The sequence below is a fragment of the Drosophila guanche genome, unplaced genomic scaffold (assembly GCF_900245975.1).
Source record: "Drosophila guanche unplaced genomic scaffold, DGUA_6, whole genome shotgun sequence".
Classification (NCBI taxonomy): Eukaryota; Metazoa; Arthropoda; class Insecta; order Diptera; family Drosophilidae; genus Drosophila; species Drosophila guanche.
The window spans coordinates 428,074-562,710 of record NW_022995756.1 but is presented as its reverse complement, the minus strand read 5'-3'; the positions used below and the strand labels follow the sequence as shown (position 1 = coordinate 562,710).

Genomic DNA, 134,637 nt, shown 5'->3' with positions numbered 1-134,637 from the left:
CATTTTCGACAATCAAACTGGCAGCTAGTAAACATTGAAACATCACCTGCACTTAGTCGATTTCGTTTAAATAAGAGTAGGAGTCCACGAATGTGTCGTAAGGAGTATAGGGGGGAACAAGAGTACGGTTATGAGCATACATTTGTCATTAATGTTTCGATGCAATATGCAAATGAAAGCCGAGGGCTTAGGCACACCCTTCAATCAGATTGCATAAGTCTGACCAAGTCGGTGACCGTTCGAAATGCATTTGAAGAGTGCAGTGGGTTCACAGCTCTGCCTAAATACAACACAGCCTGAGCCGCAGCGACTCCCAAATTTGAATAGACTTACACTTTCAGCGACCTACAAATGTGTAGAGTATTTGATCCAATTAAAAATCGACGGTCATATTAACTGGAACAGGCGGGAAAATGATATGAATTTCGGCCGAATTTCTCAACCACAACGTTTTGGAATGTGCATTTTCACCTTTCAGAGGCGTAGAGACATTTGGTGCAGTATAAATACTGGCTGCGGTGCAATTTTGAGACAAAGGTAGCTAGACGGCCACGCAGCACACACATCTTCCCCAGCCTTCTAGTGCGCACTCCTCAAACACTCGTCCAAAATGCGCGCTTTTCTGGTGAGTTCTTGGCACAGTTCTGGCGCTGGCTGAAGTTCTGGCTGAATGTCTAATAATCAAACACACCAACCTTAGATGCTTTGCTTGGTGACCATCGCCCGAGGCCAGTACGACTACACGCCCGGATCGCATGCGGGAGACGGCAATGGCGGACTCATTGGCGTATCCAGCAGTGGGGCTGCGCAGCTTTCCGAGCCCATCCTCATTGCCAACGAGTTCAACAAGGAGTTCTTCTCGTACAGCGCCCCAGAGCAAGAGTATGACAGCCCGCACGCCAACGAGCAGATTGCCAATTCGCTGAAGAAGAACCTCCGAGTTCTCTTCATCAAGGGGCCGGAGAACACGGGACTCGAGCAGGCAGCCCTCCAGCTAGCCACCTCGGCTTCCGACGACCGCACCGCCATATATGTGCTCAACAAGCAGGCTGACATAGCCGATCTGACCAGCAAGCTCAACCAGATCAAGGGGCAGGCAAACCACAAGCCAGAGGTTCACTTCGTCAAGTACCGCACGCAGAGCGACGCGGAGAATGCTCAGCGGACTATTCAGGCTCAGTATGACTCACTGCCCGGTCCCTCCAGCAATCACAATGCGGGCCCCTCGTCCCCGGTTTTGGACTTTGCCTCCAAGGGTGCTGCTATCGTGGGAGGTTCTGGTTCTGTGGGCACGAGCGATCTAAATGCTCCATCGACTAGCGCGTATTTGCCCCCGCCCAATCGGAGGTTTTAGACATAGGAAACTTTTCCTGTATATGTAGATTATTATTATAATAAATGTAGATTTGTACAAAGAGATGAATTAGCTGAACTGTAAAGGGAGGTGTGTACTTTTACATTGCTCTTCGGATCATCACTGTCAAAGGTATCACAACAAAAATCTCAGCATGTACTGCAGGCCTGGAGGATGACGAAGAGACTCCGGAAAATATCCGGAAGTTTTGTGAGCTCTAGGACCAAGGAAAACAAAATAATATGACAAGTCCGTACTATTTCCAAAATGTATTTTCAATCCAATTAGCATTCGCTAAAGAGTACATTACTCGGAGTTATTTTATAGAGTCATTTGATGCTTGAAACTTTTTATTTCGATTTATAATATCTCTTTTTAGAGAATACATTTTCACACAGTTCTAAGTGCAAGTCCCTTAGTTCAGAATAAAACAGACTGAAGTCGAACAGAAAATTGCACAAACTGTTAATTTATTTTATCGGATCAAATTATTTGTTTTTTGTTTTATTTGTTTAACAGAAGCGTTTTTGTGGATGCACGAGTTCATATCTAGATATTAACTTGAATAATTTTAGAAGTCTTAGTTCTTAGTTGCTTAGTTGCAGTGGGGGAAGGTTGAGCCAACGACAATATGTCTAATAGTAAGATAAGTAACGCTCATACATTCGAATGGTGTTCGAAGCAAGAAAATCTTCTTCGAAAACCCTTTTCCCATTGACTGGTTGGAAAATAAAACGAGAAGGGACGTGTGAGACGCTTCTTACGCTTACTTCTTCTTACATATGTACCTTAGCGGTTATTTGTCAAACTTTAAATTTTTTCTTCATCTGTCATCTACATCTACAACACTTCTTACGCCAAAACGCTCCGTTAGCTCGCTCCCCTTCCCTAGACCCACACACTGCAGAGTCCCAGCAAAGGCAGAAGTACGCGAGAGGCGGAGGCCGCACACTGCAGAAACAGAGTGTAAAAGAGAGAATGTGAAAAAGAAACAAATATAAGCTGCCGGAAAGGCCGGAAAGGGTGGATTTAGCCTCTGCAAATTAATTTCTTCATTGTGGCCATAATAATGATCAAATCGGATCCCAATTTGGTGATCTGATAGATATGGTCATTCCCTACGGAATGATTTATTTTATCTTCAAAATTTTAGATTTGGGAGGTTTTCGCTCTTTTGCGGTGCGGAAGGGGGCGTGGCTCATTTTTGAAATACACTTGTAACAGTGTGAGCATTCAGAAGTCTGGATGCAAAATTTGGTGGCTCTAGCTTTTATAATCTTTGAGATCCAGGCGCTCATAAGAACGAACGGACGGACGGACAGACATCTCTCAATCGACTCGGCTATTGCTGCTGATCAAGAATATCTATACTTTATGGGGTCGGAATCGTTTCCTTTTGTTCTTTACATACAACCGTTATTCCCCACAAGTACTGTATACCCTATTTACTCTTCGAGTACCGGGTATAAAAATAAGATAGTGTGTGATATTGATAGCCCAATCTGCCAACGAAACCTAGAGGAACCTTCCGTGGAAAAACCGACGGGATCAGGGACCACTACTCGGGCACAATCCAAAAGAGACACTACTGCTTCATCTCATGTAATGGCTGACGACAGCGTTGCACAAAACAACAATCAAAATTCTGCTAGCTTGTTTTCATCGAATGGTCGAATTAGCCAAATTATTTTTAATTGGAAACTTCGATTTTCTAATTCTAATTCTAATTCTAAACTCGATTTTGATTATCTAACGGGCCAAGGCATTGACATCTCAAACGCTGCAGGGCAATTTTGAAGGAACCGCAAGCGAATGGTTTTGGGCGGTACCACAAAAGTGTACTTATGGTACATTCTGAGGACCTTTGCCATGCTCTTAAAAGTAAATTCAAGGACGAACGAACCAACCTGCAGATAAGAGCGAGCATCGATAGACGCAAACAAAAGGATGCAGAAAGTTTTGACGAATTCTACGAGTCAATCATTTCTCTTGCGGATAAGGCCTCTATTCCCATGTCGGAATGTTCTCTCTTAGAGGCGCTTAGGTATAATTTGCGCCTGGATATCCAGCATGAACTCCTATATGAGGAAATACCCAGCATATCAAAACTTCGGCATTTTGTCAGAACTCGAGAGATCTTCCTACAAACTTTAGGAAATCACGCTTTACCAAATTCTCGTCTAGTGCCGATGCCGCGCCGATCTGTCAATGCAGTTCAATGTCGGGTAGAGTGTGAAACAGAAACAGAGATATCGGAAGACGAAGAAATGGAAAAAGCCGCCATTAATTTAGTGTGCTTGAATTGTGAAGCTACTGGTCACCACTACCAGGATTGCGATAGCCCGGTTCGTAGCGTATTTTGCTACGGCTGTGGAAAGGCGGATACATACAAGCCGTCCTGTAAAAAAGTCTAATAGTTGTAATAGTTCAAAAAACTGGGTAGCCCGTGGACTATATGTTGTTAGGGACACATCAACCAATTCTCCACCTATAATTTCCTTTTTACCGGACAAAATCATCATCAAAATCATGTTTACATGAACCCCAGAACTCGACCAACCAATCCACAAATATGAAAACTCAAACAATTTGTCGCGCTCCGTTGCCCGACGCACTGTATTTCATAAAATGTGCAGACAGGAACGAAAGATATTGCCTCAACAGTTGTAGGCAACTCCCAGGACATTAGACCTTATGCCGATGTTTTAATTTTATGCAAAACTGTTAACGGCTTGCTTGACACAGGCGCATCGATAAGCTGTATCGGAGGTCGTTTTGCTCAAGAATTCATTGAATCAAAACACCCATACAAAGCTTTATGGTCGAATGTTCGCACTGCCGATGGCAAAGCGCAGGAAATAATCGGAAAAATAACCACCAACCACCATCGGTGGTTGACCTTATACCTTGTTCCCTCCTTGTCACAAGACCTAAATTTGGGAATTGATTTCTGGCAAACCTTCGACTTGCTGAATTCATGTTTAATATCAGAGCGCCTAGCACTTTCTGCCTTAGATGTCACTCCCTTGAGGACATTAAGTACTGACCAACATGACTTACTGTTAGAAGCGATCAACTGGTTTCCATCTTTTTCTACACTTGGTTTAGTGCGAACTTCAGTTCTTTCACACGTAATAGAAGTGGCAGATGCTATTCCTGTAAAGCAGCGGCATTATCCAGTCTCCCCAGCCATTTCTGCCTAAAAGAGGTCAAATATTTGGGCCATGTTGTCGCCAGATTTTACTATCCCGCGTTCCGTAAAACAGGTTAGACGGTTTCTGGGAATGACGGGGTGGTACCACAAATTTATTTGTAATTATGCATCCATTGCGTCACCCATAACCGATACATTAAAATCGCATCGCAAATTTTGTTGGAATGAAGATGCGCAGAAAGCGTTTGAATCGTTGAAGTTTAAACTCAGTTCAGCACCAGTCCTTCATAGCCCAAATTTCGAAAAACCTTTTGCAATTCATTGTGATGCAAGCCATACCCAATGCCAGAGAAATTATTCTGTCACAGAAAAAGAATGTTTGGCAGCTGTTTTAGGCGTTAAGAAGTTTACGGACCATGCATCCCTAAAATGGCTAATGTCACAGTCCGACCTAAGCTCGCGGTTAGCTCGTTGGGCATTCAAACTGCAAGGTTTTGCGTTGAGGATAACACACCGTAAGGGTACATAAAACGTTGTGCCGGACGCACTGTCCCGTACTCATAATGATGATTTATCCGAAATAAGTCTTGGTACGATTGTGGATTTGGATTCAGTCGAGTATAAGAATCTGGCCGACAGGATAGAAGCGAACACGCCCGAAATTAAGGTAGTTGATGGATACATTTACAGGCGAGCTGAGCATACCACAGGAGAAGAGTTTGCAGACGGTTTATGTTGGAAATTATGGATTCCAGAGGACATGGTTCCGGAAATTCTCAAATCCGCTCATGAATCTCCCCAGTCTTCACACGCTGGCATTTGTAAAACCCTTGATCAACTGCGTCGATACTTTTTCTGGCCAAACTTAGTAACTGACGTGAAAAATTACATCAACAGCTGCGTTATGTGTAAATGAACGAAGTATCCTAATTACACCTTACGTCCGCCCCTCGGCAAAACGGCTGAAGCGCAACGCGTTTTTCAAAAGCTATTTGTTGATTTTCTAGGACCTTAACCTAGGAGACGCTCAGGGAATATTGGTATATTTGTGGTACTAGACCATTTCTCTAAATTCCCTTTCTTGAAAAGAGTACACAAATTTACAGCTGAATCTATCATTCGTTTCCTAGAAGAAGATATCTTCCACTGCTTCGGTGTTCCGGAGGTTGTTGTTTCCGAAATTGGCGTTCAGTTTAAGTCCAATAGTTTCAATGCACTTCTGGAAAAATACAAAGTTAAGCATTGCTACACACCCATTTATGCTCCTCAAGGCAATGTTTCTGAAAGGGTAAATAGATCGGTAATTGCCGCCATGAAATCCTACATACAACCTGATCAGAAGAACTGGGATGAACAGCTAGTGATATATGCTGTTCGTTGCGTTCAAGCGTTCACTGAGGTGTTAGTTCCAGCGCTTATCGTATGGCATTTGGTCAAAATATGGTTACGAGTGGATCTCAGTACGACCTCTTGCGCAGATTAGAGCTTTTGCAGAGGGTCAGGAATTATTCCGTCGTAACTTCCAAGAAAGTAATTTTTGCAAAAGGCTTCAATGCCAAACTGGCTCCAAGTTTTATCAAGGCAAGAGTAAGAGCTAGATTGGGTAATAGCTACTTCGAAATTGAGGATTTGCAAGGTCGTTTAGTCGGAAAATATCACGCAATTAGATTTGAGGCAATAAAGGTTAAAGTAATTCCAGCGCGAATCACTCTTTCCATGCTTTCACCCTGTAAAGTGTGTTTTTAGCAGGGCGGTGTTGTAGTGGCGCTGGTAGTTGCAGCTGAACACAAATAATAACAGTGAATGATATTATCGCATGCGATAACATTGAATAAATTATGCTCACAGAATCACGCTGCATAATTTCAGAAAAAGAAATGATTAGCTTTTAAACCAGCTGAGTGGGTGAAGCTTTCGTTTATGACATAAGCTTTTAGGACTTGGTTTTAGCTCTTCTGATCGCATTTAATCGGCTCGATCCCCCAGAAATTTATTTTTTTCGTATTTCCAAATTTCTGATCGGTTGATGACCCGTCCTATACTGAGTCAATTTTAGACCAACCACGTGCGTGAAAAAATTTAACACGAGTGGCCTAGAGCCACTCGAACATTTCTGGACTGGCATGCTCCCCATCCACGCCGGTGAAAAAGAAACCATCAGTATACGGACAGAAGAAAGTGATAATTATCCACGGAAATCTCGGAAAGCTCGGTAGGTCCAATGTGGCAGAGAACAACGGTTCTTATAAAGCCTCTTGGCTGTATTCTTCCCCACCGCAGGGCTTCGCTTACCCTTTCCCCCCCACACTCAGTCAGAGCCTTAGCGCCTTGACGTCTTGTCGGCAATAAGCTGAGGGGTGGGCAATTTTTCTTGGGAGCCCGGTGAAGTCCCGGCCCCAGCACCTAGTTGCACTCATTTTGGAAAAACCATAAAATCTACGTAACATCCCCATAACCTTGAAGTAACCTTGCCATCAACTTGATGTAACCTTGCCATAACCTCTGCGCAAGCGCCAAAGCCTACAGTGTAGAACCGCTAAGAGGGCCATTAATATTTATTTGGCTGCATTCAAAGCCTAAAGCACCGTCTTTTTTAAAATTAATTAAACTTAAATTTTGTAAATTCTATTATTATATTCTATTTGATTTAACGACCTTTCGTTCCCCCCTTATATAATTATGTTACATTAGTCAAAGAAAAATGAAAAGAAAAATAAGTTTGTGAAAAAAAAGAACAACAAAGAGAAAAAATTTGAACTATAACATGCAGTCGGCCAAAGCCAACAGGGAACCATTATTATTATATTCCACAGCTTCTTCAAACCCCCAGCGAAAGTCCTTTCAGCGCGGGAGTACTGTAAGCATACATAAGTACATGCATACCAAACTGTGAGTGATGAAAGATCAATTTTTTTGTCTTCCCCTTTGGTGCGTTCTCCCGCTAGACGAACCGACCTGCGCATAAGAGCTTATGCACAAGCGCCAGAGCTTTTGTTGCTTTTGCTGCTATTGTAACTTGTGCATGCAGTTTCCTACATGGAGAAACTAAAACGAAAACTACACTAGCCAACAAAAAACAATTCTTTTTTGTTTTCCTTCTTTTTTGTTTAAGACCTTCTTACAGATGCGTTTCATTATTATATTTAGTCCCATTCATTTATATTCCGTATTCAATATTCGTATCTTAATTTAATGTTACATTTCACCTATTATATAAATACATACATTTACCTCTTCCTTGATATATTTTTATAATTTTCTTTCCTGGAAGATTGGAAGATCAACATAAGTTGTTTCAATAATTAGTGTAAAATAAATAGTTTTGGATGTGTTTTGCGATGTTGAATATATTTAGCTATAAGCGTTAATATGAACTCCTGCTGAGTGCGCCTTACTTGAGGGGGTCATGCATCGTGTAGGGAACGTAGGCAGAGGTATTGCTGGATAGACTTTTTATACGGGATCGCCGTATAACTTTATGGGATTATAGCGATAATGGAAGGGATGGCATTCGTGGCCACGTTTCCATCTTGCACCACAAAATAAAAGTCTGAATGCTAGGAGTTTCTTTTCATTAGTGTTTTAATATCTTTATGTATATAGACGAGCGGATAGAGCAGCGGATCCTTACCTTAACCCCTCATCTCCCGACTGATAACAATACCGGAACAAGCGCGTGCACGCGTGCACGCCAGCTCAATGACGTTGCATACTTCAATTAAATGGTACAACTAACAATTATTGCATAACACCCGGAAAGGTTCATGCTGGTAGTAATTAGATTACATATGGGCAATCGGTTGGGGCGGAAAGTACGGGCTGGTCTGGAGGGAACTGAAAAATCGATTTGTCCCAAAGAGTTTGGGAGTCCACAATCCCGAGAATGCGCTTATGAATGAATACCACCCCATTGTAAATTCTGCATTGCAGCGTAAAGAGGGTAGGTCCAGTAGTTTTAGCCTTGATAGGTATGGTGGAAGGAGTCTGTCAGAGTCCCAGTTTAGAATTCAAAGAATTCTCCTTGTATTGTGGACTCCACACACAAGAACAATACTCCAAGATCGGGCGAAAAAAGGAGACGTACAGTATTTTAGTTATATACGGATCGCCAAAGTCTTTTGACCAACGCTTAATAAATGCAAGGACTCTCTTAGCTATTAAAACATAGCTTGTGATACCTTCCATAACGTCTTCATATTGTCTTTGAATGAACAAGCAATTGTGCTAAGACTCCAATGTGTCAGTAAACATAGGAAACTAAAAGCAGCCAACAAGTACAAGGACTTGTACAGTCTACAGTCGACGGATAGCAGCCTCATTCTCAACACAAAAAGGGGATCAAGCGAAATAAATATTGGACATGTGATGGAATGAAACCTGTTTCATTGGGTAGAGTTTTATTGAAATTAAAGCAAACAAAAGGTGGATTATCCCAGAGGTGACTTTCTTTGGCCACAAACAAAAGTTTTGTTATTTCTTGTTTTGGTTTTGTCTTTGGTTTGGGTTGAATCTTGAGGGTTCGGGGAGGAGTCTATGTGGTCCGGACTGCCCTCCCCCTCTCAGCTTATAATCAAGGCGGATCGTCTCCCACGACTTGGGCACACCTGCGGATCTGTGTCTGCATAAGAAATTACTTTCTTTTGGTCTTCCTCGTTTTGTCAACCGATGCGAGTCTTTGGCTATTAATATTTTGCATTTATTTAGATTCAGCGATGACAATGGAAAATATTAGACGATTATTCAAATTTAAATACGATGTTGGCGACCAAACTGGAAGCTGCTGGCGGCTGGAACTGGGCCCGAGTTAGATAACAGCGGGCTGTGACGCCTCTGCAATGCATCTTCGGATATGGATCCGTGATTTGCCAACCACTAACGAGACTTTCAAAGGTTACATATTCGCTGCCGCCTGGCCGGGGCGACAATAGATTCGATAATTTTATAGCAGTGCCCAAATATTTGTCTCTTGTTTGTTGTCTACCAAGTTGGAGTCTTATAAAAACATTGCTATCGTGCAGCCAGGGCATCAGTCGACCTCTGCAGTTCAGACAGTTCGAAGTGAAAAAAATGAGACAGTTTGCTGTTCTATTGGTAAGTGATCGAACACCTCGAACATCTCGAACAGCTGCCCATTCTCACGCTCATCGTTCCTCTCGTTTCCTTTGCAGTGTCTAGCGGTTCTTGCTGCAGCCGCCCCCCAAGGCTACAAGTACCAGCCTCAGGGATCTGCGATTTCCATCGGCAATCTGCGTCCGCAGACGCCCGTGTCCGCCACAGGAATATACTCAGCCCCGGCAGGCCCTGCCCTGGGTCAGATCTCCGTCCAGCAGCCACCGATCCAAACAGTGCAGACTAGTGCTCCCGTTCCTGTGTCCCAGCCGCAGGTTCACCAGACAGTGATCAGCTCGCTGCCACAGCAGACCGTGTTCAATACCGTGCAACAGCCACAGCAGCAGCAGCAGCAGCAGCAGCAGCAGCAGATCGTCTACCAGCAGCCCCAACAGTTGCAGCAGGTCCAACAGATCCAGCACCAGCAGCAGCCCCAGCAGATCCAGCAGATACAGCAGATCCCACAGATTCAGCATCAACCCCAACAGATCGTGCAGACACAGTACGTTCAGCGTCCCGCTATCGTCACCAAGGACATTTACATTCACTCGGCCCCCGATGAGACCGAGGAGATCCGCCAGGACGAGCCACAGCTCGACAGCCTGCCCATTCGCAAGAACTATCGCATTGTGTTCATCAAGGCGCCGTCCCAGAATCTAAAGTACACAGCCGCAGCTCTGAAGCGCGCCCAGTCAAGCAACGAGGAGAAAACCGTCATCTATGTGCTGTCCAAGAAGCCCGATCTCACTGAGATCCAGCAGCAGCTGCAGGTCACGCAGACAGAGTCCAAGGTGCACAAGCCCGAGGTCTACTTCATCAAGTACAAGACCCAGGAGGAGGCACAGCGTGCACAGCAGGAGATTCAGGCTCAATACGATGCTTTGGGTGGCGCAACCCATATCTCGGACGAAGGCGTTGCCCCCATCACCACCGTCTCTGGTGGCTCCCTCAACCTGGGCCACATCTTGTCCCAGGAGCAGGGGCCCAGCATTGTGCAGCAGCAGCAGCACCAGCAGCAGCACCATATCCAGACCATCGTTCAGCAGCAGCAGCAGCAGCAGCAGCAGCAGCAGCAGCCCATCCATCAGCAGAACTCCTTTGTGCAGCAGACCTCCTCCTTTGCATCCAGCGTGCCGCAAAGGAAGTATGCCCCGGCGAAGAGCTTCAAATAAGCAGAGCATTCCATTTTACTCAACAGTCGCCCCATTCTAGCTTATTCTAATTTATTGTAAACGCGATTTGTCGAAGAAAAAGTAAAGCAAAATATTAAAAATCATAGAAAACATAGTAAACATAGAAAGCCATTGAGAAACTCTGGGACCAATCCATGTTGGTGTCATTAAGCTGCTTAGCTTATGTAATGTTGGATTTTTCTTTCTCCTCTGGGCAAAATGCTCTGGGCCCTGTGGTGTTTGATGTCATTTGGTGTTTGATATTTTGTAGCTGCATCGATAATCAAGATTTAATTTCGCTCTTTCGACATTATGTAAGACAAATCATATGCTAATTAATGCGACCGGTTTCTCTTGCTGCTCGCTGCTCGCTGCTCTTGGCCGTTGCCCATTGATCATTCGACTAATGGATGTGGTAATGTGATTCCATATATAACCATTTCGATCTCATCTTTTGACACATTTTTGTGAGCCTATAGGGAGGCCGATTCATTGCACAATCTCCAAATGCAATAATAGCAATATAGTGTCGAAATATTTCCATATATGGGTGTTGTCGTTGCGTTTGACAGAATAATATGTATTGATCTTAATATGTAAATCATTGGGATACTTATAAGTATGACAGTCAGCTTAAATTACGTTTTGAGTATGGACATTCCTAGGCGCGCAGATGGGCTGGCAAATACCTGTTGGGCACGACCCCCGTTAGCCCCCCGATAGGTGCACCGCTGGCACGCTGACCATCCAAAACTCCAATCACCGACGTGACGGGCGCCACTCCTTCGTCCGACACCTGCGAAGTTCCACCTAGCTGGTCGTACTGAGCTGTAATAAAGAGAAGAGTCATCAGTGAGCAGTGTGTCGCTCTTTGCTGCATCGGTCACTGCCGCTAGAAGACCTTGGGCTCAAACATGCAAAAGACCAGCTCGATGCATATTTATTAGCCACTCAAGAGCGGATGGTGCGGTGTGGGTGTGGGTGCTGCCTACCTTGGATGGTACGCTGCGCATGCGCAGCTTCCTCCTGGGTCTTGTACTTGATGAAAAAGACCTCCGGCTTGCTGGGCTGCTTGGGCGCGACTTCCTCCAGGGCGGTCTGCAGATCCAGTGGATCGGGCTTCTTGGTCAGCACATAGATGATGGTCTTCTCCTCCACTGGAGCCTGCTGTACTCGCAAAGCAGCTTTGCTGACACTCTGCGTTGGCGCCTTAATGAACACGATGCGGTAGTGCTTGCGTGGAGGCGCGATCGGCAGTGTAGGCTGTGGATAATGCTCCTCGGAGTCCTCTGCTGGCGGCACATGAACATAGATATCCTTAGAGACAAGATGCTGCTGCTGCTGCTGCTGCTGCTGGTACTTTTGCTGATGGGGCTGCTGGTTGTACGCAAAGTTTCCATTCAGCTGCGACTGCTGTGGCAGAACTGACTGCTGCTGCTGCTGCTGCTGGTAGAGTGGAGCCTGGTTCTGCTGGTAGCCTCCAGACAACACCTGATGCACTCTGGGGGTCTGCAGCGCCTGCTGGAGGATGTTCTGCTCTGCGATGGTGGCGAACTGGGGAATGGCGGGCAACTGCAGCAGACCAGAGCCGGACTGTTGGACTTGCTGTTGTTGTTGCGCTTGGTAGTTGTATCCTTGGGGCACGGCCACTGCCAGGCCCAAAAAACAGGAGAACTACAAAAATGGAAGGCATAAATAACTCTCTGTAGGAAGCAACGGCAGTGGACTTGCTTACAATGAAGACACGCATTTTTCCGGTGATGAAGTTGAAGATGAATATAGATGTCTCGGCTTGGGTATCTATCACCTGGACGCTTGGCAATCACCGTTCAACTAAATGCTAATCACTGTCCGCCCAGACTTATAAGCCCCAGACTCGAAAGTGTCGCTCACGAAATGTGTTGCCGATGCGACGAAGAGTTTAAATGAAACTGAAACTGAACCTGAACCCAAACCCACAAATGCGGCTAAACCACACGAAGATGAAGACTACGATGAAGACGAAGAGCGTCTTTTGAGAAACTGGCTTGCGTTTTCAAACAACCTTGAGATACCGTTGACTATTGTGACCAGTTACCGAAAAGCCCCACGAAACACTCTCCAACTCCGCAAAGCCCTGCGTCATCTTTTGGCTCTGACTTGGACTTGGATACAAAAGAGTCATCTCGCCGGAAATCATATACTCGAGTGTCCATACACAAAAGACTCTGTTTGGGCTCAGACATTTTTGCCAGCTTTCATCGTTTTCGCTATTTGCCCGTATACCCACATGTGATGATTGACGAACCATTGGGATTAACAATTTTCAATGGTCACTGCATAAATCACAAGATAATTCCATCTGCAATGGCGTCAACTTGAACAGCTTCGGGGCCTTTGCTTTGGTTTCCGATGACCCAATTGTCGAGGATCACGGAGCATTTTGCTCGGCTTGCAGATTTAATTGGACCAAAATGGTTGCATAATTGGGGGCGACGGGGACTATATGGTATGGACCATGACTATGACTATGACTATGACTATGATGTGTGTTGCCTTTTTGCAGTCAACAATTAAGTTAATTTTTGGCAAGCGGTCTCGCTGCCAGTCGCAACTCCAAGTCCGAATGGAAGTCAATCATTGGCTATGACGATGTGGGTCACATTTTCTGCAGGCACAGCGTGGCAAGATGAATGATGATTATGCTTTGATGTATGGCTGCAGATTAATAAAAGCCCAAATGGTATCGGGGGGTCAAGATGAAACACAATCCCTTCAAATGACCGCGTGGCGTGTGTCTCTATGCGTCCCCTTTTTATCTTTCCCCATCCACTCACCTACTACTCGTACAATTCATCTAAAAAGCGATTGCGTAAGGGCTTACGTTGGTCTTATGTTGGGAGGGGGCGTACTGTGCGGTACGCAAATTGTGGGCATACCCGACTCCTGTTCTCCCCACTGCTCGTATGTACGAGCATTTTTTTCACCGTCATTGGCTGGGGGCATTATGCAAGGGGGGGCATGTATTAACACTGTCTGGATCTGTAGCATAAACTTTGAATCCGAGACACAAGTACATATGTACATACATACTTACTTTTTTGTTTATTTATTTTGTTTTTTCGAAGCACATCAATTTCTCTTTCGTCCCCCTTCGTGAGAGGGAAATTAATATGGTCACATATGCAAATTAAATAATTAAAATATTATACAAATTCAAAAGCAAAATCATAATATTAAATTGGCAAAGGCATTACCACTGACCACCCAATGGTGTGTGGCTGAGTGTGAAAATTAATTTTTGTTGCCTTACAAATCAATTCTTCAGTTTAGTTTAATAGTTTTTAAATTTTATTTTTATAATTTCAAAATCACGTTGTTTGCATGTATTAACATACACACACATTCACTCCAATCGATTTGAAACAACAACTTTCGAGCCACACTCAATACCAATCCACCCACCCCTTTGTGTTGAGAGCGAGAGCCAAAGCGCAAAGCTTTCTCCATTATCTTTTGGTTTGGACATCGAATAACAAGCGGAGCATGGACAAAGCTTTATGTTTACTGAAAGCTTGCCAACAAAACCCCATTGGCTCCATTCCATTCAACAATTCCAGCCTGATAATGCTTCAAGATGCTGCCATATTAAATCGAACAATTAGACCATTCTGAGGTGCATTTCATTGAACTCTATGTACCCATGGTTGTAATAAACAGTAGATGCCTTCTGTTCGTATCAGCAGTGGGATATCAAACAGTCCGATGAGAACTGGGGGCATGTAGACTTACAATGTATTTATGTTCAAAAAATTGGACAACTTCATGGATTTGCTCTCTGGATCGTGCGAACAGGACTATCAAGAAACCCCTGAAAGTTTGCAGAATAATCGGTTCTTGCTGTAAATTAAAGAGAGAGAAAATAAAATTGGTGACGCTCACCCATTATCGCTTGAAATCGCTCGAAATGTCTAAGGGTAGTTTGTGGCGGGAAATTGACTATAAGATTCAATTCCCTGTTGGTGCATTTGGAGCATCTAAAATGAAAGTATGTATGAATTATTGTTTGAATATCATAACCATAAAAGCCCCTGTTATGAATACTGAATATGAATACATCTGTATGCGTACATACATATGTATGTACATCAAGTGCAAAATGGTCGTTGAAAAGACGAGCAACATCAATTGGCCGCTTTTCATTGAAATATTTCCGAGAACTTGTTAGCTGTTAGCCGAAATACACGTACGGACGGGTACACATTTTCGGGTTTCACAATGGGTTGTCGTGTCATGTCAGGTGGCTTAAGGCCAGGTCCAGCTGCAAGCCCATCACCCGATTCGATAGCTGTGACTGCTTCGATTGCGTCTGATGAAGAGTGAGAGAGCCCCTCGAGCGGGAGACCCCTGGCTCTCCCTTATCCCTTTTGTCCATTCGTGTAAACGGCTCATTACACAAACCGCAAAGTGCTCAGTGGACCCAGCAGGGCTGGCCTCTATATGAGTTTGAACAAAAACGTTTCAAGAAACAATCAAACGGGGTATTTTATGTTCAAGAAAGTTGGGGCCAGCCGCTAGATATGATAAATGGACCGCGTTGCAGCTGATGAAGAAACGATCGCCAAGAAAAAAAAACAAGCAAACAAGTATTCAACTCGGCGGGTCATTAATTAAACCTTACAATGCTCAGCGCATCGTCTGGAGCCGAGGATAGCCCAAATGTTGAGGGCCGCTTCAAAGTGGCCGCAACGCACGGGTCAGGAAACCGCGAATCATGATTGACTCATCTCAGCTCATCTCTCCTCTCCTCGTCTCGTCTCGTCTCGTCTGTGGTGGGTGAGCGTTACAGTTTCTAGCTTGGGCTTCATGCCGTACCAAAATTGATTAAATATTTGTGTGCAATTTCACTTTTAATAACTTTAATCGATGCGCTGTGCAGCAGTTGCCAAAACAGCCAGAGGTTGTTCAAAGTTGCGGCTAGCAGCGTAATGACACCGGACAGCCTCTCGTCGCGTGGGCATATAGGGGGGTGAAGGGAGGTATGGAGTCATAGAGGGATCGGGGCTAACAATTAAGCTCTCCAACAAAGAGATGGCCAGGGGAACCACGCTAATTGGACATGCATCTGTGTGTATTGCCAGCAACTACAAGCAAGTCTCGCCATTTAATGAGGGATCCGACTAGAGACGCGCCGCGAAGGTAAATGGCAAAGAAGAAGAGCCCCATGGAAGTTGGAAGTTGAAAGATGGGAGAAAAGCGAACTAAGACAAATACAATGAACATGCAACAAATTGACGCTGTGTGTGCTCTTTTTGGCAGCTTTGGCCCGTACCCCGACACCAAGAGCAACTCTTTCTGGGTCTCTGCCTCTGAATCTTTGCTGAACTTCACCTATTACGTGCAAGTCGTCGAGTGCCGGCTTCGGAGCCGTAAATTGCGGGTGATGTATAAAAGCCGAGCGAACAGCACACAAGTCATACAGTTCACAGCGAACAACTAAGGAAGTTATACATTCATCCTCCTAGCCCCACTAAACCAGCTCAACCAAGCCCAGAAATGCGTGGATTCATTGTAAGGCGGCAGACTGTGGCAGGACTGCGGCTAATTAAAGGACTAAACCCGACTTCTTCTCTTCTTCTTCTTCTTCTTCTTCTCTTTACCTAGGTCTTGTGCCTCTCCGCCATGGCGCTGGCCGCGCCTCAAGGCTACAACTACAATCCTGCCCCATCCGGCTTTGGCGGAGTCAGCACCGCCAGTGGCGGGTCGGCCTTCTTCCAGGGCAGTGCGCAGGCAGCTCCCGTGCAGCAGCAGACTTTTTTCCAGCAGCCAGCTGTGCAGCAGGTCCAGCAGGTGCAACAGGTGCAACAGGTGCAGCACCAGCACCTCCAGCAGCAGCAGCAGCAGGCTATCGTGTCCAAGCGCTTCTACATCCATTCAGCTCCAGAGGAGGCTGAGGACTACAAGGAGCGTCACATCACCGTGGGCGTGCCCAAGCGCAACTACAACGTTGTGTTCATCAAGTCGCCGCAGCGCAACAACAAGAAAACCATCAAGATCAGCCCAGCCTCCAATGAGGAGAAGACCGTCATCTATGTTCTGAGCAAGAAGGGCGAGAGCGACGTCCAGGCCGAGGTGGTGGAGCAGGCCAGCTCCACCAGCAAGCCAGAGGTCTTCTTCATCAAGTACAAGACCCAGGAGGAGGCGGCCCATGCGCAGCAGCAGATCCAGGCCCAATACGACGCCTTGGGAGGCAGCAGCCAGCTGACCGACGAAGGTGTGGCCCCCGTGACCTCCGTCATAGGCGCCTTGGGCGGAAACGATGGACATGTCGAGGCTGGCGGTCTTGGCGGCACTGGAGGCGGCCAGATCATCTCCTCTGGCTCCGCTGGCCCATCGCACACAGGCAATGCCTATCTGCCGCCCAATTTCTAAACAGTTGAGCTGAGCAGGAAATTTCAAATCAAACTCCAAGCTACTAAAAAAATCGTTGTTAATAATAAACTGAAATCGTTGTTGAATTTAGCCGTTGACTTTCAATGGAAAAGCTAACTTGTCTTGCAAAGTCTCATCGCACGACCAAATCGAATCCATAGATGTATGAAATCCATTGCGAGATTACCACGAATTCGTCTATGCAAAGTCATTAGGCTGATTGAGATCATTGATAGCAGATTTTAGTAAAATTCCGTGGAAGACATGGAACAATTTATTCACTTTTCAACTCTCTTTAATGAACCCCACAGTAAGGATCATTGGGTTGACTGTTCGTTTACTTTTTTCCCGCGTACATCAAGTGTGAAATATAAATATACTTCTAGTAGATTGTGAAACTTAATCTGCTTGTACCAGACGAGCTACAGTATCCCTAATTCGACAGAGTCACATTTAGTTTGTGGCTTCAAGTAAGAATATAAAGACAAGGCACCCTTCAACGGACCAATTTTTCAATCAAAAGGAATTTGTGTCACAATTATCATGTCAACATGTCATCGATATGGCGGCAATTATGGTTATTAGTTCAATGCTAGGGGAGTCGTTGGCAAAACAAATAATTAACTAATAATTCATAAGCATGCGGTAATTAAAATATTCAAGCGAGTATATATAACAAGTGAGAGTATAACGGGTGGAGACATTGATAGGCATGGCTCATACGAGAATATTTAAACTGCAGGAATACTGCCTGAGAGCGATGGGGCACAGCCAGGAGCCGGATAGCTCCGTCGGTGGGGCTTTGAGCCTGAAGCACGTTGTGTCTCTGCTGTTTGCAGCATCAGCGCAGTACCCCCTGATCCACAATGTGGTGTACCACCGCAACGACATGGAGCTGGCCACGGCAGGACTGAGTGTGCTCCTCACCAATCTGCTGACCCTCTTCAAGATAGCAACTTTCCTCGTGTACAAGCAGGACTTTTGGCGGATGATCTGGAGCTTTAGGCGAATGCATCAGCAATGTAAGTTCGATGTGACGTTAATTTATGCACAATATGCACAATGCCCAATGCTAATTACTATAATCTGCAAAACTTTTGACAGCAAGCGGGCGGAATGCTGGAGACGGTCGCGCATACGTGGCCGAGGCAAACAAGGTTGCCTCCCTGCTGGGCCGCGCATACTGCTTCTCCTGCGCCGCCACAGGACTCTATTTCATGGTGTCGCCCATTCTGAAGGTTATTGCCAACAGCTGGCTTGGCACAACATATGTAAGGGAGCTGCCAATGCCCTTGAGGTGGGTGCCACTCTGTGGAAGCGATTCTCTAATTTAATCACGTCATCTGCCAACTTTCTTCCGGCAGGCTCCCATTCAACTATGTGGATAGTCCCGGATACGAAATCGGATTCGTGTACATTCTGCTCGTAACCATCGTCGTTGTAACCTACGCCTCTGCCGTCGATGGCCTGTTCATCTCGTTCGCCATTAACCTGCGAGCCCACTTCCAGACCTTGCAACGCGACATAAAAGACACGGACTTTGCTCTGCCCGAGCAGGAGATGCAGGAGGCCCTGAAGGCCGTGGTGAACTACCATGTGCAGCTCTTGGCCCTCTCCAAGCGGCTACGTGTGATGTACATGCCAATTGTGTTTGGGCAGTTCTTCATAACTTCGCTGCAGGTCGGCGTAATCATATACCAGCTGGTGGCGGTGAGCAGAGTCGTTAGCGTGCCACCTGAGAACAATTCTTTCCAATGAGGTTGTCTACTTACAGAACATGGACTCGGTTATGGCCCTCCTGGTGTACCTGTCATTTTTGGGCTCCATCATGCTGCAACTATTCATATATTGCTATGGCGGAGAAATCATAAAAGTCGAGGTACAACCTTCCGTTGCTTTTTTCCGTAGTACTATTGTTTTAATGGTCCTTTCTGCATTCCAGAGTCATCGGGTCGATGTGTCCGTCCAACTCTCCAATTGGTATCAGGCCAGCCCGAAGCTACGGAGATCCTTGACATTCATCATACAGCGAGCCCAGCGAGATTTGCTCATCAAGGCTGGCTTCTACGAGGCTTCTCTGGGGAACTTCCTTGCGGTATTGAATTTGAAGACCTTAATTCGAAGCTATCAGAGTCCATTGGTTCCTCTTACAGATATGTCGGGCTGCCTTATCGTTTATAACTCTGATCAAATCGATTGAGTAAATACCACTCGAATGGGAACCAAGAAGCTAAGGTGTGCAAACTTAGTCACCTTACGAAAATAACAACCTTTATTACAATTTTTTAATTATACTAGGTACTCATAGAGTAAATAGGGTATATTGTATTTGTGTGAATAACGGTTGTATGTAACGCACAGAAGGAAACGTTTCCGACCCCATAAAGTATATATATTCTTGATAAGCATCAATATACGAGTCTATAGATCCATGTCTGGCTGTCCGTCTGTCCGTCCGTCCGTCTTGTTTGTCGGCTAGTTCTCAGAGACTATAAGAGCTAGAGCCACCAAACTTTGGCTCCGGACTGCTGTATGCTCACACTGAAACCAGTGTTTTTCAACAATTAGCCCCGCCCCTTCCGCCTCCGCAAAAGGCCGAAAACCTCCCAAACCTACAGTTTTGAAGATAAAAGAAAACTAAAAACGCCATTCTGTAGGGAATGACCATATCTATGTATATCTATATCTATATCTATCACCAAATTGGGATCCGATTGGATCATTATTATAGCCACAATGAAGAAATTAAGTTCCAGTGGCTAAGCCCACCCTGTCCCGCAGCTTTTGTGGTTCTTTTCATATTCTCTCATTCACACTTTGCTTCTGCTTCGCTCGGCCTCTGCCGTCCTTCTGCCTTTGCCACTGCCAACTTTTAACCCACTTTTAACCCCTTTTATATTTGTTTTTTTTTGTGTGCGGGCGCTGCCTCTGCCTCTGCCTCTGCCGCGAGTCTGCAGGATGTGGGTGCCGGGTATAAGAGTTGTGACGCGTAAGAAGCGTCTCACACGTCCCTTCTCGTTTTAAATTATAAAGAAACATAATTAGATTTTCTACTGAAATTTGTTGTTGCCATTTCGGTCAATATCTTGACTGAAACTAGGACGCGTAGACCAAACCCAACGAAGCAGATTTGTCAGCACATCATAAGCATTGTAAGGTGACTTATTTCGCAAACCTTATTGCTGTTGATATTAATTTATAAAATATTCAGCACACACATTTTTTGATTTCCCAGCCCGATATTTATTCGTAAAATGAATCAATGCCCCCTCCGTACATACATATGTATGCGTCCATGTGTACATTTGTATGTATGTCTAGAATCCCGCCTTCTTCGTTCCTGCATTGTTCTCGCTCTCTATATTTCTTTCGCCTTTAGTTAGCAGCAGCCCAAGCTGCTCTAACGTTCTCCTGCCTTCATCCAACCTCGAGAGCGAGAGAGGAGGGCAAAGCTGTTCTGCATAAGGGCACAGTCACTACGGCCCGTCGGCTCTGCATCTGCCTTGAGCTATGACGATAGCTATTAATTTTCATAGCGTTCGTATAACTGTACAGGCTATGGCTTATAAAAAAATGGTAGGTACATTTACCTTTGAAGAGAACCCCCTCGACATATTCTTTAAATTAAAAATCTACAGCTTTTTAAAACGCTTAATAGCTTTGCAGTACCCAACCTTATTCCCAATATCCTTACGTATAAATGAATATTTATAGATACTATAGAATGAGATGCACAATCTTAAATTGCAAAGCCAATGCACACAATATGCATGCAATACGAATACATAAATAAATATACATAAATAAATATATATGCAAAATCTCTTATCGGCTCTTGTCGTTTGTAAAATTTTTAGTAGGCACAGTAAATGAGACTACAACGCTTATAATGTTATGTAAACGGACTCCTAAGAGGAATATAAAGAGCAGCTTGTCAGTTCAGTTCCACATTTGAGTAGCAGTCCAGCAGTGCAGCATTACCGATGACCAACAGTGGGATAACTGCGACGAAGATGTCGAATGTGGCACTAACTGAATTTGAGTATTTGCAGATACCCTTACTCTAGCACTGCTGCAGTTGCAAGTGGGCGCAGATGTGGCATTGAACGTACGTAGAGCAGCGGAGGGCATTGAACGGCTGAAGGCGGAGAATCCGACGCTTCAGCTGGCCATTCTGCCGGAGAGTTTCAACGCTCCGTACGGCGTGAAGCACTTTGCCAAGTACGCCGAGTCGATACCAGATGGGGCCACCTGCCAAGCGCTGTCGCGCCTCGCCCAGAAGCTAGCCATCTACATAATTGGGGGCAGCATCGTGGAGCGCGAGGCGGAAAGACTGTACAACACCTGCACCGTATGGGCGCCCAACGGGAGCCTCATCGGGAGACATCGCAAGGTAAGCCCTCGTAGGTGGGTCATCCGAGTCCATTTGCTGACATCCTGCCAGATTCATCTATTTACCATGCACATTGTGGCCGCTCACGGAGGGGGTGTGCAGTTCGATGAAGGGGCTGCCCTGACGGCTGGCTCAGAGCTGACGGTGGTGAAGATTGGCCAGCACAAGGTCGGCATTGGCATCTGCCATGACAAACGCTTCGAAGAACTGGCTCGGATCTACCGCAATATGGGTAGGTCTCAAGTGCGTCTTCCAGTGTTGACTTGATACACGATGATGCGTTTCGCTCAAGGTTGCTCCATGCTGGTCTATCCCTCGGCCTTCTGTATCTGCCAGGGGCCGATGCATTGGGAGCTACTGCAGCGGGCCAGGGCCACGGACAATCAACTCTTCGTGGTCACCTGTTCGCCCGCCAGGGACAACATGTCGGGATATGTGGCCTACGGCCACTCGATGATCGTCGACCCCTGGGCCCGAGTCCAGCGCGAGGCTGGTGAGGGATGCGAGTTCATTGTAGAGAGAATCGGTGAGTTCGGTTTGCTCCCTACATGCCGAAGGCCTAACACAGCAAAGCACTTTCCCTCCCGCAGACTTTGACATAGTTGAGCAAGTTCGTCGTCAAATTCCCATTTACCAGCAACGGCGCACCGATGTGTATGCTAAGGCGAAACCCAAGGCAGACCCTTAAAGCTACGAATTTAAATGATTAATAAAGAACAATTAATAGCAGCGGGAGAGCAGTTCACTGATACGACTTGACATGCTTATCGCAAAACAGAAACTCAAACTGAAGCATACAAAATTATAAAAACAAATACTCGAAATATTTCATTTCGAATGAAAGATACCCGCCATGAAGTCAGTGCGGATCTAGAGGGTACACTCGGGGTAGCCTCGTAATCTGCAATTACTGGGTGCTCATATGCTCTAGGTTGAGTAATGGACGTGGCGCGGATAGGCTGCATCAGTCCAGAGTTCACTCTCAGTGCTTTCGAGTACGCGATCGAGGAACAACGCAGAGCCGGAAAAATCAGCTAATAGCGGGAAGAATGAAGTCGGGAGCGGGAGCGACGTTTGCCCTACTTTTCTGTGTTTGGTCGGGAACAGCGCAGGCGCAGGTTGCCTATGTGCGACACATGTCAGAGCTGCGGATCAAGGAGCTCAATGATCTTGCCATTCGCATAGGGGACTCGATTAACCCGGAGATATACGCCTGCGACAGCTACTACGACTACGTGTGCAGTCGTAATCGACCACTCTTCTCGATCATGGGTAGGTACAGAACAGGAGGGTTAAGCACAGATCCTATACACATATGTATTTGTGCATTGTCCGCAGGTCACATGCCACAGACAAGTGAGCTCATGCAGCTGATGACGCAGCTGCAGAACGATCCCGAGCAGTTTGAGGCGAAGCAGAAGCTCATGGACTTCTTCATATCTTGCAACACTCTGCGCTCGGTAGAGGACTGCTATCGCGAGACGTTTGAGTTCTTCAAGCCGCTGTTTGGATTCATAATAACCAAGAACCTGGTGGAGTCCAGCAGCCACGAGCTGCGCGATTTTCTGGACGTGTTGGACCGCTTCGTGGCCAGGTCAAAGGAAATCTTTCGCTCGGACTCGCATCCCATTCTTAGCAAATTGGCCACGTACAAGGAGAAGTTCCGCACACCCGCGATATACTTCCATTCTGGGGACTTGAACCGGGAGTACAGGGCTCTGCGCGTCTACCGCGAGAGTTACGAGCACAACATCCGAAATCTGGAGCAGCACCGCAAGAGGAACTCCACCTACGAGCTGGGCGTGCAGCGAACCATGCTGGACTGGAGCCTCTATCTGTTCCAGAGCAGCAACAAGCCGATGTCCTATTTCTACCCCACCTTTACCGTCCACCTTTACATGACCCTATTCAACAGCACCGAGCGACAGCGAGACTTTACGCGATTCCGCGAAGAGGTGGAGTGCCTCAAGCTGCCGCAGTTCGTCAACGTCCTGGACGAGGCCCGAATGCTGGCTGTCATCTACCTGAAGAGCTTCCGCTACGCGTGGCACGACTACAGCGACTGGATAATTTCCCGAACGACGCACCGCGAGATTTACGACCACGAGGACACAATCCTCAAGAAGTACCACCTGAACAACAAGCGCCTCTTCTTCACCCTCTACGCACAGAACTTCTGCGAGTTTGGCAAGAACCTCGCAGAGTCCCTCTTCTACTTGGGTCTCAAGCAAAACGAAGACTTCATCAATAGCTACTCGTGCGGCCATCAGACACAATCCTCCAGCTGTGTCTGACTTCGCTGTAACGAAACTGATTATTGTGAGAAAACACTTGGCTCTTGCCTAACTAAATATATTACAACTCTACATATAGTGGGTCTTAAAGCTCCCTCTCTCTCTCTCTCTCTGTCTGTCTCTCTCTGTCTCGCGCTCATTACAAAGTTCTTCCTTTGCTTCTGCTGGCACTATTCGCGGAAATCCTTTCTTGCAGCTTGTTCGAGTGGCACCGCTGCTGCGGTCGCGGCTGCCTTTGCCAGCCTAAACTTTTGCACCTTGTCAAAGTAATCCCGTGCCTCCTGCCTGCGGTAAAGTTTCGCCAAGTCGCTGCAGGATTTGCCGACACCGTCCACAGCCGCCAGGTCTGCGCCGTGGGTAACCAGGAGTTTGATGAGCTCCAGGCCCGCGTCCATAACCACTGCAACCGAAAACAAGATTAAATTCCATTTGAAACAGTCAAGCAGTCCCCCTGCTCCCCGCCTACCCCCACGCATTAGCAGAGTCCAGCCACAGGCATCCCGAGCCTCAATGTCGGCGCCCGCCTCCAGGGCGAATCTCACCATTTCCATCTGATTGGCGTCAACGGCGCAGTGGGTGGGCGTCATGCCGTTGCAGTCCGTCGCCTCCAACCGCGCCTTCTTGTTCAGCAGGATGCGCGCCGATGGCAGGTGTCCGTGGAAAAATGCTAACTGCAATGGAACGGGGCTTTCAATAGTTCCATCAACATGCAACATGCAACATGCAACACTCCTCAGACAACACTACCCACATGGAGCGGAGTCCGTCCGTTTCTCGGGTTGCCCAGATGCACGCTGCAGCCGGCCGAGAGGAGCACATCTATGATGCACATCTCGCCCTGCACAATGGCATTGGCCAGCGGCAGAAAGCCATTTGGGGCTGGGTACTCTATCAGGCTCGGTCGACGGCGCAACATGCGCTTCACCAGGAACTGCTGCCCCTTTCGAATGGCACGGTTCAGGCAGTTGGTGGTCGGCAGCGCCGCCTCAGTGCAGCCCTAAAAATGAAATAAATACATCAATAAGTTAACCTACTGACTGTGACTAGTCCCGGAGTTGTGTCGTGCACTCGGAGAAGCAACAGAAAGCGTAACTAAAGTGTTTCCGGAATCGACGATTGTTCTGGGGCTCTTCCTTACGATTACATCCGGCGAGATGGCTAGAGTCGCGTAGCAGCGGCCATCCGCAGAGAGGTTCAGCGCTCTTATGCGCAGTCGGTGGCCAAAGTTCTCCTCCAGATTGGGTATCTCGATGGGAGAGCTGCTACTCCAGTGCACCTGCTGCCAGCCGTGGCGCCTGTTGTACCTCTCGACGCTGTACACCAATGCGCCTGAGATTGGCGTCCAATGCAGTGTCACGCTGTGTATCGTCTGTCGCACAATTTGCGGCTCAAAGCCAGCCCATCGCTGTTCACCGGTGGATTCAATCGATTCCGCTGGGCGGCAGCTGGCCATCGGATTTGCTCCCTGCTGGTTCTCAAAAATTGTATCGCTCTGCTGCTGCGGGTGTTTGTAGTTGAATTGGGTCTCGGACATGATTCAAGCCGTTTATACGCATTTAGCCAATTTGGCAGCTAAGCCCCGCGTCTCTTCTATGTACGTCCATGGCAATGACAGAGAGAACAGCCAACAGCCGAAAGCCATGGCAACGGGGCACTGGTTACGAAAACTCCTTACCTTGGGCAATGGGGGAATGGATTTGGGATTTTTGTGAAATCAATAAGTGGGTGCAATGTCGCAGGTTGGGAGTTGGGGCAGTTGATTGCTGATTGCCTGATCGATGCCCGTTCGCCCTGTCCGTGGCAGACGCCTCTTTTTGTTTGCCTCCGATGTGCTGATATTGCCACTGTGGATGAAGTGGTTGTGCTGGTGCGACGGGTGGATGGGTGGGTTGTTCCCTTGGTTACATAGTTTTTGATGTGCTGAAACTGAAACATTTGTGTCCTTGGGTAGGGGTACGGTTGTGGGTGTGGGTGTGGGTGTGGGTGTGGGTTTGACTGTGGTGTGTGTGGCAGCTTACTTACTTAACGAGCCTTTGACATACTCCGTGCGGCAATGACTCCGGAAATTTTTGGTTAGAGACTCGGATATTTATCTGCCAACTCATCGACCGAACGCCACAGGGAAACGGACACCGACCAACAAGATATGAGTATCTCACTCGGAGCAGAAGCAGGAGCATGAGCATGAGCTTGCCCGACATGTCAGGCACAAAGGCGCTGCCCTGCCACATACACATGCAAAAAATTATCATTTGTCAAAATCACAACATGAAACCGTTTTAAATTAAGCCACTCTGCCTGTCACATCCCCACTCCCCCAAGCCCCCATGCCACCACCACTTCGTCTCAACTTACTCGCAAAAGCAGCCTCAACCCGACGGGCTGGGCTTGTGCTTTTGCCGGGCCTTCGAGCTGCCATTGTCTGTGGGAGAAGTGAAGTTTAGTTGTCATCTTTGCGGCGGCTGCTGTTGAACTCTCATTGATTGAAAACGACCGCAAATGAGGGGACGTGGAGCGGGGAGTAAAGTGCCGAGGAGTGGAGAGCGGAACGGGCAAAGCACTTGTCATATCAAAAGGAGTGAGGAAGCCGTTGTGGGGGGACATGGGACATGGTATTCAATATAAATATTTTGTGACAGGGAAAATACAATATGAATATCTTTCTGTGGTGGGCAATTCAAAATACGAAAAACGTTTGCGTCCTGAGATAAAACATCCGCTTTAAAACGTCACAGCTTTTATACCCGGTACTCGGTCAGTATATAACCATGTACATACATACATATGCATTATGTACCTTAGGTATGTGTGCTGGGTTTTGCCAATTGCGATCCCTAGACAAAACACCAAAGCGAGCAAGGGTGAATTCTCGTCACTGCGAATTCCAAACACGAGAACAAACGCAAAGAGAAAACGAAGGAGACTGAATTGAGAGCGAGAGCGGACCACCGATCGGCGAGAGAGGGCCGAGCGAATTTCTACCCAACCTCCGACGTAAAATGTTGTGTGCGAAATCAAATTCTTGTACCACCATACCATATCCAAACACTTATTAACCTTGACTTATAATCAATAAACATAAAATCTCACATGTTTGGATGTATGTACATACATACCTTATGCATTTTTTGTTAATATTGTGGTCTTACATTTTACATAATTTCTACAGCTGTCATCTACAGCATTTTCTCCAGCTCCTATGGACTCTAAGTACTAGATGCTACTCAGGACGAACGCAGCCATTGACGCCGCTATTGATACTGATCAAAAATATATACATATATGTATGTATCTATGTATGTAGTTCATAGGGTCGGAAACGTTTCTTTTTGTGGGTTACATTTTTCAACCACAAATACAATAGAATCTATTGACTTTTCGATTCCCGGGTATAACCAGCTATGTACAAAGGACATCCCCCAAAGGTTTGGGTGGCAAGTGAAATATAGAATATTTACATGAGGTAGAGGTAATCATTTCATAAGGCATTTTACGATTATTATTCGGATTATTTTACATGTCGACTTGAATGGCAATCATTTGATATTTTATCTGAGAAGTTCAAGGCAACCGACTGACCGACTTGATCTGGCTGGACTTGTGGTGTATTCCTGACAGAAGTCGAGTAAAGTTTTTTCATTTGTATTGAGACACAAACATTGTGCCCAGCAAACACCTGATGATGGCGTGGGACACTTTCTGTTCAATTGTCCCCCAAGGGCATCTCCGTTTCGGTGCTTGTCTCACCAAATAGACTACTTTGTCTTGCTGTCTACGTTGCGGAAATCTCCAGGCGAATGGGTCTCCCGGCAGTCATTAGGATCCAAATAAGCTGGAAACGGCTGCCATGCGCCAAACGCGCCCAATTTGCTGCCGCCTGCTAAACATTGGAAGGAAGAGGTGGAGAAGAACGGAAGGCAGTCCCAAAAATAATCATAACAAAACCAATAGACGATGCGAAGCGCCTCAACAACGCCCAGGCTGGCTGCCAGATAGGCAGAGCGTGAGATGGCGGAGCAGCCAAACAGGTGGCATAAAGCGAAATGGGTTTGATTTTAATCAAAATAATGGGCTCCGGCACCGCACGATGACGCGTAAGGCCTAATTAAATAATTTATATGTATATGTTCATTACGCATACGCCCTGTGCACGCACACACCCACAGGAATTTAAGAGCTTCCCCACTCCCAAACGAATGTGCAGCAAGGCTCGAGTGGCAGCAGCAGCAACAGGGCCTACCTCATCAGCGCCCCGCTTACACTCGATATCATACGGCTGGTGCGTGAGGCTTACAAGCGGAACAGCCCCATAAAAGGCGGAGCACATGGAGCCAGAAATTAGCGAACCCAACGCCTGTCGCCGGTTCCTGTACATCAGGCATATCCGTGCGAGCATCCACCCGTACTCGGCGTATGAAGCTATTTGCTTATCGGACCCCGGAGCCCCGCCATAACTTCCAGGAGTATGTGAGGGCTGAGGCAGAGACCCGCATCCAGCAGATATACTCACAACAACACTTACGTACGTCCACACTTGCAGCTACATGGCAGGGAAAAGTTTGTTATTAGCTGGCTATTTGGCTGCAAGCTTTTGGCCAGCAAGCTTTATATTTCTAGGCTTGGGTTTGGGGGGAGAAGTCGGCTGTCAAAACTGACAGAAGCGGGCCCAAATCTTGCTCTCTGCGTCTCCGTCTCTCCGCTTGTCTCTCTCTCTCTCTCTCTCTCTCTCTCTCTCTCTCTCTTTCTCTGTCCGTCTATGTATATGTGCTTCTCTGGTCTCGTGGTACTTGAAATACTCTCTCTCTCTCTCTTGCCTGAATGTTATTGCCACAAAATGTACACTGGCTAACAGATTGGCATTTCGCTGTACGTTTTCGGCAGTTTCGTGTAGTTTTTCACCAGGAAAAGCACCAGAGCAGAGTCAGAGGCAACAGCAGAGACATTTTTCGGTATGTATGCCTCGTGGCTGTCCGAACTTTCCGAACTGTCCGAATCAGTGTGACGTTGTTGTAGATCCGCTCGCATAGTGCCTGGCAGGGAATTGTACGAAATACGAATATTTGTAGTTATACGGTGCCTTCGACGGTTGTAGGTAAGCCCACTGACGCGTCGTCCCGCCAGCAGTTGGAGGTGAAAATTTCTAATCACTCTTTCCTGGTGCTATCAGAGAACAAAAATAAAAAGAAAGAAAATGTTTCCCCGAGTGCTGTTTCGCGTACGCCCGTCGGTTTTCCTTAGCCACAATATACAATGTGCCCAAGCCCATACTTGTACCCATTCCCCCTCTTCCAACTCCATTCCATTCCCGTACTGCCGCACTCCGTGTATTACCCCAGAGACATCAATGCCGTGGTGGCCAGGACGTGACGTTCATCTTAAGCAGGGAGCGTCCGTCAGCTCCGCGGGAGCGGGAGCGGGAGCTGGAGCGGGAGGAATAAGCAATTTGTGAAGGAAAAAGTTAAATCGCGCAGCGCAGCGAGCACTGACGAGAAATATAATTGATTGGTATATAATCCAGTTCCAGTTTCCTCGCAGAGAGCAACAAAAGCTAGACTTATCCACACATACATACATACATAAATACATAAATATATACTATTGTACATATGTATGTATACATACATGTACATGAAGACAAAGCTCCTGCGAGCTGGGATGAAACTATAATTAATTGAGTGGAAAACAATAGAATCAGTCCTGCAGGCAGTGCTGCAAGGATTGCAAGGGGATGGCTGGATTTGTATCAAACTAATTAGAAACCTACGAAGCTGCTTATTGAGATCGCTCCAAGGCAATTGATGCACTTGTCACGGCTACATGCCGACCCCTGGACCACCGGGCGGACGTGGCCAGAACTTAGCAATTTCCTTCTTTCAAGCTGTGCGCTTCCTCCGCTTTCCGCTCTGAACAACTTGACGATGTCTGCCAGAGTACAAAGTTCCATATGCAAACAGACTATAAAGACAGCTGAAAAACGAACAAAGCCAAAGACGATGTCAGTGGTTGTGGATGTATGTATGTATGTGTATGTGACATTTTGGATGTGGAGTGGGACTGATTATGATGATTATGATGATGATGATGGTCGTCCACAACTCGTTAGCATATGCCCCGTATGGGAGAGCAGCAGGGAAAACAAAGCGATAACAGGGAAGGACAGGCAGCATATTATCAGAGCGCTTTTGGCTTTTGCGGACAAACTACGAGCGACACGGACCGACCCGAGCGACAGCGAGAGCCGAAACGCGAATCGAATCGAATCGAATCGAATCAATATCGTGTCTCCTGTGGCCCAGGGCGCAGGCGCCAGCGCACAGATGTGGGCAACGCTGTATTTCAAAGTCAAAAAGTCAAGAGAGTGGGAGAGCAAGAGAGATTGAGTTTGAGATTGGGGAAATGGGCAAACGCGAGTGGGGGCTGGGAGCGGATGAAAAAATTATGTAATAGACAAAAAGTAGATTCAGATAAATATATTATTAGCCGAAGAGAAAGGCAAAACGGCAGAAAGGCAGAAAGGCCACTACATAAACGCAAGCATGGAAGGCATCGACAACAGCCCCAAAAGCACAGATGCGCTCTGAGCGCTTTACCTTTACACTAAACGAGTGTGAGCGAAATTTGCGTACATTTTCCTTGGGCCAGAGCAGGGCGACGAATGCCTCTCTCTCTCCCACTCGAGAAGAGGAACGAAAAGCACTCAGGGCCATATCAGACTCAGAGCAAAAGCTTCGCTCTTGCGTGTTGAGTGTTGAGTGCTTTCGGCTCGATTATTGGATTTTAGGGAGGAAGAGGGGAACGAAACTGGCGCTGGCGCCGACTTAGCAGCCTGCGCCACAGCAGCCTACAGCTGGTCGCCGCTCTGGCTATAGCTGTGGCTCTGGTTCTGGCGCCGCACGAGTCGAGTTTTCCATGTAGGGAACATGACAGTGTGCTGCAGAAGAGTGCGAACATAGCATGAAGTAAGAAGCGCCGAATAAAACATAGCCACGGAAAGTGGAAAACTAAAAGTATTCAGAAAGCACACACAGACAAATGTGCGCTCGTTTGTGACTGTATGAGTGTGAATGTGTGCACAAGTGCATTACATCCTGGTACATTATGTAAATACGAATATATGTGTACACATACATATACATACATACATAAAGGCTCAGCAGGCTTAACAATACAAAAAAAAACATAAAACGCACATCGGTAGAAAATTGCGAGCAGCCTCCACAATCACAGATCACCGTGGCCCCCCTGCCCACATTTGCATCGCCCATCGTTCCGACAGACGAAATGGAAAACTAATTCAATTAGAAGCAATAAATTCTTTCGAGCTAATTCAATTACGCTATAAGTTGACTGTGGGAAGACGAGCTTTATGTAATAATCAGTGTCAAAAGTCTGCGCGAGCGAGCGCAACATCTTTCGGGCCTCTGGCACACACCCCACTGGCACTCTGTTCCCAAAAAATGAATATAAAAAAAAATTGCATTGGATCGAATTTGTTTGCCGTGCGTGTTACGTAAAAATGTTGTTTTCCTCCGGCATCAGCCCTCGGCTGGCACGCCACCTCGCCCCCAATGGGCACTTACGTGCACGCTCTCATAAAAGAAACCCTAAAGAAAGAAAAATTGATAAAAACAACAAAGCCAGCGACAACGACGTCACAGTAAAGCCACCAACACTGCGCCTCGGGATAGCCCCGTATATAGCCCGAATATTGTGCGGGGTGGTGGGTGTTGGGTGATGGGTGTGGGAAGACGTGTGTGTCCACTATTTTCCAATTAGATGATACCGCGTGACCTGTCACCCATTTTTCTCTTCTCTTTGCCTTGCAGAAACCCCATCTGTCTCAAGCTGACTCTTCTCTGTGGACTTCTTTGAAACAAACACACACTTAAGCGCCAACGATTTCCAAACTCTGCTCCTTCTGCCACCTCCAACAGCAACAGCAGCATCCACGGCCATCCATTGCACACACAAGAATCTCCGGCAATCTCAAAGGAATCTCAAACTGAACTAAAGTCAGGTAAGTGAGTGAGTGAGTGGCTGCCCGCACGCCTCTATTCTTTTTCCAACTTCCCAAAATTGTCCAAAGTATGCGCAAAGTATGCTCCAAACTTATACGCGCCTTACTTCAAATGTTTGCGCAAACTTTTGAACATTTTCACGCGCTAAGTGGCCGACGGACGCGCGCCTAATGCTGCAAAAGTGCAACCTCAGCATACAATCTGCCAAGTTCCCAAGGAGATCTGCGATTTCACTTGGACTCGATGCCGTTTGCCCTCAGCTGGCCCAGTTGCCAGCCGACAAAGCCAAAGCAAATAGGTTTGTGCCAACTCTGCGCATACTTGATATTCTGCTGAAGCAGCAAAGGTAGCAAAGGTAGGGGTGGCGAGGCGTATACTAGATATTTTCTGACCCTTTTACAACCAGGACTGAGTCAAGCGGTGGAATACTCGTAGAACACAAGTCGAACACAGCTTATTTGCGTGTTTATTGGCTCTGACTGTGGCTTTGGCTTTGGCTTTGCCTCTGGCTCCGACTCTCATAGCCGTATCAAAAAACTTCAAACGTAATTGGATAGCCATCCGGTCGGGGCTGTTTATTTGTTGAGGCAAAAGGAAACGAAACGGGCTCTGTTGTTGCTGGGGCCACACCTTGAGCCACCTGCCCATAAAATTCTAAGCACGAATGCCATAAATTTTAGCTTCTATTTACATACATTTACACACTGACAGTGCGTCCAACCCTCAACCCCTTCCCCCTACCAATTTTCCGTTCCCTGGGAAGCTAGAGATTAAAGTGAATTTTCAAAACTGCAATAGCTCTGGCCAAACAATTCAGACTTTGCCTGACTGACTGCTGGCCACAGGGCCCCGAGCTGGAAATGCCATGCAGCCCCAGCTTAATTCATTAGCTCGAACACGAGGCAGCAGGGATACTGCCTCGGATCGGGACCGGGATCCGGACCGGGCCAACTGCCAGTCGTCCAGCATCCGCTATCTGGCCTCCACCCGCTGTCGAACGCTTATTATGTCAAACTAATTTCGTTGCTCGTTTGCTGGTGTTGTTTTAATTTGCGCTGCTAGCCAGAAAGCACTCTGCCTGCTTCCTTCCAGCTTAAGTTCGTTAGCCCAATTTGCGCAAATATTAATACATGGTTGCAAAGACACAGACCCAGACAGCAACAGGACCAACAGCAGCTGGATGCTTTTCTCAAATTTGAAGCTGGATGCGAGGCGAAAGCTGATGCTACCCCGCCAGCGGCGTTAACAAAATTGAAAATTTTTGGGAGGCACTGAGCCCACATTCATTACGGCATTATTGTGCTAGAGAAACCAAGGTCTGGGATATTAGATTTCCCCGAATTAAGTACAGCATCAGGGGGCTCGCCGACAGCTTTTGATGGACATGATTTGGCATCAACTGAGTCTCCAACAGAAACCGAGACATAGACACAGAATTAAAAAAATGGGGAAAAAGAGAGAGATTTCAAAGGAAACGTCCACGACGGGGCCGCAAAGGCATCCTACCAACGACATTTAAGCTAAGCGGCTTAAAGTATCAGGCCCGGGCCAGGTGACAGGCCAGCTTGGCGGTTCGTCGGCGGTGGCCATGGCCATGGCCCCGCCTTAGCTCGTCCTGTCACATCACAATTTAATTTGCTCTTTTCTCTTTGCTGCCTTACAGACGAAGAGGCCAGAGCGGACCACTCACCAGCGACCTGCAGGAGTCTCCGGCAGGAACAGGACAGGACAGAACAGGACCTCATCAAGCCACGCCTGTAAAGCGACAGCCCCAAGATGGCGGCATTCATAGCAAAGCAAATGGTTGGAAACCAATTAAGTGCCGTTAAAGGTAAGTCAGGCGAAAACGCGCGCGCAGATACTCGCTCGTACACCCGAGCGGCGGGGGCGGAAGGTTTTATTTTTGGCACCCGATCAATATAGCCGTACCCTTCCCCATGGGATTTCTGGGAGTGGAATGTATACATAATTCATGTTCAAGCTGCTGCGCAGCAGCACAACAAATTACCACACATGAGCGGGAAAGTGGCCAACGCTTTTAGATACACATCCTGCTCTCCACTCCCCACTCTCCACTCTCCACTCTCCGGTGAGGCATTAGGTAATGTCATTTGGTCCCATTGTTGTTGCTTTTGCTGTTGCTGCTGCCTTCGAGTCTGCTGTTTAATCAGCGTCTGTGCAATCGCTCGGAAAATCATTGAATGCTTTCAAAAAGGGGGCCAGCTGGAGGACGAGGATGTGGCAAGGATATTCAAGCTAAACTGCTTATCAACCCGCGCACATGGGAGCACAGCCGGGGCCTGAACGGAGCCCGAACGTAGCATTTACATAGAGCAGCCCTCTGTCCCAGCCACAAGGTCCCTTTGTTACCATCGCATCGCATCGCATCGCATTCTATTCCATAAGAAGAGCCGTTCAATTTGCAAGCCCCGATGTTGCTCCTACGCCATTACGCGCCTGTGGCTGCAGCCGGTTGGACCGGGTGCACATTACCGACTCCCCTTATCGAGCACACAGATTCTGCACGAATGCGCCGGCAAGTGGTTTCAACAAATTGATACACTTAATTGTAAAGATTGATGTTGGATTTTCTGCATCACTTTCCTTTCTCTTTCTTTGTCGCTTTCGCTTTCCCTTTTCCCTTTACCTTTTCCCCTTACTCGAGTGGGCTCAATCATTTGCAACTGCCCCTTCGCGCTCCTTTAGTCGAGCTGTCAGCTGCGACTCTGGTCGAGATTGCGGCTAATGCGGCCCCGACCAAGCCCGACCAAGCCCGACCAAGCCCGACCATTGGGCTGTCAGAGCTGGCAGTGATGTGGAATGGCAGTTGGCAAGTTCGTGGAACACGGAAACGCTATTAGCATGGGCGTAAAGTGCGAAAAACCAAATCAATTCGGTTACATATCGAAATACGTACATACTTGTACATATGTATATGTATATTTATATGTATATATATGTAGGATTGAACGGATACTCGTACGTGTGCCAATTACCGAGATACTTGTACTAAGTTGCAGATATCCGTATCCGTGGCGACTACCTTCGACGCTGTGCGGCGCTCAATGGTGCAGCAAGCAGCCACTTAAAGTTCCCCATAAAACTGCGGAAGAGTGATGAAAGCGAAATAAAATATACCCCATAAAAGCCATATTTAAGGAAGCCTCCATCGCTATTAGTTCCTTCGTCCTCGTCTAGTTGCATGTTGTATGGCGACTAGAGGGCAAACGGGTTTCAGTTCCCTACGCTTGGCTCACATGAGGAAACATCTTTTCTGGTTTTCAGTTTGATGTAGCGAGTGTGGTATGGAGGGACTAATGCGTTTCCATTGTCAACGACTGCTCTGGCTATCAGACAATTTATTGGAGCTTGACCCGACTTAGCCTCTATTACTATTGCCTGTCTTACATAAGGATAATTTATGGATTTGTTCTATCCGTGACCAGATTTGTTGGGCCAGCTCTAGCCGGGCCCACTCCCCACGATCCACCGTCAAAGGGGTGAGCTAGGGGGAGGAGGGTGCTATCCGTTAAAGCATTGCCTAAGCGACACAAATTTTCATACATACTTACATGCATGCATACATGTAAAATGGGTGTAACAATCGTCTTTCCTTAAAACACATATGTACCTGACAACTACTTATACTCTTTCCAAATCAATAAATTCCATGTCTCCACTTTGATTAATAACATTCTAAATTTTATTACATTTTCAGGTAAGCGTTCGAAAGTGAATCTCAAATAAGTGAATCCTACCAAACAAATAATGTTACGTAAGTTGCTATCGCTGCTGAGACCCGCCACTTAACCCACCCACCTACCCACTTAACATAACGATCCAAAAGTTTTGAAAGAGTTTTGATGACATATGTACATACATTAATTTATTAATATGCATATGTATAATTCAATAATATGTACTACTAGTCTGAATCATTGTATTGGATGGCACAACCCGTTTAGTTTACAATTTACAATTTACAATTTACAATTCACGCTTATGTTTCAGTTTTGAATGGACGCTCGGTTTGGTTTCGGTTGATTGGCAGTAGCATGAATACATGATTGAAATTTGGCGAATATTCCTAGTAGTACTTATGTGTGTATAGTACAAATAGAGCCGTTCAAGATTGAAACTCTGAGGAAGGTTTTCAATGCGAAACGAGTCTCGATATATTTTTGACCCAAGCTTAGCATTGCACAACACAAATTGCCAAGTATAGAATGTTTTCAAATAATCTACGCAAATACCGAGTAATCCCCATATGCATATGCACTCTCCTGTTCATACCCCCACACCATTGCCATTCCCCTTAACCCCCGAGGCTCTAGTCTTCAATCTCAAGGCATCAGTGCCCTCATTCCACCTTCCGCAATGCCAACTTTGGATCCCGTTCCTCCCGTCCGTTTGCCTGTTCGCCCGTCCATTCCACCCATGTACCACTCTATGAAATTCCCAAAAAACTACGTATTTATATGCAGTTATCGTAATTTATGTATGATAAGTACCTTCACAGATCATATGACGTTAATCCCTTGCCAGCATAAGAACCCCCTCTTCGAGGCACTAACGGAAAAGAAAAGAAAAGGAAAAGAATACAATATATTTGAACGCTCCTGCAATGCCTCCACAGCCGAACTTTACCTCATTGTAAAACACACTAACACGAGAGCTTGACAAACACTCCCAAAACCAGCCCAGCCCCTAAACCCAGTCCAAGCACCAAGAACGACTCCCAAGCACTGCAATTCTACCCCAAGCCACTCCACTCCAGTACACCTTTCTCTCCGTCAATCCCCGACACAATCATGCAACAACAGCAACAATGAGGAACACCATGAACAACAAAAGCCAGCAATGAGCCCAGCTGCCATCGCCCCGATACAAAAAAAAAAAGAAAACCATACAGAAAACACAATTCAATTTCTTCTATTACACTTTCTTCCTGCCTACCAGAACTCGTCTCTCTTTACGCTCTTTATTTCGAACTCGACCATTGCCATGACTGCCACACCCATATCCCCATGCACCCACCCATACCCCATACCCCATACCCCATACCCGACACCCCATACCCATCTGAAATATAAAGCGGAAATTGAAATCAAAGGAGAGGAGAGACGGGCTGCTTGGCCATCCAGGATCTATCCAACAATTCCTTATTGGGTGCCTCCTCCACGAGTCCCACACAGTCATAGTCATAACATCACACAATACTCCTATTAAACAGCTCCTCAACAACGTTTCTCTACTTATTTAGCTTCTTCTATGATTATGATATGTACGGCTCACCCACTCGTACCATTAACCCCACATTTAACTAACTATTCTCCTACTTATAATACTTACTTTACACACACAATTGTCGCAACTTGCAACTCGCAGTCCATAAGCGTAGCAACTAATCCAAACAGAGAGCGGAATATTAATGAAACTTTACCTTTACTTTCCCGACCACACGCTACACAGATGCTGCAGGCGGTAATTTCTCAACCTTTCGTATTTTTGCATTTTACTTGTACTCGTACTCGCTTGCATTTCTTGTATGACTTGATATGATGGTGGTGCTAACGCTGATGCCATCGCACCTTTCAGCATCCAACATAAATATTCCATAAATCCCACAATGTACCCGAACCAATACAAATTAGTAGAATCTCTAATTCGATCGACATCAATCGCTGAAATTCCAAACCAGAATCCGTTTGAACTTCAGCCTCATGATAAGCATCCGGCGGCAATTGGGAAGTTTTGCTTAATTTACGCCCAAAAAATCGAAAAATCTTCAGGCTTTTAAGTTTTACTCGTAGATACTTGCCGATCATTTTGCCACGCTGCTCCGTTATATATTGGTTTTTGTGTGCCTCCAATACCGATACCCAACAAATGTACATACCCAAACTGAGAGTTTCCTTAGCTCCATCCCATGAAAGCGCTTTCAGCTTTGAGTTTGGTTAATTAAACCGGAATACTTTGAGCAGCGTACGGCAAACTTGTCTCCGATCGAACTCCATTAAGATATGCTTAAAGGCGAGACGCAAATTCAAATGCGAGAAGAAGGAAAATTACTTATAACTTGAACCGCAGCTGGCAAAAGTTTATGGGACAATTATACTATGAACAACTTGAATTTGTTTCTGATTACAACACTCCATAGACATTATACACATACACATCCATCTTTCGATCATCTTTATGCCAACAACAATACCCGACACGATTTCCCTCATGGAACCAAAGCAACTTTTTCAAAAGATATGGGGCTTACAAATGGCCTGATGATGTTTTTCTTTTTCTATGGCAGAACTTGTTGTTTAAAGAAATGTTTAAAACTGGTATTTTTGTGCTCTTCTTTTTTTCACATAACTTAAGTATCGTACATCTGGTTTTAATTTGTCATTCTAAAAAACTGATCACTTTCGAGTTTTCCCAAGTTTTTTAAGTCAAAATTTCAATTTCTTCTTTTTATTTCAAAGGGTTCTACTTTCCATACGGTACACTAAAACAACCACGTGTTTAGGTCTGTCAGAAAAAGTCGGTTTGGTTCCTTGAGAAGAAAAGTGGGATTTTGTCGAGTAGTGGAAACTAAGACCAAAATATAGTTTGATTTTGTAAAAAAAAATACGTTAACTTTAAAACGTTACATTCGAAGTCTTTCTTTCTGCGAAAATTGTTTTGTTAAACTGCTTCTTTATCTACTTCTGCTCTACTTCTACTTTACTATCGTACTACTACTACTACTATCGTACTACTACTGCTATGTACTACCCAAACAATTATGGAACCATACTAACTACAAACCTACTTACATCTTCTACTATTCTACTATAACTACTCTAACTACAACTCAACTACCACCTATATACTACGAATTTACAATGAGGTAAAGTATAAGTATAAAGTATCTCATATTATCTCATTAAAAACACCCTATACCCGCCTGACCCGCGGTATTAAGCAAAGCGACACATGGATACTCGTACGAGTACAAATGTGTTGTATGAAACGAAGGAGAAGGAACAGGAGCCCTACAGCCATAGAGCCCCAACGAATGCGTTTTGATGAGTAAACATTTTTACACATGCAAGGACTGCCACACTCCCCATGCATAGTACTCGAACCACACTGGGCGTCCTCGTCCGAGTCCTTTAAAGCAGGGAAATATTGCTGATATCTGCAAGTTTTCAAATTGTCTTGGCACGTGCGTCACGGCATATGCTAACCACAAGTAGAACGCCCGTAGGTATGCCACACTTTGACACAAGGCGGACACAACTCAAAGAAAACTACGAGTATACTCATACATATGTACACTTCACATGGCATAACAATATCGATCCATAATCTTGCAGATATTGTAAATTTCACCTTGCCGTGCGAAAGGGCTACGCTACCCAATCCCATGTCCCATGTCCCATGTTCCCAGCGGACATATGTGCTTCCCTGGATAGCAATCCGCACAATGGGCTGTAATTCACACACTGCAGTCGTTTCACTCTCGTAACCGTAACATCCCCAGACCCAATACCAATAGCAGTAACACAGGGGACGGGGTGGATGGACTGCGGAGCTCTGCATAAATTATGTATATTAAAAATTCCTCAAATATCCAAGAACAGAACACCGACCGAAATATTTGCATGCAGTTTGCGAATGGGCTCACAGCTGTGTAGCATTTTTGACAGAACATTTTCCAGTTTAACGGCACGAAGTCGCATTCCGAGCATTCCTTGCCTGGCAAAGGGTAGCCGGGGAAATGCTAGCTGTGGTCCGCTACCAGATGAGGCATGCAACTAATTGCTGGCGCTACGAGCACGAGCCGTATGCAACTAGCAACGAGCTGCCAATGAGATTTTCTACTTGTCCGCACTGGCGGAGACAGAGCCGCACTTCATAATTTCAGTACTTGCACACGCCCACTTCCTCTTACTTATGCGCCCTCACAGGCACACACTCCACCCTCCACATGGGGAAGCATCCGTGGGTAGCTCGCACTCGTGCGGGGCGAGTGTGGCCATAAGTGAATATCGGGCTCCTTGAAGCTGTTAAAATGTAATTACGGTGGGGACACGGGCAGTTGCTATTAGCGACTATGACAATGAAAATATTAACGCGGGGCATGTGATGTGAGAGGAATAGGCATTATATAGGTATTAAGCCAACCTCTTTGTGGAAGTCGCACGCACTCTGTTCGTCTAGTCCGCCCACACTTAACCGTCGCGTATTCCTGCTCCTATAAGGCCTATCGCCAGCTTCATGTCATTTGTGCGTTGTGCGTTGTGCGCTGCCGTCTCTTTGACCCAGATGTGTGCAAGATGGTGGCGGCTTCTGCAGAATCCTAGAATACAAAGCTGAGCGGGCTAGGACCGGATTAAGCAAGAAAATAATTTGCTGTTCGTGCCTTTTCACCAGCTCCTTACAATGACAGGAGTAAAAAAATGACAGCGTCAGAGAGAGAGAGAGGGGTGGGGCCTGGAGCACTTCGCGCAAATGAGTGAAGCTTCTATGTGCTTCTACACTTCCCATCCCCATCTCTGTCCCCTGTCCATGTACATTTCCTATGTACATGGGAAAGAACGTGCGTAGGTGAGGGACCTCAGCCTCAGCTTCAGCCTTAGCCTTAGCCTTAGCCCCATCCTCAGCCGCAATAAAAATGGAAATGGAACTCTAATGTAGTATTCCTTAGTGTGCGCGTATTAAGTCGAATAAGTGTCACCAGGCAAGCGTCCGTTCCACTTCCACTTGTACAGCCTTAGACCTCATCTCTATCCTCTATCCTCCAGCCACATACACAAGCTACATACATATGTATATTCGGATGGGGACAATTACGGCGGCTCCGCAGATCCTCAGCTCCCAATTCGGGTTCGGCCACGTTCCATTATCATCATCATCGGGTTGCGCTGACGTGTTGGTATTCAAAATAGCAGGCCAAGCAATAAAACGCACTCTAAGACTGCTAAAAGCCACGGCTCGTATATCAGACTTATGACTTCGACCAAATACTTGCCGATAAATGTACGGGTGTATGTACAATCGTACATATGTATGTAAATATGTACGTAAATACATATTACAGTCCCCCGTCCCAGCACCACATAGGTATTAAGTACCCTCATTTCACCCATGACACGCAGCGAAGAGTAAAGCTTTTAACGGCAAAAGAGAAAAAAAGTGAAAGGAACGATAGAAAGAAACCCCAAGAACCAACAACCAATTTGTACAGACGGACCGATTTTTCGGGCTGTCAGGAGCATTCCTGATGCAAATTGAAGGCTTGCAGGTCTTAAAGGGCCATCAACAGCGCCCACCAACGGGTTGTCCGATTCCATTAGAAGCCGGAAAAAAATAGCGAAGAAAAATGAGGAATGAAAAATGCAGAACAAAGGGCAGAGTAAAAGGGATGGAAAGGCAGATGCTTGATGCGTAGAGAAGGGATGGAGGAATGGAGGGAGGGAGGGAGCGAGAACATCTTGCTCAAGCGGTGTTAATTATGTTGTCATGATAATTATATTACAATAGGCTTGATTAGTTTTTAATTGAATTGTGCACTCCATTCGGGGCATTTCTCGGATCTGCAACTGGACCGAATTTTAAAGCGTTTCCCCATAAGCTCTCCGCTTTATACATATATACATATATGTATGTATGTACGTACATAAAAATATATTGTGTGTACTACATGTACCACATGTACATAGACTTATAAGTACATACACATGTACATAAATACTCGTAGATACGCACGTTCCGAGCAGACCTTTGTTGCAGCCACAAAAAGGACAGGACAGCACAGACCTGGAAGTGGGCACGAGTTGGCAGTTCAGAGTTCGTAAAGTTCATAAAGCAAATTACGAAAGTCCCATAGAAGCGACACATTTCCTGGGAAAGACCGGGAGCTGGGGTGGGGTGAGTGTGGGTGTAGATGTTGGTGTTGGTCCGGATACGGCACTGAACATAGACCCAGGACCTACAGACGTCCTGGATGTGGACGTGGCCCTCCAGCCATTTGACACCATTTCGGGAAATCAATTTTTATTATAAAATACTTAGACTAATTTATGAAAACAATAAATGCGTCTGCAAATCAAGTCACAGTCACCCCAAAAAGTTCATTCACAAAGCTATTCAGCAAATTGATGACTATAAATTCAATTTAATGTGCGTTGCCTTTTGCACACAAGTGTAGCGGGTAGCGGGGAGTAGCGAAAGAGGAAGGAAAACGAAAAAGGAGAGCGAGAACGAGAACGAAAACCACAGCGAGAGAAAGAGAGCAGAGCAGAGACACCCGACCATAAAGCAACTATATAGTTGCTTTATGCACCCGACAGTGTGGTGCGGTCATCCCCACGACGCAGCAGAGCCTTCGCTTCGCTTCTAGAAGCACTCAAGAGAACAGAATCGAGCGTATAGGTTTTGCGATTGCGCCGAAGTTGACTGAGGAACAACAGCGAAACTGCCGCAGTCGATGGTGCTGCCCGCGTCGACGAGTGGGACAGCAGAAATTAGAGCGAGCGAAAAGCTGTCTAGCTGCTCTCATCGAAACTTCGACTCATGGAATCGAGAGGATCTGCGCCGGCGCCGGCGCTGCGCTTCTCCACGACCAGACCAGAGTCACCCCCTGTGCTTGTGTCATTATGTGGGATGCTCACATCACGACGTGGTCCAGCGCCAGCGACGCGGACCTCGACAGCGACAGAGACTGCGGCTGCGACTTCTGTAACTGGCACGGCAGCAGGACATAAAAAGACAGGCGAGCGCTGCCAGTACTCCTACTCCAAGTTTGCACTCCTGCGGCTGAAGTTCAATCACTCTGACTCCGTCTCTGATTTGACATAAGCGGCTCTGCCCAGAATACATACAGAGCATTGCACCGCGCGCCGCATCGCCCAAAAGTCGGCACCAGTGAAGTTCAGTTTTCACCAGCGGCTATCAGTTCGTGTGCGCTCGTGGCCGCGTTCGCACTTGCACTTCGTGGTGGTCGCCACAATCGATTGGGATAGCCATGGCAACCGTGGGGCCGCTACCACGACGGAGCAGCCGCCGAGAGCGCCGAAAACGACAACGACAACGACAACGACGACGACTTATGCGACGGCAGCATGAGTGTGTTAGAACTGCAGCTCCTGACTGAGGCAGGCGACAGAGTGTGTGTGAGGTCGCCCCGTCGCAGCGTGGACAGTAGTGGCAGCATCGGCCAAGGCAGCGGTTGCACTTGCACTGATTCGTTCGGCCCCGAAATACCAGAAAGCACAGCTACGGGGAGATAGCAGTGGTTGAAGGCGCCCAGAAATCATGAATTTCATTGGTATGACACAATTAAACCTGAGTCTTCATGAATCTGCAGCCCCTGCGGATCCATGGTCCTTGTGCATCTTGATTTCTGTTTATCCGTTTATGAACAACACTGATTCGTCTTCTCTCTGAACCACACTGATACTCAATGCTAATATGTACTACCATGTACTCAACCTCAACCTCAATCTGAACCAACACACACCACGCTACTCGCTACTCTTACCGAATATCTATCCAACGTAAGTCTTTGCCACAACTTTCGTTTATTTTTTCGTTTCCCTTCTATGCCTTACGATAAGCTCATACGTAACCTAACCTAAGTGTAAACATATGCGAAGCTGCCTCTGCCGAGGGAGAGAGAAGAACCAGAGCAGATGGAAAGCAGCTCGGAAAATCAATCGATTCAAAGCAAAGGGGTCGCCGTAGGCAGGCGCGGAACCGTCCGACCATGTGACGGCTTAGTTCCGTGGAGTGCCACATTTTTATCGATTTTATTCCGTGAGCCAGAGAGCAGCCTGAAAAGTTCAAGGTCCGACCGACATCCAGTGCAGCCCCGGTGTCCTTTCCGATTCCTGAGCCTACAGAAGATTGCAGTGCTGGTACTGTCCGGCGAGAGCATCGCCGGAATGGCAATGGAAGGCATCGCCGAATTCGCGTGAGTTCCGCATAACGGCGTGCACCAATTGCCGCTTGCGCTCCTGCTGCAGTGGACCCAGCTCATAGCGACAGTCCACAAGTAGACTTCCGATGAAGTAGAGCCGGATCAGGGACAATTTCATCCGCCCAACACCGAGAAGAGAGTCTATCCGCTCCTGCAGCGGAATCCTCGCAGGCTGCCTGAGCCACTCCTTGAAGCAGCTGAGGGCCTGTCGCTGGGCCAGCAGACCCAGGAGCAGTTCGTTCGGGTTCACCATTGTGGCAGGGACTCCGCTGCAGTTCTGAAACGCGTTGAACCTTCGCTCCGAGTCCGTACTGCGCCAGGCTCCTGGAGTACGGCTGTTGCTTCCCGCTGCCACCAGGCTCCTGGCAAAGTACTCCGCAACCAGCAAGTGGTTCAGCGGAGAGCTCAGATTTTGCTTTCCCAGCAGGGCGTTGACGCTGTCAAATATCTGTGCGTACTGGCGCAACTGCAGGCTCGCCTGGGACGGTTGCCGACGTTTGCGCTGGAAGCGCCGCAGCTTCTCGAGATTTCGGTAAAAGCTGCGCCGTCCCAGCACAATGTCGTGGTAGATGGCGTCCAGGCGTTCGTCTCCGTTAAGGGTTAGGTGCATGATCCGGCCTAGGAACTGTTTAGAGCTCTGCTGAGAGATTTCGTCGACCCACACACTCTTCGCGAGCTGCTCCGTGTAGGCCTTTCCCACCGCCGAATACATCTGGGTGAGCTCCACCCTGTCCGCACTGACTCTCTGCACAACATGGGCATATATGTCTCCGGCGTACGTCTCCGCCAGCTGGTGGCAGTCGGAGTCCACAATATCTGCAAAAAAGGGCCAAGTTTGGCACGGGACTTGACTAACAGCCTTCCTTTCACTCACCCATCAGGTAGTCCGTCCAGATCCAGTTGAGAATACGGTTCATGCTAGTGTTCTGCAGCAGCACGAAGTAGTTGACGAGCCGTGGCAGCTGCTTCACTACGATTGTGTCGGTGGCCTGTGGCGTTTTTCCGCCCAGCAGCTTCCTGAAGTAGCCGTCCCAGTCGAGTCTGGCCAAGGAGGCATTACCGAAAGCACTGCGCTTGAAGTTCCCATAGCTGAACTGCACCTCATCCTCTATATGGTCCGCCTTGACAATTTCCCGGCGGCTGCGCTCCAGGCTGAGCACTTCGAGAGCGGCCACATGAGCCCGACTCTGCTCGATACCAAAGCTCTGAAGAAGCTCGCCAACCCGCTGCTCAAACTTCCTCATGGTGTGCCGTCGGGTGATGTCCGGCCGAAGCACAACCAGCCTCTTGTTGGACTGCATTGTGAGCTCTGCATTGAAGAAGTAGGGTGACCCCATTTCGTGGAAGTGGCCCAGTAGGCCCAGCCAGCTTAGAGTCTGGTTCCTCCGTGCAGTGGCGTTCGGCTTGGTGGTCTCCATCGCAGGCCAGCCTCCGCTCGCCCTGTAGAGTTGCGAGTTCTTCAAGGCATCCGGTCCGCGAGCACTCTCGCATGACTTGAAGAAATTAACAAGCTGCAGCTCCATGTCCATAAGTTGCTCATCGTCGGCCACCTTGAGGAAGGTCTGGAAGCGATCTTTCCCCGTCTGGCTGATATTGGCGCTCTGACTGCAGACATAGCCGTAAAAGTCCTGACACGGCAGCTTGCTGGTGTCCAGATACTGCTCCAGCTTGTACGAGAAGTGCAGTAGGTCGTTCTCAACGCTGGCAAAGCTGTCTGCACAGCTCACGCTCACCGCAGACAGCAGAACAGCCAACACTTTCAGATACATCCTGCACGTGTTGTGTCTCTGGCTACTCGAATCGAAATGCACTCACTGCCACTGCAACTGCCACAAGAGTAGACGACAGACTCTGGCGCTAGTTGCCTTAGAAAAGGTCAGTTTCCCAAAGGTCACAGCTAATTCCGCGTCGCACTTCCGCAAACGAATCGTAATGCCCTGCTGGTCGTGTGTTTTCAGACTGAGGCACTGACCAAATATTGCTGAGGCGCAATCCCAACTAATCGCGTTTCAAATTGTTTACCCTGTCACTGGCAGTGTCACTGATTCTGTGACTTGGAATGGGAATAGGTCTGGGACTGGGACTGGGACTGATAGCGATAACCCGATAGCGAGCCTAGCCCAAAGGCGGACTGTCTAATCAATGTGTCAAAGTGTCAGGCATCGATGCCAGCGAGCTTAAACTGGTCATGGCCGATTTTGAATCAAATCGAATGCTCTTGAACGTTCTCAAATATTCAAAGAAGAAACGCTCCCCAATGGCAGTGCGGAGGGATGTATACTACTATACTACGTACTATATATATATACATATGATATGGCCCTATAAATAGCCATTGTTTTTAACCTTTCTCATCCGTATCCTGTGCTTCGCTTTTAATAGGCGCCGTAGGAGGTGATGGCGGCGATGATGGCGATGACAAGGAAAAGGCAGAGGAGGAGGAGAGGGAGCGTCAGGAGGCCATCCGCGAGGCCGAGGAGCGACGAAAGGAGAAGCACCGGAAAATGGAGGAGGAGCGCGAAAAGATGAGGCAAGACATTCGCGACAAGGTGAGTGTTTGGGGCTGGTGTGATTAGTGATTAGCGATAAGTGCTTACTAATTAGTGATTACTTATTGAGAACTTTGCGATGCTTTGTGTATACGAGTTTTCCTGCAGCAGTTCAAATTGACTCTAGTAGGGAGTCCTTTTATTGAGCGACTCCCTAACGGAGTCAGATTGAATTACAAAGGAACAGACAACAGTGGAACGAAACAAGTGATCAAAAGTGTACCTTCCAATAAATCATGAGCGCACCCAAAGCCAACATGTAATATTTTTTTCTGATCTATCGATAATTTCATTTCTATTTGCCATATATCCAGTACAATATCAAGAAGAAAGAGGAAATCGTTGAGGCTGCACCGCAAGAGGAACCTAATCCTCTGATGAGGAAAAAGAAGACACCTGAGGAACTGGCCGCCGAGGCGGAGCAGGAGGAGCTCGACGATTTCACAAGTAAGTTATTGTTGTTGATTCCGATTCTGGCATAGTGCTACTGGCATCTACATATGTATGTATGTAACGACTGCTAATCCGACTCAGCATCGGCCGTCTTCTGGCGAGTCCCGTGCAGAAAGCTCTCCTTTTGTGTATCTGTAACTGTATTGTATGAGCTCTTCAGTTGTTTTCCTTTTCGTTTACCAACCACTCCACCAAGCGGCTACTCATGTGCCACTTTGCTCAAGACAACACCGAACATGTTTGACCATCAATCAGTAATAATCAACAGCTAAATACTCGTACTCGATCGACCGGCGCTCGTAGTAGCAACTACTTATAGTATGTGTTGTGTGTGTCCTGTGTGTCTCGTATCTAAATGCTAGCGAACTATCCAACTTTAACAACTCTAACTGAACTCTATCTGAATCTAAAACAACTCTACTAACTAATGCTATCCATCTATCTATCACACTCGTATCTGTAATCTGTTTCCTGTGCGTATGATATGTAAGCTCTAATCTCCTAACTCTAACTCTAACTCTAACTCTAACGCTAACTTTAACGCTAACTCTAACTGCAACCTTAACTGTCCAAGATCTAAACTGTAAACTGTAATGCAACGAATGAATCTATGAACTACGTCTAATATTTAAACTTTCTCGTATAACAAGCGTGCACTCCATTTTCTCATTTCCTTTTCATCCGATACTGCGCGTTCAGTTGTAAGTACTCCGTACGTACGCGTATAGTATGCGAGTGGGTCTAGGACTTTCGTGTGTACATATGCATATGCTCGTACTTAGTTTCTTACATATGATTTCCTTTTGTTTTGCGTTCTTATTCATATTGTTGATATCGATATTGGTGTTGGTTGTTCGATTGTGCGGTTGTTCGGTTATTCGGTTATTGTATTCAAATGATACTGGGCCACAACGGAAGTTCTTAATTCGTTGTTAGAAGGCGGCGAAAGCCTCCATGTTGTGTAATAGGTTTCATGTCATTCGATTAATTAGATTAAGGTAAGTGCTTCCATTCGTAAAACAGTATGTTTCCTTTTGTGTGGTAATCTAATTGTAATACGTTTGTATTCATGAACTACTCCCCCACCTCCACCACCAACAACAATTTTCGATTACTCTTGCTCACCTTCGCTCTCTGTCTCTCTGCCACACTCCCTCTCTCTTTCTCTCTCTCTAACTGTGTCTCTGTAAATGAGTTTACCCAGAAGATACTTAAAAAACACTCAGAGAACACTCCTCAACACACAGCCTGACAGCTCCCACACGAATACAATAACCAAAAGTAGATAAATTATTCGGGAAAATGTTAGATATGGTTTCGAGAACTCAGTGGTTATGTTATGAACGAATATTTTGAAGGGTTTATGTATACTAGACAGATGGCAAGGGGTCCCAACAATTAGCTGTAAGATTACGTTTCAACTGATTTCAAACATTTACAATATTATTTAAATACATCAAACTCACAAACTGCACTTTTGATAACTGATAACGCCTTGTATGAAATTCTACTACTCGTACTATATAACTATATAATGTTTCTAAACACTTTAACGACTTGCGTGCATAACTGCATCCTGAAACTGAACACTCGTAAAAAACTAAATCTGAAGCAAACTAATACAAAGCAAACATGATGAACTCAAAGTAAACCCAATTCTGATCTAAAAAGGACAAGAAACAAATACATTACTTTTTCCCTCTCGTTTACTCTTTCCTTTCAATATGTGTACTATATGTATTTTACACCATGGCCCATCGTATGTAAGATATATATAAAGCACGTATACTGCATATGTATGTGTATTTCCTCCGCACTGATCTCCACACATCCCATCCCATCAGCATCTACGAACTCCTATCTATCACTCTTACTCTACCTCTACCTATTACCTATTACCTACTACCTACTATCTGGAGCTGACACTGACTTCTTCTACACACTCGTACTGTGTCTATCTCTGCTGCAGACACGTCAAAACTACAGCTACTCCTGCAACTTTGTTTCGATTCGTATTTGATTATCCTCATTTGACTAGCGAAACACACCCACACCCACACCGAATCCTTAAAATTTGAACGCTCAGCTATGGCTACGGCGACTGTACCTGCCCGTACCCAACATAACATTTACAGCTGCCTACCCATAAAGAAGCGCTACAGTAAAACAGTTACAGTACATAGTACATGCACATACATGAGAATCCATAAATACCAAAAATACATATACATAACAGTTAAGCTGCCTATCATTTGTAGTCTACTCTACAAAATATGCTTATTTATTGCTGTTTCCATACTCAATTTCTTTTACAGAACTGAAAAATCAAATAGAAACGCAAGTAAATGAGCTAAAAACTCAAATAGAGGGAAAATGTGTCATGCAGTGATATGTCAGTCATCATAAAAAGCAAATATAAAAAAACCAATATAATAGAAACACAAGTAACAAGTAACAATTCAAATAACCCCTAACTGATGAAACCCAAATTTATTTAATGCATCCTGACCTTGAATTTGTTAATACTTATGAGATCTGTTGAGTTTAATCATTGGAAACACAGTCGAAACGAATATAACTCCTTAGAAAGCTAACCGGCTAACCGTAACCCGGCAGAAATAAATCGAACACAATCCGATCCGATCCGATCCGATCTACTCTACTGAGTTTTTGGCAAGACCTCCAATGCAGTATACCAAAAATGCTAATGAAATAACAGCTTAACTTAATAACAAAGAAGGAGACATGCGAATGCGAATCAAAATGCGAACAGGACGGTGAACTACTAAGGAATAAACCGAATTATTTCAAACCAATTAACAAATAGTAAACGCCTTTAATAATATATAAATCACTTTGCTTCGATGATAATGTAATATACTCAAGCCCCAATACACAATACATAACCGTTGTTTAGTTGATAATATACAATAAAATAACGAAAGGAAACTAAATGAAACTAACAAAACGGTACGATGTGCTGCAAAACAAAACGAAACTAAAAAAAAAAACATTAAAAAAATACAAAAACATAAAAAATAAATAGAAACATAATATAAGCAAAAAGCTAAGAAAAACCAATTAAGCGAATGGTGCGACAGAAGAGGATGCTGAATAATGTCGAACCGTCGAAATACTTTGCTGAAATCACTTTGGACTTTATTCCATAAATGAGTATGGGAAGATTATGAACTAAATCGGCGCATATGTTGTAATTGCCATTCGAATATATAAGTATATGTATGTATACAAAATATACATACGTGTGTATGATTACATGTTATGTACATTTCCATGAATTTAACCCCAGAAAATTAATCACATTTGCAAACCAATTGACTGCAGAGACGTTGAAATTATTGCTGGTTTTCAAGCTGATCCGATCCGAAATCTGATTTTATCTAATCTGATCGCCTACAACCCAAGAAAATTCAAAATTTTAAAACTGACTTAAGTCAGTTTGGTTTCGAAATTGACAAAAAACAAATCTTCTTTAACAGCTGTTACATTTTGTTTCTTTCCTATACAAAAATACATACCACACTACAATTGAGAGTTTAAAATCTTTCGAGACAGTTACTGATCTCACTGATTGATGCTTCTGAAATGTAAGTAAACCAACTAACTAACTATACCTAAAACTATAATTATACTTATGTACCTTGCCTATACTATGATACATTGAACATTGCCCAACTTGAGTTTCATTTCACATTTGTTTGTATTTACACACTTCCGTGTCGTTATTGGTGATTAGTTATTGGCGACGGCTTCGAGTAATCCGTAGGAAATATTGTATAACAATATAAAAACATAAACAATAAAATATTAGCTGTAGTCTTTTAGACAAGGAGAATAGCTTATAAGAGACGCTAGGCAGTTCGAGAGCATAATGCTGTGATACATTTAGCATACATTTTTCACCGATAAGCGCACACGCCGGCCCACAGGTCGTACCCATACCCCAAACCCAAACGACACGACAGTAGATCAGAAAGCGAACACAAAACAGCAACAGAACAGAAGTAACAGTAACAGAAAAATGCATGCAAATCTAGTAAATAAAAAACAAAGACATATTGCCACAGAATACGATGCCCTTTACAATTCCTGGAACAATAAGCTGTTGATCTATCCGTCGTCCGTTATACCGTCGTATACGGCACACACCTACATAAATACAAATGTGTTTACAAGCCACACTCACCAACACCAAAATTGTACATATACATAAATACATACCTGTTAATGTATTCCAAATAGTTAGACAAATCCTTCTATGGCATAGAATGCAATAATTTTGTGCATGGGTATACGTACATATGTAAATGCATACAAATCGAACCATCCCCAGATCCAGTTCCAGATCTAGTCATTGCACTTGCATTGCCAATAGCAGGTTTCGAAGAAGTGGTGTTCTATGGTAAAGCTAAAGATGAACTTTAATTTACTTTCCATTAGGCTCGTACTGACTTGTGTTATCATCCGTTACATACTCGTATCACTCCCATGCATCGACATCATCAACCGAACATCTGTTTCACATATGTGTGTACATATGTACCCATAATTCCTATCAATGAATATGCACGCTCTAGATGGGTATGGTATCTCTCACAACGATTCTTAGTATACATAGAATGAATATGAATCACATGTGTCATAATAAATCGAGTTAATGGGACAGTTGGAAGGACATTTGTGATCCGGTTGACCGGAGTTAGATTTCCTCTTAATTATCAGTCGAATACATTGCTTATTAGTCGATATATAAGTACATACACCTAAAACTAAATAATATACATACATATAAATGAATAAATGTTTTAATCACACTGCATTCTATATATATAAATATCTCTCTCTCTCTTTCTCTGGTGTCTCTCTCTCTCTCTCTCTTTCTCTTCTTTTGGTTTAAAACACTCTCTTAAATCTTTAATCTGCGCCACTTCTACTCTGCCTAAAATATTTATATCTGAAAAACAACCTGAACAACATTTGCAACAACACGAAACAACAACAACAACTCTACCAAATCTTCACAACTACGACTCGATGGTCCCTCTCAGACATGTACTCTTCTCTCGGTGTTTTATGTATGATATATCATCATCAACAACAACAACAACAAGAACAACAGCACAAGAAAACCACTACAGCCAGTACAAAAACAAGAACAACATCAACATCAACATCAACTACATCTACAGCAAAAGTAACTAACAAAAGTAATGTTATACATCAAATATGTGTACATATATGTATGTTCGAGATGAGCTTCTATAAAAGCCCACAGCACAGCCAAAAACAACAACAACAACAACATAAACATGATGAACATGAACATCAACTTCAACTCAACCTCAATCTCAACTCATGACAGTTTGCTACAAGTTTTTCTTAACATATTTCTGAACGTTGTGAACTTCATTTGTACAATATATATATATGGCTTATCTTTAAAAGCATAAACACACATCAATACCACACATACACATGCAGTTACACATTCATATAAGTACATGAATTCATACTAGTCACATGAATTTAAATAGCAAAAATGGTGTTGTAAACGCTTATTCTACATAGACACATACATACATACATACATACATACATACATACATATGTACAGATCCAACAACAACAATACAAACCAACCAACCACCAACAAGAGATTTACAATGTATGTACAATTCGCATAGAAAGTTACAATATAATGAATATACCAAAAATGCTTAAGATGTATGTTATGTTATGATGAATTATGAACAATTATACAAAGAAAGAAATGCCGAGACCCTATCAGTACGTCTATCAGTAAAAACATCACTCTCAGATTCTTCTTAACCGTTCTTAACTCCATATGTTTCTTGTACACATATCGGCGCGGCAGCAGTATTACGACCATCGTTACCTACGGCCTAAACGCATCTCTCTGTCAATCTAATAAAGCAATCCCTCGTGCCCCCATCGGTCCATACCAAGTTAGGAACGATCGAACTAATGAAAGAATGCCTTAACGTGGCTCACATGACTAGATCATGAGTAGCGAATAGATGAATACAATGACGATGAGATTAAGATGATGATTCTACCAAAGGAAGAGGAATCCACAATTCTTAACTGTTACTTTAACCCACAATTGTACTTGTACTTATACTACTAGAGCTACGATACTACTTAGCTTAGCTGCGTTTCCCTTCCGCATTCCAATCTAGTTTTACTAAATCCGAATCCAGATACTCGTATCTTAGCTCTTATGCTCCTTTCGAACTCGAAACTCTATGCTCTCTATAAAGTAAATACGTATTGAAAATGTTTACTTAGATTCTACAATATCCATTGCGTTATTCTCTCAGATACTTATACGATGTACGATGTTGACGGGCAGTTGAATTGTTTAATATATTGAATAAACGCTAATGAGAAAACCCAAACACAAAGGAGAGGCAACTTGAAACATACAATATTATTCAATCATTATCCAGTTTTTAACGTAATCATAAATGTTTAAAATGTTAAATGGTTCAGCTGATTTTAATTTTGTTCATTTGATTAATATTGTGTTATCGTTAATATTATAGTTATGATAATGTATGTATATGTATATCAGAAAGTTCATTAAAGCAGATAATTATACATTATTATCTATATATGTATATGTATATGTATATGTATATGTATATGTATATGTATATGTATATGTATATGTATATCTATATGTATATGTATATGTATATGTATATCTATATTTATATGTATATGTACATGTATATGTTATGTATATGTATATCTATATGTATATTTATATGTGTAACTTAATAGGGAAATGAATTTAATAGAGAAACAACAGACAAAAAAAAATAAAAAAAATAATAATGTTGAAAAGAATACCATTCAAGTCATTATTAGATGTGAAAGCAGTTCTATACACAAGAAAAGGATAAAAAAAAACACACAACAAAAACCTAAGGAAAGCGTTAATAGTTGAATAATTATATTGTTACTTTGAACATTTAATTCAAACCAAACCAAAGAAGAATAATAAAAACAATATATATATGTATAAATATATATTAAAAAAACACAACAATACATTGGGTTTTAATTCCTAGGCGGTATTACCCCGAAGAACCCCTCGAAACACATCAAGCGACCCGACCCGACCCAACCCAACCCCTATACATGTCCTACTATCTACACCTTGACTTTCTGCCTGCCCGATATCCGATACGTATAGCGATCTTGATTTGGCATGACTGTTAGTCTATATGTTTTTCTATATGTGTGTGCGTGTCTCTATCTACATTTCTCTCTCTCTCTCTCTCTGTACCTGTATCTCTATCTATCTATCTATCTTCCCATCCACCTATCCACCGATCTCGTCTATCTCTGTGTCTGTTTACGTACCACCAAATTTTCCAACTTCCACCTTCCACTTCAGAACCATCCATACATACATATTGTACATGCCTACAGGTACTCCCACGTGTTCGTGTGTCAGATATAGGATATGGTACAATACGTATGTCAACAGGCTGAGGTTCTGGTGCTGCCGTCTGCTGCCTATCTCTATTACGAAACCTACTCTTCTATATTGCTAAGAAAACTGTAAAAAGATTGTGTAATGGAATGTGATACGTTATCAAATATGTATTAAGCAAATGCCATGCAAACAATTCTGCGTCGGCATTAGCCTTTAGATCTACTGGGCCATTCAAGCTGGGCCCATGAGGTAAAGGTGAGTTGCGTGTGTCATCCAGACACCCCCAGGCGCGTCTGCCTTAACCGCGCATCAGAGGACTTCAGTAAGTACTCGTTTGTACAAGCACAGGCATATGTACTTAAGAGTTTCGATTTTGTTAAGCTGTGTAACTTTTTAATGTTGTACGAGTATAACCAACCACTCACTTCGTGGCCTGGGTAAAGGTAGGTTCAGCCAATCAATTCCGTTTCCATTTTTCATCACACCACATTGACAGTCTCAGCCACAGCCACTAACGAAAAAGTTGAAGACCACAGCAGATTGAAAACAAAAGTCCCTTAGGGGTAGGGCACACATACTGAGAGGTTGAAACACTCAAACTCCGTACAAACTCTACTCTTTCATTTATGTTCTGAATTATTCCTTCCCTTCAGTTTTTATTGCAGTTTTACATGTCACCTTTGTAGGCAATTTTACCAAGTTATCAAAGATGTTCATTCCGTTGGTGTTCGTGTTAACTGATTTGTCTTGTTTCTACTTCCAGCCAAGTTGAAGAAACGTCTTAGTGATGCTTTCAAAAGTTGTCCACTGAGAAACTTGTTCTAAACAAGACTCAAAACGAAAAGATGAGAGTCCTGCGATGATGATATGATTCGGTCTCGGTTTCAGATTACACAAACGCATGCATACGGTGCCCGTGAACAGTACAGGTGTACGGGTGTCTCACCGTCTACATATGTTTGTATGTATGCATGTGTGCATGATAGTAAGAAAAACAACCGGCTTCGGCTAGCCGAAGCTCACGTGCTCTTTTAACCCTTCAACGTGCATTGTCTGCCTGCTCTTGTTCGGCCCAGGACATGCCATGGGTGCTATACTAACTTGTGTCTGAACTAGGTTTACCTCGACTACATTCATTTTAAAATGGTAATACATACGTACCCGGGAAGGTGCCCAGCTATACTGCTATATATGACCAGTGTGTTTGCACGTTGGATATCTGATCACATAGTATTAGAACTTGTGAAATCACTTGAATGAAATCACAACGCACAGTGATGCAGTTAGTTCCTTTGTACTCCAACGATAAGCCAAGCTACGTGCATATATAAATATATATTTTAGGGGCGCTCGAAATCCGATTACTCCGTAGGCACAACGATTAGAGGATATCAAATTAACGGTACATCTACTTACCAATCGAATAGACAAAGAAATACATTTAGCAACAAATTGTGAAAAAATCAATGATGAATTAACAACGAGATTAGTTTAGATCAACTAGAATAGCATATTCGCCACATCCCATACCAGACCAGACCAGTCTTTCAACGGTGCAGAGGGCACATTCTCAGAGCATTCGCAGAGCATACATATAGAAGCACTAGCATACATATGTACGAGTACTGTAGATGGTTCTAGTGTTTTCGTTATATGCCAAATAAGATTAATAAGATTTTTCAAAGTACCTGAAATTCCAATGACCCTAGTGGAAGTCTAGTATTAGGTTAAGGTCCTTGAAACGATCTAAAGTATTGCTGAGTTTAGACGATTTCTGATAGACATACATATGTATGTACATGTACTATACAATCTGCTCAATCATTCTTCTATGTATTTGCGTATTTCAACCTATATTTCACGATATCATACGAATAACTACTTAATAAATATGGCATAGTAAAAACCGATCCGACTCGGCTCGCCGATGATTCCATATCTTTTCCAAGAGTATTCGAAAGATGTTGGCGATGTTACCGACATAAGTACCGACATTTGTAAGTCCGATCGGAAGGATATTCGAACTTCATACTTTTTACGGTCCTGTGTCTGTTCAGGCCCAACCACCCTATGAAGGATAGTTGGAAAAGATATCTGCCGTTTTTACAACAATCATTCAATAATACAATCATATCTATACCTTAACGATTTCGTGTCTTAATTTTGAATATTACAAGAGTTTACAAGTTAATGATGAAGGATAAAAGAGATTCAAAAATGTGAAAACACGAACATTCGGATGAAAACGCAAAAACAAAAGCAGCTAGCAGAAGTAATTATAGCCTAAGTATATATAATTTACATACCAAAATGACCGACTGAAATTATTGTTAAACGTTTTATGAACTATACTTGCATATATACATATATTGATATGATCAAGTAAAGAGCAAAGAAAGAAAATAAATAAATAAAGAAATATATATACAAGAAATTCATATGAATATATTAAAGTTTCTATACCTTAATCAACCATAAATTTGCGATTCAATATATACATGCAAAACCTAAATATAAAGGTAGATGAACGAAATCTATTTTTAACGATGCCGCAACGAGCATACCCGAAATGAAATTTAAAAAAATATCGAGTATCTAGGGCCATATACAATTTATGCCAAATCGAACAATAGTTTGAAAAAGGTGCTGATTCAAAAGTAAAAATACTTTCCTGTATAATTTAATTTTATAAAACAAAAATCCAGTTGCGGCAACTAATCCTCTGGTAAAAGTTGAAGCTGAAAGCATCCCAAGAGTCTAAGCAAACCGAATTCTACGGATGGCACCTCTCGTCTATGCTAGAACAATGAACAATTTAGGTACCGAGTAAGGTCTCGGATTTCCTCAAATACATCTTAATAATAGTTATCATCTAGCCAGTTATTGAAGTTCAACTTAGCGTTCGTGTTTATCTAAGGCGACTGGTTCTGTCGAAGAATAAGTACTACCCATTGGCCTCTCTGTACGAGTCCACGTCTACCTACGCGGGCAAGTGCATGGGTTTTGTTCTGAATTGGATTGTATTCCATTGTATTGTATTGCATTGTAATATGTTATATTGTATTTACTGTTGGATCGTATATTAATATAGAATGAGTTAATTTCCAATAAAGAGTTTTTAAATGCATTATGAAACACAACCCTACCCTTTGATTTTGCTTGATTTCCCTGGGGGATTGGTGACAGATACGAGCAGCATGCGAAATTAATGAAGAGAGGGCACCCAGCCCAGCCCACAAACAGGCCTCCCTCCGGCAACGTCTTCCGTTGCTGAATACTTTTATTGGAATTTGGTAAAACTCTTCTCCAACATTTCAGGCTGCTGTCATTTTGCGAGTCCGCATTGTTTAGACACAAAATTCCAAAGTGTTTGGAATTCAGAGACTCTCTGTGCCCTATGACGGTGCGATGCTGTCGGAAACTCTCTCCTCTGTGTCTTGGCATTGTCCCTGTCATTTTCGCTGCAACACAGTCATCACACCTATATCGGCCAAAAGGTCGAGGGTTGGCCATGGAAGATGGAGAATGGAAGTTTGAGAATGGAGAATGGAGCATAGCCTGATATAAGGGCAAGGGATGAGATGGCAAAACTTCCTTGTCGTGGCGCACGTTCAACAAATCAATACAAAAAGTACTTGCGATGCCAGTTGGCATATTTCATTTAATTAAAAAAGTTCATAGCTATTTCGGAACAATTGACATCGTTGACATTTTAATGCTTCGCTACCGCTCGTCACTTGATTTGCCGTTTATAGACTTGGCATCAACATACAGAGCCGTCGCACAGACCGCCTCCCAGAGAGATGAGCCCAGCATGACCCAAAATGCGAAATATTTTTCAGGAATCGTTTTCAGGACTGAAGAGCCAGTCCACCTGGTACGGGTGTGGGAGGACTTATAAATAATGCAGCAAGACCTTTTAATTATACAAACACAGTCGTACCCGCCGACACCCCATAATACACCCAAATATACACAGACACTTTGCAGTCAGCCAAGTGTGAAGCACCGTGTTTATTAGCCCAAAACAACAGCATCGGCATCGGCTTCGGCATCGACATTTGCAGCAGATAGCTCTCCTGAACCTGCTCCTTCCGTGCAGACTCCACTATAATTTAATACATGCCACACACCAGAGGTAACCTGGAGGTAAACCGTAATGAAATGCATTGTCAAATGAAATGGTAAAATTGACGACGTCCACTCTCTCCTCAAGTGGCAAATGGCATTAAATCAGCAAACTAACTGCCACTAAATAAACAGAAACACACGCAGCCACTCAGAGGGATGCCGCCTGGATCTTGAGGGTGCGCTTGGCCATTCGCATCCTTCCAGCTCGATCTAAACTTAAAAGCACTTGTAACAAATTGAAATCATCCATCTTACTTTTCCCATTCATTTGCACTCTCACCCTGACCGTCACCCTAACCCACTCGAGCCCCAGCCAGCTTCCCTTCCCCCCAGCGGTAATTTCTTGACCGCCTGGTCATCCAGCTACTATACGAGTAAGTGCTGCTATTTTGTGGCATTTGGGCGGGGAATACCCTGATGGGTCGACACACATACTTATGTATGTATGTAAGAGTACGTGTATGACTACGTGCATGCTCAAATGCTCACATGAATGGTACATACTCCTGCTCTTACTCACACTACATATGTACATATGTATATGACATTCGTATATTCCGCTCATTACGTTTAGTGATTTCAAGGGTGAAAACCCAGATGACTCAGCGTTGATCTGTCATTTGGAATTCACCCTTTATTTGTGACTGTATAAGCGCAGAAGCAAGTCCAAGATGTAATATGTTTCCTCTTATTTTATTTCAATAACGCTAGTCGACAAGATCCAATTTTTTTCTCCTCAACGAACCAAGCCGACTATTTCTAATAGATTTGGGTCATTCCATTTTTTTAATTAACTATGGTTTGTTTTCTGACAACTTTTTTTTTTCGAATTTTAAAAACCTTTTTGTATACCCGGTACTCGAAGAGTAAATAGGTTATGTTGTACACAGATAAAACAAAGGCCTGAAATTTAAATATTTTCACTTAGATTTTAATATTTATTCAATTGATTTTCTTCTCAGAAATGTTTATTAAATTTGATATTTTTACTCACAATTTTGTATAAATATGAAAGTATTAACATTTTATATATTTCATATTAAAAGTTCAATATGTTTCATATTTAAATTTAATATTTTTCATATTTAATTTAAAAATATTTCATATTTAATTTAAATCTATTTCATATTTCAACCAAATATATTTCATATTTAAGTTATTTAACTTACTACTTTACTACTTACTACTAACTTAACTAATTTCTCATATTGAATTTATATACGTTTCATATTTAATTTAAACACATTTCATTTAATGCATATTGAATTTAATTATGTCTCGTATTGAATTTAAGTATGTTTCATATTTACCTTTCATACCTTTGTAATATTTAAAGAATAATATTTCGAAATCTTAGATTTGAAAGTGTCCCTTTTTTGAGACAAACAAAGTCCCTTTTCAGGATATAGGAGATCAAAGTCTACTTGAATCTACGAAAATTAAATAGAGAACAAATTATGCATAAAATACAAATCAACGAGAAGGGACGTGTGAGACGCTTCTTACGCGTCTCAACTTTTATACCCGGTACTCAGTACTACATACACCTGTACCTTAGCGTTTTTTGTCAAATTTATGATGATTTTATTGTCTATTTTTTTACTTTCAGCTAAAATATGCTTCTCGTACATGCATAAATAATGAACAACTCGATAAATAATGTGTGTGAGATATAATGTGTATCTCTTGGCGATTTTCGGGTACTGTAATATAGTTTTAGGCTTGGTAATAACCTATTTTCAAGCGATCGAGCTAGATTCCTTTTGTAAGTATTGTATTAATACATTAACCTACTCAATATACATGTACATATGCATATACATACATACATATACATATATGTAAACTCAATGTCATTCTACATATTAATTCTCTAAAATTATTTACATAAATTTCTTTTCGACTTAGACTATTACTACGAAGTTAAAGGAATAATTGGATTTTTCAACTCTGCAGCAGATTTACCTGACCCACTTTTATACGAACAAAAATTTAAAATAAACGGTCGTTTCTTCGAGATACTTCCACTTGACGTCTACAAGGGACTTTTTCCCATTGGCATTTTGCTGGGAGTTCTGCACTCCGGATCAGGGATATTAACATTGCTTGGTATAAGAAATGTGAGTTTTCATTTGTGTAGCGATCGTCCTGCCAGACTGATTTTCTCCCATATGTATCCAGAAATGTAAGATCTACTTCTCGACTGGGTTATTTCTAAGCAGCTTCCTTCCATACTTCATGATTTTCTTGTACTTGTGGAGTAAGTGCGACGATTTTTGTTACTTAAATAGACGAAAAGTACTTACTTGCACTTGGTTAAAGCTTTTCAGATTTGTTTTACCATCCTAGCCATTCGACACTTGTTCAAAGACTTAAATTGGATGGATTAAACTTGTCAAATCAGGGATGGAAGCTGCTTCAAGCCCTTTGCAGTACCTTCACTAAAGCAAAATCCAACAGGAAGAGAAATCAATAAGTTAATTTAATTTAAAAAACAAAATTATTACAATGTTTTTGATATACATATGAACAACCTCCAAACACTCTTTTTTACATGAGCCCATGAGTCGAAACTAGCTAGATCGAATAACTGTATCACGTATGTACTGATATACCTACCTACTTACATACATATATGGAGTGAGATTTATAAATATTTACAAATCACATACGAGTATCACTTTGGAATTGGGAATATACAGTGGGAAGCAATGATGAGTACATGTTCACAGTAACTGAATTTCGTCGCACATAACTTCTAAACGCATAATGCAAACTCAACTAATTTTTTTTTAAATATCTATCACTTAGTCCTTAACAAATAGGCAATCCCAGATAAATACAAATGTGAAGCTATTAAATAGCGAAACATAAAAACTAAAAAAACTCGCATGTACTCAGCTTTGCACTTTTCGTTATTTTATATTTCTAAATTTGCTAATCAACAATTACACAACATCAACAATTACTCACAGAATTGATGTTAAATATATTTTGTTTTTATATTCTAGTAATACTAACATCAAATTAAGACATTTATCATAATAATCGAAGCAGATTTCATGAATTTATTAAATAGTGCCTATGTTGTACCTGAGACTGAAGTAAAAATATCCAGAAATTGTAAATTCAGTGTAGCTCACGGAAAATGGCTATACGACATCTAATACTGCTGAAAAACTTGGCATTAGCCAATCGGTGGTGATCTGAGTGGAAAAGATGCAAAATGTTGTCCCGAAACGGCAAGCCCAAGGTCGGTGAACATGTAGTCATCGCTGCTCCCCACTGTACATTTAATATGTGCGATATAGCGTGCAGTTCATGCACTTCAACACTTTAAGGGCAAAGTCTTTTCCCTTATCAATATCGGTCAAACCTGACCCCAACTATGAAGCAACTGTGGATGATTTGTGGTATCGTTCCATATTCAACTGACCGACAGAATCCAGCATTTAATTCCTATATTTTCTATAAAATTGTATATAATTTTACATCGAAGGTATAACTATAACCAAAGCATAATTGGCATAAAGCAATGAGTTTACTCGAGTTCGATGTCAACTTTTAAAAACCACTAAATGCGGTTTATTCAAGACAACCCAATATACATACATACATACATACGTATGTACAAAAGTTAGTGGCGACCTCTTTTGCAATCCTTGAAAACAAAAAATGGTTTAATTTTAAAATGCTGTTTTGATAAAAAGAAACCCATACATTGCACATAAATATTTACATATGTACATACATATGAATGTATGTGAACACAAAATCATAACAAGATAGTTATGCACTCACACTGCACTCTAATGACTAGTAATGGGTACTGGACGTATTTGAGGGCTCCCAGCTCCTCGGCATGTGGATCCCCCATCCAATTCGATTGTTCCCACACAAGTGCGTAAATCACAAATTAACTAACTTGGCACTACACATGCCTAGCTATGCACAAATATTTCAACCATAATCATATTGTGCATATATTTATGTACATCGAATAAAATGAAAATTAGATATGCAAACGAAATACATATGTACATACATATGCATTTACAGAGTATACATAATATGGCGTTTGTGTGCCATGTGTTTGTGCGGTTTGGGATATATGTACGTATTCCAGTATGTACATATGTACATTTGTATGTAAAAAAAAAACTGAACAGAACGCACTCTCTCAATCGACTTGTCGGCTGCAGAAGCGCCAGGCACTTTTAAAGTGGATGGCATGGCGATGGCTATTAAAACGGGCCAAGACCTGTCAGCTTCGAGTATGGCAGAGATATAAAATCATCGGTCCATTCAAGTGGAAATTGCGATGATGAGGCAACGAGAGCGCAAGAAACGGCAAGATGGTCCATTAGCGTCGTTTAACACGCCTCGGAGTCGAAGTTGAGAGCGCGCTGACAGTGTATGTATGTATATGTACATACTCGTATTTGTACGAGTATTGCTAGAACCAGACTCACAGCCAGACCCAGCCCTATGTCGCATGGAACTCATCTCAGCTGAGCTGAGAACCGCGCTCTGGGATTCTGTCATTACTGGTTTGCCACATTGACCAGGCCATGGGGAGAGAACAGCGGCTTCTCGCATCACTGCCTGATAAGCTCAACCTTAGGCTCCGACAAGCCACGACAACGAACAGCGACAACAGCATGTGGGGACAATGGCGTTTAGCATTTCAGAGCCGCTTTCAGTGTTATTTCAACAGGCAAAGGCAGGCGCACGGTCAAGCGCGTTCTTCACTATACATAATATATATTATAAAATAAGACAGAAACGATTTCTAAATCGGCATTTAACGCCATGGAACTGAAGATTATTTTTGGGCTTTTGGTGCTATTTATTGGAGAAAGGCAGCGAGCTTACGCACAAGGCAAGTGGGAGTCGAGTCCAGCTCCAGTCTACAGGTTGGAAAGTCACAAAAATCATTTGACTATCAGCGTTGAACTTGACCCTGCCAATTCTACTGGGGGCATTCCCCTTACATCTTGCTGTTGATGCATTAACTTGTGTGGGTTTTATCTTTACCCCCTAGAAGTCTTCGGGTATTGCACAACTCCCGATGAGAGCAGTGGTACGTGCATTAACCTCAAGGAATGCGAATATATATACGAGCTGGTGCGAAGGGGATCCATCTCGACCGAGAATCGCCTATTCCTACAGAACAGTCAGTGTGGCTATCTCAATGGTCAAGTCCTCGTAAATACACACAATATTCTGGATGTCGCCAAAATACCATACCATACACGTAAACAAATGATTTCAGATTTGCTGTGCGAACAACCGCAGAGTCAATCAGAAGCCGGTGTGGGGAAATCAGGGTCAACCGCGGCCGCAGCAGCCCACCACAACACAGCGAGCCACCACTTCGAGCCTACTGCCCCAGCCGCCCAATTGCGGAGAGAATTTCGGTGATCGCGTGGTTGGAGGAAAGGAGACGGGCAAAAGGGAGTTTCCTTGGATGGTGCTTATTGAGTACACGAAACGTGAGTACAAACAATTTTGATTCAGACTTGACTGAGACGCATGTATTTCCAATACCAGCCGGAAACGTCAAAGGCCACCACTGTGGTGGGTCGCTGATCAACAATCGCTATGTAATCACAGCTGCACACTGTGTTTCCGCCATCCCAAGCGACTGGCAACTGACGGGAGTGCGTTTGGGAGAGTGGGATACGAGCACCAATCCAGACTGCACAACCGAAAAGAACGGCCGCAGCGACTGCAATGCACTCTACGTGGACAACCCCGTGGTTGAACGAGTCCCTCATCCGCAGTACCCAGGCAACGCACGGGACCAGCTGCACGACATTGCACTGCTGCGGCTGAGAGACCCAGTCGCATTTACAGAAAACATTTCGCCGGTGTGCTTGCCCAGCTTAGCATCACAGCGAGATTCGAGCTTTCTAGGACGCAAAATGGTAGTCGCTGGTTGGGGTCGTACCGAGACAAACTTTACATCCAACAAAAAGTTAAAGGCGGAAGTGGATACAGTTCCACTGGGTGACTGCAACAATCGGTATGCCAGCCAGCGGCGGACCGTGACCTCTAATCAGATTTGCGCTGGCGGCGTTGAGGGAGTCGATTCATGCCGCGGAGATTCTGGAGGGCCCCTTTTGTTGGAAGACTACAACGAGGGATATTCCAATTACTACATCTCTGGCGTAGTCTCCTACGGCCCAACACCGTGTGGTCTGAAAGGATGGCCGGGTGTATACACCAGAGTGGCGGCATATCTGGACTTTATTGAGAATAACGTCCGGCCATAGACTAGAAATGGAACTTAATGGCGTTTCAATTTGGAAATCATGTTGAATGAGCCGGGTAGAAGGTGCTGAATTTTGGGTGGACATTTCTACAGAAAATATCGATTTTTAATAAAAAAAAATTATACAATAAATAAAGTGTAACTTTTGTAAATGTAACGGTTTAAAGTGTGGAAGCGTGGAGTTCAAAAACATTTGAACAGAAGTGCAATGCAGTGCACACACTTATGGTAAGAGATAGAAAAAGAGAAACTGTCCATTACTTGCTAGTATTTTGGTTTTTATAATTCACTGTTTCGGGTGCTATCATCTGACATTTTGAGACGGAGACATTTTTTCAAAGTGCTGGAATAGAGTCTGCCGCCCTACCACCCGACAATAATTAATAAGACACCCTCTGCCTGTTGCAATTAGTCTAGGAACGCAGCGATGCCAGCCGGCTCTGCATCTCCTGCAATTCTTCGCCTTCGTCATCGTCCTCCTCGACCCCGACTTTGAAGGGCGATGCCGGTGTTCTGTCCGCTGGAGTAGCCTCTGGTGGCAGGGGAGCTTCCCCGAGCTTGCCATCCGTTATCTCCCACAGAACCTTGTCCACCTCCTTTGCCGCTTCTTCTTCCAGCTCCTCAGACTCCTCCAGTGAGTCCATTGTCTCATCCAGCATCTCCTCGATAATGCCGGCTTTCATCATCTCCTTCGACATGTCGCGCATAATACCCGCCAGCTCCGGATAGCGCACCAGATTCTGCATAGCCTGCATGACTTCCGTTGACTTTTGCAGTGAGCCAGCAACACGTAGTGTGGCTAGAAGAGCAATGAGCACATCAATTAAAGTCTCCAGACAGACACGGATCCTTCACGGCCACTCACATAATTGATTTTTCATCTGCATCTGTATGGAGTTGAGGTGAGCCTTTGAAGTGTATATGCGATTGACGGCCTTGCGAGCGTTCACTATTTCTTTGGCCAGAATGACGCAGGTGTCACGGTCATTTTTCTGGGCGGCCTGTTTTAACGAGCGCTTCACTTTATCCTCCTCTCTCTGTATGCTGCGTATTTGCCGATCCAGCTGGTTTCCCTCTTTTCGTATCTTGTGCGTCCACTCTTGCACCTGTGTGCAATTCACATAGCCGAGAATAAAAGAAATGCAAATAAAACAACAATTCAAGCAAAACAACTCGAACATGACATCATTTCTCTAGATATTTTTCTTCGTGTTGAAGGTGTTATTACCTGTTCTTTGGGGTCTTTGCTTGGAGTTTTGCCGAATAAACCCATTGCACTGTTCGGTTCGGGACAGAGAGCAGCACGAACTGTTTTAACGCTTTAACTTTTATTTTGATTAATATTTCGAGTGAGTCATTTTTGTTGACTTTTTTGTTTTTGATTTTTTTGTTTTTGTATTTACAGCGAATAACGAACAGTGTGGCTGCGGATTTTTCAATTAAATATACCGCCTAACCCTAAAAAAAATATACACGAATTTACCTTTTAATTTTCAAAATATACTGTATGTCGTATAGCATTTTCCTCGATTTTGATATTCAACTTTAATACTAGTTAGGATTACCAAAAACTAAAAATATAATTTAATACGATTCATGAATCAGTTCTGTATAAGATTATCTAGCTTTCATGACTTCCACGTATTGAATAGTTTGCAAAATAAGGTTAAAACTAACAAGGGAAAAACAAAAAATAGCAAAAAACGTTCTGTGAGTGGAATTTGAATGTTACGTATTTGAAAAACCATTAATTTATATTGCAACAACTTAGACTTAAAACACTAAAAAAGTCCTGGTTGATAAGTCGAAAATCAGAAACCGCTTTGGAAAACAAAATTCGCCTCTACAAATCCATACTGAAGCCTGTTTGGACCTACGCTATACAGCTCTGGGGGACTGCTAGCAACTCAAATATTGAGATACTTCAGCGTTACCAATCAAAAACTTTGCGACACATTCCGTTTTACGTATCTAATGCAAATATCCACAAAGATCTTAATATTCCAACCATTAAAGAAGAAATAAAGAAAACTAGTAAGAAATACATCGACAGACTCCACAACCACGAAAATAATTTAGCCTTAAGTCTATTAGACAATAGCCTAACAGTAAGAAGACTGAAAAGATACCACATTCTCGATCTCCCCGATAGATAAATTCAACAAACTGAAAAGATGTTATATATAATATCAGGGCTCATTGGAAAACTGCTATTTCTGTTAATTTAATATTAATTATACAATTTACTTATTTTTTAAACAAACATATTGTAAATATAAAGAGAGAAAAAAAATGCTGCTTTCCAGGCTGCTCTTAAACATTTATAACCTCTGAATACCTTTATGCAAATTTCCGGGCTTTATGCTTTATGCTAATTACTTTTACCATATAATATCCTCCGAAATTTACCATCAAATTAGTTTGGCAAATTTGTAAATCGTTTCTTTACGTCCTCTCCTGTACTGATAATAATTTATATTTATTCCTAGTCCATAACACTACCCAACAAAATTTAACTATTTTTTCAACTTCGCACCAAACCGGCTTTTTCTGATAGACTGAGTCCTTAAATATTGTTTTAAGAATTCTGGTTTTTTTCTATGGCAGTAAGTGTATTTAAAGAATTCTTAAAGTCTGGTACTTATTTTTCACATAACTTAAGTATCTTACATCTGGTTGTAATAAACTAATCCATTATCTAAAGCTGATAAATGCATCTATACTATTTACGCAAACACTTTGTGTTTAAGCTTACCATATGGAAAATATTAAGCTTTTAATTGCAAAAATATTAATAAAATAAAAAAAAAGTGTAATCCTGTGTCCTCTTATTATTTGTGCACAAAGTGGATGTACATATGTAACACACAGGAGTCATTCCGAACCCTTAAAGTACATACAAATGTATGTATATTCTACATGTCTCTGTCTGTCTGTCCGTCCGTCTTGTTGAGCGCCTGGATCACAGTGACTATAAAGCTTACACTGTTACAAGTGTATTTACAACGAGAAGGGACGTGTGAGACGCTTCTTTGGCTTAACATCTTTCATATCCGGTACTCACTCAGTGTACCTGCACCTTATTTTTATACCCGGTACTCGAAGAGTAAATAGGGTATATTGTATTTGTGGGGAATAACGGTTGTATGTAACGCACAGAAGGAAACGTAAAGAATATATATTCTTGATCAGCATCAATAGCCGAGTCGATAGAGCCATGTCTGTCTGTCCGTCTGTCCGTCTTGTTTGTCGGCTAGTTCTCAGAGACTATAAGAGCTAAAGCCACCAAATTTTGGATCCGGACTGCTGTATGCTCACCCTGAAACCAGTGTATTTCAAAAATGAGCCACGCCCCCTTCCGCCCCCGCAAAAGGGCGAAAACCTCTACAGTTTTGAAGATAAAAGAAAACTAAAAAATCCATTCCATAGGAAATGGCCATATCTATCAGATCACCAAATTGGGATCCGATCGGATCATTATTATAGCGACAATGGAGAAATTAGTTTCCAGTGCCTAAACCCACCCTGTCCCGCAGCTTTTCTTGTTTTCCGTAGGAAATGGCCATATCTATCAGATCACCAAATTGGGATCCGATCGGATCATTATTATAGCCACAATGGAGAAATTAGTTTCCAGTGGCTAAACCCACCCTGTCCCGCAGCTTTTCTTGTTCTTTTGCTTTTTACATTCTCTCATTCACACTCTGCTTCTGCTTCACTCGGCCCCTGCCTCTGCCGCTGCCTCTTCCGACTTTTAACCCACCCCGTCACGCAGCTTATATTGGTTTTTTTTGTGTGCGATCGCTGCCTCTGCCTCTGCCGCGAGTCTGCAGTATGTGGGTCTAGGGAAGGGCGGCGAGCGTGTTGGTGTGAGAAGTGTTGTAGATGTAGATGACAGATGAATAAAAAATTTAAAATTTGACAAAACACCGCTGAGGTGCAGATGCACTATTGTCCCAAGTTTTGATGGCTGTTTACGCCAAATTAGCGCAAAGGGCTTATGGCCGGGAGCAATTACATACTGACAGAAGTTTGTTGCTATAGAACATACATGTAATATGTGAATACGATAGAGAAAGAGGAAGAGCATGCATTTAATTGGTAATTATCGAAATTGAAAAGAAGAAGAGATTAAATTGATTTGAATTCCGACTCGGTCGAACCAGCAGCACTTGGCTTTTTATTTCGAGATTTTGATTCCGAACTGGTTGCGAGGAGTTGCGGAAACAGTGGCCAAAAGCTAATTTTTTAAAAGTTAAAACCAATACTCGGGTTTTAACGCTCTGTATTAGAAAAAGAGTGACCATCAAAGTTGCGTATAAGAAATTTTCATAGATGGCGCCACTTTCGAAAAATCTGCTGTGAAACCTAGCGGTCATTATTGCACAGAATGTGCAGGGAAAAAGTACCAATTTTATTGCTGTTTTAAATATCTCATAAATTGGAAAATTTTACTACGTGTAGCGTTGTCGGTCTGATTCATATTTGGCTAACTGAATCATTTCCTTGGCCAGTCGCCGTTGCTGCAAGAGTTTCACTCTCCGTCCACTCCTTTTGTGCTTTGGTATCGCTTTTTTTATACCCGGTACTCGAAGAGTAAATAGGGTATATTGTATTTGTGCACAAAGTGAATGTATTTAACACAGAAGGAAACGACCCCATTAAGTATATATATTCTTGATCAGCATCAATAGCCGAGTCGATTGAGCCATATCTGTCTGTCCGTCCGTCTTGTTGAGCGCCTGGATCTCAGAGACCATAAGAGCTAGAGCCACCAAATTTTGCATTCAGACTTCTGTATGCTGACACTGTTACAAGTGTATTTAAAAAATGGGACCATCCCACCTTCCGCAAAGCTCGAAAACCTCCCAAATCTTAAATTTTGAAGATAAAATAAACCTAAAAACCGCCATTCTGTAGGGAATGACCATATCTATCAGATCACAAAATTGGGATCCGATTGTATCATTGTATAGCCAGAATGAAGAAATATATTTGGAGTGGCTAAACCCACCCCGTTTATATTTGTTTTTCTCACATTCTCTCATTCACACTCAGCTTCTGCAGTATGCGGGCTCTTCCTCTGCCTCTGCCGCGAGTCTGCAGTGTGTGGGTCTAGGGAAGGGGGGGGCGAGCTGAAGGAGCGTATTGGTGTGAGAAGTTTTTTAGATGTAGATGAGAGATGAAGAAAAAATTTTAAATTTGACTAAACACCGCTAAGGTGCAGATGTAGTACTGAGTGCCGGATATAAAAGTTGTGACGCGTAAGAAACGTCTCACACGTCCCTTCTCGTTTTTTTCGATCCCGGCACTCAGTTATTGTGAGTGGGCGTGATCCATCGACTGGATTTGCCTGCAAGGTGCCTTTGCTCAATAGGAACAGCTGTCGCGAACTTGTGCTCCTCTGCCATCATTTTATTGCAGCTTTTGTTGTTTAATTTAATTCACGGTAGATGACGTATCTTGGAGCCATGTAATATGTTTCTTTTCTTTTCTCGTTGTTGCTGCTGCTGTTGTTGCTTTGTTTTCAATGTTTATTTTTTTTTAATTGGCATTGGCATGCCATTATGCACTTTGCACTTTGTTCAACTAGACGGACGTTTGTCACGGTCGCCAAGTAATATCATCAATGTAGGACCGTTGTAGTTTGGAGCGTCTGCTCCGTTGTGTTACTTTATTGAGAATGAATCTTATATGTTCATGTTGGGTTCAGCTAACCCGAAACATGCAGTGCTTAGATCTGTGTGTTTATATGTATGTATAAGTATGTTGTTATATACATATGTATGCAGAAGGCATGCATATGTTGTCTATGGTTTGACCACTTGAGCTGCAAAGTGCATGCTCAGCATTCCCACGCGCCGCGATTGGCTTGTACATAAGCGATGGATAATATTGCTTGTGCGCTGGAATGCTTATGTAATTCTAAGCGGTCTTTTAATGTCACAGTGTATTAACGGATTTTTATACCATTTGATTTATGATAATGGTAGGGTAGATATGCTACAATGAGTTTAACAAACTATATAAGGTAATGAGATGTAATTTCTTGGATTGATGTGTAAGTGCAAAGTTAACGGAAGACTGCCCCAGTAAGTGGGATCAACAGAAGGTTGCTTTGATAATTTTAATATTTTTCGGATATTTTTGTGTCGTTGGCAGGAGAAGATTTAGAGATCCGCATTGTCGAGAAGGTTTGCAAACTTCACAAATGTGTGTATTTTTTGCTTATGAGCTTTTTTTAAACAACGTGCTAATAGAACGATTAATCAAAAGTATATTTATGACCTTAATGTTTTTTTTTGTAATCCAGTCGAGAGCCCAATGCAATGGTATGACACGAATGTCGTTAAAAAATTAATCAAATAAACTCCAATGGGTTTTGATATTTCCTTATACTCCAGTCCGTCTGAACTTGTATCCTTTATTTTCTAATTACTTCATTGAAGGTGAGTGATATTTCAAATACTCTGCCTACACTAGTGGCTGATTTGTCTAGTAAATTAGTATTTTCGTTAACGACAACATTTGACGCGGTATACTTGAGTATGTCGTGGTGTGTTCGGAATGTGGTGGATCTTACAAAATTGAATTGTGTGTACCTTCTTTGTGTAAACCTTTTTTTCATACAGTTCAAAAAAATAAATTCTTTTAATTGCCAATAACAATAATAATAATAATATAATAGCCCTAACTATCTTTTGTTGAACCGAATATCGAAATCGAGGAATGTTTTTCATCAATATATTTACAGGATATATTATTAATTTATTTTTTTTTTTTTGTTATTTAATCGCCACAGTGAAATTGGTTGGTCGCAGACGATGAGTCCGCATTGGCCGGGTACTTCGGTTTATGTTGAATATAAGAAAAATGTTACTGAAAATTTTGAACTCAAAAAAGAGTTGTTTGGCGAACGAACACCAGAAATAGAATGAATCTATTATTAAATGAGACAGAATATTTTGGTATATTTTTGGGGGTCACGCTGTATATTTTGTCGATAGCCCGCGGTCGCACTGTTAGAAACAGCTGTCCAGTCAGCTGTTCCCGCGCTCCGTTATATCAGAGCCATCAACGTGGGTTTCGACTAATGCATTTTAGTTAATTGTTCAATTGAAACAACCACCCCTCCATTTGATTGCAGGAGCGATGCAAAACTCAAGGCGTTGCATTAGCCTCATCTGCGTCGCTCGCCACCCGCCCAGCCTACGAGCTACTTATAGAGCTGTTGCTGCCGCGCGCTGCTTACACCGGGTGGCGCCTCAGTGCTCCCGGAAAAAGCACGAGACACATGTGTCGACATTGTTCAAGCCGGTGCAGGTGCAGGCCAACGTCGACTGCGAGGACGTGGGCTTCGAGTTGGTGGGCAAACTGGAGAAGTCGGAGCTGCTCAAGATCCTGAACAAATTTACCCAACGGCGAGAGACCAAGTCCCTTTGCAGTGAGAATGGACTCGACTGTATGTGATTCTGATTTAATGATGCTCTTGCTGCCATTCCGACTTACCAAGTTTGATTCTGTTTCCAAGCGTATTTGCAGCAGCAGGCCTTCGGCTCATTTCGACGCTACTGCATTGAGGCCGAAAATCTTCCGGTGGATCTACACATAATCTTCAGCGACATTATGCAGGGAGCAGGTCACATAGACGACATCTTTCCTTATTTCCTTCGTCACGCGAAAACCGTGTTTCCGCACCTGGACTGCATGGACGATTTGAAAAAGATCTCTGACCTGCGCCAGCCCGCTAATTGGTATACTAACGCCCGTGCCTTGACCCGGAAGATCGTGTTTCATTCGGGACCAACCAATTCGGGAAAGACGTACCACGCTATGGAAAGGTATCTAAGTGCCAAGACTGGCGTCTACTGCGGTCCTCTGAAACTGCTTGCCACGGAGGTATACAACAAGGCGAACGAGCGCGGCACTTCGTGCGATCTGGTCACTGGTGAGGAGCGCAAGTTCGGCATCAGCGAGAATTCGCCGGCCAACCATGTTGCGTGCACCGTTGAAATGACCTCGGTTAACACACCATGTAAGCGTAAAACTTCACAATTTTTGGCATTTAGTCAGTTTACCCCAGCCTTGTCAAATCAACGATAGATGAGGTGGCTGTGATTGATGAAATACAGCAGATCCGCGACCCACAGCGCGGATGGGCCTGGACGCGAGCCTTCCTCGGTCTGATTGCGGACGAGGTGCATGTCTGCGGCGAGGCTGGTGCCCTGGAGCTGCTCCAGAAGATATGCGAAACCACCGGCGAAACAGTAGAAGTGCGCCGCTATGATCGCCTCACGGAGCTGACAGTCGAAGCCTCTGCCTTAGGCTCATTGGATAACGTAATGCCCGGCGACTGTATCGTTTGCTTTAGCAAGCATGATATTTACACGGTTTCACGTGAAATCGAGGCACGGTGAGTATTCGTCCTGTCCTGTCCTGTTTATTTATGCTACTCATCTACCAAATTCATCCTAGAGGAAAGGAGGTTGCTGTAATCTATGGCGGTCTGCCACCAGGCACCAAACTAGCCCAAGCTGCCAAATTTAATGATCCCGCCAATAGCTGCAAGGTAATGGTTGCCACGGATGCCATTGGCATGGGCTTGAATCTGTATGTTCGCTATTGCTGGGAATCCTTCGACATTTTTTAAATTAAATTAAATTTGCAGGAGCATTCGACGAATCATTTTCTACTCGTTGGTAAAGCCTACAATGAACGAGCGGGGAGAGCGCGAGATCGACACTATATCGGTGTCGTCGGCTCTCCAGATAGCGGGACGAGCCGGCCGCTTTCGCACGCAATGGGAGCATGGATATGTGACAGCTTTCAAGTCCGAGGATTTGCAGACGCTGCAGCGCATTCTAGCACAGACACCCGAGCCTTTGAAGCAAGCAGGCCTGCATCCTACTGCCGATCAGATTGAGCTCTATGCTTACCACCTCCCCAACTCGTCGCTGAGCAACTTAATGGACATATTTGTGAACCTGTGCACGGTCGATGATTCCCTATACTTTATGTGCAACATTGAAGACTTCAAGTTCCTCGCTGAGATGATTCAACATGTTCCGCTGCCCCTTCGCGCCCGTTATGTCTTCTGCTGTGCACCCATCAACCGCAAGATGCCCTTCGTATGCTCCATGTTCCTGAAAATAGCACGGCAATACAGCCGGAACGAACCGATCACATTTGAGTTCATCAAACATAGCTGCGGCTGGCCGTTCAAGTTGCCCAAGACAATATTGGACCTGGTGCACCTGGAGTCCGTTTTCGACGTCATGGATCTGTATCTATGGTTGAGGCAAGTTGCACACTTTACTTTCACACTGTTGCCAAAACAATAATCAAAAACTATAATCGATCTTGCAGTTATCGGTTCATGGATCTTTTTCCGGAGGCAGGGAACGTACGGGAAGCCCAAAAGGAGCTGGATGAGATTATACAGCAGGGAGTATTCCAGATAACTCGACTTCTCAAAAACACCGAGGCCAGCCAGGAAGGAGAGACGCCAAACTACGGCATGCGTCGGGTGACGCATGTTAAAGAGCCACGCTTGCCCAGCGCATCGCGTGGACGTCTCACAGACAGACTGCTCGCCCAAGGTCTGCTGACGCCGGGAATGCTTAGTGAGCTGCGTAAGGAGTGGGATGCACAGCAGGGGGGCCAGACGGCGGCAAGCACAAGCAGCAAGGAAAGTCAAGAGCCTGCCACAGACAGTGACGATGAGGACAGTTATCCAGGAAGCTACAAGAAGACGAGACGAAAGCGCAGAAAATAGATGTACGTATATAGCATGTATGTACATACACACATATGTACACACAGATAGGCTACGGATCGGTAAGACAATAAGGTTTTTGTTTTACATAATATCATTTTATTTTAAGTGGCAATTATGTAATATTAAAATTAATATTTGGGAATCAACAATGACAATTTAATTGTTTAAATTGAAGAGTAGAAATATGTTATCTGTTGCAGAAAAAATCAATCACTTCATTCGCTTTCAATTTGTGGAGGGAGATTCTACTCAGAGTCTGAAATACTTGACATTAAGTCAGCAGCAGCTTAGGGCGACTTTCTTCCCCTTTTTTTCTTGTGTGTTGTATGTTGCGCTGTGTTGTGTCTTGGATTTTGTGTAGAACTGACTAGAGCGCTTGCGATTAGCCCCACGCGCTTTCCAAAATGAAGTAGAGGATTTAGTTAGACACACAACATACATACATACAAATATCGCAATTGTTGCAACTTGCAACGACAACACACACATTCACGTGAATCGTGACTATAAAATATTTGACATTCAAAACATAGAGATTTTTTAAATACAAATACTATGTATACAATAAGATTGTACATCAAAATGAATATTAAGTTTGCTTGCATGAGCATTGCAATAGTTAAATAGTTGTCTTCTTTGTTTTCTTTGATTAAACTTGATTCTTGATTGAATGTACAATTAAAAAATAATAATTATCCGATATTTATTAAAGCTTTCCTTTTCCTCTGTGTATAAGTTAAACTTACTTCCCGTCCCGTCCCCATTCCTATTCCGGGGAGTTGCAACGACAATGCAAATGCAACCTTGCCGTAACGAACTTCGAATCCAGGTGTGATCTGATCAACGGTATTTGATATACAACAATACATACATATATGCATATGGAACGTTAATAACATGTAGCCATGGCCTCCAGCCTGCATTTAGCATTAATATGTATCTATATGGATTTAGTATATCTATCATTATCAACTCTGTTCGTCTGCCAACTTTCCTTCGGTTGTACAATAGATCTTTGTGCGTTTGAATTCTAAGGTACCGATATATACCCTCATCTTTATCTATATTTTAATCATCATATCAAAACTGGAACATGACCTTGGTTCTCGAGAAAAATTTCAAGAAGTAGGTTTGTTTGTATACTTATGCATTCATCTTTTTGGGTATGGTATGGAATGGTATGAATGTCTCGCATGTATTGAATATTATTCCTCCTATTAACGAGTGTTTTCTTCTTTAATACTTTACTTTTTTGTTGTTTGGTAATACAAAAGTGCTAGTCGTATAAGACATTGGGGTTCGGTTTCCCTGCGGAAATCAATATTTTTTAAGTTAATATGCAGAAAGGTGTAATTACAAAAATTCTCCATTCCAACATCTAAGAGTTGTGCTCTTGTGTGTCGTATGCATACCTTGGGCCCTTGGGCTATGCTATTCATATAGTATTCATTATCACAAACAATTATAAAGTTCAAATTTGAGTAATAATTTAAGTTCTTTCATGTACCTTACGTACCATTGCGTACAAAAATTCAATATTCTAGGTTTCATTTTTGTTTTTGTTTTCTTCATATTTCACATTTGATCAAAAAATGTGTTCCAAATTGTTTCCAAATTACAAATATTTGTTTTGCCCTATGTAGGGTTAGATCCAAACATTTCTGTTCAGATATCAAAAATTGATTTCTCAATTGGTTTCACCCATGATTAAGTTAAACACGCTGCCACAGGCACCAGGCAATCAATCTTCGCTCCGGTTCGATTCGATTCGATCGATTACCGCACCCCGTAAAAACAAGACACAAAATGTATGCTGACCGTGGAGCAGGTCGGGAATTTGGTTCTAGACAAAATCGAGCTCCAGGCCCGGCTCAATGTCGACTGCAACCGCATTGTCTGCAGGGAATTGATCGCTATCCTCATCCCGACTCGACTCCTTTGCATGTTTATCCTTGGACCTGTCCTTGAACGCAGCGAAGCCCAGTTTCTTGAGCGCCTTGCTGCTGCGTCCCGAGGACTGGCCCAACTGCTCGAATCAGGAATCGACCAGCACGTGCCAGCGGGCCAGCATCTCGCCCTTCGGCATTTCGCACACATCTGCCCAATGGGCTACCTCCTCTGGTCCGGATGAGTTTAGACCCAGGCTAAACCATCCGACCATTTCGTTCTTCTTCATGTGCCGTTTGGCATACACCGAGATCATCAGCGTGACATCGTTGAGCTGGAACAGGGCCACCTGGAACGCGAATGTCTCCTTGAAAAGCGGATTGGGCTGGCCCCTGCGAATGGAGGTCTTGGCCCGCGAAATCTCCTGACCTATGCTGCTAACCATGACCATCTTCACGTACGTGTCGGGCGCCTTATTTAGCGACAGGCTGCGGAACTGGCTGCCCTTGATGATCTCCACACTCAGCCGGCCAGTCACACCGTTGTAGCTGAGGCCCATCAGCAGCTCCGAGACGCCGCCATGTTGCATGGATGAGGTGGAGCCCGCGCTCTCTGACCGCGCCAGGCTCAGTAGATCGCTCGTCGATCCCAGCACCGATGAGGTGTTGCGCGGCTCCAGCGGTAGCCAAAGGTTGGTCTCGAGCTCCAGGTCGACCGTTGCAAAGCTTACATACGCCTCCCCAATCAAGCGCTCCTTTCTCAGTCGTTCGCAGCCATAGAGGCGTACTCTCAGGCCCATGTTGTTAACGTCCTCCGGATTGACACGGTGCAGCAGGAAGCTCTCCATGTACTGCGGATTCTCCCCACTGCGGATTTTTGTTTTGTGCTTCTGCTTTTTATTGGGCAGCATCAGCATGCGCACCTGCGTGTGCGTCTGCTGGCCGTTGCCCAGCGGCGGCAAGCTTCGCGCCTGCATCACGTGTACCGTCATTTTCCTCATCGGGGCGTCATACAGCAGCGACATCTCCAGCTCGATCGGTCCTCGCGAGGCTGGTGCCTTCGGGTCGACCATGTCATCTGACTTGACAGAACGCAGATCGCTGGTGTCGAACAAAGGTTCCTGCAAGAATGAGAGTATTCGAATGCCGAATGCCAAAATTATTCACGCAACTGTGAGTGAAGACACTCTTACGTCATCGTTGTTGTTGTTGCTGTTGCTGTTGTTGTGGTTGATGTTGTGGCTGTTATTGTTGAAGGTGGTAGCGTTGTTGTTGTTTACCAAACTATTCACCAGAGGCATCACCACCACAGCATTATCCTTCTCCAGTTTCGGCGACAAAACCTCAACCCTGTGATGGTACCTCTGGGAGTGTGTCTTGACACGGTTTTCCGTGTATGGATTCCTAAAGGCGTTGACTGGATGAGCTGAGTCTAGATAAATTACGTTGCTTGTCAGTTGTCATGTCAGAAGTATACTCTGATGCTTAAAAAATACAGTTTACCCTTGGCCGTCTCGCCCGTCAAGATGCCGGTATGACTGTCAACAGATGCCTCTATAGAGTCATTCGAGCTGCACTCGCTGTGCGACGATGGAATGCCGACCTTGCCCCTTTCGGCAATTGCCAAAGGGTCACGCGTAACGGTCACCCTCTGCAGGTCAGCGTCGGATTGATGATAATTGAAGCTGTGCGCTGTCAGGGGGTTGGCTTGGCTGATGCTCATCCCATAGCCCATGGGCTTGTCGCTGTGCTGGTTTTGCTGATGCCATCGCAGGCGGCGCAGGATGTCCTCCTCCGAGTCTGAGCTTGTGTTCTCGTAGCGCCGCTTGCGTGCTGCAACGAACGGATATTTTCAAGCCAATGTCCAAAATCCAAAATCGAATACTCACTAATCTTCTGCACACATTTTGCTGCCAGGTGACGCTCGTCGCAGCAGCTGATGCCATGGCGATGGTGAAAGCAGCACTTGCGGCTTATGTACAAGAACAGGAGCAGCAGGAGGACAAGAACACCAAAAAAAACACCCAGGAGAGTGGTAACCTCAACCGTACCTGAAAATAGATATGCATGTGAAACACACCATTCAGAAACACTATAATCGGGTAGAATCGTAGAATGGCATGGCCAGGCTTCATTGCTATCACAACCGCCTGAATAAGACGTAGTGTAGTGAAAAGGGAATTAGCAACGTACCCAACGTCGGAGTGTTATCCACGCCAGAAGCAGACGTAACAATCATCTTTATTCATACGCAAGATGGTAGCTATTCCAACGCTCCTCAACGCTACATGAACCTCTTCAAAAGTGTCCTGGTGCCTGCTGAGGATTGTTTGCACTACAATGTGAAACTGAAAGCGAAAGCGAAAGCTCGAGATATGACAGCACAGGATAACTAAAATCGATTTTTCACAGGACAATGAATAGTATGTTTTGCTGCAGCGTTGATGTCTTGTAGCCGTAGTTTTCCATCATGAGTTCTAATTACAACATTATGAGCTGACCATTTAGTCTCATTGAAGTGGTGTTTCACACACAATTTTGGAAATTACTAAAATAAATTCACTTTCACAATACATGCATATAGCTGCACAAATTCCTTTCACTTGCTGGTTTTGGTTTTTTGGTTCAGTACTTTTTTGAGGTGTGTGGAAACGACACTGGGCGCGTTATAAATACAAAATTAAACGGGCTCGGGAAGTGCATATAATCATGAGCTGCCATGGTATGCACGGCAGGAAAAACCCCATGACAGATACAAAAACGGCAAGCCAAGACATGAAATCGGAATTTCTCACCAGCTTGAAGAAAATATCGATACACGTTGTAACTAACAGTTGTATAGCAGACAGTGTGAGCGACGTTCAATCACAGTTTTTACTTTCTTGCTACGAATTTTATATTCTTTATATTTATATATATTAGTATAAACTGCAATCTGATTTCCTGTTTCCTGTTGGTCAATTTGTTGCGCATATTATGCTACATCCCGGAATATCGGCTGGTAGCATAAATGAACAAATCTATTTCATATTATATTGTTTATTGATGAATACTTAGTTAAGATGGCGATTTAAAAAATGCACGTCTTCGATTATTTAAAACGTACCATCGATATACTTATGTATGTACATATGTAACTTGTCCTCTTTTTCGACAGCTCTGTTAACTTTCCAAAAGAGCTTTTCGAATCTGTTAAACCTGTTGCTCAGGATTTGGATGATATCCAAGTTTTCTTGAGATTCGATAGCATCTTTTATTATAGTGTAAAGTATGTGTTGGAAATATTAATAGCAATAAACATGATTAGTATAATATGAATTAATGATAGATTATGATTGTTTAAATATTTGAGTAATCGGTAAAATGAGCGCTCCTGTCGATTTGACAGGTTTAAAAACATGAAATTATTCGTTAATTGCTGAGAGTCCTAGCGCGCTAGCAATATTAAATAGTCGAATATCATAGCGAGGAACATGATATACAACAGAGAAAATGGATATAGAGAATATACCCATTTTAGAGAAGCTCAGGTGATATTACAGACATTGTATAAGTAAGATGGTCTATAAGAAAAATTTAAAATCAGTATTTTTTTCAGAGTAGAGTAAAGTTAATTAGAGTTGTTCGCCTTTTTAAATAAAGGGGCTTAAATGGGCCAGGTTCGTTCACTCATCCGTATTGATTTTTGGTGGTTCGCAGGGTCACCGTTTATTGTATATTTTATACTTTTCGGTATATTTTGACGTCGAAATTGAGTCGACGGTAAATTTTTTTCTAGTGTTCGTTCGGCAAACAACTGTTTTTTTTCTCTCTCTCTCTCTCTTTATATTTACAATCTGTTTGTTTAAACAATAAGTAAATTGTATAATTAGTATTAAATTAACAGAAATATCAGTTTTCCAATGAGCCCTGCTATTATATATAACATCTCTTCAGTTTGTTGGATTTATCTATCGGGGAGATCGAGAATGTGGTATCTTTTCAGTCTTCTTACTGTTAAGCTATCTAATAGACTTAAGGCTAAATTATTTTCATGGTTGTGAAGTCTGTCGATGTATTTCTTACTATTTTTCTTTATTTCTGCTTTAATGGTTGGAATATTAAGATCTTTGTGGATATTTGCATTAGATACGTAAAACGGAGCATTGACAATGTGTCGCAAAGTTTTTGATTGGTAACGCTGAAGTATCTCAATATTTGAGTAACTGTTTTTTTGAGTTCAAAATTTTCAGTAACATTATTTTTCTAATATTCAACATAACATAACAACTTATTTTGCTGTAGCGATAAAATTAGTTTTTTTTTGTTTCTCTCTCTTTATATTCACAATCTGTTTGTTTAAACAATAAGTAAATTGTATAATTAATATTCAATTAACAGAAATATCAGTTTTCCAATGAGCCCTGCTATTTTATATAACATCTTTTCAGTTTGTTGGATTTATCTATCAGGGATATCGAGAATGTGGTATCTTTTCAGTCTTCTTACTGTTAATCTATTGTCTAATAGACTTAAGGCTAAATTATTTTCGTGGTTGTGGAGTCTGTCGATGTTTTCTTTTTTTCTTCTTTAATTGTTGGAAAATTCAGATCTTTGTGGATATTTGCATTAGATACGTAAAACGGAGCATTGGCAATGCGTCGCAAAGTTTTTGATTGGTAGCGATTAAATAAAAAAAAAAATATAATATGTACGGTATGTAATGGAATATTTAGTGAGTTTCATCGTCCTAATAAATTCAATTTTTAAGGTATATTCATTAATATAGGGTATCCAAACTCCCATACGTATGTTTTTCAAATATCCCTCGAGGACGTTCTCTCTTCTCCGTAGGAAATCTCTCTCTCTTTGGAAGGGATATTTCTCTCTCGCAACATGTGAATTTTCATCGCAGCAATGAGGGTTTATTCCATCCACACTAACGTGCGTTGAATTCCATCAACACTTACGTATTTTACCGTTGGCAACATAGTTTTTGTGGACCAGCAACATGCTGCGAATACTAAGCAGCATTGTTCCCCAACATTTTTCTTGGAATAAGCAACATTTAGTACCCTTGGAGGTAAGGATGTCCTCGAATTGAAGAAATGCTGGAAATCCTTGGCTCGAATCAATGAAAAAACAAACAAATCTGCAATGGAGAGATATCTTAACAAGTTTTGCATAATATAGAAACATTGAGGCATTATTATGTTTTAGAGCAGCTTTGAAAACGAAATGTTTATATTAAAAAATGAAAACCGGGTACGCAAAGAAACATACTACTGGTAGCGTTGATTTAGTTCATTTTTTTTTATCTTTTTCAGCTTTATCGTTATTCATCCATCCAGTAAAAGAGTAATGAAGAGTAAGCCAATATTGTGGCGAATGTATTGTACAATCGTAGAAGATTGTAGTTCCACGGCTGAGAGTCTAAGTTGGATGGCAGTATTAAACAGAATATTAAAATCGAGTAAATATGTCATTGACCGAGACCGACTAACCTTCTGACCCTGACCAATGGGTGTTTAAGTGCAAAATAAGAAGTTAATGAAACTTAAAGATTATTAGCGCAGTTTAGCTGAATGAAACGTTGCCCTTCGAATTTATTCGTAAACTGGGCTATAATAAACATTTACAAGAAGTTTTATTCCCCCAATTTGGACAAAATGTTTACCTATTTAAAACGCGGGCTTTCAGTGTGTTAAGTTTAAACAGTTTCAGCCATACCCCCAATTCAAAATAGAGATCAATGGATTTTCGGATAACTGCTGCCCCCCTGCTACAATTAAGAAATACAAATTAATTCATTAAAGAAATCGGTGTGATAATAAAGGACCATAAAGGAGACCCTGAGACTGACGGTTCGCTTGCGACAGCTGGTGGATAATTTCTCCGCATTTTTTAAGTAAGCAATTTTTCCTCTTGCAGATTGGTATCGAATGGAGGCTTTAATCATGGTGAAAGATGAAATTCCTTGTTCATTCACGTCCAGAATGCAGGACCAAGGCATTGCCACAGCCCCAAACTGGCAATGTGCATAACAAGTAAGTAAATGACAACGATTCTATGATGCCAAATAATCGTCCTGATCTCCTTATAGGAAATTACTGCTGCTGTTACGACCGCACAGATGCTGACATGGAGCTCGTTGGTGTCGCTACCATTTAATGTGGGATGGCACAGCTCATCCTCTTCGCTATCGTCGGCAGACTCCAGGTCCTTCTTATTAATGGTGGCTACCACCGTTGGGTGCGACATTTTCTGGCTTAAAGTTGGCCAGCGACGAGTATAATTTGCTTGGATGGAGTCGAGTGCCGGAAACAAGGGCGATATCCACCTGGAAGGAGCATAAAGTGGGAACCTTCAAAGTGAAAGTGATTAAGAGTTTCCAGAAAATACCGTTGCTTCCTAAGTGTTTGTGTGTGATTTCCCGTGTTGACAATAAATATCCACGCTCTTCGTGGGCGTACGCGGCATGGGGCACGTTTCTTATTTAAGTTAAAGTCGATTATAGAACTCAGGCAGCATCGCGTACTATAAACATCCGTAAATGTTATAATTGTCAATTATAATACAATTTAATTCAATAAATTATTCTTATTTTTAAACAAAACTTTCGTTAACTGGTGACTAGAAAGTACGGGACGGCCTTGACCAGGACGTTACGCCACCACCCACCACGGCTTGTGGTTGACCCGAGATTATGGGGCAATCGCTTTCGTTTCACCGGCAGTGACTTCTGGAGTGTGGATAATCCGGCAACGCCTCCTCGCCGCTGTTGCGATTTAAAGCCAACCACTCATCAAAGCTCAGTGGTAATGGCCCCATGGTTCCTAACGATACCATCCATCGGAACCTGGGCCTTGAGACGGTGGATGAGGATTATGCGAAGTTTGTAAGAGATATGTTTCTCTTCAACAGATTGGCCTGCGGACCTGCAAAAGACAGTTAAAGGCTAAAAGTTTCAAAGTGACAGATTGAATGTGGAAATGACCTGCCTTCCAACCTGTTGTCTCGATAGCACAATCAGGAAGGCACCTCGATGAACTTATGACCCTCGGTCGAGCCTTGGCCAGGCCATTATCTCGTGCCAGCACCATTGCACCGTCCTCATGTCTGGTGAAATTTCTGGAAGCCTCCTACGGACAAATTGACGCACAAAACATGGAGTACATATGTACATATATATAACGAGAAGGGACGTGTGAGACGCTTCTTACTCGTCACAACTTTTATACCCGGTACTCAGTAGATCATCTGTACCTTAACGGTTTTTTTCAAATTATAAATTTTATATTTTACATTTTTCATCAACATCTACATCTACGTAACTTCTAACGCCAACACGCTCCTTTAGCTCCTAGAACCGCACAATGCAGAAGCAGAGTGTGAATGAGAGAATGTGCAAAAAACAAATAAAAGCTGCGGGACGGGGTGGGTTTAGCCACTGAAAATTATTCTGGCTATAATAATGGTCCAATTGGATCTCAATTTGGTGATCTGATAGATATGGTCATTCCCTACGGAATGGCGTTTTTAGCTTTCTTTTATCTTCAAAATTGTAGGTTTGGGAGGTTTTCGCCCTTTTGCGTGGGCGGAAGGGGAGCGGGGCTCATTTTTTAAATACACTTGTAACAGTGTGAGCATACAGAAGTCTGGATGCAAAAATTAGTGGCTCTAACTTTCATAGTCTCTGGACCCAGGCGCTCATAAGGACGGACGGACGGACGGACAGACAGACATGGCTCAATCGACTCGGCTTTTGATGCTGATCGAGAATATATATACTTTATGGGGTCGGAAACGTTTCCTTCTGTGCGTTACATACAACCGTTAATCCCCACAAATACAATATACCCTGTATACCCTGTACCTTAGGGTCTTTGATCTAAAAATATTCTCCAAATTTAATTTACTAATTTGTATTTTCCTTTTCATTTCATGAACTTTCGTTCAGCAAATGTGTAGCATTTCCTAAACATAAAATTGGCGAAATTACAGTAGATGCAGTAGATCCAATTGAAAATATTGGAGATATTGCGATGGGGACTCATTGATATTGTATAATGATCAACTGCTATGGGACCCATTATTAATATTCAAACAGATCCATTGCATAATATTAATAGAGACTTTGAAATTAAATTTCAGAATTTTGATTGCAATAATCTAAGCGAATTGGATTCTTTTCAAGTGCAATTGCTTACGATCCGAGATCAAGATCGTTGCAATCAAATAATAGTTTTAGAGACAGAAATTCGGTAGGAACGGAAAGATCGCTGATGATGGAGGACTGGAATCCTTCGAAAGTCACAATCTCAATGACTTACTTTAAAAATTTGCAGATTATAGAGACCGAGAATGTATCCAGATCGTTATATAGTACATACAAAACATATGAAAAGTTTGATTATTAAAAGCAGTTTATTAAATGGATTTATAATATTAACTATGGCAAATATATATTTATGGTTGTCCTTTTTAGTTTTAACTTTATTATGCAATCAATTCAGAAAGATGTATCATAATTGATTTGAGTAAAATTACATTTTTAAAGCTGAGAGTCCTAACCAGCTGGTAATACTAAATTGAACATCAAAATCGAGGAAAATGATTTTAGATTCACGGTATATTTTACGGTATATTTTGAAAATGAAAAAGTATATTTTGGTATATTTTCGAGGCCCTCACGGTTTATTTTATCGATAAGTCGGCGGTCACACGGTCGCTGCGAAAACAACAACACATTACTTTAACTCTGGGCTCCGTTATTTTTTTGCGAATTGCTCTTAATTATCTGTTTTTATCGACAACCGATGTTGCTGCCTTTAGCTTTTCGTTTTCGTCTGATCTTCACAATTTCCAAATCATTTAGTTCGGGCTTTGCCGAAATTACAGTACAAAATCGTGTGTGACGCAAAAGAGTTTCAAATTTCCAATGCCATTGTGTATGTGTGCGTGTGTATTTGTGTGCAAAAATTGAAATGCCATTGAGCAGGCACCAGCTTTTTTAAGCAGCTAATTAGCATTTACTTGATCAGTCTTTCGGACTAGGCTACTTTGAGCGGGCATCTTCCCGTGCAGCTGCTCCTGCTGGTGCCGCCAACTGCTGCTTCGATTCCAACGCATTTGCAACGAGAAGGTAACTGATAATTATCCATAGAAACCTTGCGAATTGTTTTGGGCAGGGTCGCTCCGCTTCAAGAATACCATTTGGAACTCAAAGTTATCCAGGCGCAACAACAGAAACAACACTAGTCAGCGGCTATAGTAGCAGTCACCCCGAGTCGATGCCAATGCCAATGTCGACGACGTCATCTCACACATATAACATAGCTTTTCATTTTCATTTCGTGGTATGCTATGGAAAAGGAGGAGCGGTGGTGGATGGGAAACTCGATAGTTTTCATTCCCAGGCACAGGCACATTCCCATTCGCAGTCGTAGTCGGAGTCCCCGATACAAAAGCAGCCAAAATGTGCCCGCTTTAGTGCTGGTCTCTGCGACTACTTTCGGATAGCCATCAGTCTGATGTCTGCAGTCTACTGCCTACTGTTTGGTTTCTTTATAGCAGCAGCTGCCATGACACTTCCAACTGCAACGCGTTTGCCCCATCTCTACACCTTGCCGAACGCATATGGCTTTGTCATCGCGTCGTCTCCTTTCATTCATTAGTATTTATTCGATCTTCGAATGCTCAGTTCTGCGCGGGTCAACAAACCAAGCGACTTGCTCCCGCTCTATGACTGTGTTTGTGTGTGTGAAGTCACTCATTGATGGCGTCCGGTAATTTGGTGGTAATTTCGCCATCTCCATGGCCATGGCCATGACCGCCACTGACTTCGCTTCAAGGGCAGTTCATTTTGCCTTGTTTTTATCATTGTCATTAAAATGTGTGGAATATAATACTACACACGATCCCATCTATTGGGGGAGAAATGCCTGACTATTGGTCCAAAAACCTGTTCGTAATGCTTTTTTTTTTTGGTGAACGTGAAATCCGTTTTCTAGATACCACTGACAAATTTCCCTCCCTCTCCCATATACATACCTCTCATTCTCGCTGTCTCTGGGGCGATTGTACGATTTTCCCTTTTTTTTCCCACAAGCCATAGATATTCATCTCTTTCTGCTTCGGTGCGGCATGCGTTTTTTCTTGGCATCGTGTCAATGGCCAAGAACTTGAGCCAAAAAATACACGATTGTCTCGGCGTCTTTTATTTTTTGACGGAGCTCACCTTGCCGCGCATATTCAGAGACAGCCAAAGCCAAAGGAATGAAGCTCTACGCCTAAGACTCTTAATGCATGATGCCATTGTTGGGCATTCTGTTGGACTGCGAAAGCACTTATAAGATAGAAAATTATAGGTTCATAGTCGAATATCTATTGTATTGCTATTTTTTTAAATATCTGTTTAGACGGCAATAACCACCATTACAGATATTCCCACGGCATAATACGGATCTTCCAATTACTCTTTATTTCACAATAACAACGTTTCGTGCTTATCACTTAAATGATATCAAACATTTTTGCGCTATCGGAAATTAAATTAAGCGCCAGTTTCTCTATCGCTGTCGCTGCTATTGTTGTTACTTCTGCCCTGCTTTTCCTCTGGATGTTGTTTCGCCTTTCCCTTCGTTTCGTAATCCCGAGACCCAAGAAAAGCCAAAACTTAATTCACTTTCGTCTCAATGGAGAATGGAGAATATTAACATCAACAACGGCAACAACAACTACAATAGGCTGCTTCTTTAACTTTTGCGCCCCCTTGGAGTTTGTGTTTGTGTGGATACATTCGTGTTAATGAACGTAAACATGTGTGTGTATGTGTAGGAGAGGGCTGTGAATCTTTTAGATACTTAGTGTACATAATGACTCTTCCTCTCTTTTCCTAGTGATTTTGTATCTCATTTGCTAGTTATCATACACCTCCTTTTTCTTACAGCAAGCATTCTCTTTTTTACCAGAGGTTTGTAACGCTTGTTCACTTATCCACAGACGATATTTTATAAATGTACATACATATGTACATATGTGAATATTTAGATACGTATTTGACTCCAAATCAAGTGCATATAGTCAGCATTAATTCTACCACTATATATTAGTTGATTAACAACTGAACCGACGAAAAATGGTTTACTTTTAATTAAAAGAAAAGTCGCAAAGTAAAGAGAATTGATACGTTGTTGCTTCCCGCCTAGGCTTTTTCTCTTGTTATACCCTACTCTAAGAGTAAATAGGGTATATTGTGCATGTGGGGAAAGTGGATGTATTTAAAGTACAGACGGAAACGTTTCCGACCCCGTAAAGTATATAAATTCTTGATCAGCATCAATAGCCGAGTCGATAGACCCAGTGTGTCTGTTCATCCTTATGATCGCCGAGTACTCAGAGACCATAAGAGATAGGGCAACCAAGTTTTTCATTCGCCCCCACAAAAGGCGAAAATCTTCCACAGCCACAACTTTGACGATAAAAGAAAACTAAGAAAACGCCATTCTGTAGGGAATGAAATACCTATCAGATCACCGAATTGGGATCAGATTGGATCATTATTATAGCCAGAATGAAAAATTAATATGCAGTGGACAAGCCCACCCAGTCCCGCAGCTTTTATTTGTTTTTTTGCGGCTCTAGGGGAGGGGGACGTTCTAAAAGAGCGGGTTGGCGTGAGAAGTGATGTAGATGTAGATGAGAGATGTAGAGAAGTGTAAAATGTAAAATTTGAAAAATCCGCTAAGGTACATATGTACTACTGAGTATCGGGTATAAAAGATGTGACGTGTAAGAAGCGTCTCACACGTCCCTTCTCGTGGCATTGGACCCCTCAAACTTCTCACTGTGTCTATGTATGTATATACAGTATCTACACACAAGCATGCACTGTCTTTCTATCTGCATGTATGGATCTAACGAGCTCGGAAAATGCAAAATGCAAAGGAAAATGCACTGTTATTGCTTCAGATAATTTTTGGCCCAAACTGGTTTTAACCATTGTAATCAGACTAAACGGAGTACGGATCGGATGTACATACATATGTACATATCTACACATGCATGATTATGTAGCGTGGGTGCATGGATGGAATTGAATCTACTAGCACTAGCACGTTGTAGCTGCATAATTGCCGCAAGCGCCAAACCCGCAGCGCTCTGTTAATTTTCCATTCGGGATGGATGGGCGTGGAGCAAAATGTTTATAGAATGGAAACATTTTCATGTTCCTCGTTTAACGGCCTGGCAATTTTGCTGTCATAAATGCATTCAACTTTTTCACGATTCTCTGGGGGTCATGAAAATGCTTGTATGTAACTTTCCCAATGCAATTTAATGCGACAGAATATCCTCGTCAATGAACAGAATGCTAAAGGAAACCGCAAAGAACGGATCCCATCCAACGATCCTTATCCATGAATTAACATACATATGCATGTGTATATCCCGCGGCACCTGGCTACCGACTGATTAGGGTTGCATACATTATGTTTCATATGTGTGTATGTATGTATGTACATATGTCTGTTTGTCTGAGTACTCCCTGGGGGGTGGGTGCTCTTCTGTGTCATATCCCTTCCTCTTCTTAAATCTCTTATACTAGCCTACCTCTCCCGTAGTTAGTTTCATTTTAGTTTTGTCCTGTTTCTGATTTTGGTAATTTTTGCTTGCTTAGCTATAGTAGCTCTAGTCTAGTTGTGTTTAGCTCTAATTTTCCTCGAATATTAGCCTAACATCTATATTTCCTGCATGCTCGCGACCGGTTCGGTTAATCGCGCCGCGCGTCATGCGGTAGCGCCCCTCGGTCGATTGGGCGGGAGGAGGGCTGCGTTCTGCTGGGTTCTGCGCGTAACAGGCTTTGGCTTGGTGTCGCATGGGCCACTTGATGGTGCATTGGATGGTCATTGCATATCAACGTCCAGCCAAAAAAAAAATATATATATATATGTTTTGTTTACTTTTCGTCAACAAAGTGAAATAAGGGCCGTGCCAACAACAACAGCAAAAATACATATGGATGTACATATGAAGCTCTACATATATAAACTATATGCAAGTTTTACTAGCAACCGCCACTCCACGCTTTCGTCGTCGCTGCAAGTGCAAAAAGAAAAGGGACAGGTGTTTTCCGGCCCTGTGCAGTGCACACACGTTGATGTGCCTTTGTTGTCCGTTCCCCTGGCTTCACAAGCTGCAAACTGCAAACTACAAACATCTTTGCTTGCTTTGCAGGCTTTAGCAGTGCTGTTTTCATGGTCTAACGCGGAGTCATAGGAAGGGTAAAACGATATTGAATAAAAGGTGAATTCCTTGTTTTCTTTCCGTTGCAGGAGCTGCGCTGCAATCGCTGACAGCGACAGCGACAGCAATGACAACCACAACCCAGATGGAGATCAACACGAACGGGGGAGGCGGAGGCAGGTGTGGCATAGTGGCAAGCAGCTCCAGCGTCACTCCAGCGCCCATCTGCAGCAGCGGTCTCCAGAAAAATGCCGTTGGCGTTGATTCGCCCAGTAGCAACAGAGGTGAGGCTGACCCCCCCGAAGGAAGGGACAAGAACGGGAGCTAAAAAGAGTTAAATGCTTTGGTAATTTGTTAAACAAGACTGCGGCACCTCGGCACGCGATGTGACGCCAAGACTCACTGCTCTTAATAGTCGGGTCTGCTATCCTTCTCTCTATAAGGCGACATGCACGCCAAACAGCAATCTTAACCATTTGTAAGTGATCTCGTAGGGGGAGTACCACATGGAGCTCACTTCGATGTGGAATTGTCTCGGGGCTTACGTGTTGGATTCGCGTGCTCGCGTGGAGCCGTTTAAGTGCTTAATACTTAATTATTTGTGACAATCTTTAGACAATAAAGTCCAAAGCAGATCAGCTTGGTTTAGTATTTCGTCTACCAGATACCTTTACCGGGTTGAGAGCGAAGTAAAAGTGTTTCCCCTACCTTAAGTGGCTTCTAGATTTTAAATAATTCAAAGAAATTTGGGCACATACATATATTTCCCATTTAACCGCAAAGTTCTTGCCTGAAAGTGAATTCTTACCTTCACATTCAGTATGAATCTAAGTTGGGATTGATGTTCCAGAAACTCAGAAACGACCCAGTGAGACTTAATCGAAATAATCAATGCTAGCTGGCCTTTGTTAGCAGTGCTTTCTGTGGAGTTGGATAGAAAGAGAATAATCAAAAAAGTCTTGCTGTGTGCCGCATCATCTGGTGACTTAATTGCTTAAAACTTAAACAGCATCACCTGGTGATGCGTCACAAACGACTCCCCGAGCCCCACCTGTCTGTGCGTATTCACGGTCAGTGACTGATTTAATTTCGGGGTTTGGTCTACTATTATAAAACTGCCGTACACGCCATCAGATCTGACCTGGCATTGAAATTGTGTAAGTGACGTGAATGCGATTTCAACTTGGATGGAACAATGGGCTAAACGATTAGACCTCAATTGGTGTTATTTATGGGATGTTACGCAAGCGAAAAGCACTGCAATGCCTGGGAGCAGAGGAAGTATTTCTTCAATATCAGCAAGCAGAACCAACCAACGTTTAGGAAAAGCGCAAGTGTCCACATCCGCTTGATGCATAATTCAATTCCAGGCTATTTTTAGCATCCCCATGGCCACCCTTCTTCTGAAGAACGAAGCCGAAGACGAAGCCGAAGCCAAGACACTCCCACAGTCACAGACATAACCACAGACTAGTGGGCTAAATATAAACGGACAGGGCATAGCCCCAGGGAGGAGGGAGTGCGATACGTTGATCGGCTCGCACATGTCGCTGGAATGCGCCCGGAGGGAGCTCCGATAATGGACTAGTGGCTATGTCATTTGATTGCGAACAGCCATTTCAGGCGCTCAAAGATCGATGCATAGATCTGTCCGTCGTATCGACGTACATTCATGTGCCGACGTACCGGTTCACAAATTAAATCTTGAGTTGAGTGACAGGGTGGTAGTCGTTTTGCCAAGAGAAGCCAAAGCCAAGTATTTACCTAGCCGAGAGACCCAGGCCAAATCCTACATTCGACATCAAATGAACAACCAGTGCGAGCGAGCGGATGGCGAGCGAAACCCGTTTTCATATTGGAGCGCAAGCTCCTCTCCCGCGACATTTCTGTAGGCAGAAATAACTTACGAACCCAAGTCGACTCGAGTCGAGTCTTATTCGAGTTGAAACGGGGCTAGGGTTGGATAGTCAGCTGCATCGGCGATATTGCTGTGAGTCATTTGCGTTTTTGCAATGTCTGGCAGCAGCGCCTCACGGACGGAAAAGGGAAACAGTGAGGCCTTTTCCTTTTTTATTTTAATCATTATAACTCTTCGGTACAGATTTATTTTTTTTTTGTCGCCTATTTGCAGTGCTGGATGTCACCAAGCGCAAGAAACTCAAATCCCGGAGCAGCGTGGGGGCAGCGTCCACTCCAACCACAACGACAGTTTCCTCGCACACGATTCGTAGCAGTGGTAGTGGCAGTGCCAGCAAAAGCAATGTCACGGGCCCAAACTATTCCAAGGATCATCTGGATGCCTGGCTGGAGAATTGCCTGCGAGATGCTACCAATGCGCAGCTGTCGTCATCCTCTGAATTTCTCGACTTTACTCCGTCCACAGCACAGGCTAATAAGCAAATCTTTGTGACTCAGTCGTCAGTCCAGCAACAGCAACAACAGCAACTACCACAGCAGCAGCAACAACAGCAACAGCAATTCCTCATGCGCTCCCATTCGCAGCCTTATAGCATGGGCACTGGCACGCCCTTCAGCCTGGGGATTCAACGCGTGAGTTGAAGCCATTAGGGCGAAGGTAGATTACTTGAGCCATTTCCAGTAATGTTTCTCTCCCTCCCTCCGCTCGCACAGCACTCACAGGCCCTCAGCCATCGATATCCGATGCTCTTTCCGCCCCAAAGCTACCCCAATGGCTATGGCATGGGCATGGGATATTGCGGCGATGGGGGACAGGAGTTTGCCAGTTTACCGCCGCTGGTCAATATGCTGGGAGGGACGGGTGGCGGTGGCACCACCTCAGAGCATGAGCAGAACTCCACGGATGTCTTAGACGGAAGCAATCCAAACTTTAGCAGAGGGTAAGGAAATTGTACCTAAAACTACTGTAAGTGTCTCTCCTAATGCGACCCAAATTGCAGGTTCCGATTCAGCGATCCCTGCCTGCTGAATCCCTCGGACAACGACTCCAAGCTGAGTGGCCAGAACACTCCCGACTGCCGCAATGGCAACACCAACACCAACGATAGCGGCTGCGATCTGGCGCAGCAGAACAAGTTCTTTGCGGCACTGATGGAGCAAATCAATCTGTTGCACGATACCAATTCCAAGATATGCCGCAATTTGCATGAAACCAAAGGTTCGTTCCCACAACAGGTTCGAGAGGGAGCCAGGTTAGGTCAGGGACTCCATCGGAGCTTTTGTTTTTCACAAACTTTATGTTCTGTTCTGTTGTATCTTACTCTTACTTGTATATCGGTATAGCTATTTCCCGATTCATTTGTATTTTTTGCTACTTTCTTTTACCTTTTGCCCTCTTTCTATGTATTCTTTTTGCACCCTCATACACAGTCGATATCGAAGCTTTAAAGCACGCTCCTAACGGCCAGGCCTGGGCAGGTGCTGCCACGGGCACTGGCACTGTCACTGGCGCTGGGGGCATGCGGCACCGTAGAGATAGCTTGAGCGGATTAAGCACACAAAGTCAGCCACTGGTGTTTGGCGGTGGATTCGGTGGGACACACAGTCCGGCGCCCACCTTTCATTCAGGTATAGGTACAAACAATACGGCACCACCTCGACCTCTGTGCTCGGATCCACGAAGCACGTATTGACTAATTGACTTTAATTTCTGACTTCTAGGAGCCTATACGCCAGGTATGATGACCGACGTGGTGCGCGAGGTAAAGGAGGCAGCGCGAGTGCGCGAGGACGCCCTCCTCAGTCGGTATGTTCTGCAATGTTGGCGATTATATATTCGTGTGTGGGGGCTAATCTGATCTTTGTTTTACTTAGAGTCAAATCAATGGTCGAGGAGCGTCAGTGGTCTCTGAACGAGGGAAATGTACGTATACTGCGCGACATTGATGATCTGAAGGTGAGTGACAAATCGCCATTCGATGAACTTTTGCTCAGCTCTTCTTCAACCTGTTATGCAGTCGCACGTGATGCAACTGCGTCTGGAGCGGAAGGAGACACATAAACGTCTGTCGCATCTTGAGGCAGAAAACAAGTACCTGCGACAGGCCCTGGCCAGCTGCTACAACCAGCGTCAGGCCTATCACGACATCACCTATGAAAACGAGCGGGCACGTGGTTCACGTAAGCCATTTCCTAAGGGCGGCGGCGGTGGTGGAGGTGGCGGTGGAGCTGCAGGAGTGGGGCCACGGCGAGCTCAGTCGTTCAATCTACATTATGGAATAATGCACCAGACACCGACACAAACTACACAAGCCCTTGATGAGGATGACGAGATCGAGGAAGACAACGAGGCGGTATCGGTGACTACCACCAAGCGCCTGTCGTGCTCCAGCAGCGAGTCCCGCAGTAATGGGCTGCCCACACCCACTGTCCAGCACTCGCAGTCCTCATCACTGGCACAGCAGCAGCAGCAGGAAGCAGCGCAAAGCCCACCCACGTTTGCATTGATTGCGGAACATTTGGATCGGGATCCCGCACTGCCGCCGCCACTGTTGCCGCGCAAAAAGGAGCATACCCAGCTCAAGCGCGAACTCGGAGAAGCAGCCGCCGCACGTAAGGAGGCCAATCAACGTATCATAGCGTGGGTGTAGTCTATGCTCTATTTTACTATGTATTTTCTTTGACTAAACGAGCACAATTTCATTTCACATGCATGCATATTCTGAAAGGCACCACCACCCCCACACCCATTCATCATTTAAATCGAGTGTAGTACGTACGGTGACTAATCATAACCACTTACCATTTTTGCATTTCTGTTCTTCTCTTTCTACGCTCTGTTGTGGCCTGGTCTGACCATCCATCTTCTACTATAACAATGTTGTAGACTTGAAAAGTTGGTTAAAGACCTAAGTGTCCAGGTCAAGGGCAGCCAATCGAATTGGAATCCGACCAGGTCTAGTGAACCCGCACTGGCAGCCTCACCTGCTGCGGAAGCGGCAGCGTCACCGACAACGAAAGCACAGGCAACAGCGGCACCGAAATTCAGCGTGGCCGACGGACCGATTACGGACTTATAGTTTTAGCTAAGAGCCCCCGACTGCAAGGCAGCGGCTCACCGGCCCCAGCGGGCAGTGCGAGTCAGCCACTTATAGCACCCAGATCTACGGGGCGGCCAAAATCAGAAAGTGCACACCTTTCGTTTCAAAATTATGTATAAATCATTAACCTTTGCATAGTCCAACTTCATACCTACACTATAAATATGACGAGGATACTTTTAACATGCCAAAACTAAATACAAATACACTTCATACATATCATAAGATAAAACCCGAGCCCTCACCATCGCACTCGCTCGCCTTTGTTGACTCATTTCACATACGAGGCAAGCCGCACAAGGCCATGTAGTTTGTCCATCCAACATAACCAACGCAAATTGTTACTAACTCTAGGCTATCCGACCTAACTGAGAAACCATGTACCTATTATAAAGAAAAAGCAAAAATCAAAAGCTAAAATACATACTTACATAGCAATATAGCTATATGAGCGAACGAACACAATGTTATTCGCGGAGCGGATATTTATTCCAGTTTATAGCCGTAAGGAAGTAGTGCCTAAGATTTTGTACTAGCTGAACCCATTTATATTTGTTAAGTGCCATTTAATAAAACGGAATACACACTTGTAAATTGTAACCACAGCATCTTAAGCATCGGCTCCTCCTCTCCAAAAGGATTCCGCGGAAACTACTATGACATCTCTAGTTTCCATCATACATATATTACATACATATATGCGCATTTATTTTAAACCTTTCGTCACATAAATACTCATACGTAGGTTCGGCTCAAACTTAAAAATAAAATCTGATCTGATTACTTTTTGGCCATCCCAGGGGCGTCCGTCCATTGCTGCATCTGCATCCGCTGGCGTTTCGCGGAAAAAGTCAAACACCTTACAAGGCATCTAAGAATAAATAAGATGGATGGATTAAATGTAGAATATATTGAAACGAACAGAAAAAGGATGAATGCGTGGTGAACTAGATGGGTGTTGTGTGTTGTTTGTCATTGTTTAATTTAATGCAATGTTTCAGTGATGGTTTTTTTTTTTTACGTGTGAGTTTGCGATTCGCTGGTTGGGTAGAGTGCCGTCGCGCTACATACATTGTGCCGCCATGTCGCTGCTGTCGATGCCCAACATTGCCAGCTCGTCCAGTTCCGCTTGGCGTCTCATCTTCTCACTCTCTGTAGGGGAAGCCGGCGGCTCTGGTATGTCCGAAAGATCCACGGGGTCACTGATGACCCTGCTCTTTGTCTCAACTTCGACAACGGATTCTGGGGCTTGGGGTAAGCTTGGCATAGGTATGTCCTCTGCCTCAAACAGTTTCAGGCTATCGGCCTCTGATTTGCCATTAAGCAGCTGAGACTCTTCATCCTCAGTGGACATTTCCATGGGTGAGCCGACTGCATTAGCGGCATCGGCCTCGCCAATGGTCACTAGGTGAATGCCCTGCTTGGCTAAATCCTGAAGATTGTCCTCGTTTAGTGCTGGCTCATCCTCGACAATAGTGGTGATGGTTTGTGGCTCGCTTTGCGTCTGGCTGTTCTCGTCCGTAGCATCGCCCGCCGATCCCTCGGTTGGGAAAATGATGTCGAGCGCCTCGGCGAGATCTTTGGGCAGTTCCCCATCCCGGGGCTGTTCCGCTGCGTCCAATGGCTGCCTCACTAAATCTTCTTCGGCCTCATCAATGCCGGGCGGCAAAACGTCCTCCTCATCATTGCCGTTCGCTTCCTGTTCAGCATCGTGCAGCTCGTGCATTTCCCCATCTGATCCTCCTCCTGGGGGCGGTGGAGGGGGGCAGTTGGTCATCAGGCTGGCAAACTGGACAGGATCCGGCATCAGCTCGTCGTAGTCAACCATAATGCCGGCGTCCGGATGAAAGGGCGGAGCATTTCCAAAGGCATCCTCCATCATGGCCATTTGTATTTGAGCGGCTGTCGGTGCAAGGTGTCGGACAGCCACTGGCACCGTTGGTCCACCCATGGGCGGCGGAGGTGGAGGTGCCTCGAAGGAGCCGTTGGTGTAGGCAAGCGCTTCATAGCTTGAAGCTGCTGCTGCTGGCTGCTTTTTGAATACTGGCATCTTGCCGATAAAGGGCAGCTTCTTGCCTCCAACTGTGGCAGTGCTGCTGTTCTTCGGCGGCTTTGGCTTTGCTTCTGGATCTTTCTTGTCGCGCTTGTTCTCACTCTGTTTACGCTCAGGCTGCGCCCGTGGCCGGAACTCGGAATGCTTGATCACTGGTCGCTCCACTCGTTCATCGGAACGGCTGCGGCTGCGACGACGTCGTATGTCACGCGATCGACTTCGTCGGCTGGTTCTCAAGGGGGAACGAGAAAAGCGCCTGCGACCACGGCTGCGTGAGCGACTGCGTGACCGACGCCTATCGCGGTCGCGCTCACGATCGCGGTCACGTCCACGATCCCTGTCGCGATCTCGCCGATCCCGATCAATGCGGCCACGACTTGTGCTATGGGAACGGCTACGCCGTCTAGGGCTGCGCGAACGTCGGCTGCCTCCGCGCAGTGACTTGTTCTCTGCTGCTGGCGCTGTGGACAAAGCAGCTCTTTTATTTTCGTCTGGCTCGCGGGGGCCTTTGCTTTTCAGCTTTCCCTTGAGCTGCTCCAGCAACTTCTTTTCGCTCTCGCTGATTACTGGCTGGACAGTGTTCCACTGCTGCATCATGGCGTCGTCCCGCTTCTTTTGCTCCTCAGCATGTTCTTCGCCAGTGGCAGATGTCCATTTGCCACGGACAGCCGCATTCATGGAATCCTTGATAATGGGGGGAGGTGGCGGCACTATAGCTTGAAAGGGTCCATCCGGCCTAGTTGTCAAGGGAGTCTCCTGCTTGCGCATGGTCACCCGTATAGAGGAAGCGTTGATTGGTTTGTCTGCTGGAACAGTCACTGTATCCTCTGCATGCACTTTCTTTGCTGCCTGTGTCTTCTCTTCCTCCGATGAAGAGCTTCCTGAGGATGACGAGGTACTGTTGCCATTTCGCTTGCTCTTCTTCCCTTGCTTTCGCTTTTTCTTTTTCTTTTCGCCGCTGCACGAAATGAGATTAGGATTGTTGGCTTACATTCAATATTCGAAAATTTTTCATCTCAAAAGTACTCACCTCTTCTTCTTGCGCTTCTTGGAGGCCTTGTCCTCATCCTTCTTGACCTTTTTGCTCTTAGCGGCATCGTCCTCCTTCTGGTGTTGAACAGCCCGCTCGCGATTGGCAATCCATTCAGTTTCATAGTTCGGCGTTTGATTAATGAAGAGCTGTAAAATGGATAAACACAGCACATTATTGTATGCACTTCATTCCAGATCGTGCCACACAGCATCCAAAGTTAATTTTTACCTCGTACTTATTGGAATGGAGCCTAGACTTGAGATGCGCTGAGGCACAGTGAAGGTCGCCAATCCAAACGCTGCAGAGCTTGCAGAACCAGGCGTTGGCCGGCACAAGGAACTGCATGCCTCGTACGGGCACACGCTTGATGGGGGCATTTTCAAACGTGGGATAGGGGTCGTGGTCAATGCCCACATGCCAGGGGGTCTCTATTGTCTCGCGATTCATGTGCTCTTCGGCATGCAGATGCTTCAGATAGTCGCGTGCCGTTTTCGGGAACACTCCACAGCTGTCGCACCAATGCTGTTCGGGATCGAAAAACACAAAATTGTAGTTTTGTGCTGAAGCTGAGGCTGATTTCGTTGTAGCTTCACCATGTCGCTGCTTCGACTTCATTGTTTTCATGGCTCGGTGCTTCAGAAGACTTGTGGGAGTACCTTCGCCGGGCACGTCGCCGTCGTTGTCGCCATCGCCGTCTGCGTCCTCGTCCTCACCCTCACCCTCAGATGACGAGTCGGATGAGCTGCTAGCCGAAGAGCTAGAGTCGGAGCTTTCACCAGTGCTTTCGCTTGAAGTGTGAGATCTACTAGCCACCTGCTCTGGCGGCGCCTTCACATTCGGTTTGGCGCGAATGCTCGCGGGCTGCTCATCGTCGTGTTCCTCGTCACCAATGATGCCATTCAGCATGTCGATTACATTTTCAATAGTGTCCAGTTTTTTCTTTATCTGCACCTGCAATGCCAATTAAATGAGTGTGTGTTGTGGTTCTAGCACCAACCACTCTGTAAGAGTCTTTCATGAAATATTACTAACCTGCAGTCGATCATTTTCCTCAATGAATGCCTTTGTGGTTGGCGAGGGTGGTGCACCGTCGCCGTCCACCAGGTCTTCACGCTGATCCATCAGCACCTGCATTTCCTTTTTGAGCAGTGTCACCTTCTTCACGTAGTTGGTGCGCTGCTTCTTGAGTTCGTCCTTTTGATTTTCCGCTTCCTGGGCCACAGCTGCCATTCGGCGGTTCATATGGGCGGGGATGGAGGAAAAGAGAGATTCAAATTAGTACGCATTTTCGCCAGAGAAAATAAAGTTCAAATTTCATTTACAAAATGCATTCTCGAGTGCATTTCAGCGGCTAGTTACACGCGGATGCAGTCTCCGGATCTCATCGGATCGGATCGGATCGGATCGAGTCTGACCGTGTCGTGTGGCTTGATCTGCCTGTCCTCGTTGAAGTTGGAGTGCATGTTGTGGTGACGACGAGGAGCGTCCATTCAAGTGCGATTTTTCGACTACACAAAAACGACAGAAAATGCGTTTTCTATTCGAAAGGGAAAGTCATTTTTCAAGCCCTCGCCCAGGCGTCAGCGTTAGCTCTGGCTTCGCGTTTAGATTTGCTAGATTCGGATTATCTTTACAGCAATTTTGTTGTTGTTGTTTGTGTTTTTGTGTGTTTTTGATTTGGTTGCGAGCCAATTGCGCGCGTTTACGTTACAAAAAAATTTTTTGTTAGGGGCGTAATCATGACAACAATAATAAAACATAATGTGAGAGGTTTGCATGTGAATTTTCGTAGTTACCAGAATATAATTCATTTCCACACTTACCGTCCTGTGGCGGCAAACCTGCGCCCTCGAGCGCTGGCGCTTTCTTATCCTCCTCCTCTTGTTGCTTCTGCGTCGGTGCTTCCTGCACTGACTGCTGCTGTGGGACAGCAGGCTGTTGTGCAGGCTGCGGAACGCCAGCCAGCGTCTGTGGCATCCACACCTGTTGGCCGTACTCTGAGAAATAAGAAGCGAAAAAATCGTCACAAACAAACCTTGCAGGACTCGGACAAATATACTCCTTTCCCCTATATATATATTGTGTATGTATTTTTGACGGAAAAACGTGTTTTCATATTAAAAGATATTAAAATTTACCATTTACGACCCAGGCGCCTGTGGTCAGTGGTCCGTAGCCAGCATTGAAATTGGTCTGTGTTGTTGGTTGCACTGGCATGCCATATCCGGGCGGCGGTGCTTGAGGCGGAAACACATTTGGCGGCGCCATTCCGTACTGATGGCCATATACATCGGGTGGAGCCCCATACGTGACTGGAGCATACATTTGCGGGGGCATAACGCCATATGCTGGAGCCATTTGAGGCGGTGGTCCACCCTGATTCTGCGGTGGAGGTAGTGGGGGAGAGGCTGGCTTTTTCTTGGGTGACCAGCGGCTTGATGGACTAATTCCACGACCGCAGCGACGGGGAGGAGTAATGCTGCGTGAGCGTGACCGTCCATAGCGATCGCGTCTGCCTCGCCGAGGTGGTGAACGCCGACGGTCGGGTGAGCGTCGACGGTCGCGATCAAAACGCCGCCGTGCGGGATATCTGCCATAGTCCGGAGAGTCGTAGCGGCCCCTGCGAGGACTTGGCGACCGCGATATTGAGCGTCTACGACGCGTAGCACCTGGCGATCCAGCATTTCTGGAATCTGAGCGTCGGCGAGATGTCGAGCGGCGTAGCGAAATTGAACGTCGGCGTGAGCTTGATTTGCTGTTTTTTCCTGACGCGGCATTTGCCTCCTCGCCTTTTCCATTTCCACTTTTTTCGTCGACGCCGGGTGGACCTGGGGGCAAATCACCCGCATTGCCCAACCGCCTGTCTGTCGGTTGCTTCAATACCATTCCTTCGTCCATCTTCATGCAGCGGAATAATGTCCACTAACCGGATATTGTCAATTTTATCTGAACGATTTGCAAAGTTTTTCCGATTAAAATTACGTGTGGACAGCACCAACAGAGTGACTGCGGAGTTATCGATAAAATATACCGTCTGACCCTGAGAAATATACCAGAATATACCCAATTATACCATTTTCCAAATTTACCGTCAATATATACCGATGAAAATAATATTCCTCAATTTTGATATTCGAATAAGTATTAAAACTTGGTTATGGGTCTTGGCACTGAACATTTAAATGTAAGCGATTCATGAATCGATTCTCTACAATCTTGCTTATTATAAGGATTGGATTATTGAATTTTATAAAAACGAGAACGGGACGTGTGAGACGCCTCTTACGCGTCACAACTTTTATACTCGGCACTCAGTACTACATATGTACCTTAGCGGTTTTTTGTCAAATTTAAAATTTGTTCTTCATCTGTCATCTACATCTACAACACTTCTCACGCCAACACGCTCCTTTAGCGGCAGAGGCCGCACACTACACGAAGCAGAGTGTGAATGAGAGAATGTGAAAAAACGAATATAAAAGGTCCAGGACGGGGTGGGTTTAGCCACTGCAAATTAATTTCTTCATTCTGGCTATAATAATGTTCCAATCGGATCCCAATAGATATGGTCCTTCCCTACGCAATGGCGTTTTTAGTTTTCTTTTATTTTCAAAATTGTAGATTTGGGAGGTTTCCGCCCTTTAATGGAGAGGGGGGGGGGGGGGGGGGGGGGGGGGGGGGGCGGTGTAAAGGGCGGGGCTCATTTTTAAAATGCACTTGTAACAGTGTGAGCATCCATAAGTCTGGATGCCAAATTTGGTCGCTCTAGCTTTTATAGTCTCTGAGATCCAGGCGCTCAACAAGACGGACAGACAGACAGACATGGCTCAATTGACTCGGCTATTGATGCTGATCAAGAATATATATACTTTATGGGGTTGGAAACGTTTCGTTCTGTGCGTTCCATACAACCGTTATTCGCAAAAATACAATATACCCTATTTACTCTTCGAGTACCGGGTATAAAAAGGTTAGGCATTTATGCAAATGACATTTCATTTCACATAGAAACTACACTGTATTATACACATTTGATACATACTTTCAACAAATTCGAAGAGTATGGAAATTTGTATACCGTATAATCTTTGAAGCTTAATATTTTAATCCTGCTCGAACGGCTGACAAGACGCTAGCAAGCAAAATGTTTCCGAAAAATAGTGAAATATCGTTGAAGTTAAGCACAAGACCCGCTGAAACGAGAATGGATCACAATTTAATAGTGAGTTTGAACAAATAACGGTGGCTGGGCCGAAGCCGAACTAATACTCGTACACATTCTGATCTCATTAAGTTTCTTAAGATTGTTTATGGTGTTGAAGATAATTTGCAAAAGATTACAAATGTGGTTGAAAAGAAAGTGCTACAATCTTATCTTAAATGTATAATTACTTTACCATTAAAATCCGTTATTTTTAAATCCGAACAAATTATTTACTTTCTATTAGATTACTTCAATGAATATAAAAATAAAGTATAATCCATTTTTTGAGCAATTCTTGACATTAATAACTATTGCTAAATTATTAAAAATTTCCAAATCAAAAAGAACTTCAAATGCATGACTCATTGCAACTATCACGGACTTGCAATAATATTTAACTTTGCTGTAGAGGAAATACAAATTATCAGTTCTACATTGTTCTCATTGTTTGCTTTTCTGCCAATTTTTGAAAGCATTTTCTTGTAGTAGTGGCTGCACTTCAGGGGGCATGCATATGACTACACCAAGGCAACTATAAAAGGCATTTCAGTTGCCACATCGGCCATCAGTTTATCTTAAAATGAAGCTTCAGGTCACCGTCTGCTGCCTGCTCGTGTTTGTCTGTTGTGCTGTCGATGCCTACAGTGGCAATGGCCAGCCTGGCTGCAAGACTCAAATGGAACTCGAAATATCAGTGTTCCGCAACAACTGGGATGCTACGTCCTACTGGAAATGCGATGAACTTAACGCCCCCGCCACCCAAATGAAGTGCCCCGACGAAATGGGCTTTGTCGATAGCCTCAAGAACTGTGTCAGCTGGGACGAATGGGAATGGGAAACTCCTGTTGCTCCACTCAGCGAAGTGGACGAGTGACCACTCGCATGTGCATGTTGAAACAGAAATCACGTATCTTTAAATGAATTTCATTGAATTGAATATAAAACAAATGCGCTAGGCGATAGGCAAATGCAGATGATCTGATTACAAATTAATTAATGATGGGTTGGGTACACTATACACGGGGAGGGGATTTAGTCCCTCGTGCGTAGCCCCCAAATCGAGGTACGACGCGAGCCTACTGTCGGGCGAGAAACTGAACTATGAATAAACTTGTTGATCCCCATCTTGGGCATCTGCTGTTCAAGCGCTTCCATTGCCCCGTCCGAAAGCATTCCAAAAATGTCCAGATACGTGAGAGAGGACATTTCCTTCAATTCACTGAAAAAGCAATAGAGACTGTTACCTACCATCTGTTAATGAGAGTGGAATCAATGCACTTACACAAAGCTGGCCGGCGGAATAAGGTAGCAGCGAGAAACGGACAAATATTCCAGCATTTGGAACTGCATAATTGCCTCAATGGCCGCTGGCGTCAGGCTGTTGCAGTCCGACAGATCGAGCTCTAAAAGCTGGGGGCAACGGGTCTGCAACGATCTCACATCTGAGGATGTGAAGCATATATGAGATACAAATATAAAAGGGGATGCTAGTATGCTTAGCTTACGGGAATCGAACAGTACGCGTCGGCAGCCAGCCACGTTGAGACGGATGACATTGGGTGAAATGTGCGTGACCAAGGCAGTGACAGCATCGGCACTCAAATCTGTCCATGAAATGTTTAAGCTGCTTAGATTTGTGAGGGATTCCATCATCAGTCGCACACTCCTGGCCGTTAAGCCGCTAGCCATAGTAAGATTCAGTGCCTCCAAAAATTTGTTTTTTGCAATCTCGGCGCAAATTTCATCATTAAGCTCTGCATTCTCCAGGCTTAGTTTTTTTAGCTGCCGGCACTGGGATATAAGGGTGCGCAATGACATTCGGCTAATGGAAGTCATGCTCAAGTCCAGATACAGCAAGCGGGACTTAAATTCGGAGACCAATGGTGTGAAGGCGGGCTCTTGTATCTACATAAATGACAAAGAGATTTAAAAGGCATAGCACCACAATAAGTATAGACTACTACTCACATTAGCCTGCGCCAAACGCAGCACCAAGACGCCCCGGCGCACAATCTGTTCGAGAGCAGCTGGACAAAGTGTGCGTAAGCCAAGATCCAACCGTGTCCAAAGAGTTTCATCACGGGAACATCGGTTGAAACGTCGACTCACAGTCGCCATGCGCAAAAGTGTTTTTTTTGGTAGCCACTTGAAAATGTCCAGTAAAATCTCATCGGACAACTTGTCGAAGTAGTTTATTCCACTGTTGATGTGGGCACTCATTGCGGCCGTTCGATACACGAAGAAGCTGTCTTTTCCCACCAGACTATTGGGCACCAAATGGGGCGTAGGCGCAGCGGTCGGCTTCTTGTGCTGACGGAGAGCCTGCCTGCTGGTGGAGGGCTGCATGTTAAGCGGAGCTGCAGAGTCGCACTGATTGTTGCATAAAACTGCGGCTAGTGGGTTTCGCGTCCGTTTGCTGGGGGAGTTCGAGTTGCTGCTACACTCAGAACTCAGAGCCGAGCGCTTGGCTTGGGCCAGAGCTTGAAGCTTCTGCTGCACATCGTCGACGATGGTCGTGTTGCTCCCACTGCTATCCAACGTTGTTTCGGCTGTGGAGCTAACACTGAGGCGTTGGGGCTGCAGATGCGACATACGCGCCACATTGGCATGAGGCGTAGTCTCGTTGGAATTGTCATCGATGTTTGCACTCGTACTCACGACCAGCGCAATGGCTGACATGGCTGATGAGCTGCTCTCCTCGGAGTCCAACATTCCAACACCCATCTCTTCTAGGGCCTCGAAGGTTAGTGCAGATGGCGAGGAAGTGTGTTCGTAATGAGACGATTTTGTGGCGCAAAGGACAGTGCCCACACCTACAGCGAGATTTTTACTTGTTGCGCGTTTTCTGCAATGAGTGACGGAAGTGCATTTACAATAAATACTTATTAAGAAAGTGCCTCAATCAGCACATAGGTCAAGTACCCGGCAATTTAATTAGTCAACAATTTGTATTTTTGACCTCTTTTCGTTCAAGTGCCTGTGACGTCACGGTGTGCACTTTCAATTGAAGAGTCCCCCGATATCACTGAACGTCGGCTACTTGGCCACCATAATTACCTGGTGACGGGGCACAGATTTTCCATATTTTCGTGTCCCCTGTGTTTACGGCTACTCATATTTGGACGAAATTTCACTTTGTTTTTTCCGCAAAGCAGACAAAATTTTCGCGCTATTTTCACAGAGTTGTCATTGCTGTGAAATATTAACACGGGGTGGACACGATTTATTTTCCATTATATTAAGGCTCCTTATTACTAAACCTTTATTAATATTATTGAAGGCGTAATTTATAAATTATTTAAAACTGCTAATATCTGCCCATAATAAAGTTATCTATATAATGTTTAATATATCGTATATCGCAAAAAGTAAATTGATCTGGTAGCGCTGAACGTTGCCCAAGTAGACAAAGTCGGTGTTGCCACGTTAGCCTATTTCAGGCTATATCTAGCATTTTTATTTGTTGACTATCATAGTGTTTTAAATAAAATTAAATATTTTCCGGATTTTATATCTGCATTTAAAACATTAAATACATAATGTTTGTTCCTTGGATTTATAATTCGGTTTTTCATCGAAATATCAAAAAGCAGAATATATAAATTATTATTTTGTTTTAGCCATTTTTTGCTAACTTCTCGTTGTCTACTTGTGCACTTCTGAAATTGTGCCAGCACTGGAAAGGGTGCACAAAAGATGTTACCGTATTTCAATAACTTATAAGATAAATAACAAAGATATTAATATTTCAAAATAAAACAAGGAAAGTTTAACAAAGAGTCTGTCTACACCTGTGTCCAGCCAATAAGTCGAAAAGGGTGAGTAAAGATGGATTTTCTTTTGTGGCGCATTCAACAACGAACGGGAACTTTCTTCGTTGCAGTTTAAGTCTTTCGTGTTGACGATTTCTAAATGGTGAAAACCGATCTGCTCCTGCCCCCGGTCATCAGAAGTTTTATCAAGATGAGCATGCGCACTCGTGCCTTGGTCTTTTCCACATTTTTTGGAAGCTGCTTGGCCATCGGCCTGTTGCTTGTTAGCATGACCACTAACCACTGGGTTCGCGCCAATCCACGGCGACACAATTCATCAGATTCTAAGGGCGATGTCAATTTTGGACTTTTCTATGGAAACCAGCACCTAAACCTCGGCTATGGGCCTCGAACATATCCGGTAGATGGTGAGCCTCCGAACATTTTAGAACGAAATCCAGAAGTAATGGTATGTTTCCTTGCAGTTTACACCTTTATTCGAACTGAGAACGGCGACACAAGCTTCTGGCTTTGGCTTCTTACGACATTGGGCACTGGATTCGGCCTCTTGGCCTGCGCCGTGGCAGCTATTGCTGCTGTCCTAAAGTCTGCCTCGGCAGCCAAAAGAGGAGGCACCATGGTTCTGCTTCTTACTGCCAACATGTCAGCCGCGGGAGCGCAGGTTGTTGCATTTGTTGCATGGCTAGTGCAGTTTTACCAGTATCTCGTACACAACGTGCTACTCACCGAGCACCAGCAGCATCACTGGTATAGCACTGGGCTGGCTTATCTGGGCTATAGCTTCTACTTGGTCGTGATATCCACCATTGTGGTGCTGATCAACATAACCATTCTCCTATATGCCAGACGCCGCGAAAGCCGCGACCGCCGCCTTCGGCTAGAGCCAGAAAGCAAGGACAAGCATCAGGCCGCCATAATGCTGTACTAGGAGTGGCTGCCGGAAGCAATCCTAAATGGACCTCAAATGACCTCTACTCGAATATGGGGACGAGTAGCGACCACCAAGTAATCTCAGTGGCTCAAATGCTTGTGCCTTACTTAACGCCTTTGCTTGCCAGGAAGAAGGGCTACACATATCCACTCCAACATATTCCACATATTTACACATATTGAATATTTATACATACTTAACCATGTCCGTGAACGCTGAGATATTTCAGTGGCCGGCTGAAGTCTGAAAAGCATTATGAACAAACTTGATGGAGCAAAGCATTTGATACTGCCCGCACATACATACATATCTCTATTTACTTATACAACTACATTTATCTACTATATACATTTTATACACTCGAATGACCTTTACATACTCTGTTTTCTATACCTTGTAAGTACATACACATACATATGTAGAGGAATTTTTGATGTGCATACAAATACAGCAACAGTCATGGTTAAGAAATACAGAACACACACTCGTTGCTCCCTAATTGATACATCAGTTCAGGGTGTAGGCCATTAACGTTTTAAGACGATCCCCGAGGGAAATGTGCTTTTGCAGTAGCACACGCTACGCCGCGGGCAACATCCGCAAGGAAAAAAAAGTCTCTGCGGAAAGAGTCATTTGTGACATGAAGCAAAGCAGTGCATGTGGCTACTTTTTGATGAATTGCTTAAGAATTTTGCCTTTTCCAAGTGTCACAATATTTCCCTCTATTATGTGTTGGTTCCAGCTAATTGCGGCACCGGATCGAGGCCAAGACCACACTGCGTGCAGCAAAATCTTGGTGTCATCGCATTGAATTTGGCAAAGGAATCAATTACCTTTTTTACCTATAACTTATTCGTCTTTGTGAGCGCCTCTGAGTGATGGCTGTTTCCTTGTCAAGACAAAGGTCGATTTGTGTGGCATTGTGTTGATCTGCGGCAGGCACTTCCTATTCAATTATACTATAGGACCCGCACAGGACTCGGCACCTTCTGGTGCTGCTGCTGCTGCTGCTGTGACTGCTCCTGCTCCTGCTCTCGTCTCTCTCTACGACCCGATCGAGCCAATTATGTCATCATTAGTTTTGATTAGTTTGTTGGGCTTGGGCTCATGTTGATGGGAAAACTGCACAAAAAGTCGCCAGTCCGTTTTGGCATTGTACGGCACTTCCGGCACCACCTACTGTTTGCCTTTTGGGCTTGTCTCCCAGCTGGGGGCTGTCCGGGCTTTGTTTTGGTTGTTGGTCATGATCATAGGCTATTGGTTTTTGGTTTGATTTGCCAATGGTAAATGTAATTGCATAATAATGATGATTGAGGTTCGAGCGGGGTATACGCATACTGCCCACAGGAGATTGTGCTGGAAGGTTGAGATTCCTAAAGCCATACTTTTAGTCATGGTATCATGGATCTCTCGTTCGGAGATCGCCTACTGTCTGTACGTGTACATGTCCTGTGTCTGTGGTTTATCTGGACAAACAGCTTAGGATGTTACCGATGCCATGTGTGAGGGGGACCTGGACAAACCAAGTGACGTACTCTCCCTGAGTTCTGTGTGTGTGTGTTTGTGTGTGTGTGTGCACAGGAAGACATTATGCAAGTCGTGGCGTTAGGATTAGACCAGAAATTGCATGCATTTGCATGGCAAGATAATGGAGGGAGATGCTCATTAGGTCCCGAGACGGGACCAAGATTAGGAAACGGACAATCGACTTATTAAGAGTGTTTGTGCAGATAAAGGCATCGTTTAGCGTGTGTCGGGCCATACCCACTTTTCCGCCTAGGATTTGCCGGGACGACCCTTGGAAAATACGAGTAGAGTAATGCCGCCAAAGCCGCCCGGATGATAAACTATGTAAACTGGAAATCTTGTGCGACACCAAGCGTCCTCAACACAGCCTGTACAAATACATTGTATAATTGACTGGAAAGTCTCATCGAGCGAAGGGACTTATAACTAACCAACATGCAAGCCACACCACACCACACTCCTCCACACACCACATACCACGTTTGTACATATGACATATGTACATATGGGTGCCTCGATCTGTGGAACCTTACGCCTGTACAAGTACTTCGAAGTTAATCCGTTTGCTTAATCGAATTTGTCTTTGGTTCTTTATAGCCTGGTCTGTTTCTGTTTTCTATAAAAGCATTTCCAGAAACCGCAGAACATACTCCTCGAATGGCCCAAAGGAAAACCAACAACAAGAGGGCCAGACAAACTGTCTCCTGTCCTGCCCGTTGTTCCAGTCTCTGTTTCTGTTGCTGCTGGCCAATAAATTTTACAATTAAATGGATCTTCTGACACTTTGTATTAAACGTCAGCCCCGACCACTACCCCCGCCACTACCCCCTACCAACCACTGGGTGTGCTCGCTCTCGCTCTCACTCTCCCTTTTGCCCATCTATATGTGTGCGTGCACAAGGGATGAGGGTTGCTGCTGGCGAGGGGTTGCAAAACAGTCACCGCACTTTGCTTAACTCAGAACTGGCGCTGGGAAAGGTAGCAGTTAGACAAGACCAGAGATTGGTATTTACCCACCAAGACGGTCGACTCCATTTTTTATTTTGTTCCCTCACTTGATGCTCATTTCCTTGCTTTCCTTTCATTTTTCATTGGGTTTTCGAGCTGCTTCTCATTCAATTGCTTGGCTTTGGGCCTAGCCATTGTTGCATTGCGAAATTTTGGCCCGTATATTTCTCTATTAGTGGCACAAAGGACATTTCAATTTCTCACTTTGGGCACTATGGGTGGCCCCCAGAGGTGTCCAGGAGAGAGAACCACTTTCTGGTAGTCGCTGGCAATTACCTCGTTGCGAAATCTAGCTAGGGACCACCCGAAGACTCTTGTTTGGCCTTTTTGTGGTCATGAATGGCAGATAGGCCTAGTGCCTCCTACAAGGCAATTGTACCCGTACGTCAGTGGGTTATTGATTGCCGAACTACTTTCACGTTAGGAAGTAACTGCTTTCTTTCTTCTGTCCCATATTGTTGGCGAAACAATATTGTGATGCACACTTCTATGTTGCAGTCTGTTTCGATTTGTACATCAATTATACTTAGCTTCTAAGAACTCTTCCAGATTGTAGCTGGAAACATGTTTTTTGGGGGTCCACAGTTTGTGGAATATCCAATTAGGATCCCATTGGTCCTTCCAAAAAAAAACAATGAATATCAAATCTATCCAAAAAAGACTTCTTTGGTGAACTTTTTACCGTTTTCAATGCTTTCGAAGTAAATCGATCGCCTTAATTGTGAGCCAAAACCAACCGTAGGGTGTTTGGTCCACTGCATGACTGTTCCTTGCCTATTCCTTATTTTAATATATCCATTTGTTGTCCTGATTCGACAAAGCCAAAAGCCCACACGTCTTACTTCTAAAAGCTTCTTAAGCCCAGTGCATTTTTTTGAAGATATCTGGCGTGGTAAGCTCACATGCCTGAAGACTACTGAAGACTTTACTGAGAACAACTTGCGCTTCAAAAGGTTGGTACTCCCAACGCAGCTCTGTAGCTGAACTGGATAACACTTAACACATATACATATGTGTATTTTATATTTTCAAAGTATATCCGTTTAGATATTTTCCCCACTTAATCATACAAAATATTTTATTATAGATAGATGGGTAGAAGAGTATTTTTTTTTCTTAGATGACTATACTATTATACATACATAAGTATATGGATAAGAGTTGTTCTGTCACCTTGCAAATGAATTACTTTCAAGCGCATTGATTATACAAAAGGTACGAATATCTGAAGGAGCTAATTAATGAGGCAATTAAGTATAAAGTGTGGATTTGAGTTGATTAAGTGACTATCGAACCAACCTGAGGTCAGCGCATCTGGCAGCATAGTAAACCAATGTCTATAATTACTAAAATTGTATCTGTTTTTGAGGGTATAAAACTTGCTCCATTTTACTTTTGCAAAATTCTCAATGTGTATTCATGACTACAAATATACTCAAGTATAAACAGCTTCTCATTATCAGAATTAATTAAAAGCTTGAAAACGGGTCGGTTTAATTTTCAATACGTACCAATCAGATGCAAGGTGCCAATGTTTAGTCGAAACATATCAAAACCATTGTTTCTAATCGAAATTAGAAAATCAGACTATAATATTATGTTTCGGTAATTAAGTAAATAAGTCATGGATATCTTACAGCTGTTAAACGCCATAGCATTTGAAATAGTGGACACACAACGTATGTACATAAGTATGCACTGGTTTGTGTGCACTGATATAAAGATTTGTTTGGAACTGCCATTTAAAAAATAAAACATCAATTGTAAAGTAACAATTATAAACGGCCCTCATTTATCTCGGCCTTGCATATTGAAAGGAAAAATGGCATTCAACCAAGCAGCACAAAATCTATATTCAAATACGCTCTAAAATTGGTCTAGGGAAAAGTACAAAGACGCTGTTGTAAGATGTTTTTGCTAAATTTGTAGTGCTTTTTATGGAGTCAGATGCGTCGAATAGGCACTAGTATATTCGTTATTTATTCGGTAGATATTTACAGGTGCACACCCATTCAAGAAAAACGTTCAGAAACTTTAGACTGCTATAGTACATACATACATATGTATGTATGTTTAGGGAACGGCCATATGGGTGAACACTTTATGGGGTGAGTTTCTGCGTACCAAAATGAGATAGCCATTCATTTTATAATAACATTATTTTTTTATTTGTACAACTGTTTGGTGCATAGTTTGATCAGAAATGAAATGAAAGTAGTTTTTTATCAGGTCAAGGGCATGTTGAAATTACTAAGAAGGAATCCTTGTTTAATTTACAGATTGTTGTTTTTCTGGACACATTTTTCAACTGTCGTCGTGAGTTAACACTTGTCAGTCCAGTTGTGATCGACATACAACATATGATGTGGTAGGTACATTTATCATGCACGATTCCCACACCCGAGATTACGGAATTCTCTTTTCAGGCGAATGCTTTAATTAATTGCCGGCAATTACCTAACAATATCTAAAAAATGACGCAAAGAACTGAGCGATAGATGGATTTTTATGTTGAGAAATTTGTATTTGAACTTGTTTCAAATGCACTGTGGAGGCTCTTGAATATTCGGCCAAGTGGCCAAGGAGCAGCCGACTTGTTTGCTGCAAAGGTCCGAACTCGAATTATTCGAATCGAAGGACAAATTATTGTACATGTACGAGTATATCATTGTTCACTTGTATCACTTGTGCGACGACGCAGTGTCTGCCAGGCACGAAAATGTTCTCAGGATCTGGGCGGACAGGTAGGGGACAGGTAAATGTGAGAACTGCACGCCCCTATCAAGCGACCGAATTTGCCATTGTCCTGTAAAAGGTTGAGACTCGTTCACCAGACAGTTGCCGTTGCCGTTGCCGTTGCTGATGCCCACCAGTCTGCTACGGTTCCCATTTCAGAATTTGATCTTTTGTCCGCTGGTGTGGAAGTCACATTGATAGTGACCAGGGATCGACAGATAGATCGCTTGTTCGCATAACAAATTCCACAAATGCGAGTAAGTGTCCTTTCGACTTGCTGCAGACACTCAGTCTGCTGGCTACGGTGGCCCACTCCATTGTCCTTATGAATGACGCAAGCTGTCAGGTGAGTAATGGCAAGCCCCTTGTACAATTGCTCTGGGATATGAATGTGAGCTGGGGGGGATTGTGGGAAACTGTGTGAAATGATTGCCCGGCGATCTCTGCCAACTGAAATGGAGAAGTTTGACCCTTTGATTCGCATTCCTTTTGCAATGAACGAAGGATTGCATTTAGCCAGGAAGGGGAAGGCAGTCGTACTTTCAGCCATTCTGGCCCCGCCTGACCGTAATGGATTATTCTGCATTTTAATGAATGGAATTTTTGGCAGATTTTTCTCAAATGACTTGTGCATTTAAAGCAAACCCAACCCTTTGGTGTCTAGGATGAATGCATTAGCAGGTTCGCTTTGATGCTGCCGGGATGACTTGGTCGATTTTAAAATGATCTGGTTAGCGGGAAGTGACAGAAACAGTAATTAACATTCACACAAAATGGCGAAATGGAACTCTATTGAATGGGGTCTCGTTCGGCAGTGCCATTCCCGAACCAAAAGTCGATCAAACTTTTCCCCGAAGATCTGAAGGTGCTTCAAATATCCTCAAAGGTTCTGGAAGGCTTCAAAGAAACGAACTTGAAAATGATTTGATTTTTGGAAAATTTGTATTTCATGGTGTAAACATAAATCGTATAATGCAACTCTGAATATTTAACTATGATTCTATATCTAAATGTCTAGGTATAAATCGTATATTGCTAGTAACCGCGTATTCAGCATATAAAATGTGAAAAATCTGCTTAGATCTAATAAAGATTGTGTGTGTATACAGGTATATAGTATCTCTTAAATCTCTTAATCGCTTAGCATATGAGGAAGGATCACTTAAGGAGGTATTTACACAAATGCTGGGTTCTCTTTCCATTACTTCTCTTTTGTACGCTACGCTCCTAACTCGTCACTTAGCGTCACGTTGTGTAAATATTAGTTAAAAAATAAATATCTCAATATTTGCATATATCGTCGAGGGGCACCGGGTTCTCTTTCTCTTTCTCTTTCTCCCTCTCTCTCTCTCTCTCTCTCTCTCTCTCACTGAGACTGTGAGACTCTGAGGTTGTTAGCGGCTAGTGAGTGCGCTAGATTGCGCCAGGTACGGCTGAGGTAGATCTATCCAAGATGGGAAATTGAGTATTGGCCGGCATTGAGTCGTTATCGTTATGTTGTCGTTGGCATTGGCGGTTATGTGCATAAGGGCTTTGTAGCGTTTTTAAAGCGTGCAAGCGCTTCACAGATCTCTTGAGCTGGAGCTCCCTCAGTGACTTTAGTAGCCATACAGATATGGGTACATTGGCACGAAGATGGCCGGACCCAGCTGGCGCTCCTGAGGCATATGCGTCTTCATGTGCTTCTTCAGGTGGTCTCGGCGACCAAACTTCTTTCCGCAGGCGCTGCACGGATACGGACGCAGTCCAGTGTGGATGCGTTTGTGGCGCGTCAGCTCCTCGTTGCGGGTGAAGGTTTTTCCGCAAGTGTCCACATCGCACTTGAAGGGGCGTTCGCCTGAAGTAGGGAAGAGGGAAAAGTGGATCTGTGAGTTCGGAATGCCTCATTATGGAGTTTTCTGGTCGACTTACCGGTGTGAATGCGAATGTGTCCCTTTAGCTGGCCGTTGTTGGAGAACGCCACGTCGCAGTGCGGGCACTTGAACTTCTTTGGGCGCTGCTTGCGGGCGTTCAGGGCCTTTAGCTGGGCGTCCTCGGCCATCACCCGGGCATACTCCTGCTCCATCAGACCGAGCGTAAACGGATCCATTCCGAAGCCGGCAGCAGCAGCGGCACCGGCGGGAGTGCCTGCAGCGGCGGCAGCGGCTGCAGCTGCGGCAGCAGCATAGTACAGATCGCTGGCCGCCGGCATGAAGGGGGACGAATGCTGCGCCGACATCTGCTGGGATGGCGCCAGAGTCGGGGAGGCCGACGTGGAGGAGCACGAGGGATGCGGGAAGACGGGCTGCGGAGTAACATCCAGCAGGGGGGTGGAGGTGCGAGTGTATCCATCATCGCAGCTGGACTTGCTGCTACTGCTGCAGCTCCTGCTGCTGCTGCTGCTGTGTGACGAGGAGGAGGAGGAGGAGTCGCGGTCGCTGTCGTGGCCGAAACTGCTCCTGGGTAGCTCCGTTTTGATGGTAACCGTGTCCGGCTCGTTCTTCACGGTCCTGGTTGGTGGGGCGGTTGAAAGTGCTTGTGCTTGTGCTTGTGCTGGTGCCGGTGCCTGTGCCTGTGCCTGCCTCTGAGTATCCCAGGGACGGAACAAGCGCGAGTACGTTTGCGGGGGGTGCAGGTTAATAGTCGACATTTCGGTGCTCTCACTCTCTTTCTTTGGTTCACGGGAGCACACTTTTTGGTTGAGGGACACACACTTTGTCTGGAACAAATGGAATGGAATGGAATGGAATGGACGGGGCCGGAGCTGTGTGTGCGCTGCAAGATCTCAAATCGAACTGAGCTCTTCTGCCCGAGCGGCGCACCATTTAAAGAGACTTCTCTCGAAGGACTCTGCTCTGCTCTGCTCAGCCCATGGGCCTACGGGCGACTCTACCTACAAACGCACGCTCACACACACACACACACAATGATTCGCTTCATTCATCGATTTGTTGTCTGTCTGTCGCCGCTGGCCCTGTGCGAGCGAGAGGCACGCTTCAGGGTTGTTTTCGTCCAACACAACAATATGGCCGCTCACGCAGGGTCGCTGCGTATTCCCAGTACATAATTTAATATTTACATAAATACATACACATATTCATATACGTGTGTTGAGTCCTGCGTAGTTTTCGGCAGCTTCCTTGACTTTCGTTTTTCATGCCTTGCCACCACCCCTTCCCCCTGTGGTATATCTATCTATTTTTGCTCGACAATTCCCTGCGGGGTGGCTCTCGGATTTGGGCGCAACTTTTACTGAAGCATTCACGATTATGAATTTTACGCTTACCCACCGCAAGCCCACAGCCGACAGGGCTCTCCCCACTCACACGATCCCAGTTCCGTGAGGCACGACTGGGCTTGGCTTCGACTCGAGTTGCGTTGGTCTCTGGTCTGCGTTCCCCTCTCCGCCTTTTTGGTTACTGTGCTATATTCGTGACTTGGTTATCTGCAGACCTCCTGACTCCGCTCCGGCTGATGATTCGCCGCCTCTTGTGGTGGCAATTTATTATTGAATTAAGTGCTTTGTGCTTTTCCTAGGGGTTGTCGCTGCTGCTGCTGCTGCTTCCGCCCAAATATGCAAAGTGTGGGCCAAGGGCTAAGGATTCACAGATACGTGCACAGCTGTACATAACAACCACAGTCGACGCATTTTCCGGGGGGCTTGAGGGCGAGGACTACAGAAGAGGTTTGAGCATGTAGAGAGCTGCCAGTACAGTTTGCCTAAACTTTATTATTTGGGGATGAGCCGGCTTGGGCGGGGGTCGACATTGGCAACTTTACTGCCGTCGGAGGGCGTATGCCCTGGCGGGATTCGGGATTCGGGATTCTGGGACTAGATTAATTGGAATAGATAAAACGCACAATGGATATATAACCGGCGGAGATGTGGCTGATATACAAAGAAAAAGGGAAACTGTACAAGAAGTTCCGAGTGTAAATAAATATTAATATTGTGGGCAATACTCGTACATATGTACAATGTGTATAGACAGACAGTCTAGAACCATTTAAGTTTTTTTTAAGATGATTAATTTATTGGGATCTATCTATTTAACGTGTGTTGCCGAGATTATACTAAGAGATATTTAAATATATCCAAGAGATTATCTAATTATCTTGGTACTCTTTACTTGAATTTTGGAAATGACTTTGTTATTCGATTAAGACGCGTTTGATTTGTGTGACCAATGCACGAGCTGTTTTAAATCGAATTAAATACGGAAAGAACTTCTCCATTCCATGGAAAAGGGGATTTCTTGCAGACCGTTTCATGTAAGGAAGATCGTCATCGTGTATCCATGCCAGTTGTTAGTCTAATCGCAGTCTGATCAATACGTGATCGTGAAGATCAATAAAGATCACACCTAGTCCCAAGAGTGGAGTGATCCACTTTATAAGCCTGGCGTCCTTATCCGCCCCAGAGCCGGATGTGTGAGTATTCAGCCTGATCTGATCTGATCTGATCTGATCTGAACTTAACTGATTGCGGATTGAGTCGGTCGCCCGCTAATCTTGGCCTAAACGAGACATGCAATCCAACTGAATCCATCGTGCCTAATGTCGGTCGCGGAGGAAGACAAACAGTCGATGTGTGCCAGTGTTCCCAAGTTTCCATTGGCAAGCCAGAGTTTGGTTAGGATACGAGTACGAGTAAGTATGTACAATGTGTTTTCCCCGATCACGTGGTGTCGCCGTTGTCTAAAATTTCCTAATTAATCGAAATGTGAACATGCCGCCCCATGCTTATCTGAACTATGTATCTCTTTGCTCTAATTACGCATGGCGGCTCAGAGCAGCAGACTTTCCATGAATGAAATGGCCAGCGGTGGCGGTGTTTAATTATTTTATAACTTCCTTTCTTGCCATTTACGAGTGCCGCATTGTCCTAGGTAGGTTGACGTTTATGACACCGACGCCTCAGCCACGAGATTCGGGCCCGAGACGAGTGGCCGGGAATTCCGTCGCTCATTACTTAAAGAACCTACCGGGGGAAATGCCCAGCACTTATAGCGCACCGAGGCGGCTGCAAGAGTAAGTGCTAGCCTACGCAAATAAGCTTTTACAGCCTCACCACCCCTCACCGAACCCGCACACCGTAGATCCTTAGACACCTCTACCTGATCCCACATAAACACCTTTCCGAATCCTGGCAATCCCAGTTTATGAATGAATATGAATCCATCGACCCACCGCGTTCCAAGTCGTGAATGAAATCTCCTTTATGACAGGGGCCTTAAAACCACCTACGAACTAGAATTTCTACCTAAGGCTGCCCCGCAGTGCAACCAGCCCGTGGTGCATTCATTAGCGTCAGTGGAACAATGCAAAAGTACTTAAACCAAATGATTTCGCTTTTGTTTCTAATGACCTGCAGTAGGCTTACGGTGTACCAGTACCATCACTTCGTTCTCCATTCGCTTCGATATCAAAGCAATTAATCAACATTTAATTAAACCTAGTTTAACCTAGACAAACGAGCTGAGTACTAGCAAGTCCTCTTGAAGTACAGCTGCCTGTAACCTATCTAAAACTACTCCTTGGCAGTGGAGAGTATATGTACATAAATACATATACGTTTTTGGGGGTTCTTAGTTCTTAAAATATGTTTTTATTTTCAAAGAAATTAGAGTTAATTCCCAAGGTTGAAATCAATGTGCCCTAGCGGTCCCAGCAGAGTATAAAGTCCACTTGTAGAACTTCTGTCAGAAACCATATATACAAGTCTCAAGTCTCATATCTTGGTAAGCATGGTCTGCCAACTGAACTTTCACATCTCAGCGGTAGTGCGCCATCTTGGAACCACAACATCCATGAATTTGAGAGAATTGAACCCTTTTTGGGTGTTCAATGTGCTAACAAATGAGTCTTCACAAAAAATGTAGTGAGAGAAACTGAGAAACGTCTCAGACGGCCATACGGACAGAAAAGCAGACATAGACCGGCTATTGATGCTGATCAAGAATATATGTATGTTGGTTAGTTAGGTTTGGTTGTGGCGGTTGTCGAGATTGTCAAAATCCCGACACACTTAGGCCGGTTTCAGTCCGTTGTGATTACTCTTGGATCCACTCCTCCTTCCGCTTTGTGGTCCCATCCCGATGCCCTCACAAAGTTTGCTATCTCCCTGGGACCTATAGTAGCCATTTCTGAAATGTCGTGTAGAAAAGGCGAGCCTAGATATCTTAGCCTTCTTCTACTGAGAGCCAGACAAGAGCAAACCAGATGTTCCACTGTCTCCTCCTCGTTTAAAGCGGGCACCAAGCTTACAAGTGGCTATTGGCACACGGATTTCCTTCTTACCTTGGTTAAGGGGGAATGTAGTGCCGGATCTGGCCAACTCGTCTGATATGCCTTCAATGTCCTGCTGTCCCGGGACCCATTTTAGGCTAATAACATATTTCTCTGCCATCTCATGTAGATATTTGCGGCAATTTGTCACTGATCGTTTTGTGAGGTACTATGTTGTTGTCCCTAAGGATCGCCGAGTGGCCACAGTGCGGTGACGTATTGCTGCCTTTACTGCCTGTTCCTTTCCTGCAAGGTCTATGCCCTGCAGGCATACGATGGCTTTTAGTGCATCAGTTGGGTCGGTGCGGAGAGCGCCACTGATGCAAAGAGTGGCCATTCGTTGGTCTTTTGCCAATTGAGCGGTGATCGTCTTTTTTGACAGAGCCCATCTTGCTTTTATAGTCTCTGAGAACTTGCCGACGAACAAGGCGGACAGACGGACAGACAAACAGACATACATAGACTCGGTTATTGATGATGATCAAGAATATATGTATGTAAATACTTTATGGGGTCGGAAAAGTTTCCTTCTGTGCGTTACATATACAAAGGGTAAATTGTATTTGTGCACAAAGTGCACATTTACTCTTCGAGTACCGGGTATACAAGTTTTGTATATACATATATACATACATGTGTATGTACTCATATGCAGTACATTAAAGAGGCATAACTTGGTGTATGCTCTAGCCACGAGTATCCGTTTTAATATAAATATAAACACATTTCTGTGCTATTTAGTATTTAATTTATTACCTTTTAAGTCGAATCCATTTTAAACCAGCAAAAGTGGAAACTGATTGTTGGTATAATAGTCGTGATTTCCATATTTTATTATTATATCCCATTACAAAATAGGTTCTGGACAAAAGATCTTCCAAAAAGTCTAACAGAGAGGCTAATGCTACAATGTGTAATTTTTATTGACAAGAAATTTGGCTAAGTAAAATACCATCACCAGTTCTTAGAAATCTTGCGATTTTATCACTCAATATTGGGATATTGTACTTGACAATGATTTGCACAATTAATCGACATTTATAGTTTATTGGTACATTTCTTTTGCTGTGTATACTGCTACTTAATAAATATGTAAATAAGACAACTTTTTAGGATGTTAACTTTTTTAATGTAACGTACATTTTAAATCTATTTTCAACTGAAAACCTTTGATTTTCCGTTCTTTACTTATGCGAGAATAAAACTGCAGAACATTTTTTTTACACAATCCAGAGAGGTTCGATTTAGTGTTGTTAATCTTTATGTTGCCACTCCGCTAACAAGTTATGAAATATTTTAGTTTGAAAATGGTGCTCGAACTTCATGGCATGTTCCATAAGATATTCTAAAACGGTTCACAAATTTAAAAAAATATAATTGATACATATAATATATGTTTAATTGATAATTGATATATAATTGATACTCGAAATGGTAAAGGGATGCGTTTAAATTAATGATTTAATGACCTATTTAAATGTATTTTCATTATTCAAGTTTTGGCAATGGCCCCCGCACACGCATCCCTTTACCATTTCGAGTTTGGGATCCTAGATTTCCACCCAAGGGAGGCATCAAGAGGCGCTTGGCTGGGCGTTGTAGGGGCACCCCGAATCTGGACCATCTGTCGCCGATATGGGTGTGAATGGCGGCTGGAACAGTGCGTCTCTTTTTGTCCTTCGCCGAAGCTAGCATGCAACCACATTCAGGAGGGTAACGAGGGCAGGCGGCACTCGAATAGGAAGACATACATAAATCAAATTAGTGCTTCGAGCGAGTGCACTCGACGAGTTTCTGTGGCTAGCGCACCAAGATGCGGCGCGTACGCTGCTGCTCTTTTAGGGAACCAGGAGGCACAATAGAGTGGCGTGGCAACAAAAGGATGTCGGACACAGGCGCACGGCACACCACACAGATATCGATTCACATTTATCCCGTGTCACGACGCCGCAGAAACCGCGCGCGGTAGTCCATTAAACGGCTCGCCTCAAAAGCAACCCCAGGCATTGTCCAGCGCCCTTCCCACTCCTCGCTGCTAGCAGCCACTCGAGGAGCATGATCAGTACTCTTCCACACAAACGCGACTGCCCTGGCGCACGCGGCTACTTCCCCACTCCACTACACTCCACTCCTCTACGCTGCTTTGGGGCATGTCAAGGCAGCCGGTCTTCCCTCTCGCTTGCGCATGCAGAGCGTGTGTGTGTGTGCGTATGCACGCGTGAGAACAGCTGCAATAGCAATGGCGTTCTCCGTCGTTCGCCCCGCCCACAGAGTGCGTTTCGAGCGCGTTTTTTGTCGCCAGCTCGCCGCCGCAGCTGAGGGGAGTGGGAACAAAGTCAAAACAGTTGTGAAAATCCTCGGAAAATTTCAGTTTTGTTTCGTTTTAGTTGCAATCACTGAAAACGCACTTAACCTCAAATCCAATAATCCGCTTGTAGAGCAGTTCATTTAATCACTGAAAACTGGACGAGGACGAGGACGAGGACAAGGACAAGGGCGAGACAAGCCTTTTGTCCTGCGTGTCCTGCTGCCTTTTCAATATGAATATGCAGATATGTTCATAGAACATACGTAGAACATCCTCGTATGGTTGGATCTTCTCGATCCTATCCCTCAATCTGCTTGTCTGTTTGTATGCAAAGTGTTGACCTCGTCAGGGTAATCGTTCCATTATTAACGGATATTCGCCCTCGAACAATGTCACAGTCGTGCTGGCTGATGGCTGATCCGTTGGAGACCGACAGACAACCAATACGGTACTAAGAACAACGCTATTTTGCGTACCTGCCCAGGATTAGACGGACTCGGCAATGGCAGGCTAACAACACTTTCGAGGGCGGTGGAGGTGGAGCGACCGAGTTACGCCAACCCCTGCCATACCCTGTGGTACTTCTTCCTGTCAGTTCTCTGGCAACTAACTATGAGAGGATATCAGACATCGTAGAATAAAGTATAGTAATTTTCCACCTCAAATATTACGTAAACTTGTATGCATTATTTGATTTGCAATATTTCCAAAATACATAAATACATAAACTCGAACATTATTCGTGTATAGAATAAAATGAGAACATATGAGCACATATGAACATATTTATTAAGAAACGCTTGAAATATATATTTTTTTTAATCTGAATGTACGAAAATTCAATGAATTTTGGCACTTCTCGTATTCTATTGTTCATTTCTTCAATTGGCCGTGTGACATTCTGTGCAGCTTGCAACAGATTTAGCGGATGAAATCGCCTTAGGATTGAAAGATTTGTGCAAGCGTGCGCAAAGTGCAAAGTGCAAAAGAAATGTGTGCAAATCTGTAACAATTGCCGGCTCCGGCACGCTCCCATCGAGCCAGGAAGTGACTCGGCTGGGAGGATCCAGGAGCGGCCCGAGCCTTGATCCGCCTGCCAAACCGAGCCGTTGAACCGCTCAGCGGACGGAGACCTGCAGCACTCCCGCCGAGAAGTTAGGACACATAAGTGGTTTGCCTCGCCCACCACAGGCCGGTGGAAGTCAAATGCAAATTGAAGAGAGACGTGCCACAATGGACTGGGAGTTCTCCAGAAGGCACACAATGCTACCGGTGCGTTGCCCATTGACCGATCCAGACCCACTGCTAGAAAGCCTTTACACACATGATCATCTCAATGCGGGCCGACTGACCTTTGTGGATGAATGTAAATGTAGATGCAAAGATTTTCTTGGACAAAGAAACGGTAGGAAGTTGGCAATTGAACTGGGCTTGGGACTGGGACTGGGACTGGGACAGAGTCTGGGCCGGAGTTGGGTAACTCCTAGGGTGCAATTATGATTGAAAGGTGCTAATAATAACCGGTAAATTCATGTTTACCTAACGGCCCCGGGTCCTGGTCAGCTGTCAAGTGCTGACACTGGGTTGTCTCTTATTCTGTGGAGAGTATACGTCCAGACCGTGATGAATGGATGGCAAATTCCTGAATGGCCTCGGATGAATGATGAATTGATGTGGAGTGAATTGCCCCTGACTCGTTGTAGGAGTGCAACGTGGATCTGACGATCCTCCATCAACCTTGCAGATGCTAGTCCATGGCCCACGTCCTCCGAGGGCTGTGCAATAGTTGAGATTGCAAAATATTGAGCTCGTTTTGATTGATCGCCCAACGATTTTTGGCTGTTACGCTTTTGCGGAACTCCACTCCAAATGTACAATAAAAACTGCTCACAAAAAGTGCGTTTTTTGTCAAAAAAAAAACCCCTCTAGAAGTAATGTAAAGTGTTTGGCGAATTGATTGATTGCCGTTCGTTGATAGTTGGATGAGAAGATAGCGAAATTCAGTCCCAATCAGATATGTATGCTGAGCCTGCTCCAGTGACAATATCCGAGTGTCTGACGGGGGAAACCGCAAAAACTACTGTAAATTGACGTCATAAATTAAAATTACTTCCACCCTTCTTCACCTATGCCTATGCTCTCCAAGGGAAGACAAAACCCCGTCACAGCAATCGGAATACGCTGTTAGGGGGTTGAGGCCAGGGTTGGTGCGACCACAAACCAAACCCGAATGCTAGCAGTGAGAGAAAACAGGACAGAGATAGATAGAGAGAGAGAGTGAGAAAAAGGCTGTGCCAGGGAGAAAAAGGGGCGAGAAGGCAGCCATCAACACGATTATTTCGCATACAATAAATTGATTCCTGTTAAAAGTCAAGCATGTCCTTTGATGCCAGCCAGACAAACGGCATACATACATATATGTAAGTAAGTATGTACACCCGAAAAGACACAGAAGAGACAAACCAAACCATAAACAGCGCTTCAAAAATGTCGAAATTTGTCCACAATAAGTTCTTTATTGAGTCGCCACAGACAAAGGATTGCTCCCTATACCCACTCCCTATGCCAATCCACAGTCCCTACCCGTTTTCATCTTCGCTATAAACCACGGCCAAGCAGCCACTCGATGTTCCTAACAATGAAACAATAGAACCAAAGACGGGGAAGGACTGTGGCACGTCTTCGCCATGATCTGCGAGAGGGGCTGGGGTTGTGGCTGACACCTCTGGCTGACACCTTCCCTCGCTTTGTCCGCATAGAAAGTGGCATATAAATAATGACGAGCGGGCCAATTTCGGGCAGTTGCGTCAAAAGAAAAGTCATTTCTGAGTCTGCTTTTCCATTATGACCCCGGGCCTTTGTGCGAACTCGTCTCTCGCATCGACTCGGAGTGCCACCTTTCGTAGCTACTTCGTCCTGCGGTCGCCAATGCGGCTAGCGGTTGAGTCCTGGCCCTGGCCCTGGCCGTGGCCTGTGGCTGCTGTGGCAGACACTGGGTCGCCGCTTAAATTGAGCGTGTGAAATCGATTAGCTAACGCATTTTAGTTCCCATATTTGTATTTAGTTTATAAACGAATTCAAAACTGAACGGCCCAAGAATCATGCCACCTAGAGAGTCAGTCGGGCATTTCATTCATACATATGTACATATGTATGTACATCCGTGGGCAGAGGCTACTTGACACCTATTGGCATGTGCGAAGGTGTGTGGCTGATTGTGGTTTGATGTCGGTTTAGTCTACAAGACTGCAGATTGGATTCGGTTACTTGTTATTGAAACGTTAGAAGAAACGACTATGAACAATCGACGACCACGTGATTAATTTGATTCTGATATTTAATGACCGCCAGTTATTTATTATTCGTCGTTTTTCTCACAAAGATTTATTAGATATTTGCATTAATATATTGAATCAACTTTCGCTCAAATCGGAGTTATAATTAATCTCCAAATCTCTTAGCTTTTTTCAAAATTTCGAAAAGAAAGTTGTGCTGGAGACTTCAAAAAGTCTCCACAGAGACTTTTTGCTGAAACTTTTGATATAATCTTCAAGGTTTTCTGTGTAATAAAAGGTAACCTTTTTTGACTGAAAGCCATTGATATGTTTGATAAAAAGATATCACATATGGTATGGGACAACTCTAGCTCCCGTGATTGACTTTGATTTACAATCCCTTTAAGGACTCCCTTAACGAGTGATAGCTAACAAAGCCTTAATAGTTGCACGGCAATTGACACTCTCAGAAAGAGAGCCAAGCCCCTCATCCAATCCCTGAGATTTTTGAATCGAAGTCATATTTCTGCGTTACTTCTGTCAACTCAAAGGAGCAGCCGCTCTAATTTCCGGGAACTACTGCGCTCAGTTACCCGGTAAGCGAGTTTCGCAGACTGAACGTCTGCCCGACCCCGCCTTTCGGTGAGGTGATGGAAAGTGAGCAGTCCTGTGAAGTACCGACTAATGATTGAGCCATTTAACCTGTTAAAATTGAATTCCGGCGAGCCGTCATATTTCTTGGTGCTGCTGGGCCGATTCGAGCCTCTAGAGCGCTCCTATTATAAATTAGCAGAATTGTCTATTTGTGAGGTGTCAACAGGTAAATCCGTCATTGTGATGCCGATTTCTACAAGTGACATCGAAAGTGTCCTCCCCGAGCTGTCTTTGTTTTTGCAAGAGGCCCTAGTCCCTTCGGGGCAATAGTTGGCGGCTAGATCAAAGGGTGCGGCATCTAGCCATGTCACGTTGCACATCTGAGAGACCCGATCCCGATCATCGGCATTGATTGCCGATCGTATGGCCGCAATATAAAGGATAATGTGGCAAAATCCAGACAATTGATGTCCTTTGCGGCACTTCAAATGGTGCGTCGGCTGGGAAGATCGTTTGTTTGCTATTTGCTATTGACCAGCCCAATGCACTTGACGCTTTGGCCGAGGGAGGGCGCATATAAATAATAGACAAACAAATAAAAGCGATGCCGGGCCATTGTTATTCTCCGTAATGCAAACTGTTTGCACGGACGGGAAATTGCGTTCAAGTTTCAGTTTGCAGCCGTTGCGCAAAGCTCCAACAGATGGCGCGCTGCGTGGTTTCAGCCCAGCAAGTTGGCAGCTCCGCCTCAGCACCCACACCCACTCCATACAGCCAGCGCCAGCCACCACAGTCTGCCATTTCCTGGCGACGCGCTCGGCTGTGGTGGGTTTCTGACACCACCTACCTTCGCCTCCGCCCCAGCGCGGACACTGTGCGAAGTTGTGCGGCAGACTTGGCGACGCGCCACTAGTGCGCATTGAATTTCCAAAACTTGGCGGAGTCGGTTGACGCTGCTGCTGCTGCTCTTGATACCCTAGCATTTGAACGCGAATAAGTGCACATCGCTCGTGTCGAACCACACATACATACACTCACACACACCAGACACACAGAAACTCACGCACACATCCGCCCACCACACCACAAGGCATAGAACAGAATCAGAAACACCAACACACAGCAGAGCACAGCCCGTTCTCGTTCTCGTTCTGCAAATTGAAAAAAATACGGAAAAGTGGAAAACTAAATAATAACTAAATCGTCGCGTCGCGTTGCGTCGGTGCAAAAATGCATTACTGACTGTTGTGCGAAAAACAGCTGCAGCGAGTGGATCAAAGTGGAGTGATTAACGGAATAGATAGCAGAGAAGAAAACGAAAAAGTGAACTGAAAATATCTGGCCCGGCCACATTTCCTCATATGTTTTCCAATGCAACGGTTTTCTTCTGTATCTGTTTTCCGATTCGAAATCCCATCTAACGACTCCAACTGAGAAGAGCCTGAGCGAAACACGGAGAGAGAGAGCTTCAAGCCGAGTTTTATTGAAAAGTGTTGGCTCCATCGACAGCACCAGCCACAATCAGCAAAATGGTAAAAAGTGATTATGAAATGAGTGGGCCTGCTCGGGCTGGGGTGTGTACGCTGTGAGGTGTGGACCTAATCAGCTGAGCCACTGTTTATCCATTAAAATTCCGAGCCCCGTTTCGCCCCGTTCCTTCCTGCCCCTTTGGCTTTATGCAAATCGCAAGTCAATTGTCTACTTTCCTCTATTTATGTTCCTCCTCTTGCTTTTACATCCTTTTCACGAGAATCCTCTTCATTGTCTTTGCGCCGCTGAGGAAAACACGAGTGTGTATGATGTAAGCCAAGGCGCCCCAGTCCACGCCATCAGCCCTGCCGACACTTCCTTCCTCATCTATTTAGTTAGCGCAGCCATTTATTTTTATAAGATGGTCGGATGGTGGCTCGGCTGCAGCCTCCTTTTACTTTGGCGAGCGTCATTGACGACGACATCATCGTTGCCTCTCCTCCCACCACTACCACTACCAACACCAACACCAACACCAGCACCGACACATCCCCACGACATCAGCAGCAATAGCAACAACAGCAACAACAACTGTAACTAACAGCAAAAGTCAAGCAAAAAGCGCTCCAGTCCACTCACTCGGCAGGCAACCTTACCCAACAGCGCGTAAGAGTAAAAGCTTCGTGGAAGAGCAGAAGGGGAGGGGGTCCGTGAATGGGCGAGTAAATCGATATTGTGCGGCATGACCGAGTGGCCCACAAGGCAGGCGGCGCCTGGCCTGTGCTCTGGGTGGGGAAGGGAACACTGTAGCGCCACCCGCCCTGTGGTGGCTTTGCCAGTCACTCTGCCAGCCAGACGCCGACGCCACACCATTCATCGTTTGTATATTTTTGTGGTGAGAAACGCCACTTGCTCTCGCTCTCTCTCTCTCTCTCACTCTTCTTGTACCCTCTGACATCTGCTGCAAATTTTCGCTGTTATCACACCAGAAGCAGCAGCAGCAACAACAGCAACAACAGCAACAACAGCAACAGCAAAATCTGCAACAACAGCAACCAAATTGCCAATAAGAAACAAATTTATTCAAATACATTTACGAGCGTTGTTTCTGCTGCCTTTCCCCGTATCCTTGTCCTAGCAATGCGCATCGTGATTGAAGGACTCCCCCGACGACGACGACTTGTACAATATGATGTCATGCAATTTCTGTGGATCCAGACAAAGACGTCACGGAGGGAGGCTTTGGACAGTGTCTAGTTGTGTATAGTCTCGCTCGTTCCTGCCGATCCGACTCGTCTCGCATCGCCTCACCGGCCTTGAGCTTACTGGCTGCTGTGGGTTCAGCGCTTATCACTCTGTGCCCACGGCATTGACGCCTCTAATTACTGCAGCAAACAAATCGAAGCGCCTCCAATGGCGACGAGTATCGGGTGTGTTTGTTCCACTATTCAAAGCTTTTGGCGTTCTGTATTTCCTTGAGCCCACAAGAGCAAAGTGTGCCGTATTGAGTGTCACATCACACAACTTCAGTGGTCTCTGGCTGCACAATGGCAAATCCCTCTACCATATTTAATTTCAAGTCGGACCTATTGGCCAGCCAATCGGTCATTGTCCACGTCTGCGTACCGTGGGTTCTCTTCTAGACACAAATAAGCACTTCAACTCAGACATTTTAGGCTCGTACATTTCTAAGTTTTTAATATCTATGTAGCTTTCTTGAGTTCTTGAGTTCCTTTGTTCGCTGTCCATCTTAAAGAGACAGTCAGAATACAGTGTTTCCTACCACATACACTAATCCACCGCTTGTTGGTTTATTTTTATACCCGGTAATCGAAGAGTAAATAGGTTATATTGTATTTGTGCGAATAACGGTTGAATGTAACGCACAGAAGGAAACTTTTCCGACCCCATAAAGTATATATATTCTTGATCAGCATCTATAGCCGAGTCGATTGGGCCATGTCTGTCTGTCCGTCTGTCCGTCCGTCCCTCTGTCCGTCTTGTTTGTCGGCTAGTTCTCAGAGACTATAAGAGCTAGAGTCACCAAATTTTGGCTCCAGGCTGCTGTATGCTCACACTGAAACCAGTGTATTTCAAAAATTAGCCCCGCCCCCTCCCGCCCCCGCAAAAGGGCGAAAACCTCCCAAATCTACAATCATTATTATAGCCAGAATGAAGAAATTAACTTCCAGTGGCTAGACCCACCCTGTCCCGCAGCTTTTGTTGTTCTTTTCACAATCTCTCATTCACACTCTGCTTCTGATTCACTCGGCCTCTGCCTCTGCCGTCCCTCTGCCTCTGCCTCTTCCGACTTTTAACCCACTTTTATTTGTTTTTTTTTGTGTGCGGGCGCTGCCTCTGCCTCTGCCGCGGGTCTGCAGTGTGTGGGTCTAGGGAAGGGGGGCGAGCTAAAGGAGCGTGTTGGTGTGAGAAGTTTTGTAGATGTAGATGACAGATGAAGAAAAAATGTTAAATTTGACAAAACACCGCTAAGGTGCAGAAGTAGTACTGAGTGCCGGGTATAAAAGTTGTGACGCGTAATAAGCGTCTCACACGTCCCTTCTCGTTTTTTTAAACTTGTCTCTCAGGTCGGTTTAGTGTTCGCCAAGAAGAAATTTCCAAATTATATATCTGACATAGGAACAATCGATCCGACAAGTGTCTTTTCTGGTCTTTTATATGTAATTTATTTCATAAAAAATATTCCTAGCGCTACAGTATTTCTACTTTATCTTGATGCGCTAGTCACAAGGGGTCAAATGATTTGTTAATTGTAAAAACAACAAAACCATACATTTTAATTATGTATATTATTATAATTTCTAGTATTAAATGATTTAAACACGTATTTAATTGGGCAAAATCTTGAGAAATGTTCTACTTTTCGTTAAAAATATAAAACAAAGTTTCAGCATCGTTTTTCATTTTCATCTTGATTCTTTACTCAGACATCCCAATCAGAACTAATTTGTTCTAATTGGTACTCTTGTTTCATCTCGGAAGAATATATGCTGCTGTCATGCAGGGTATCACCACACCCGCAGCAAATTGACAACTTTGTTTTGCTTTTTTGTTTGCTTTATTCTACATTTTTCATAGACGTTCAGTGGGCTGGCTGCTGCTCGGTGCAGCTCAGTACAGATGCCGGGTATGGTATCCAATTACCACTATCAGGCACCCAGACAGAGCCGGTACAAAGGTACCACAAAGCCAAGCCAAGTCGGTGGCAATAAACCTTATAAGCTTGCCATTTTATACGAGCTGCAAATTGCCACTCGCAGACCTGAATGAGTGTGCATGTACTCGGGACTGACGCCTCCAGGTGCTGCAATGTGCGCTGCGTACATAAGCCGCTCTTGTGGGAGAGGAGGTGTGGGTTGTTGGGGCTTTCATTGTATTTGGCTAAAAGGTTGTAATCCGTGGCCTCGATTACCCTGCACAGATCGTACGTCGGCGGTCCCGTCGCGCCCGCATGTGGAACATGGGTCTGCTCTTCCTGATCTACTATTGCGTGAGCATTTACTCGGCCAAAGGCGACCCCAGGGAGGGATCGGCACTGCCTCTGGACGTAGGCAGCTTGGCCGAGGACGAGGGCGATGCCGAGGCTAATGGAGAAGTGAATACCGAGCTCAACCCGGAGCTCGAGACCACCACGCCGTTCTATGTGAGTACGGTATGGCTGGCATACCACCAGCCAACTTCACCCACTTATTTCGTCCACAGCCACCGGACGCCACCGAGGCTACTCACCACCTGCGTGGGGCCGTCCCGACTTGGCGTCCCAAGCGCGACAATTGCACACCGCCGGCCATCGAACAGTTCCCACAGCCACTGATGAACAAATGGGCGCGCCAGCACGGCGGCCTCATCTTGCATATCCTGGTGGCCGTCTACACCTTCTTCGGCCTGGCCATCGTGTGCGACGAGTACTTTGTGGCCAGCCTGGACCGATTGTGCGAAGGTGAGGACCTGCATGCAGGACCGGCAGAGACCTGAGCTCTTTACTAGCTTGAAATATTTATTGTAGAGCTAAAGTTGTCGCCGGATGTGGCTGGTGCCACGTTCATGGCTGCCGGCAGCTCGGCCCCCGAGCTGGCCACCGTGGTTATAGGTGTGTTCTTTGCCAAGGACGACATCGGCATCAGCGGCGTCATCGGTTCGGCAGTGTTCAACATTATGTTCGTGATATCCGTCTGCGCCTTGTGCTCGGGCACCGTTTGCCAGCTGAACTGGTGGCCACTGGTGCGGGACTGTTTTTTCTACTGCGTTTCCATCCTGGTCATGCTGATCATCATCTTCAACGACGTCATCTCCTGCGTAAGTGCACCGCAGCTCGCTTAAGGGCCTCAACTGATCTTTGACTTTGTTCCCAGTTCGAGTCCGTGGTGATGCTGCTCTGCTATGTGGGATACTGCGTGGCCCTACACTTCAACACGGAGCTGGAGCGCTGGGCCCTCGGCCTCAACTTGCCGTTCAAGCTGCCCAGCAAGGAGGAGCAGTCGGCTCTGGTGACCTACAAGAATGTGCCCGAGAGCTCCTACACTCAGGGCAGCGCAGGACAGGGGCAGCAGCAGCAGACGAGCCTGTCCAAGGAGTCCAGCGATGTCTTGAACGCCACCGGCACACAACCCCAAAGCGACTATCAGAACTACAGCGACCCCAATGCCGGTTGGGACCCGAATTCCGCCTGGGGCGAGGAGAATCAACCGAAACCAGCAGCTGCCAGTGCAAGACCTACCCAACCGCCGGTCGACGACTGGGGCATGGGGCAGTTTACCCAGGGACAGGGCCAGGAGAACATGGCCTACAACTCTGATCAACCCGAGTCTGTGGTGACGGGTGAGGCGGCTTCGGCAGCATCGGCGTCGGCATCCGCGGGTGCTGGTGCGGGTGCGGCCAAGGGGCAAGTGGTGGCAGCCACAGAGTACTATAAGTCGACGGACAAGCAGCGTGAGCCTCGCCCAGATCCGTTAATGCGACCCACGGAGGGCGGCCTGCCGGCACTGGTGGCCTGGTATGTGGTGTATCCGATCCACTTCCTGTGCAAGAAGACGATGCCCGACTGCCGGCAGCCGCAGTTCCGCAACTGGTATCCGTTCACCTTCCTGCTGTCCATGGTTTGGATCTCGTTCTACTCGTACTTCATGGTGTGGATGATCACAGTGATCGGGTCCACGCTTGCCATCCCCGACACCGTGATGGGCCTGACGTTCGTGGCTGCTGGCGTTTCTGTGCCGGATGCCCTAAGCTCAATAGCCGTTATCAAAGAGGGCTACGGCGACATGGCCGTGTCGAATGCGATTGGCTCGAATGTCTTTGATATCCTAGTGTGCTTAGGTCTTCCATGGTTCATACAAACGGCCATCATAAAGCCCGGCTCGCACGTGAATGTCATCTCCAAGGGTATGTACTCCGTATCCCCAGTGTCCCAGTGTCTGTGTCTCTTTTGTGTCTCCTTCCCCGCCCGTAGTACTGGTGTCATGGCATGTGTGTTCTAGCTGACGTAGCAGCAACCCCTGCCCGTCTCCTGGTCTAATCTTCGAGTGCCCTCGCCTCTCTTTCTCCATTTCAGGTCTCGCCTACTCCACACTCTCTCTCTTCTCCACGGTCGTCTTCCTGATCCTCTCGACGCATCTCAATGGTTGGAAGCTGGACAAGCGCCTGGGCATAATTCTGATGCTCTGGTACCTGTTCTTCATCACGCTGGCGTCGCTCTACGAATTGAATGTCTTTGGCTACATGAACCCACCCGAGTGTCCCAGTGAGTATCCATAACCAATCCCACACCATATATTTCCCCCCTAATTACTCAATTTTCCCCCCGGTCAGGCACTTATTAAGCAACCAAGAGGATAGCAGCACCAAGTAGCACATACTTACAGCCCATGCATATTCATATACATATTTATATTCATATTCATACTACCAGAGGAGAGTCGTGCATCAGAAACAAAATGAAGCCACCATCCACAGCCTAGCCATAACCACATGAGGAGGAGTGCAGGTTCGTCATTGTGAAAGGAACCGGTAGAGGAACTGCTCGTACGTCATTTAATGTTAATTAGTGGACAAATTGAATACTCAAATCGCGTTTTACATGGATTTTTACATTGCACCAACCGAAGAGAGAAACGATAAACCAAAAAGATGATTATACATATATATACAGATATATAGTATACAACTATTATACATTTATTACAAAATATATATACAAAATATTTAATGATATTTAGGCAAATAACATACCATACATACATATGTATGTATGTATATGGTACATACGAGAGTATGTACGAGAGAGTACAACCACAATTAAAGTACACGTACCGGATAAATAGCACTGTAGATAGGGAGACAAATTCAATTTAAACAGAGGAACAGATTTATTTGTTGCAACTTGCAAATGGTTTTAAGGAACAAGTCGAACAGAACAACGCAGAACTTCTCACACCACAATCACACTAATTATGCATATGTACATACATGTATGAACGATCATTATATACATATGTACATAATAATGTGTATATCTTATAAGTATTTATCTGCATGTACATATATACTTTGTTAAACAGTTGAACAGATCACACTTAGTTCTATATTTTTTATGTATTGTACCTCTTGAAGGATCTCTCTTTCACTCTCTCCAATCAATATTATTTGAATCTGTGCAATCGATGTACACCAAAAAGACCCGTAAAGGCAGACCTACTTTGGCCTCCGGGCTGGTCGATCCAGACCATGAGCGCATTTCCCTGCGCCACGGAACAAGAGCAACGAATTTTTTTACGTTTTCGGATGTTTTATTCTCGTTCTCATATACAATATGTAAAATGTATGTACTATGTATGTATGTGTGTATATTTTGTATATTAAAATAATGAATCTTTAAATAACATTGAATTAACTTAGTTTCAAGAACCCACTAGAAGGTTTTGGAGTATGAAAGAAAATATAAAGCTCAAATAGCAAAGAACAAAGGGTTCAAACGAAAGAAAATATAAGAAAAGAAAACAATACCTTATGGCAATTAATCGCGTCAATTTTCGAATGTATGTAAATATGAACGGGAGCATAAATACATAAATACATTATTAGAATTACATACCTACCAACATACCAACCTATACATACATACATATGTACATACATATATTAGAACACGTGAACAGTGAAAATTTAATGTCAATTTTTGGTGCAAATTGTTGTGCATAAATCGAAACAATAATTTCGAATGATTCTTGGCATGGCAAATTACTGGTTCATTTTATCGAGCTGCATTTACCACACTTTGCCCAGAGCTGCTTTGCCTCTGGCCGCAAGTTCAGACGTATCTGGCTACGACACAGAATCAGTATCAGAATTAGCTGCAAGCAATGTGTAAGACAAATACAAGTATATACATAAACATAAAATACTAAATACCTACATACACACATAAATGTATAGCATGAAGAGCAAAGCACTGCTATAAGAACGCGCTCAAAACATAGTTACATACCCACATGTCTAACTAAACATAAACAAACATATTTACATAAACACACATGCATAGTGTACAAGTAATGATACAGATGCCGAAACAGATAAAAGATTTAAGTGCTTGGTAGGGTATACGAGAAGGAGCCGAAATGGAACCCGAATTAATCAAAGCCAACTCCCCAGAATCAAATCGAATTAAATGCATGCTAACAATAGTTGTAGATGAAAAAACTAAGATACAACCAGATAAAATGTACGAACAATCGCCGGCTGAAACTCCCCACAAAGACAGAAATTACTATATGCATATAACTTATTGCATAAATATATTCACACCTACTTGAACTGCTACGGCCACTTCCCAGGTACAACGTTCTTCCTCCCGACCATTATCCATAAAGACAGAGTCAAGCCAGAAGTTATTCCGAACAAATTGTACATATTAAGTTAAATATGGTGCACAATCCAATCCCCAATCTAACCTCAAGTTACGAACTGCATCTCGAGACGAGTATGTACGCTTCCACAGGACATTATTGCAGTACTAAACAAGTTAAGTAAACAAAACTAGTTTCAGTGTTAGGTGTTTCGATAACAAACTTCAATTAGCAGTCAGCAAACAGTTTAACAGATTGTTACACAGTGGTATTAACTTATACGTCAGTCAGTCAGTGTTCTATTGAAATTATTTGATATCTACATACATAATTATATCCTTGACAGACTCAAATCAAATATATTTCGCGTTACTTTGAACTGTATCTAATGCAAATTGCAATCTATAAATGGAGTACTATATACGAGTATTTAGCAAAAATTATGTAATTGATTGTCGATCATTTTTACTTAAGAGTTACAAAAAAAACAAAAAAACACTCACGCCACACCTATGTACATACTTACATTTATGTATGTATGTATCTGTACAATAATTGTTAAATTTACTAGTACAACTAAAATATACTGCATAAATGTACAACAACAACAAAAACACAATACACAATATATTGCCTACATATGAATGTATTAACATCCGACATATGTGTTAATTACGACTATAATTGTTTGAGAAAACTATATTGAACCTATCAAATTTAATTATGAAGCGCGTTGAAAAATAAACTGCACACTTATTCGTGGGATGTACACTAAAAAAACAATAAACAACATAATGAACTATTGCTAATACACAAAACTGTTGATGTTATGTTTAGTCTAACAATGAAAATTCCGGAAATAAATGCATAAATATACACATAAAGCGTCCCAAGTGATCTTTGTTAGCTCTTAGTTTAATGCAA

At 44.2% G+C, this 134,637-nt stretch overlaps 21 protein-coding genes and 1 long non-coding RNA gene across 38 annotated transcripts; 14 read left to right on the top strand and 8 right to left on the bottom strand.

Moving 5' to 3' along the window:
- Window positions 1–523: 523 nt before the first annotated feature.
- LOC117590086 lies at window positions 524–1,376 on the top strand. Its single transcript, XM_034282428.1, has 2 exons — window positions 524–625; window positions 701–1,376. The coding sequence occupies exons 1-2, from the start codon at window positions 611–613 to the stop codon at window positions 1,352–1,354; spliced, it is 669 nt and encodes a 222-aa protein (XP_034138319.1). The 5' UTR covers window positions 524–610; the 3' UTR covers window positions 1,355–1,376.
- An 8,170-nt stretch (window positions 1,377–9,546) lies between these two features.
- On the top strand, window positions 9,547–10,904 carry LOC117590088 (nuclear transcription factor Y subunit beta). The gene is made up of 3 exons (XM_034282430.1): window positions 9,547–9,599; window positions 9,677–10,021; window positions 10,091–10,904. The coding sequence occupies exons 1-3, from the start codon at window positions 9,576–9,578 to the stop codon at window positions 10,787–10,789; spliced, it is 1,068 nt and encodes a 355-aa protein (XP_034138321.1). The 5' UTR covers window positions 9,547–9,575; the 3' UTR covers window positions 10,790–10,904.
- Window positions 10,905–11,347: 443 nt separating this feature from the next.
- LOC117590087 (alpha-protein kinase 1) lies at window positions 11,348–12,690 on the bottom strand. Its single transcript, XM_034282429.1, has 3 exons — window positions 12,525–12,690; window positions 11,782–12,463; window positions 11,348–11,617 (listed from the first exon to the last, which is right to left on the bottom strand). Exons 1-3 carry the CDS (start codon window positions 12,537–12,539, stop codon window positions 11,451–11,453), a joined length of 864 nt encoding a protein of 287 aa, XP_034138320.1. The 5' UTR covers window positions 12,540–12,690; the 3' UTR covers window positions 11,348–11,450.
- A 3,486-nt stretch (window positions 12,691–16,176) lies between these two features.
- On the top strand, window positions 16,177–17,257 carry LOC117590084 (serum response factor homolog). Its single transcript, XM_034282424.1, has 2 exons — window positions 16,177–16,339; window positions 16,433–17,257. The coding sequence occupies exons 1-2, from the start codon at window positions 16,325–16,327 to the stop codon at window positions 17,198–17,200; spliced, it is 783 nt and encodes a 260-aa protein (XP_034138315.1). The 5' UTR covers window positions 16,177–16,324; the 3' UTR covers window positions 17,201–17,257.
- Window positions 17,258–17,912: 655 nt separating this feature from the next.
- Window positions 17,913–19,404, top strand: LOC117590176 (odorant receptor 82a). Its single transcript, XM_034282571.1, has 6 exons — window positions 17,913–18,222; window positions 18,305–18,497; window positions 18,565–18,910; window positions 18,975–19,079; window positions 19,143–19,295; window positions 19,354–19,404. The coding sequence occupies exons 1-6, from the start codon at window positions 17,913–17,915 to the stop codon at window positions 19,402–19,404; spliced, it is 1,158 nt and encodes a 385-aa protein (XP_034138462.1).
- Window positions 19,405–21,120: 1,716 nt separating this feature from the next.
- On the top strand, window positions 21,121–22,399 carry LOC117590103 (omega-amidase NIT2-like). Its single transcript, XM_034282450.1, has 5 exons — window positions 21,121–21,193; window positions 21,253–21,593; window positions 21,645–21,825; window positions 21,886–22,119; window positions 22,184–22,399. The coding sequence occupies exons 1-5, from the start codon at window positions 21,184–21,186 to the stop codon at window positions 22,279–22,281; spliced, it is 864 nt and encodes a 287-aa protein (XP_034138341.1). The 5' UTR covers window positions 21,121–21,183; the 3' UTR covers window positions 22,282–22,399.
- A 175-nt stretch (window positions 22,400–22,574) lies between these two features.
- LOC117590102 lies at window positions 22,575–23,961 on the top strand. Its single transcript, XM_034282447.1, has 2 exons — window positions 22,575–22,865; window positions 22,932–23,961. The coding sequence occupies exons 1-2, from the start codon at window positions 22,643–22,645 to the stop codon at window positions 23,885–23,887; spliced, it is 1,179 nt and encodes a 392-aa protein (XP_034138338.1). The 5' UTR covers window positions 22,575–22,642; the 3' UTR covers window positions 23,888–23,961.
- Window positions 23,962–24,057: 96 nt separating this feature from the next.
- Window positions 24,058–25,350, bottom strand: LOC117590175 (ankyrin-3). Its single transcript, XM_034282570.1, has 4 exons — window positions 25,026–25,350; window positions 24,639–24,884; window positions 24,354–24,558; window positions 24,058–24,287 (listed from the first exon to the last, which is right to left on the bottom strand). The coding sequence occupies exons 1-4, from the start codon at window positions 25,338–25,340 to the stop codon at window positions 24,058–24,060; spliced, it is 996 nt and encodes a 331-aa protein (XP_034138461.1). The 5' UTR covers window positions 25,341–25,350.
- Window positions 25,351–30,732: 5,382 nt separating this feature from the next.
- LOC117590194 (complexin) lies at window positions 30,733–53,296 on the top strand. 6 transcript variants are annotated; one of them, XM_034282625.1, is made up of 8 exons: window positions 30,733–30,846; window positions 31,714–31,904; window positions 33,569–33,736; window positions 37,378–37,389; window positions 46,259–46,416; window positions 46,731–46,863; window positions 49,185–50,477; window positions 51,939–53,296. In XM_034282625.1, the coding sequence occupies exons 3-7, from the start codon at window positions 33,682–33,684 to the stop codon at window positions 49,256–49,258; spliced, it is 432 nt and encodes a 143-aa protein (XP_034138516.1). In that variant the 5' UTR covers window positions 30,733–30,846; window positions 31,714–31,904; window positions 33,569–33,681; the 3' UTR covers window positions 49,259–50,477; window positions 51,939–53,296. The 6 variants fall into 6 exon arrangements, with proteins under 6 accessions (XP_034138516.1, XP_034138518.1, XP_034138517.1 ...); XM_034282624.1 differs by having other exon boundaries at window positions 30,735–30,846; window positions 46,250–46,416; XM_034282627.1 differs by lacking the exon at window positions 37,378–37,389.
- LOC117590193 lies at window positions 43,447–45,901 on the bottom strand. Its single transcript, XM_034282623.1, has 2 exons — window positions 44,742–45,901; window positions 43,447–44,683 (listed from the first exon to the last, which is right to left on the bottom strand). Exons 1-2 carry the CDS (start codon window positions 45,634–45,636, stop codon window positions 43,785–43,787), a joined length of 1,794 nt encoding a protein of 597 aa, XP_034138514.1. The 5' UTR covers window positions 45,637–45,901; the 3' UTR covers window positions 43,447–43,784.
- A 6,812-nt stretch (window positions 53,297–60,108) lies between the features above and the next one.
- On the top strand, window positions 60,109–61,111 carry LOC117590195. The gene is made up of 4 exons (XR_004574267.1): window positions 60,109–60,254; window positions 60,398–60,609; window positions 60,671–60,749; window positions 60,812–61,111. It is a non-coding gene; the product is annotated as an uncharacterized LOC117590195 (long non-coding RNA).
- A 2,085-nt stretch (window positions 61,112–63,196) lies between these two features.
- Window positions 63,197–64,886, top strand: LOC117590096 (melanization protease 1). The gene is made up of 4 exons (XM_034282440.1): window positions 63,197–63,371; window positions 63,534–63,697; window positions 63,765–63,984; window positions 64,043–64,886. Exons 1-4 carry the CDS (start codon window positions 63,302–63,304, stop codon window positions 64,765–64,767), a joined length of 1,179 nt encoding a protein of 392 aa, XP_034138331.1. The 5' UTR covers window positions 63,197–63,301; the 3' UTR covers window positions 64,768–64,886.
- Window positions 64,887–65,023: 137 nt separating this feature from the next.
- LOC117590097 (charged multivesicular body protein 3) lies at window positions 65,024–66,149 on the bottom strand. Its single transcript, XM_034282441.1, has 3 exons — window positions 65,995–66,149; window positions 65,632–65,872; window positions 65,024–65,565 (listed from the first exon to the last, which is right to left on the bottom strand). The coding sequence occupies exons 1-3, from the start codon at window positions 66,037–66,039 to the stop codon at window positions 65,180–65,182; spliced, it is 672 nt and encodes a 223-aa protein (XP_034138332.1). The 5' UTR covers window positions 66,040–66,149; the 3' UTR covers window positions 65,024–65,179.
- A 5,587-nt stretch (window positions 66,150–71,736) lies between these two features.
- On the top strand, window positions 71,737–74,654 carry LOC117590070 (ATP-dependent RNA helicase SUV3 homolog, mitochondrial). Its single transcript, XM_034282400.1, has 7 exons — window positions 71,737–71,845; window positions 71,914–72,228; window positions 72,298–72,801; window positions 72,870–73,179; window positions 73,242–73,376; window positions 73,435–74,064; window positions 74,133–74,654. The coding sequence occupies exons 2-7, from the start codon at window positions 71,919–71,921 to the stop codon at window positions 74,539–74,541; spliced, it is 2,298 nt and encodes a 765-aa protein (XP_034138291.1). The 5' UTR covers window positions 71,737–71,845; window positions 71,914–71,918; the 3' UTR covers window positions 74,542–74,654.
- A 961-nt stretch (window positions 74,655–75,615) lies between these two features.
- On the bottom strand, window positions 75,616–79,187 carry LOC117590071 (synaptotagmin-14). Of its 2 annotated transcripts, none has more exons than XM_034282402.1 (5): window positions 78,624–79,187; window positions 78,320–78,481; window positions 77,934–78,263; window positions 77,624–77,862; window positions 75,616–77,551 (listed from the first exon to the last, which is right to left on the bottom strand). In XM_034282402.1, exons 1-5 carry the CDS (start codon window positions 78,667–78,669, stop codon window positions 76,580–76,582), a joined length of 1,749 nt encoding a protein of 582 aa, XP_034138293.1. In that variant the 5' UTR covers window positions 78,670–79,187; the 3' UTR covers window positions 75,616–76,579. The 2 variants fall into 2 exon arrangements, with proteins under 2 accessions (XP_034138293.1, XP_034138294.1); XM_034282403.1 differs by having other exon boundaries at window positions 77,624–77,856; window positions 78,624–79,186.
- A 5,951-nt stretch (window positions 79,188–85,138) lies between these two features.
- Window positions 85,139–95,252, top strand: LOC117590197. 7 transcript variants are annotated; one of them, XM_034282635.1, is made up of 10 exons: window positions 85,142–85,554; window positions 89,744–89,938; window positions 91,786–92,204; window positions 92,286–92,512; window positions 92,573–92,790; window positions 93,003–93,200; window positions 93,294–93,378; window positions 93,447–93,528; window positions 93,590–94,212; window positions 94,301–94,589. In XM_034282635.1, exons 2-10 carry the CDS (start codon window positions 89,782–89,784, stop codon window positions 94,425–94,427), a joined length of 2,136 nt encoding a protein of 711 aa, XP_034138526.1. In that variant the 5' UTR covers window positions 85,142–85,554; window positions 89,744–89,781; the 3' UTR covers window positions 94,428–94,589. The 7 variants fall into 7 exon arrangements, with proteins under 7 accessions (XP_034138530.1, XP_034138529.1, XP_034138526.1 ...); XM_034282634.1 differs by having other exon boundaries at window positions 85,143–85,554; window positions 94,459–95,252; XM_034282637.1 differs by having other exon boundaries at window positions 85,143–85,554; window positions 93,590–94,184; window positions 94,459–94,606.
- An 84-nt stretch (window positions 95,253–95,336) lies between these two features.
- LOC117590196 (zinc finger matrin-type protein CG9776) lies at window positions 95,337–100,765 on the bottom strand. 3 transcript variants are annotated; one of them, XM_034282631.1, is made up of 7 exons: window positions 99,897–100,765; window positions 99,582–99,755; window positions 98,791–98,981; window positions 97,987–98,709; window positions 97,756–97,904; window positions 95,744–97,683; window positions 95,337–95,543 (listed from the first exon to the last, which is right to left on the bottom strand). In XM_034282631.1, exons 1-7 carry the CDS (start codon window positions 100,660–100,662, stop codon window positions 95,533–95,535), a joined length of 3,954 nt encoding a protein of 1,317 aa, XP_034138522.1. In that variant the 5' UTR covers window positions 100,663–100,765; the 3' UTR covers window positions 95,337–95,532. The 3 variants fall into 3 exon arrangements, with proteins under 3 accessions (XP_034138522.1, XP_034138523.1, XP_034138524.1); XM_034282632.1 differs by lacking the exons at window positions 99,582–99,755; window positions 99,897–100,765 and adding an exon at window positions 99,081–99,564; XM_034282633.1 differs by lacking the exons at window positions 98,791–98,981; window positions 99,582–99,755; window positions 99,897–100,765 and having other exon boundaries at window positions 97,987–98,280; window positions 98,352–98,467.
- Window positions 100,766–102,519: 1,754 nt separating this feature from the next.
- On the top strand, window positions 102,520–102,836 carry LOC117590078. The gene has a single exon (XM_034282416.1). The coding sequence runs from the start codon at window positions 102,543–102,545 to the stop codon at window positions 102,834–102,836; it is 294 nt and encodes a 97-aa protein (XP_034138307.1). The 5' UTR covers window positions 102,520–102,542.
- A 34-nt stretch (window positions 102,837–102,870) lies between these two features.
- LOC117590076 (S-phase kinase-associated protein 2) lies at window positions 102,871–105,245 on the bottom strand. Its single transcript, XM_034282414.1, has 5 exons — window positions 105,020–105,245; window positions 103,931–104,807; window positions 103,468–103,867; window positions 103,245–103,404; window positions 102,871–103,181 (listed from the first exon to the last, which is right to left on the bottom strand). The coding sequence occupies exons 1-5, from the start codon at window positions 105,076–105,078 to the stop codon at window positions 102,995–102,997; spliced, it is 1,683 nt and encodes a 560-aa protein (XP_034138305.1). The 5' UTR covers window positions 105,079–105,245; the 3' UTR covers window positions 102,871–102,994.
- Window positions 105,246–105,623: 378 nt separating this feature from the next.
- LOC117590077 lies at window positions 105,624–107,040 on the top strand. The gene is made up of 3 exons (XM_034282415.1): window positions 105,624–105,780; window positions 105,846–106,142; window positions 106,200–107,040. The coding sequence occupies exons 2-3, from the start codon at window positions 105,875–105,877 to the stop codon at window positions 106,661–106,663; spliced, it is 732 nt and encodes a 243-aa protein (XP_034138306.1). The 5' UTR covers window positions 105,624–105,780; window positions 105,846–105,874; the 3' UTR covers window positions 106,664–107,040.
- A 5,861-nt stretch (window positions 107,041–112,901) lies between these two features.
- Window positions 112,902–114,703, bottom strand: LOC117590075 (transcription factor Sp5). Its single transcript, XM_034282412.1, has 2 exons — window positions 113,849–114,703; window positions 112,902–113,774 (listed from the first exon to the last, which is right to left on the bottom strand). Exons 1-2 carry the CDS (start codon window positions 114,564–114,566, stop codon window positions 113,536–113,538), a joined length of 957 nt encoding a protein of 318 aa, XP_034138303.1. The 5' UTR covers window positions 114,567–114,703; the 3' UTR covers window positions 112,902–113,535.
- Window positions 114,704–125,277: 10,574 nt separating this feature from the next.
- On the top strand, window positions 125,278–134,467 carry LOC117590023 (probable sodium/potassium/calcium exchanger CG1090). 3 transcript variants are annotated; one of them, XM_034282316.1, is made up of 8 exons: window positions 125,613–125,913; window positions 129,294–129,515; window positions 129,575–129,812; window positions 129,879–130,168; window positions 130,225–131,254; window positions 131,424–131,612; window positions 131,681–131,716; window positions 131,781–134,467. In XM_034282316.1, exons 1-7 carry the CDS (start codon window positions 125,911–125,913, stop codon window positions 131,689–131,691), a joined length of 1,983 nt encoding a protein of 660 aa, XP_034138207.1. In that variant the 5' UTR covers window positions 125,613–125,910; the 3' UTR covers window positions 131,692–131,716; window positions 131,781–134,467. The 3 variants fall into 3 exon arrangements, with proteins under 3 accessions (XP_034138208.1, XP_034138207.1, XP_034138206.1); XM_034282315.1 differs by having other exon boundaries at window positions 125,615–125,913; window positions 131,681–134,467; XM_034282317.1 differs by lacking the exons at window positions 131,424–131,612; window positions 131,681–131,716; window positions 131,781–134,467 and having other exon boundaries at window positions 125,278–125,913; window positions 129,294–129,519; window positions 130,225–130,794.
- The last annotated feature ends 170 nt before the right edge of the window (window positions 134,468–134,637 follow it).

Excerpts from the sequence above, each read along its gene's own strand:
- LOC117590087 (XM_034282429.1), bottom strand. Across the intron at positions 11,618-11,781 it reads TGCGCAGCGTACCATCCAAG|CTCAGTACGACCAGCTAGGT; the intron begins GTAGGCAGCACC and ends TCTTTATTACAG.
- LOC117590071 (XM_034282402.1), bottom strand. The coding sequence starts at position 78,669 with ATGATTGTTACGTCTGCTTCTGGCGTGGATAACACTCCGACGTTGG. Across the intron at positions 77,863-77,933 it reads GACGGGCGAGACGGCCAAGG|ACTCAGCTCATCCAGTCAAC; the intron begins GTAAACTGTATT and ends TAATTTATCTAG. Across the intron at positions 77,552-77,623 it reads GCAACAACAACAACGATGAC|GAACCTTTGTTCGACACCAG; the intron begins GTAAGAGTGTCT and ends TCATTCTTGCAG.
- LOC117590096 (XM_034282440.1), top strand. The coding sequence starts at position 63,302 with ATGGAACTGAAGATTATTTTTGGGCTTTTGGTGCTATTTATTGGAGAA. Across the intron at positions 63,698-63,764 it reads ATCTCAATGGTCAAGTCCTC|ATTTGCTGTGCGAACAACCG; the intron begins GTAAATACACAC and ends AAATGATTTCAG. Across the intron at positions 63,985-64,042 it reads GCTTATTGAGTACACGAAAC|CCGGAAACGTCAAAGGCCAC; the intron begins GTGAGTACAAAC and ends TTCCAATACCAG.
- LOC117590193 (XM_034282623.1), bottom strand. The coding sequence starts at position 45,636 with ATGTATCTGAAAGTGTTGGCTGTTCTGCTGTCTGCGGTGAGCGTGAGC. Across the intron at positions 44,684-44,741 it reads CTGGACGGACTACCTGATGG|ATATTGTGGACTCCGACTGC; the intron begins GTGAGTGAAAGG and ends CCTTTTTTGCAG.
- LOC117590077 (XM_034282415.1), top strand. The coding sequence starts at position 105,875 with ATGGTGAAAACCGATCTGCTCCTGCCCCCGGTCATCAGAAGTTTTATC. Across the intron at positions 106,143-106,199 it reads TCGAACATATCCGGTAGATG|TTTACACCTTTATTCGAACT; the intron begins GTGAGCCTCCGA and ends GTTTCCTTGCAG.
- LOC117590176 (XM_034282571.1), top strand. The coding sequence starts at position 17,913 with ATGGCTCATACGAGAATATTTAAACTGCAGGAATACTGCCTGAGAGCG. Across the intron at positions 18,911-18,974 it reads TCATATACCAGCTGGTGGCG|AACATGGACTCGGTTATGGC; the intron begins GTGAGCAGAGTC and ends GTCTACTTACAG. Across the intron at positions 19,080-19,142 it reads GAGAAATCATAAAAGTCGAG|AGTCATCGGGTCGATGTGTC; the intron begins GTACAACCTTCC and ends TCTGCATTCCAG.
- LOC117590175 (XM_034282570.1), bottom strand. The coding sequence starts at position 25,340 with ATGGCCAGCTGCCGCCCAGCGGAATCGATTGAATCCACCGGTGAACAG. Across the intron at positions 24,885-25,025 it reads CCATCTCGCCGGATGTAATC|GGCTGCACTGAGGCGGCGCT; the intron begins GTAAGGAAGAGC and ends TTTCATTTTTAG. Across the intron at positions 24,288-24,353 it reads GACTCTGCTAATGCGTGGGG|TGGTTATGGACGCGGGCCTG; the intron begins GTAGGCGGGGAG and ends TTTCGGTTGCAG.
- LOC117590075 (XM_034282412.1), bottom strand. The coding sequence starts at position 114,566 with ATGTCGACTATTAACCTGCACCCCCCGCAAACGTACTCGCGCTTGTTC. Across the intron at positions 113,775-113,848 it reads ACACATTCGCATTCACACCG|GCGAACGCCCCTTCAAGTGC; the intron begins GTAAGTCGACCA and ends TCCCTACTTCAG.
- LOC117590197 (XM_034282634.1), top strand. The coding sequence starts at position 89,782 with ATGACAACCACAACCCAGATGGAGATCAACACGAACGGGGGAGGCGGA. Across the intron at positions 92,513-92,572 it reads AATCCAAACTTTAGCAGAGG|GTTCCGATTCAGCGATCCCT; the intron begins GTAAGGAAATTG and ends CCCAAATTGCAG. Across the intron at positions 93,529-93,589 it reads GCGACATTGATGATCTGAAG|TCGCACGTGATGCAACTGCG; the intron begins GTGAGTGACAAA and ends CCTGTTATGCAG.
- LOC117590102 (XM_034282447.1), top strand. The coding sequence starts at position 22,643 with ATGAAGTCGGGAGCGGGAGCGACGTTTGCCCTACTTTTCTGTGTTTGG. Across the intron at positions 22,866-22,931 it reads ACCACTCTTCTCGATCATGG|GTCACATGCCACAGACAAGT; the intron begins GTAGGTACAGAA and ends CATTGTCCGCAG.
- LOC117590023 (XM_034282316.1), top strand. Across the intron at positions 130,169-130,224 it reads TCAACGACGTCATCTCCTGC|TTCGAGTCCGTGGTGATGCT; the intron begins GTAAGTGCACCG and ends CTTTGTTCCCAG. Across the intron at positions 131,255-131,423 it reads CGTGAATGTCATCTCCAAGG|GTCTCGCCTACTCCACACTC; the intron begins GTATGTACTCCG and ends TCTCCATTTCAG.
- LOC117590196 (XM_034282631.1), bottom strand. The coding sequence starts at position 100,662 with ATGAAGATGGACGAAGGAATGGTATTGAAGCAACCGACAGACAGGCGG. Across the intron at positions 98,710-98,790 it reads AGGAAAATGATCGACTGCAG|GTGCAGATAAAGAAAAAACT; the intron begins GTTAGTAATATT and ends TTGGCATTGCAG. Across the intron at positions 97,684-97,755 it reads AAGAAGCGCAAGAAGAAGAG|CGGCGAAAAGAAAAAGAAAA; the intron begins GTGAGTACTTTT and ends CATTTCGTGCAG.
- LOC117590194 (XM_034282624.1), top strand. The coding sequence starts at position 33,682 with ATGGCGGCATTCATAGCAAAGCAAATGGTTGGAAACCAATTAAGTGCC. Across the intron at positions 46,417-46,730 it reads GGCAAGACATTCGCGACAAG|TACAATATCAAGAAGAAAGA; the intron begins GTGAGTGTTTGG and ends CCATATATCCAG. Across the intron at positions 46,864-49,184 it reads GGAGCTCGACGATTTCACAA|AACTGAAAAATCAAATAGAA; the intron begins GTAAGTTATTGT and ends TTTCTTTTACAG.
- LOC117590097 (XM_034282441.1), bottom strand. The coding sequence starts at position 66,039 with ATGGGTTTATTCGGCAAAACTCCAAGCAAAGACCCCAAAGAACAG. Across the intron at positions 65,873-65,994 it reads GCAAAGACCCCAAAGAACAG|GTGCAAGAGTGGACGCACAA; the intron begins GTAATAACACCT and ends AATTGCACACAG. Across the intron at positions 65,566-65,631 it reads GCAGATGAAAAATCAATTAT|CCACACTACGTGTTGCTGGC; the intron begins GTGAGTGGCCGT and ends TTGCTCTTCTAG.
- LOC117590076 (XM_034282414.1), bottom strand. The coding sequence starts at position 105,078 with ATGAGTAGCCGTAAACACAGGGGACACGAAAATATGGAAAATCTGTGC. Across the intron at positions 103,868-103,930 it reads TGCGTTTGGCGCAGGCTAAT|ATACAAGAGCCCGCCTTCAC; the intron begins GTGAGTAGTAGT and ends TCATTTATGTAG. Across the intron at positions 103,182-103,244 it reads ATTCCGCCGGCCAGCTTTGT|TGAATTGAAGGAAATGTCCT; the intron begins GTAAGTGCATTG and ends TTGCTTTTTCAG.
- LOC117590103 (XM_034282450.1), top strand. Across the intron at positions 21,594-21,644 it reads TCATCGGGAGACATCGCAAG|ATTCATCTATTTACCATGCA; the intron begins GTAAGCCCTCGT and ends ACATCCTGCCAG. Across the intron at positions 22,120-22,183 it reads GTTCATTGTAGAGAGAATCG|ACTTTGACATAGTTGAGCAA; the intron begins GTGAGTTCGGTT and ends TCCCTCCCGCAG.
- LOC117590078 (XM_034282416.1), top strand. The coding sequence starts at position 102,543 with ATGAAGCTTCAGGTCACCGTCTGCTGCCTGCTCGTGTTTGTCTGTTGT.
- LOC117590088 (XM_034282430.1), top strand. The coding sequence starts at position 9,576 with ATGAGACAGTTTGCTGTTCTATTG. Across the intron at positions 9,600-9,676 it reads GACAGTTTGCTGTTCTATTG|TGTCTAGCGGTTCTTGCTGC; the intron begins GTAAGTGATCGA and ends TTTCCTTTGCAG. Across the intron at positions 10,022-10,090 it reads AGCCCCAACAGTTGCAGCAG|CATCAACCCCAACAGATCGT; the intron begins GTCCAACAGATC and ends CCACAGATTCAG.
- LOC117590070 (XM_034282400.1), top strand. The coding sequence starts at position 71,919 with ATGCAAAACTCAAGGCGTTGCATTAGCCTCATCTGCGTCGCTCGCCAC. Across the intron at positions 72,229-72,297 it reads CAGTGAGAATGGACTCGACT|CGTATTTGCAGCAGCAGGCC; the intron begins GTATGTGATTCT and ends TCTGTTTCCAAG. Across the intron at positions 73,377-73,434 it reads ATTGGCATGGGCTTGAATCT|GAGCATTCGACGAATCATTT; the intron begins GTATGTTCGCTA and ends TTAAATTTGCAG.